The following is a 104,995-nucleotide window of genomic DNA, read 5'->3' as shown; positions in this document are numbered from 1 at the left end:
AACACATGCCAATCCAGCCACATGTTTGACACATGTAATACATTCAGAAAAACAAGCTAAAAAAGGACAATAAACAATCAAATAAAAGCTCAATTTTAAGTACATGTGCAGGCTAAAGAGAAGTGAGAATACTTTCCCCATGTTTTCCATTTTCCTCACAGATTAGAGCTTAGCAGATACAAACAAGAAACCACGTACCACCAAGAGAACTTTTACTATCCATCTCACAGTTAAGAGCAACGTGTTGATAAAGCGAGCATCATACTGTTTGGTTAAATAGAGAACTAGTTAAATGTTTGCCTCATTTAGGACCTAAAACTTCTATAGCTAAGTCAGCAAAAGCAAATATTAGCTACCCCATCCTTGAACATCTCACTATTTTTCCTTAATGGAAGTATGCTGAAAGTGAACCTTTTATAAACAGAATCCACACGCAGTATGCCTAAATAACATACCTTTTCAAACTCAATGAAAGCGTAACAAAGTGATTCACCAGTCTTCCAGTCTCTAATCACTTCACAGCTGAAAAATTGAGATGAAATTAAAATGTCAGTGGTGTTAGAGCAAAAAATAAAGGATAGGCAAGCACTGCTTAAAAGGGAGACTAACTGCTGTTATTTTTTTAAAAAACAATCTTGAAGGTATTGTAATGATTGACTCTGAGACTCCTGCTGATGTGCAGAAAAAATGCACGTGGCATTACTTGAGTAATTACATTTAACTCACAAGTGCTTAACATGAAGTGTAGAAGTAGGGACAAACTTCTGACTAATGAAATGAAATCTGTTTTCCAACATTACTGATTGTTAGTGATTTTCTGCATTTCACTAATGCAAGACAAGAAATTCCACGTTCTCTTTTCTCAGTCATTTTAAGGGAAGTTTAAACAGACATCATGTGACAAACTTTCTCTTCTTAGGAAGCACTTCTTTTGCAACAATCTTCTTATCAGGCAGTTCACTGCACAACAGTAAGAAGCCTGAAGTATTGAATCAGTAGACGCAAAATGTGAACACTACAGTATTGCACCAGCACTACCAAACTCTTCCATATGACATAAGAATTCTGACAGGATGTTAAAGCAGGTCAGGCAAGAAACAAAGGCAGGAAATACGGTATTAAGGTGAGATTTAGTGAGGTGAGATCTCCTCCATGTGTACTGAGGAAGTGACAAACCCCGGATTAGGATACACAACCCATCTGAAGATCATAGAATCATGGAATCGTAGAATCGCTTGGTTGGAAAAGACCTTTGAGATCATTGAGTCCAACTGTATCTGTCCACTACTAAATCATTTTCCTGAGCACTTCGTATACCCATCTTTTAAATATGGTGACTCAATCACCTTCCTGTTCCAGTGCCTGATAACCCTTTCTGTGAAGAAATTTTTCCTGATATCTAATCTGAACCTCCCTTGGTGCAACATGAGGCCATGGTGATTAAAACAAAACAAAACCAAAGAAAAAGGGCAGGAGGGAAGGAAAAGACAAGGCTATTCAGGCAAACTATATGAACTCTTTGCAGCAGCCAACAATGAGGAAGAAGGTGGACAGTCTTGTGCCAGAATCCTCCTTTGTGGATTAGTCACAGAAACTATCTGAAAGCAAAAGGACTACAGCAGAGGTACTGAACAGTCTGATAAAGGGGGAAAAGAAGTATAAGAAATCCATACGATATTCAGAAATCAAGCTGTGGTGAACAGTGCCAACTTGACTTGTGCAAACATACACCGACAGTCAAGTGAAGGATCTGGGAGCCTGCAGGCCTGTATGTTATTAGTGCACAAACTGGTAGAAACTCAATCCAGAACAGAGTGTGAATCTGAATAAACGGGGCCTATGCAGGACCTGAACAGGTTTATCTGAGGTTTATTTATCTATCTAAATAAGCCTCAGTGAAGAGTCCATATGCTTATGTGTGATGATGATATATTTAATCCAGTCTTTTGAAATCTCTCCGGTAATTCTAATTAACTGCTGCACAAAAGGGGAAAGAAATTTCTTTCCATTGATGAACATGTGAAAGATCAAGTAAGAGAAAACAGTCATTTCTCACCTAGAAAGAAAAGAGGTCACCAGTGGAGTTTGCTGTTGATACTGAATTGTTAAAGGTGGCAAAAATAAAGTCTGAAAAAAGTGCAGAAACTCTGTCACTTCATCCCAAACCATACACATTCCCATGGAAAAGGAAAACTCAGAGACTCTATCTAGCTCAGGCAGTATCCAGCATAAAAACTGCTGAAAGGAGAGAGAGGACAGGGTACTAGGGAGGGTATCATCATATGCTATCCTTGTTCTTATACTCTCCAAGGCTCTCACTTAAAACCACTGCTGGGACAGGATACTCATCTAGCTAGATATGACTTGTATTACCATTGTTGTGGTCTCTATCCAAACACATACAGGCACAGCATAAATCTCCAGAGATGCCAGACAACTACTTAACAGCCAAGCCAAAAATAGACCGTGGAGAATCAAGTTCAGTTTCAACAAAGAAGGTTTTCTTTTTTGTTTTACAGTAATTACCTTTTAATGGGACCAAATCGTGAAAATATTATCTCTAGGTCTTCATCTGTGGTCACAGGATTCAGTTTACAAACAAACAGCACATTTTCTGGTGGCTTGATCTCTGCATCTGGTAAGTCTCCCACCTGTGGCATACAGAAAAACACACTCATCACTTCTGCCTAAAGCTCTCTACATTTTATTGCCACAAGCACTCTGGCAACATGTCTTTTGGATGATCTTAGACATATTCCTATCACAAAAATAAAAACTAATAAAATATTTTTCCTACTAAATGTCACAAACAAGGCATTTTTCACAGCACCTACAAATGATTACCTATTTGCAGTTCCACCAGTGAGACTTCAGAAAAGTCAAAAATACTTTCTACTTTGCTTTTCCTGTTCATAACATAATAAATACACAGTTTAAGAGGTGAAAGTGTGTACTCTTATAGCCACTCTGTTATAAAAATAGAAATGGACTGGATCCATTCCTTAGTCTCTGTCTGTACTTAAGCTAAACATATTTTTCCTTGAAATGTGGCAACAGTTAGGTTAAGCCTAAATTTAAGATAGCTTCACAGCAAATAAAGTTAGAGGAAAATGCAAATACACACACCACCTCCTGTTGAACTGTAGCACTTCTTTTTAAAACCTAAACAAAAGACTAGTGATATTTACACAATTTATCTTCATCTCTTACTTAATACGCTAATAAAAATGTAATGCACATTAGATTGATAGTAGAAAGAAGCAAAATAACACAGGTAAGAAGCAGATTCCACAAAAGAGAACACAAAGGAATTAAGGCACATGACACATTCGGATAAGTTTTCTATTTCGACAAAAGAACAGTGGAACTAATAGTTGGGGTTTTCAAACCAGTGAAGCAGCACACTTAGTTTCTCATCTCTTCAGCTTATGTAACAGAGCTCTCTATCGAATACTACCCAGCACTACTCACTGAAAATTACTGCATTGGCTCACATTCCCCACTGCCTTTTTAAAGCTAACCTTAGTTTTACCTAGAAAGCAGGTCATTAGCCTCACTGCTGCTACAAAACAAAAGCACACACCTGCAGATCTGCAACACCTGGACTGACCTTAGTATTAATCTCTGCTGCAAACTATTTGCCATATTTTAATAAACTATTTGAATTTGGTAGTTGTAAAGAAGCGTGATGGATTCACCCATTTCTCAACAGGGTGCTTTCTTCTTTCCGTTTCCTTTTTTTTTTTTTTTTTTTTTGAAAAAAGAAAAGGTTTCAAAGCCTGTTCACAATTTTTGTTACTATATGTAGTTTACAACTGCCAGTAGTTACTAAACATCATATTCCAGAAGGAAGAATATAAAGTTAAATTCAACTGATTCCACAGAATTCCGACAGCCACTACATATATGAATAATGCAATCTCAATGTCACTATACGCAGAGGGAAGAGATTATCTCAAATCAGCTCAGCTCCCTCCCACACATGCTAAAATTTTCCCAGAGTCAAAGATACTCAGCAGCATATTAATGTGTTACGTTTTTTAATTAGATGCATTTCTAGCAAGTTTTTATAAAGCACTTTTAATTCTTTCTTTGAAAATGAAATATCACAAGGTTTATGAGAAAATCACCTCCAGTGCTCATGCTCAATACTTTTCATTGTACCACAGACATTTAATAGCATATTCTGAGCCACTACATCATCATCAGATAAGCAATTTCAATATAAGTACTACACATCTGCCTAGACTCAATCAAACATGCATACACATAGAGGAATAACATCTTAAAGGCAAATATAGAAAGACGTTCACCATTTCCAAAAGAATAGCACGAGTTTTTGCTTCTTTTTCTGCCTGAACTTCCTCTATTTCATCTGCAGACCTTCCTTTCAAGTCATCAATTTCTTCATCCGCTCCTATTCTGCCACTCTGAAATACGAAGGAAAAAGCTATTTATTACCAAGCCATGGTCAAACATACTTTCTCACTTACCAAATATTACTTGGATGACCGCCTCCCTCACCCTATAAATCATAAAAAATGTTTAAGCACTGTATCACTGCAGAATTGAGCTTTCATTCTGTTCTTCCCACTTAGATTAAAAAAAAGAAAAGAGAGAATACGTTATCCTCATGTGTCTCAGGCACTATGAATTATGTATGAACTTTCAGGCCAAATATGAACCACATTCAGTTAGATATTCTAAATTCTTTTATACTCCCATCCCATACTCAACATCTCACCACAAGTGTCCACTCATTTCTAATGCAGATAGATCCTACCAGAAATAAAGATGATAAGGATCACTGCAAATATCTGTGATGTCTAATAAGACTCAAACATTAAATGTAGTAATTCACAACAAGAACTTTATTTTTACATATCTACATCAAGGCAGGATTTGAAAGGTTTTTTTTCTCCTCATCAGCATCACTAGAATGCTGCCCTTCTTACAGACATTTCTAGACCCAAAGGTGTATCTTCAGACAGGCTATGGGAAAGAAAACGCATAAGCTTTCAAATCGGTACATAGTTGGCAGTGGGCTATTAAACTCCTTATACAGTTTAACGTATCTAAAGGTACATGAGACATTAACCACAGTGCACGTGTACTATGAATGTGTAATTCCAATCTTGCAATTATACCTATTAAGCTTAAAAAGAAACAATATTATCACAAGCAAATTTCTTCACTGCTTGAAACAACTGTTTCCATACAATGTAATCTCGTATAGCAGCTTTCCTAACTGCATGCTATGAGCAAGTTGTAAATAATTACAACTGCATTTTTAGCAAGTTCCTTCTGTTTGAACAAATACACCACAATAGCATGCATGCTTGCAGATATAACTCAAAGAAAAACCAAGATTACTTCTACTGAAACATAGGCTGTTTTACATATAAAAGTAAAACCGCAGTAAGCACTTTAATATTAATAAAAGTTAGTTGTATTTTGTCTTCCATAGGAGTATACAAAAAAAACAGTACTGCCAAAGGTGAATATTCTGAATATTTTGGTTGCACTCTAATTAGAAACCTAAAATATAGCCTCCCAACTTAACTGCCCCTTGTCACAAGGGAAAGCACCCAAGTCACCTTTTTACCCCTTTATTGAAAGATTAAGCAGCTCTATTTGATTAAACACAGCAATAGCCTCAAATAACAGACAAGCGCTTGACATATCAGAACCCAAGCTAGCATAATAGAAAAACATTTCTTACCCTCCTACGCTAAAAATGTGTAGGTCTTTTAGGATACAGATTTGACAGACAGTCTTAAAGACAGAACCCTTATTTTGATGAAGTCTGTGCTGGACACTAATACAGACGCTTTTATTTAATTATTTCTTTCAACTTTTCCCCAAGAAGCTATCCATAAACACTCACATCTAGCTGCTCCTTAGTAGGTTCTGGTGAGCGATCAGGAACAGATAAGCCTGGTGGATCGTCAAATGGATCATCTAAAATCACTGTATGATTTATCCTTATGGAAAACAAAATCAAGATCGGCATCAGTCACATGCAAATAAAACTCTCTTTACTCAACAAGAAAGCAGCCCCACTGATTCTCTGTCATATCCCAAACTATCAAGCATACAATATGGTTGTAAATCCTAGTATTGATGCTTTTGTAATGGCAACATAGTTGCACATTTTCTTATACAGTTATTTATTTTAGTACTTGCTTATTCTATCAATAATACTGGAATAAAAGACTATGAAAGAAATCATGTCCAGGTCACCTGACATTGCTATATTAATCTAATTTCAAAAAAAATATTAATTTGTTTAATTATAACACATTCCTCAAAAAGGGAAGCTAAAAGCATTCACACCTGATATCTTGATAGGGGATAAAATCCTTATCTACAAAGGCTTCATTGATTGTCTTCAATACATCCATGCCTTCTGTCACTTCTCCAAATACTGTATGCACACCATCAAGGTAATCCAGGTTTTCCCCTGTGGTAATAAGAAACTACAAAAGGAGATACAAAATCAGTGAAAGTAAAGAGAAAAAGTTACACTTTAGGAGAGGTACAGCTCCCACTGAAATCAGTGGGGGAAAACTCTCCCTCATTTCCGCGGGAGAACATGGTGACCTGCAGCTCACAGCCACTGCCCGAGGAAGAGAGGCTCTCACAGAAGTTTCCCTCTTCACAAGCTCACAGCTCTGGTCATTGGACCTTTCTGTGAATTGATTTGACTCAGTAATCTCACAGAAAACCAGACCAGCAGAGAAAGAGCTTACAGTTATCTGCCAAGTAGTTTTGTTGAGAAAGATCAGCAATGGATGTGGCAGGCATCACAGCTGATGAAAGGGAGAAGACAGAAAGAGCAAGGCTACCCCTCTAGGCAGCAGTGAGCTCAGCTCAAATCACCTGTTCAGCAAACTGTAGTCAGCAGTTGCCTTTTTACCATTTTGGCAAAAGCTTCTCCTTCCTTCCTTTGTCTCACAAACCCTTCTCTCACAAAAAAAAAGGATGCGGTAGCATTGAGAGGAGAACTGGAACACAGTAGTATTGACCTAGATCAGCTTGAACTGTCACTGAAATGTACTCCAACACAAATCAGGTGTTTCGCTTCAGGGTAAAACTGAAGCTATGAAAACTGAAACCATGTGAACACTCGGTAATAAAATGAAGACCAAGGACACTTGGTAAGGAACGAAGGACGAAGAAGCAGATATGCACAAATAACAGAACACAGTCATTACATCCATGCTTTACAATCTGACTGGTAACATCTAATTCCTCATTTTCTGCAATATTGTTAAGACTGGTTAGTATTTGATATAGGTTACACTAAGCTACATTATATTGGTAAGCCAACTCCACATAATTCCTCACTCGAATTTTTCTTTCCAAAGGAAGAAGCTAAATAATGTTCCTGGGAACTGCATTCATTCCTACATGCCTGTGTATATGCTAGCAGGCTGCATTCTTAATATGTAATACAAATACAAATGCCTTCTCTTCCTCTTAAACACCCCTAAAAAACCCAATTTTATATATATAAAGCAGGCAAGCAGCAAAATTAACTCCATATATTACAAGCTCTAGCTGTAATAAAACCGTAGTTTTTTTAAATTGCTTGTTGATTATTAAAACAAACCTCTTTTTTAACTTAAAAACATATGGATATTACAAGTGAGGCTTTTTAATATATAAATAAGTCCCACTGCATCTCAAATAGTAATTTAGAAATAATACCCTTCTATGAGATTAGAGCTTTAAATATACCTACAGCAAAAACTCTGTGCATGTTAACAGGGAAAAACAATGCTTTCAAACACTTTTATAACAGCACCCAGATAAAACTCTAAACTGACATTACATCATAATGTACGTTTTCATGTAACCATACAGAGGAAACTGTGGTATGATTTCAGGTTCCAAACTAACATTAAGTTACAACCAGAAAGTTTGAAGATTCTTTTAAAGCTCACTTTCCTTACTTTTCACTTCCATTTAACTACAGGATTTTTTCCTGCCCATTCTATACATCAGCAAAATCACACCAAGGTATTAACAGAAATCAATAAACAAAGGAAAAAAAAAAAAAAAAGAGTTCTTATTCTAACAAATAAAATTTATAAAACTGACTGAATCTGAGCACGTTTCTCTTGCTCATCTGTAATACTGACTGGCACCTGGAATACTATGCAAAACACTTATCTATGGCTGTTTTTTTAGAATCATAGAATTATTAGGTTGGGAAAGACCCTAGAGATCATCAACTCCAACCATACCTGTCTACTACTAAATCATGGCCCCAAGCACCATCTACCTGCCTTTTAAACACCTCCATGGATGGTGACTCAACCACCTCCCTGGGCAGCCTCTGCCAGCACCCGATAATCTTTTTGGTGGAAAATTTTTTCCTAATGTCCAATCTAAACTTCCCCTGACGCAGCTTGACACCATTCCCTCCTGTCCTATGACCTATCACTCGGGAGAAGAGACCAACACCCACCTCTCTACAACCTCCTTTCAGGTAGTTGTAGAGAGCAATAAGGTCTCCCCTCAGCCTCCTCTTCTCCAGGCTAAACAATCCCAGTTCCCTCAGCTGCTCCTCGTAAGTCTCGTTCTCCAGCCCCTTTACCAGTTTCATTGTTCTTCTCTGGATACGCTCCAGGACCTCAACATCTTTCTTCTAGTGAGGAGCCCACAACACGTCTTCTTCTAGTGAGGAGCCCACAACACGTCTTTTGACCATATTACAAGAGAATGCTATTGAGATAACACTCTCATCGCTACACCCCTTTAGTAAATTCAAGAAGTTTTCATGTTAGTTACTTAGATGTGTACCAAGGCCTTCCAACACTGTATGCTGACCTGTGATCCGTGCTGATCATTGCCATTGTTCACCATTGACACGGTTCCCTTTTTCTTGTGCTTAATTCTCGGCACTTTTTCTGCCTCAAAAAATCTGGCTTGATCACCATACAGCTGACTGAAAATATATAGGAAAAATATGTTACAAAGCAAAGGAATTTTTTAAAGTGAGATAAACAAACCATGTAAAACAGTATACAAAACATCTTAAAAATTTTTACATTGCCATTCAACTAAAACTACATTGCATCCATGCACATTTTCATGGAACTGTACACTTAAATAACTCACTCTGTATTACAGGGAACAACAGATTTTTCTCTTACACATTTCACAGAGGCATTTGGCAGGGCAGGGAGGCATATTTGTATGTTTCTAAAAGCAATATATAACATTTTTGTAAGGCATGAAGTGAATACATATTTTGATGAGGAGACTCCGTAAAAATAAATTAATTTTAATAAATTAAGGACAGTGTTCTGTTTGAACTCATTTTGCTAAGCAGGCGTAAGGCTCTACGAAGAGAGGATTTAAATTAAACTTTGCCTTCATCGAAACTCCAATTTTGTGGCCTTCAGCAGTAATAAACAAGTAGAAAAGAAATTCTCCAGACAAGTAGCAGAACAGAATATGCCACACTCTCATCACACTGCACTTCCCTATCGGCCATAGCAATGAGCCTCAGAATACCAGTCCTTATAAAAGAGCAGAATATCAAAATAAACATGATCTACCCATATGCAGAGACACCTCGGGTCTGACAGGCATTCCTACCTAGACTTGCACCTGCTTAGCACAATTACACTGCTTCCACAGGTCCATGTGTCCAAGGTTTTGTATTTAAGAGCCTCTGACAGACCAGACATACAAAAGTCTAGCAGCCCTGTTTCTGTTCAAACCAAGCTATTTATCTCTATATATTGTGTTGCCCAGCACTCCATGTTAAGTTCTGCTCTGTGATTTTAATTCTGTTTTTAATAACAAATTCAAAAGAATTATATAGGAAACATGCATTTTGCTAACTTCCATCCCAGTTGTTTGAATGATTTCTTCAACTTTTATGTGCATGACCACTAAAAACATCTTAAACAAGGAAGAAAAGTGATTTCTTAATACACATTCAACATGACTAAAACGAACTCAATGAAATTTTTAGAGTAACAGGACTGCCTGTGGGACTTAGACCCACAGAGGAAATCAAGTATAGCCTCCATATTCCCCTCAAATAAATACATTTTGTTATAAAAATAAAAGTAGTAACACACTGCTAATAAGCATGACTTCTACTGAGCAGTTAGTTAGGATACTTTTCTTATAAAACCAAACTTGCAGTTATTTGCTAACTTTTAAATAAACAGAAATTTACCTACAACTTTGTTAGCTGTAACTTCACTTCTAAAGTCAAGCTTGGAATGCTGTCCAGAAAAACAAAACTTAATGGCCAAAGGCAGTGTAGGAATTAAAAAGGTATTTAGGTATGACAATCAAAGAAGCTTATACATAAAGTTTTTTTTACTTCCTATCAGTAATTCTGGCCCAAGACAGCTGAAGACACCTATCTGAAACCACTATTCCCCTATACAACTTCTCTGCCAATTAACACAGAAGTTTTACTTACCAAAATATGGATTCCCCTCCACGGCCAGTTCCCATGGGGTCACCGGTTTGTATAATAAAATCCCTCTATCACAAAGCAGAATACATAAGGTAATTGTTTTCGTGCTTGTAAATTCAAACCAACACAAAAATAGGGAGTTTTGAGAATACTCACCTGGACATTATAAATAAGACAATAGTTGTAATACTTGACTTTGCAGAGCTTCAAAAAATTCAGACAAGCTGTAAGAAATTATACAAACATTTACTAAAGAAAACCCCACATACAGGAAGTATAGATATAGCAGATATCCAGTTCAACATGCAGAAAAGCGTTTCTCGAGCAGGCTGTGTTAAGACTGATCAGTGTACAACTGATAAACGCTGTGAGAAACGCTCTAAGGAGAGGGTAACGTATCCTCCCTTCCTAACGCCAGCCTCTAAGGATGGAGGGAACCCTACACAGAGCTACTTATACAGAAAGGACAGAATCTAGAATGGTTTCAATTAGAAGGGACCTTAAAGATCATCTAGTTCCAAGTCCCCTGTCATGGGCAGGGACATCTTCCACTAGATCAGGTTCCTCAAAGCCTCATCCAACCTGGCCTTGAACATCTCCAGGGTTGGGGCATCCACAGCTTCTCTGGGCAACCTGTGCCAGTGCCTCACCACCCTCACAGGAAAAACTTCTTCCTAATATCTACCCTAAATCTCCCCTCTTTCAGCTTAAAACCATTACACCTCATCCCATCACTGCACTCCCTGCAAAGAACCCTTCCCCAGTTTACCTGCAGGACTCCCTTTAGGTACTTGGAAGGTTGCTATAAGGGCTCCGAGAGCCTTCTCTTTTCCAAGCTGACCAACCCCAACTCTCTCAGCCTTTCCTTCTATACGACATCCTCTAGCCCCTCGGATCATCTTCCTGGCCCTCCTCTGGACTTGCTTTAAGAAATGAGCTTTTTTTTTTTCTCCCCAGTTTCTTTCCAAACGCTTAACAAAGAAGATCACAGTTGCCTTTTTATTTAGAATATTACATTTTCTCAATTTCTTGAATAAATATGCATTACATCTATAATGAGTACATAACTGAAAAAAAAATCCAAACATCCCAACAGCACTTGCTGCTCGTATTTCAAACACAAACATACAAGCTGATGGCTTGGGTTCCGCTGCAGCCACCTAAAACCCGGCACTCATTGGTATCTAATTCTGGGGCTGTGCTTCAGCCAAAAATGGAGCAAGGTGTGCAGGGATGGAGGTGTGCTGGGATAAAGGTGTGCTGGGATGGAGGTGTGCTAAAACCAGGTTGGACGAGGCTTAGAGCAACCAGATCTAGTGGGAGGTGTCCCTGCCCATGGCAGGTGGGTTGGAAATGGATAACCTGTAAGGTTCCAAACCGTTCTATGGAAACGGGGAGGCAGTTGGTGCCCCCCTGACCTGACCCAGCCGTGCGAAGCCTGGTTCCTCGGGAGCCACCCGTGACAGCCCCAGCAGGGACACCGGCTCCTTTCCCTGACGGTGGAAAAGCCACAGCCCCGGGAACGTTGGCAGCGGGCAGAGCCGGCGGGAAAAGGCGGGGAGCCGGGAAAAGGGAGGAGGGAAGCCGGGAAAAGAGGGAGAGGGGAAGCCGGGAAACGGTGGGGGAAGAAGCCGGGAAAAGGGTGGGGGAAGAAGCCGGGAAAAGGAGGTGGGGGGGAAGAAGCCGAGAAAAGGGGGGAGGAAGAAGCCGGGAAAAGGGGGGGAGGGCCGTGAAGCGGAGAGAGGCGCTCGCCCTCCCCTCTGGGCGCTGCGCCCCATGCCGGGCCGGCAGCACCCGCCGCTTTCCCCCCCCACGCCTCGGCGCTCCCCCCGCACCCACCGCGGGGCCGCTCCTCCGTGTACAGGTCGATCACCAGGTCGCCCAGCGTGGTCTCCAGCAGCACGGCCATGGCCGTCCCCCGGTCAGCCTCGGCCGCCCCCTGCCGGCCCGGAGGGGCAGCGGGACCGGCCCGGGGCCTTCCGGGGGGAGGCGCAAACAGAGCCATAGTGTGACTTATCGATATTAATTGATAAGTTTTGCTGTAGCTGGCTTGTATGTTTCATTATCTTGTCATATAAACCTGTCTTGTATCAAGAGATAATATGCAGGCAATCGCCAGGGATGAATAATCTGAAAGGATAAACGCTCTCTGCGTTTATCTGCAAGACTTGCCCCTCTACTCCTCCACCCGGGTCGGGGCAATCCTTGGTTTCTATACACGACGATGGATGACATGACTGAGAACTGCCCTGCAGAGAAGGACTTGGGGCTGCTGGTGGATGAGAAGCTCGACATGAGCCGGCAATGTACACTTGAAGCCCAGAAGGCCAACTGTGTCCTGGGCTGCATCAAAAGAAGTGTGGCCAGCAGCTCAAGGGAGGTGATTCTGCCTCTCTGTTCCTCTCTTGTGAGACCTCATCTTGTTATAAATAATCAATCATAATTTCTGCAAAAGATTGCTTTATTATGTTTATATGGGAAAGCACAGAAACAAACAGTGCTGGGTGCGCTGGGGAGTCTCCGCTCCACCAACAATGCACACCTAAGTCTAAGCTCTTAGTTCCTTTTATATTCTTCTGCAGGTTGATATTGTCCATGTGGCGATTTCTCAAGAGTAGGTTTAAGCTGTTTTCAGGTTTGTTAGTTCCTTTTAAGGCAATTTTCTTCTTCCTTATCTTCACTTCTGCACTTTGAGCTCGGTTTCTTGCACAATGTGTCTTTCAGGTCGTTATCAAGTTAATCCGCAAAGTCTCCTGCTATTGTTCCATGCCTTCCTAGGAGGTCCTGACCTTCACTCAGGCTCTGAAATATCCCAGCAGGCCTTTATCCCTATTGTCTGTAGCACTAATTTGCAGGTGTGCACCAACAGGCATTACACTGCATTTTCTGGCACAAATTACATCTACACTCTTCATAATCTGGATTATTGTGTCCAGTTCTGGAATCCTCAGCATAAGAAGGATCTGGAGCTGTTGGAATGGGTCCAGAGAAGGGCTACAAAGATGATCAGAGGGCTGGAGCACCTCTGCTATGAAGACAGGCTGAGAGAGTTGGGGTTGTTCAGCCTGGAGAAGAGAAGGCTCCAAGGAGACCTCATAGCGACCTTCCAGTACCTGAAGGGGCTCCAAGAAAGCTGGGGAGGGGCTGTTCACAGAGGTTTCCTTTTATGTCTGGTACACATTTGTAATGTGTAATGTTTGTAAATATTTTAATAATGAATCTTATACATAAAACACTTGCAGTATTATAGCTTGCTTTGGCTCATCTGGGATTCTCCAATCCTATTGGGAGGTAACCTCCACTCTGATTTACGCCCAGAGTGCAACTCATAGGTAGGAATTTAGGTAATTTAAACTTCCTCCCACCAGCGCATACAAATGACTGCAAGTACCAACAAGAGCTGCATCCTTGTAGCTGCCATCTTAACCCCAAAGACTCGTATGATTCAGCAAAATATCTTCTTGGGGAGTTGACTTACCACGTAGTTTTCTGCCTCATGAGAATGCACAGAGGACAGATCCTTTACCTATATAGTTCCATTTACCAAACATAACAGACAAAAAATCTTAAGGACAGGTCTAAGAGAAACTGAGTAAGCTGGGTAGTGGTAAAGAGAGGTGGTGGAAGTTCGGACATCAGAGTTTTTATCCCCTCTGTTACTGATGTGTGTGGTTACAAAGAAGGCAGTTAAGCAGCTTTATTTTTTCTAATCTCTAAAACAGTACTAACTACTGATAATAAATGATGCAATATTTGTGGCTTTCACACCACATGTATGAAAAACACTTCTCAATATATGACTTTCCTCGGCCTCATTTCCCAGTGCCTTATGTCTTGTGCCAGATCGTTATATCAATGTCTCATGAATGCAAACTGCATATAAAATTCTGCGTTTCTGTGGGGTTTATGATTTATATTCACAATCAAACAAGTGGGATGCATAGAGCAATATGAAATAAGGCTACAGACTGCTCCAACAGGACACCTAATTTATTGCCCTGTCCTGGTTATGCTAAAACCTCCCTCTACAGGTGGTTGTTTATCACCGTGTACTGTTAGAAAGCTTTTTGTTAACAGCTAATGGGAAGTCTTTCTTGTTGCAAACAAAACACTTTCATCTTCATATCCACTGAGGACTTGCAGATCCAGGCTGTTTCTCTTCTCTTCTCTTTGCCAGAGACTTATGTGTTTTTCACTGCCACGAATAAGTTTCCCTCACATTTTTTCTTACCCAGGCTGAAGACTTCCAGCTCTTTATATCTTTATAGAACTATAGAACCATCTTTATAGAGCCACAGAATCATTCCATCATAGGTTGGAAAAGACCTCTAAGATCATCCAGTTCAACTGTCAGCTCACGACCATGCCTACTAAACCATGTCATGGTGTCATCTCTACACTTTTTTTAATGCCTCCAGGGAAGGAGATTCCATCACTTCCCTGGGCAGCCTGTTCCAATGCTTGACCACTCTTGGTAAAGAATTTTTTTCTAATATCAAATCTAAACATCCACTGGTGCAACTTGAGGCCATTTCCGCACATCCTATCACTTGTTACTTGGGAGAAGAGGCCAACACCTGTCTCACTACAACCTCCTTTCTGGTGGTTGTAAAGAGGGGTAAGATCTCTCAGAAGCCTCCTTTTCTCCAGACTAAACAATCCCAGTTCCCTCAGCCACTTCTCATTAAGACTTGTTCTCCAGATCTTTCACCAGCATCATTGCCGTTATCTTGTGCTTTCTTCCTTTCTGATGATTCTTCCTGCTCTCCCCTGGAGCACGCTACCTGCTTTATGCTTTCAAGAAACCTTTTTTGATGTGCAATGCCCAGAACTCAGCCCTGGATTACTCTGGCTGGATAACCCTTGTCATTTCCACACACAGCAGCTGGACAATTGCAGATGCTTACAGGTGAGAAGGGAGTGGGTTGGTCTGACGAGTGCATAGTGACCATTTCATAATTAGTAATTATTATTACTATTAGCTCTTTGGGTAATTCTCTCTATTATGCAAAGTGATTTCAAAGCCTGTAATCATCCATTAATGGTAATGAGCATTTGCAGGAGCAGGCACGTGTCTATGCATTATTATGTAATGCCTAATTCAGGATCTTCCTGCGATGCCAGAGCAGCAAGGACGGGATGGCCTTTTTTAATTAAAAAAAAAAAATAATTTTAATGTTTTTTTTTTTAATTTTAATGTTATTATGAACTTCACAACAGTCAAAACTCTCATTTGGAGTTGGCTCAGCTCTCTGCTTGACCTTGCATTTGAGATAGGGAGAGACTGCAAACAGATGATTACAGAAGACACATATGTTCAGCACTGGTCATGCTTCACACAGTATGTTATCACTTCCAAAGAATGAACAGTGTCTGGAAAAAAACCCTTGGAAAGAAAACATTCTATCAGAGGGACATTCTTGGGAAGGACTGCTTACAAAGGCTTGTAGTGATAGGACTAGGGGCAATGGGTATAAACTGGAGAGGGGCAGATTTAGACTAGACATAAGGAGGAATTTCTTCACCATGAGAGTGGTGAAGATTGCTGGTGAGATTGCTGGTCGATGAGAAGCTCGACGTGAGCTGGCAATGTGCACTCACAGCCCAGAAGGCCAATCATATCCTGGGCTGCATCAAAAGAAATGTGGCCAACAGGTTGAGGGAGGTGATTCTGCCTCTCTGTTCCTCTCTTGTGAGACCTCATCTGGAGTATTGTGTCCAGTTCTGGAATCCTCAGCCTAAGAAGGACAAACCTCAGAGGAGACCTTATAGCAAGCGACCTTCCAGTACCTGAAAAGTGCTAAAGAAAGCTGGAGAGGAACTAAGTAGAGATAAGCCGAGGGGGAACAGGTATAAACTGGAGAGGAGCAGATTTAGGCTAGACATAAGGAGGAATTTCTTTACTATGAGAGTGGTGAGGCGCTGGCACAGGATGCTCAGGGAAGCTGTGGCTGCCCCATCCCTGGAGGTGTTCAAGGCCAGGTTGGATGGGGCCTTGGGCAGTCTGATCTACTGGGATGTCCCTGCCTATGGGGGGGGGGGGAGGGAGGGCTGGAACTGGATGGGCTTTAAGGTCCCTTCCAACTCAAACTATTCTACGATTCTATGAATTTTTCTTCTCCTGCGACGGCTGCCAGCGATAGAAGAAGTAGTTACTATTACAAAACGTGGAATAGTGTTTATTTAAGCTAAAGTAGAATTAAGTTTCGTCTTTTTTTTTTTTTGAAAGTTATGCAGAATCATTGAATCACAGAATGATAGAACAGTTTGGATTGGAAAGGACCTTAAACCTCATCCAGTTCCAACCCCCTGCCATGGGCAGGGACACCTCCCACCAGACCAGGCTGCCCAAGGGCCCATCCAACCTGGCCTTGAACACCTCCAAGGATGGGGCAGCCACAGCTCTACCGAGCAGCCCGTTCCCAGCCCACCCTCACCGGGGACCCGGCCGCGCGGCCGGTCGGAGACCGCGTTTCGCTGCGGGGAGGGAGGAGGCGGCCTCCCGGCCTCCCCCACCCCCTGCTTCCTCCCAGTCCGTCTCCGCCTCTTGTTGATGTTTCACTTTGTTTTAATTCCCGGGTCACAAGATGGAGGCGGCGCTGAGACGGGGATCGCGGCTGCCGGCGCTGCTGCTGTGGATGGCCGCGCTGCTGGGCTCGGCGGCGCCGCTGGGGCAGGTGCGGGGGCAGCGCCGGGGGCGGGGGGTGCGGGGTTCTCCGCTGTCAGCCCGCGGGTCCGGGGCGTTTCGGGCCGAGGAGGGTGGTTGTCATAGCAGAAGGACGGGGTATCATCCAGAGGGACCTGGACAGGCTGGGGAAGGGGGTCTGTGTGAGCTTCATGAGGTTCGACAAGGGCAAGGGCAAGGTCCGGGTGGGGGCAGTCCGCGGTTTCTACACGCGGTCATGGATGATGTGACTGAGAGCTGCCCTGCAGACAAGGACTTGGGGGTGCTGGTGGATGAGAAGCTCGACATGAGCCAGCAATGTGCGCTCACAGCCCAGAAGGCCAACTGTGTCCTGGGCTGCATCAAAAGAACCGTGGCCAGCAGGGCGAGGGAAGTGATACTGTCTCTCTGTTCCTCTCTTGTGAGACTTCATCTGGAGTATTGTGTCCAGCTCTGGAATCCTCAGCCTAAGAAGCATATGGAGCTGTTGGAATGGGTCCAGAGAAGGCCTACAAAGATGGTCAGAGGGCTGGAGGCCAGGCTGGGAGAGTTAGGGTTGTTCAGCCTGGAGAAGAGAAGGCTCTGAGGAGACCTCATAGCGACCTTCCAGTACCTGAAGGGACTATATGGAAGCTGAGGAGGGACTGTTTACAAAGGCTTGTAGTGATAGACCTAGGGGCAATGGTTATAAACTGGAGAGGGGCTAGACATAAGGAAGAATTTCTTCACCATGAAATTGGTGAGACACAGGCACAGGTTGCCAGGGAAGCAGTGCCTGCCCCATCCCTGGAGGTGTTCAAGGCCAGGATGGATGGGGCCTTGTGCAGCCTGATCTGGTGGGAGGTGTCCCTGCCCATGGCAGGGGGTTGGAACTGGATGGGGTTTAAGGTCTCTTCCAATCCAAACTATTCTGTGATTCTATGACAGTGTACGCAGATGGCACAAAATGAAGCATTTACCACAAAGTCTCTTTGTTTGTTGTTAATGATTCGTTGTATGTGTGTATATGATCATACTGGATGTTAGTAAGATTGGTTTTAAATTAAATTTCATGGCTTTTTAAAGAGTGGAAGGAATTTTTGTAGTGCTGCTTAGGAGATCTTTTCATTGGAAATAAGAAGATGTGCCATGGCACTGGTGAGCTTCAACCTCTAGAACAACGGAAGAGAACTGGGCACTCCTGCCTGTGCTTGTATCATAGAATGGCTTTGGTTGGAAGGGACCTTGAAGATCATCTAATTCCAACCTCCCCTGCCATGGGCAGGGACTAAATCCATCCTCTCATTGTTATAATTGTGATCTCCAAAGTGTGGAATCACAAAGAGGGAAAAGTGGTGTTGGGTTTGTTGTCACTTGCCTAGCCAAAGTGAAGTTGCTGTCATAGGAGTAGATTTAGTAGATTTATTAGATTTATTATGGCTTTTTTTCTTCCACAGTTTGGGGTTTGTTTGTTTTGTTTTTTTTTTTTTTCTTCTAAGTAAAACCTTTCCAGGAAAGCCTGACAGAGGCCCTGTACTGGCACATCCTGTGCTGCAAAGCAGGATTCCTGGGCTTACTGCCTGGTTTCTGCATCTCTGTATGAACATTTGAAGAGAGATCTGCTTCGTTCTGATTTCAAAATGGGGATCTAGATACTCAGACACTTATAAAAGTGCATCTGTGCTTGAATTCAGGTGCCCTAAAGAGAGGAGGGAGAGCTCAGACCTCACTCAGGTACTTTGTTTATCCCTCTGAGAAAGGGAGTGCTAGCATGAATTTGCCAGAAGGTACATGAAGTGGCAATGGAATATAGACCTCTCGCTTATGTTCTCCCTAGAAACTATCACACATTCACACCAGAACTTCAACTTAATAGCATTAAAGTTGTTTATCGCATCTGGCAGTTGTACAAGATGTGGAGGCACATCTGCGCATGCTGTCTTTGAGTCTGAAACTATGAGTAAGCACTGCACAGGGTGCCAGAGTGAGTTCTGTGGAAGCCAGCTGTGGGTCAGAAATAGATTAGGGATGTTCTAGAGTGCCAGTAAGACTGGACTTAGTAACTGGAGTGGTCTGTCAGCTCAGTTTTTGCTCACTGGAAATGTCTGCACTTTTTTAGCTTTATACTGGTGAAGTGGCAAAAGTATATGCAGAAAAGCTCTTTTAAGAGTCAAAAAGGGAACATATACATTTTAATTTAGTATTTTTTCTTTCTAAGCCTAAAAAACTAAAGCCTTCTGCGCTGTTTCTTTTTGTACATAGAAGATCATTTTTTATGTAGAAGGAACAAGTTTTTTTAAGAAAGTTTTGAGTAGAAGAATTGCTGGGTTTTGAGGATTAACTGTTTTATGGTAGCCTGATAGGAATAGGCAGAGCAGGAGTGCTGTGCTGTCAGGTTGGCTTCAGAAACCACGAGCATAACGGCAGTGGGTGATGGGTTAAGAGTAATTGTGGTCTTTCCTCATAATGTCTTGGGACTGCAGACTGTTGGGAGCAGTCAGCATGAAAATGTTCAGCATTTCTTTGACTGTATACCATGACTGTGCCCTCTACAATCCTTTGAGATCACTGGCAGCATACTACCAGTATCTTCACATTTTGTAGTTCTTGCACATGGCATTAAAGTTTATCTCCAAGCTGATAGCCGTGATGTTACAGAAACCATAGTGTAAGGACTGAGGAGAAACCTTGAAGCATTGGAATAACGCCTTGTGAGGCTGAAACACTTTTGTTCAGCTCCAGAATGTGAACGCCTCTGTTGTTGTGCAATACTTGTCATTTCTTAAATAAGCCATTTTGAAATCTGGACTTTTTTTTAAACATTAGCATGTGTGTTTTAATTTTTCTTTGTCCTTCTCAAATTTGGAAGAGCAAAACTGGATTACAGATTGATTGATTGATATTAGGCAAAATTGAAAAAAAAAAAAGGCAAGGAATGATGCAACAAGAAGACTGACCTTTGCATTAAAGTGACATGTTTTTCTGATGCAAGGTTGAAAATGAAGTTTTATATTTCAGAGTATTTTTGTAGTGTGTTTATAGGAACTGGCTAAAAGCACAGTCGGCTGAATGGTAATGCTGTATTGTTTGCTTACTCTGTTTGCCTCTTGATAATTTAGGTTTAGTAGCGTTGTTTCTAAATGGCTTACTTGCCTGTCAGACTTTTTGTGTAGTTGCCTGAAAAACATATTTTTCAAATGATTTGTTGGCTGTAAGAAACCTCTGTGTGGATGGATTATTTTACAACAAAAGAAAGTAATATTCAGTACATCATCTGTTTGAGTACATATGCAGGGAGTGTAATGTATTTTAATCAAGGAAGAAACATGAAATGTATCTTTCATTGCTTTATGCCAGTTTCTCTATTAACAGCCTGCACTGAACTTTATGCTTAAAAGATCTGACATCATCTTTCATGTATATTTGATTAAATTAAAGCAGTATGGTGCAACTGTGTCCTGGTGATGTGAGACTAAAATATTAATCTTTAAAATTCCTGATAAAATATTTATAGTATGAGTTGACTTGATAAGGAGAAAGCAAAGGTGATTAAGTCTAGCAACATATATAGGTCAAAGGAAAGGATAAGTAATATTAAACTAAGAATCATCACAAAAGAAGAAAGGGACGTAAATGTGCTTTTCAGAAAAGTAATGTGAAAGTATTGTGTTGGATTTTTATTTTAACAAAGATAGTTCAGCTTTAGTTACTGAAGAGATTACTGGATTTCATTATCTTCCACTAAATATTGTCATGCAGATTAATAATGCCAGACCTTATTGGAGAAGATTTTGTACTAAAGTTTTGTAAAATGTGAGGGACTAACTATTGTCCTGCGAACTTCTCTAGTCAAACTTGTCATGTCAAACTTGCACCACAATTATTTCATAACTACAACAATTATTTCATCCTACAACATAGCTTTGAGTCTGGTGGAAAAAAAAAACAGGAGAAGCACAGATTGCAGAGCCTTGGATTACAAATGTGCAGTTACACTGTTTGGAGCTAGTTGTCCATGTGAGCGCCAGGACTCAAATGGTGTGAGTTTGGATGGCAGTTTTGTTTGTCTGTTCAGACACTTGTTTCTGTATTTGAAAAGACTATAGAAAACAGTTACTAGTTTTGTCTACTTCTTATCTTTTCGGCAGCCTTCATTGGACTTTATGTTTTCCTGCCACCAACAGGATATCCCAATAATGCCTGCATAATCGTTGCAAGGGGGTTGTTTGCCTTTCAAGTCTCTGTACAGCTGGCCATCCTACAAAGCACCATGCCATCTGCTCTTAGTGCTGCCCACTCTGCTTCCCACAGGCCTTTAAGTGCAGACAGGGCCTTGTTCAATGAGCCTCAATGGAGAACAGCTGTGCTTTAAGTGGGCAGGCTGCTAGCAGCTGACTCTAGAGGGGGTTTATATGACTAATGTAGTTGTGTAGGATTTACTGACACTTACCCTGTACTGGGAGAAACTGTATCGTGCACCCTGTCAGCTACCCGCTGCACATGGAAGAGGTTTTTCTGTGATTCTGTAATTAGATATGCTTGAATTCCCTGTGTGATTAGACCTAACCGCTTTATCTGGTGCGGTATTTTTCATAAAAGGCTAAGATCAGGTGAAATGTTCACTGTAGATTTGTGTGGCATTGGTCTGGGAAGTCTTTAAGAATCAATGAACATTTCCTTCTAACTTACGCCAGATGCTTTGTATTCTTTGCTCCCATCTTACTCTTGTGCTACTACTGTGACTGCTTCAGCACATAGCGAAAGAGAAAGTTTTAGACAGTGATCACTAACTGATTATTGATCCAAGTCACAAAAATCACTAGTTCAGTGTAATGTACGCTGCCACGCTGTTAATGCCATTGTCTGGCTGTCACAGAGCAGAATTACATATATTTGTGGTAAAAGTACTGTCCTTTTTCCAGGTACCGTGGCCATTGCTACTGTAAATATCGCTGCTGGAGCACTAAGACAGTGATGAAAAACTGTAGGAAAAGTCAGGAGAGACATCTAAATCTTATAATAGCATTAAGAATGATGGGGCCATTTTTAGTATAAATTGGAGAGATTTTTGTGACGGCATTCACCAGCACATGAAGGGATAAGGTGCTGTGAATAATGGGATGAATGGTAAGCTGAAAGCACAACCTGATTCCTAGGGACCTAAATTGTTTCTTGGGCCTGTCCTTTGATTCACACTCTGTCAAAGTGCAGCTTTCCCAAATATTCATGTGAACTTTCATTATATTATTAATACTGAAAAGTGTATTATAAGTTGTACAAACAAGTTTTATAGTCACAGTTCATGCTTCTCCATAATTTGACAGTGCAATATGGTGGGTTACTACAGAGGACCAATGTCCTGCTCTCAGTGACTTTGTTACTACACAATTACCTTACTGTGGTTTTGATGCACAAAGTGAGTTGATGTGGCATCATTTACTTTTCTTAGTACTGAAGGGTATAGCCATAAGACTTATCTATAAGATGCTTTTTCTTGACATATGCCAACTGAGGAGAATGGATATATAGAACATGGGGAAGTAATCAGTAAAAGAATTTGTTGTATCTGGTTGTGAGCTGGCTGGCTGGCCATGGGAATGACTAGAATATGAGTTCTCTGTTGTTTGTGAACACAAAATTGCAAGGGTCACGTTGTAGCCACTGTAGCAGAGTATTAATCATTGCTCCAAGTTACTGAGCAGCTTTATGAACCCGTTCCATTCAGAGGATGCCCCATCACCTTGACTGTGATCAGAGAGAGATTCTGCAAGGACAGGCAGACTGTTCAGCAGAGCCAACCTGACAGCCTGTGGCTGTCAGAGCAAGTAGCCCAGTTCCCTCCTCTCAGCAGCACCCTCGCATCTCCTGCTTTTGTGGCTCTTCCTTGCTTGTCTAACTGACAGAAGAACAGTCTGTCAAAAAAACCCGAAAATTTTCCTGACATTTTTATGAGCTAAATTGTCTTCCTGGCTTGCTTGGTATAAATGAAAGGGGAAAGTATGACGTGCAGAAGAGGAGAGATCTACACTGTCTCTTCAGTGGCAGAGGCAGCAAGCTGTTAACCTGCCTTATTTGTCTCCAGGCTGTGATCTACTTTTTGTGACTTTGACAGCACAGAAGTGATCCACTGAAATAGTTTAACTTCTTAAACATGTAATATGTTCTTCAAGTGTGAGTTTTAATTGCCTACTGGAATTCATGACTGCGCTTGTGAATACTGCGTAAAAAGAATTGGCAGCTGTTGTGAAGAAAATTAATCATTGCATGTACAGCTCACTTTGTACACTTAATGCTCAATCCTTGAGCACATCTGCCTTGCCTCATGCCCTTCATTTTCAAATAAAGCATTTGATTAAGAAAAAAAAAAATCTAGGCGAGTATCTTCCTTTTTTTCCAGCAGTTACAGGCTATCAAGTCATTTCCCTTTTCTTGTAATTGCAGTGAGTCACTTTGTAGATACTGAAAAAAGATTGCAAAATTCCATCTGAGGCTTAAAAATGCCTGGAAAAATCTATCTGAATGCTAGAAAAGAACTAAAAGTTCAGCAGGTTTGTTGGGTTTTTTTTATGTAGAATTCTTGAGAAGAAAATAAGTGGTTTGAGGAAGCTACAGGACGACAGAATAGATTACATCTAATAACATGGTTATATTATTGATCTGGTTTATGTTTCCAGTAATAGACTTTTAGTTCTGTAAGTAAATTGGTAATTTTAATTTGCTTTGAATAGCTAGAACTGAAGTTTTGAAGGAAGACAGTGTAAACGCCCGCTTCCTAGAAAGGACACCGAGAGAGAGATTTCTCTTTGGTCTCTGTGGCCAGAGAGTTTTCCTGCTGTTTTGACAAATGCTTCTGAAGCATCTGTGTAATTTCCAACCAAAGCATTATCTGTGTTAGATTTTAAATCAGGCTTTTTATGATGCCAGATTTCTGCTGAATCAGATTTGGATATGTTTTTCAGCTTTTGGTATTCCTGGCTACCCATGTGTCCTGATTAACAGCTGTTGTTTTAAGGAATTTTTTACACCATAGTCACACTTCAGCTGCTCTTTGTTAATGAATTGTGACTATCTTGTGCTAGGTACTGTATATTTCAAATATTTCCTGTCTGATAATCTAGTGTTTTAATAAAATCCTGAACAAAAAGCCTTTTTATATATTTATTTTTTTTAAAAAAATCTTAATTTATCTTTATGAAAAAAAATATACGTAAAGGGATGCAGATGTCAATCTTTCTCATCAATCCTCCATACTAAAAAAAGAGGGGACCTTCCCGCCAGTCTTATAATGAAACAAGTAACCATATTCCTCTTTCTTCTCTGTGCTGGATAGAAAGCCTGGGAGTGTGCTCTGAGGATTGCATGTTGTGATTCTGTCAGGACAGTGCGTGGAAGTTGCCTGTGTCCTGCAGCGGCTTCTGTGTTTCCTCAGAAACTTACATCTCACTGTTGTTTTCCAGGAAACAATCAGAGTCGATGTTATGATGTTGAAAACTGATGGAGAATTTCACAAAGGGCAGGTTTGTCCTTTTTTTTTCTATTTGTTAAGTGAATTAATATGCACTTAAACAAAGTCTGTGTTGGGATGCAAATATATTGTTTTGTCTGATGTCAGTTGGTGTGACGTGTATTCCTCTGAGAACAGAATTGTTGTGTAGGTCCAGGAACCATACACTCATTCTGTCTGTCTTTATTTCAGGTTGTTTTTAATATCACCTACGTTAATGGGCAGGTATATCTAAATGATTTTCCTATGAAAAGCGGAGTTGTCCACATAACATGTCAAACAGTAATATGTGAGTATTCTCTCTTATTTTCCCCCGGGGTATTTGGCTTCCCTACCACCTAGTTACCAAAGCTTGCAATGACTATATGTTCTCGTACTCTGCAAACTTGAGCATTGTAGAAGCAAATCATTTCCCAAGGTACGATTATTTTGCTACTAAAATGGGTGGGAAAAAAATCTTACTGCTCTGTTCTTGAGTCACATTTGCATGCTTATATGTAAATGGTCTGATCTGAAACCCAGACTCTGCCTATCTTTTCAAAAGAATGTTTTGCACTACAAGCTAGACAATGTAAACAGAAGGATGCAACTCCACCCTGCTAGTGGCTGTGTCCCTAAGTTGGTTGGCAGAGATCCAAAAGGAGATTCAGTAACAAAAGTATGAATTATAGTTAGGTCTTTTAATAGTCTCATTTCTGTGTCTATCAGATAAACAAGTTTCTGCTGGATAGGATATTCTACACAAATATTGGCATTTAGCTAGTCCCACAGTGCCTAATGAATTCAAATTATCTTGAAACTGTTATTTTTTCCACTGATTCAATGCTACACCTTTTGTGAAAGTACTGTGATTTTTTGAGATACATGGAGCATACTGTACTCTGTATAATTAATTAAACAAGGGCTATTATGCTTATCTGATTTAAGTGTCTGTTGTATTCAGAATGATCCAATGATGGATCAGGTGCAGTCAGTCTCTAGCTTGGTTTCTGAAATCATCCTCTCTTTACAATCAGGCATTTACTTGGAGAGTACTAATGCTTTTTCTAAATTGCTTCTCTGATCCATGACCTTGTTTCTTGAACCTTTCCTTCTCAAGCATGATCAATTATTAATTTGACACTATTTCTTTTCAAGACAGGGAAAGCAGTAATTAATTTCTCTTTTTTTTCTGAGATAGTTGTGTTCCTCTTTTTTCTATTTTTTGAATCCTAGGGTAGAAAAAACATGGCAAAATATCATTTATCTGCAAAATAATTGACCCCAGGAAAATAGATGTGATTTTATTTACTAATTCTGAGAGATACTGAGCACTCTGCTGTAGTTCCTGCTAATTTCCTAGATCATAGAGGTATAGTTTGCAGTGACTACAATTACAAATGTGAATTTGAAACAGTGAGAAAAATACTAATTTGGCCCGGGAGCTAAGAACCATGAACCATCTATCTGTGTGTTTAGTTCCAAGTCCTCAGTACAGTGCCTCTCCCTGTTTTCTGTAATGTGTATCAAATTTACTTCCTTAATCCTCAACAGTAGATTCAGATAATGTTTGTAAAACACTAAAGGAATATTGAGATACTTGTTATCTGTTAATACAGGGGAAAACCACTCCTGAAGGTATGTAAAAATCCAACTTGAGCTGAATATTCATGGTCTTGAATATTAGAGAGCAGAAACCACATCTCCTGCGTGGTATTGTCTTGACACAGTTGTCAGGTCATAGCTGGCATACATATCTTCGCTTGAAGTTCCACAAATGTACATTTTGGAAGTGTATTTTTCACTGCTGTTAAATGTAGTGGGGACTGAGCAGCCTGATGCATGAAAGGCAGGGACCAAAGGGAGCTTCAGCTACTTGGTGTCTGAAAGGCTTTGGTCCTTTAAAATGTACTTGGTGCTGTAAGCCAGAAAACGTTCAGCAACCACGTTAGTGCACTGGCTCACACCTATAGGGAACCTTTCTCTTTTAACTGTTTTCTCTCCTGACACTTAATTTTGCAATGGAAGATAGTGCTAAATGATGCCAAAATGTATTTTTCTTTATTTAAAATAAGTAAAATAGCTTTATGAGGAAGGGATCATAGCAAATAAGTAATTAGCACACTGACTTGTTACTGTGTAACTGAAAGAAGCCAGTCCCACATTTCCCCACCTTCCTGCCCTTAGGCTCAGCGCTGCAGGTGACACACAGCACTAGTGGCTTAGAAACAGAGACCAATTCAATCTCGGTTCACATCCTTTGCTGGAAAGGTCTGTCACGTCCACTCTTGCGCTTATGCAGCACTTCAGTGGTAGCACACCCTCACATCTGTTAGAGGCACAGTAGCTGGGAGAAGAATACCAAGTCTATGCAGAAACAGCAAGGGTAGAAAGGCAGTTCTCTGTGTACTTGTGGTGGTTGAAATAGCTGAAATCTTTTGGGTAGGAAGAGAGTTTGAGATGTTACTGGTCACTTATGAAAACAGGGGTGCAGAGAGAACCTGTAGGGGGAACTGATACTCATCTTGAGCAGTATAAGCAGTGCGGGTGGAAAAGAGCATGTTTGTTTCTGTGTTGAGGGGAAAGAGAATGTTGTGCAAATCAGGCTGTTTACACAGGTGCCTGACTGGGCTGTAGCATTACTCTTAAGAACTCCTTTGGACAAATGCAGCAGTAGTGAAGCCAAAGATTGCTGCTGATAGTGCCTAAATACAAACCTTAAAGGCTGGCATGTGACATTGTTTGCAAGCTCCCTCAGTCTTGGGATCAGACAGTGCTGCTCTTGTATGCTGTGTTGTATCAGGAGACCAGCTTCAAGTTGATTTCGTGGTATACTGGTAGAAAATCATGGCATCTGTTATATGTGTTGCCCAGATTATTACTGTTTATAACAGCCGTTATTGGAAACATTAGGGACATCAGCACAGTACAGACTGTGCTACAACTGTTCAGGCATCTCTTGTTTGTTGCCAGTCTTCCTCTGTAGTTGTAGTGACTTTTCCATTGGGATGCTATGTGTGCAAATGCATCCATGTCAGAGGTGCAACTGTTTGCCCCACGATTGTATGCTGCTTTCTGGTTGGGGTGGTTTCTCTCTGAAAACTGTGACATTGTGTGTTAACAGTGGAGAATGGACACCCGGATAACATACCAGATCGGCAGCGCCTGGGAACTGTCAGTGTTCGGGTCATGGTTCATGAGTGGCCTTTGGCATCCAGTTCTGATTTGCAGCTGGTTGTCATTCAGGAAGAAGTGACAGAAGTTGACGGAAAACAGGTAAAAAGCATCCTAACATTCAGCTTGTTTTGAATTTAGGAGAACCAAGCAGTTACCAAGTATTAAAAGGTTTACATGTGTCTGGCTGGTGGTTAGAGCACAAAGTATATAATCTAATGCTAGCTAAGCACAGTGTTGAAGAGATAATATCAACCTAAGTTGCCTGTAAAATAGTGGGGGTGTTTTCTGAGTAGACTTCAAGTTTTAGTGCTTCTATTTGTATTTTAACAATTAAGTGTTGGATGACTTTCCCTTAAATTTGTTAGAATGTGATTAACTCTCACATGCTTTTTCCAAACACGCATTTATGCAAGCAAAGCCAGACTCACAAGCAACACTTCTTCTATGAAATAGTATACAAAATGGCCATGGACTGGTTCTGAGTCCTGAGGTTTTCCCCGTTGTTTATTTCAAGCTGACAAAGCATTGCCAGCATGTAGCATGGGGAACAGCTTGCAGCAGCACACCCTTGTGGCAGGTGGGCTTGTTGTGAAACCCCACACCACCTGAGATCTTACCCTTAGGACATTTTTCGTGTTATGAGCTACGTGTAAGACTTGGTTAAAAGGCAACGGAGTGACTGCCACATGCTTTTGCAGGGAGGGAGGCTCGGTCTGTTCAGCGTATATTCACCAAAGAATAATAACTCATGTTTAAACATCCTTAAGTCTGAATCTTAACGGCTTGGAGTTTTCTGTGATGTATGGCTTTTCTCTGCCAGCCTACTTTGCTCTGACTTTAAACTCAGTAATAGCAACATGTTCGCATCTCTTGCAGGTTCAGCAGGAAGAAGTAACAGAAATAGATATTTTAGTTAAGGACCTGAGAGTACTTAGACATTCAAACTATACGGTGCCTTTGAAAGAGAGCATGCTGTATTCCATCCCAAGGGACAATGATATATTATTTACACTTCCAAACCTCTCAGGAAAAGGTAACTTTCTTAGCTTTTACATAGTATTTTATCCATAGTTGATGTATTGCTTTACAAGGGCAAAAGAATGTCATTATTCCTGTATTCTAGAGAGTAAAAGAGTTCCTTCATTAACAGGGAAGTGTTTTGTTTTGTGGCTTGTTTTTGTTGTTTTTTGGTTTAGTTTGGTTTTTTTTGAGATTTTTGTTTTGTTTGGATTTAAAAAAAAAAAAAACACACTTCAATTCAACTCTTCTGCATTCTAGTTATTTTATTTGTTTTCAAATCTGTTCTCCTTTGAAGTACTTGGTGCTTGCAATCTGCAACCCAGACATCTCACAGGGACAGGTTTCCCTCTCAGAACTATGACGGAAGGTTCTGTAAAGCTGCCTGTTTTTCCTGCAAATGAAGGAGAAAACTGGAGAGGAAATACCTGTCTGGGTCACTTCTAAATCAGAGAATACTTTTATGTTATTAAACTTGGATAACTTAAAAGCAAGAGAAGTTATTCAATGCCTTAATCTTATTTCAGTTTTGTTTAATCAAAAACTCTCAAGGATTTCATAGGAGATGAATATTTTGATCAAGTTCATCACCTGTTAATCTGGCAACAGCTGAAGTTTACAGCTAAGGGCACAGCTAAAGGCTGTAACACTGCTTCTGCTTCTTATCAAATGCACTACTCCAGTCAGGGTTAAAAAAAAGTCAGCCTTCTCTGTTCTTGCTGTAAATGTGTGGGAATTGTACATAAGTATAGAAAATGCAGCATGTCTTTGTTTTCCTGAACAGTGAGTCAAATAAAAAGCAAGCTCCCCACTAACCTAGCTTTTCCTCTTTAGATATTCAAGATCCACTGCAAACTACCAGTCAGTACCTTATCCGGCAGGTAGAAACTACAGTAGATGAAGAGACATTACCTGGCAAGTTACCAGAGACTCCTCTTAGGACAGAGCCTCCATCTTCTTACAAGGTTGGTTTTTTTGTTAGTTTTAATTATTAGTATATAACTTTAAAGACTGGTCTAAAAGGAGAAGCAGGTTTTTTCCCTCCCTCTAATTTTTAGCCTGTTTCCCCCCAGAATAAGTGCATACAGCCTGGTGACTTTTCTAGGAGGAAAAATTGTGGTAACATGCTGCAGATAGAGCTGAATGTTGTTCAATATGACAGTTTGAGGAAATAAAATTCCTTCCCCATTTTAAGTATTGTCTACAGAAACACATACAAGTATTATGTTGTGTTCCTTAGTGGATATTTAGAGAACAAAACAAAATATCAGCATTGTTAGGATTCAGATAGTGGGTTTTCCTGGTGTGAAGAACAAACAAAATATCCACGATGTATACCAAAATGGTAAGAAGGTATATAACATTCCTAGGCCTTTGTCTTTGGTCCTTTATTTTTAATTTGAAAGAAAGCAACCCAGTTTGTAATAACTCATTTCTGGAAGAAAGAATTGCCTACTTAATGTAGGGTTGTCTTTTCAGAGTGCTGTTTTGTATTTGTGAAAAGACCAGGATATCCTCTTGTGTAAGGTATCTGACAGTACCTGACTTCCACAGAAGTCTAAGAAATCCCCCGAGCTGGCCACTAAGAAGAACAGACTTTTACAGACATACTCCAGGAAACTTAAAAAAAAACATTCCTAAATTATCCCGTAGCAGTGAGAAATTGTTGGGGTTTTATACTCCAGTAGGAATCCAACAGGCCTCTATACCCTGCAACGTTCTGACCTCACAGATAGTTCACGACAGTGAGTTGTGATGTTTACATTGGACCAAGCTAAGAATTTATAGCTATTTAAAAAATTGTTTAGCTTTAAATTACATCAATTTTTCCTGCCTCTGCTGGAGTGGTTACTCCTCTGGGAGACGGGCCGTTGGTCTCATCCACTGTAAGAACTATGGTAACAGCTTGAGCAGTTTCAGTTCCAGATTAGGTAAGGATGGGCAATGGCCTCCTCTGTGGCTGAAAGAAAGACTTATAGCCTACTGCTGAGACAAGAGGGTAAAAGTAGTAGGCTGAAAGTTACAGGCAGGCTAGAGAAGGTGCTACCCCTCTCCTGGGCTGTCAGTAACCCTTTCCCAGCTGTACACTGTCATAGTGGCATAGCTGTTCTACACCTAGGACAAATAGCTTACCCTTCACCTAGTCTGTTCAAGTGTCCTTCATTTTCCAAAGTGGCCTTTCCTTTCAGGGACTTATTCTAAACCTTGTAGAAGAAAGAGGTCCAAGTCACCAGTTAATTCCATCCTGCTTTTATTTATGTTTAAGCACACATAAATTTAAGTGAAACTATCACCATGTAATGTGATTGACCAGTACCTACAAAAACTGCATTTGCTATGTTTGGCAACTTATCTTTTTATTTTTACCTGTTTGGTTGTAGGTGATGTGCCAGTGGGTGGAAGACTTCAGAAAAGGGTTGTGCCGATTCTGGTTCAGATCTTTACCCATCTTCCTCAGTTTGATGGAGGTGATTGTTGTTGGAGTTGCTGGAGCAGCTCTTATTCTTAAAGTCTTAAAGATGATTTTCCCTTCCTGTGAAAACAAGTAAGTAATTTTTGCTATTTTTTTTCTGATGAAGGCAAAACATGAACTAAAAAAAAATCTTTCAAGAATCAGCCCCATTCTGTAGGAAGATGATGACAATTCAATGAAAATGCTGCTGGTAACATTCCATTCCAAGTGACCTTTTGACAGACAAACATTTCAGAGGAAAATAGGAAAATCTTCCATTGGAAATATCTTCAGCTTTGCTGTCACACTGCCAAATTTTTATCATCTTCTAAGGACTACATTGTGTGACACCATTAGCGTAGCTTCAAGCCAGGAGCGTAGAAGCTAGAGCTAGACAACTGTGACAGTTTTAGTCTTTTCATACTCCATCTGTGTTGGAGTTGTTATAGTAGTTATGAAAGGCTTCAAATTTGGCTTTGCAAATTTGTATGGGAGTTCTCCAAGAAGGATCTACCTATATAGGCAACATACAAGCCATAGTGACTGGTGCTAGCATTGGTGGAAAAAGGTCATAAATAAAGTTGACTGATTGACTGCTGATGGTTTATTCACTCACTTGGTGTGTTACCAGCAACACTAATGTTTTTCAGAGAAGCAAGCACTCAAACAAGGGGTGCAAAGATGAATTGGTAACTGCAGCAAAAAAATCACTGTAGATTTAGTGCTGAATTTGGGTAAGCACGTACATTTTAAAGCAACCCAAGTCAGTTCTGGAGGACCTAACCCTTGGAATCATACGTTCTTTCAGGAAAAGTGACAGACAGCATAGCATGCTTCATCACTCACAACAAGCACAGCTATATCTGCAAATGCAACTGACCAGCTGTGCTGCTTCTGAATGGCCCCGAGTGCGGTTAATTTATGTATCTCCCCAGGGACAGAGGTAGCCTTAGTGCTTCTAATGCAGCTAGGGAGAGAGAGGGCTGGAAGATCAGGAAGGCCTGAAACTGTAGTGACAAAAGAGAGCACGCTTACCCCTAATGCCTCATGAAGCAGGCTGTCAGATTGGAGTACTCCTTATAATCAATTTGTTAAGAGTGGAAAAAGTGAAGAAACACTTTGTACCCTCACATCAGTAAGCTGCTTAACACTGCCACGTGTGAAACTTGGAACAGTAGAACTAGGAAAAACATTCTAATCCCCATAAACTATTCAGCAAAGTGTCTGATGGCCTCTCTGTGGCAGAGGTCAGTACAGAACAGAAGAACCAGCCTGCAGTAATTTCTTTTCCAGTAAGAGAACGTAGGGCTTGTGCATGGCATTTCAAGAAACTGTAACACTAGAAGGATGGTCCTACCCTCATTTTAATATAAAAACAAACCCAAACCCACACACTCACTTTTCTTGCTACCTGTATAAAGCAGTCAAGGGTTAATTCTAAACCAGCAAGAATGAGCAGAAGATCTCATTTGGTGGATGACACAGTTGTAGATGTGAGCCAGGACCTCATCCCAAGTGTGTAATGCCATTCTGCAGTACACTGGTAAAACTAGAGGCTTTAGTTTGCCTTAGAGACTTAGGTGCAAGAGCCTGACAAAGTAGCTCCTGATGGCAGACAGTTCTAGGCCATTATGAAAATGAGCACAGAGAGCCTACACTACTGATATTTCAGATGTAGAAACAGAGTGAAAGGGCACCTCTGAAACCACAACTAGTGCATTATGGAATCAGTTTTCTATCAAGTTCTCATTCTAGCCTTGTTATTATGAGGGTAACACTTGCTTGAGTCATTGATTTAAACTAAGTTTGGGGAGTTTAAGAATAAATCCAGTTATTAGAACACAGAGTTGGTTTGTATGTTGTTTTCTAATGCCAGGTAATCTTACCTTTCAGAGGCATCCTTCTCCTGGATCAAGTCAGCTTTGTACCTGTGATTACCATCAGCTTGCCTTCAGATCTTCCAGACAGGAAAAATAATTTAGATGAGAAAGCATGTACTTAATACTGTGTTTACTTTGGAGTTACTGTTTTTGAAAAACAAATTTTTAGTTGACCTGAAATTTGGCACTTGATCTTAATAAATACCTTATTTGTTTCCTACTAAGAAAACCAAATCAGTTGATTTATTGGTAAAGGAACACTCAGGCTCAGGCCCAAAGCTGACTTCCCTGTGCCTCTCTGTAAACACGCGGCCTTTTCAGAAGCTTCAGAATAGAGCTTTCCACCCTGAGGGCAACTATTGGTTTTAACTTCTGTGAAGTCACTTTTCCACACCATGGACAGGATGCTGGCTGCCTTCACGCCCGTAGATAAACCAGGTCAACTGTCCTGAATGGCAAGATGATGAAACTGAGGGTGTCCTGAAGTCCCCAAGATAGCATTCTTCAGAAAAGGATGATGGAGAATGACAAATATCAGTTGTGCCTGCAAGCCTAAACAAAGGTGCCCAACCTGATTTCAGGTCTCTTAGGGTTGAGTGTGCCTTGCAAGGAAGATATCACTACCAAACGCTTGTGTTACTCGAGTAATTTGACATTTTATATATGCAAAACAAAAATTTAAAAGGCAGATGTATATTTCAAGCACTTTACACTTTTATGGCCCCTTCCACTCATAGAAATTGTTAGCACTTGTAAACAATGTGGGGTTTTTTATCTGTGACAGCAGTAAGGTAATTCTACAAAAGTACTGGCCTACTGTTGCTGAGTAGGCCCAGTCTGCCCGTGCTGATTTGTACTGTTAGCATTTTTCAATAAACATTTAAATTGTTTATTATACTGTGTTCATGTGTGTATCTCTGTTTACAGCAACTCTACTTACAGCAAGCAGGCAGCAGTTTGCTAAATGTGTCAGATGCAGAGTCCTGTTTATTTTTTCACTGTTCATTGGTAAATAAAAGCAAAAATGTCTCTCAGAAGAATGACTAGGAAAGAAATGAACCTTAACTACCCAGTGTTAGACTGAGCACAGTTCATTGGAGCGATCAGAATTATCCCTCTTCAGTTTCAGTTGTTACAGTGAGAGAGAAAAGCTAGGATTCCCACACACACCTCCTCACTTAAGATAATCTTCCCTTAAGTTTAATGAGATCTCAAAATTATTGAGATACTTGTCCTTACAGCTGCTCCTCAAGTTGTCTCACTAAGCTGACAGCATCGCAGTGGTAGAAGAAACATGTCTAACAGCGGAGTGCCTTGCAGGTACCATCACCCCACTGCGCAGCGTGGTGTACGTCAGTCCAGGATAACAGGAAAACTACTCAAACTTCCTTTCTTTTTTAAACTTTATTTTTTGTTCTAGCACCTTGGGGGTTTGTACGTTGCATTTACTTCAAGCTCAGTGTCATTAAAGCGCAGGATCACAAAAGTTAGCCAGATACCCAGCTGAGTGAGGACCATAGAAGTGGGGGATGTGTCAGGACCAGCTGGGTGCTTCGGGCATGCGTGGAGCCATGAAACAGTTGAGCAAGGTAGTTACTCTGCTGATCTGGATTGAGTGGCAGTGACTGATGTCTCCCAGGATCCCTGGGGCAGTGCTTTCCAGGTCACTACCACAAGAGAGCTACCATAATGGTAACATAACCACATACGGTGGGGTAATGCAAGAGCTATGGAGGCATTTGAATAAAGAATGCAATTTAGTGAAACAACATCTGATAGAGGGGTTGTCATCCATGGCTCAATGGGAAACTAAGACTATAGCACAGGAGCGGTGACTGCACAGACAAGAGCATGTCTTCAAATAATCATCAATAAACTCTTATGTACATGGAAATTATCGTTCTTGCCACTTTATGAACATAGCTCTGTCCCCTTCATTAGCCTAGTCCAAACAGAAGTGATGTATAAGAATCATAGAATCATAGAACGACTAGCTTGGAAGGGACCCACCGGGTCATTGAGTCCAACCATTCCTAACACTCCCTAAACCATACCCCTCAGCACCTCGTCCACCCATCCCTTAAACACCTCTAGGGAAGGTGACTCAACCACCTACCTGGGTAGCCTGTTCCAGTGCCAGAGGCTGAAGTTTAGCTGCTTTGAAAAAAACAAACAAAAAACCAAACCCCAAACCCACCCACAAGGCTTGGGATGGATGGTTCTTCCTTACTGCACAAGCACAGCATGAATTGCAATGCAGATGGAAATTTGGCAGCTGTTAGCACGTGCTCTTTGCATCCCTACTTATGAAACTGTAAACCAGGCACCTGCACAGCAACAAGGAGATTCAACTCGATTCTACACAGCTGCTGTGTAAATGAGTGGTTAATCTTGGAAAAAAAAGTGTTGGCACTGCTTCACAACTTGGCTGATTTCCATGAGTTAACTAATCCTCTGCTGTATTGTGTTCTGCAAAGTTCCAAAGCACAAGGAAAAAAATACTACCATCAGGCTAATGAAATTAAAAAAACAGTAGTGCAAATCTTGATCACTAATTACAAACCAGCATTGCTGTGCTCCATAGAGCTGGAGCTATCATGTCTCAAAAATTTACGGCACTAGCGCTCTGTTTCAGCATGCATGTAGTTTTCCTGAGTCACAGAAGTTTCATGTATTTCAGAAGAATGCTGCTTAGAGCTGGGACCACTCTCAACCATTTTGTAAACTAGTTTTAAAATTAACTCCTTACCACAACTAACACAGGCAACAACTTAGGAAAGGGCAACAACTGTCCTGCACAACAGTCAGGGTAGGTCTCATTTTCCCAGGACATGAGCTGACAAGGATGCAAGTGCCAGCTGGGGGGGAAAGAAGGGGCTCGGGGTGGGGGAAGGGAGGAATGACAGATGACTGGAAAAATAAAACACTGAACAACTACCCAAAACACCCCACTCTATAGGATGGCAGTAGGTCATTAGGTTTTAAGGAATGGCAACATCTCTTATGTCCTCATGAACTGCTGCTCTCACTCCACCCCGTCTTGTTCTGTCACTCTCAGGATGTCTTTCTGCCTTTTAAACACAGAGTTAAGAGCATTGCCCTTCCCTCCATACCGGAACTCTGCTGGAGTGGGTTGGTATCATCATGTTCAGCGTTCCGAAACAAAAAGAACCTCTGAGCTGCAAATTCAGCATCTACTGCTTTGTCCCCCCTCTACCATGTATGACACAGGCGTTCATTTAGAGTGAACAAGGCTGGCTAAGCTGTGGAACTAAAACTACTGCTTTTAAACTGAGGTTTACTTTAGAAGTTCTCAAAATATACCCCACTTCCAGTTTAAGTCCTTACTGGACTGCTTCCAAGGACTAGAGCTTGTGTACTTTCCCTTCTGACTCTGCTGACAGATTAAATATTTTGGTTTGAACTGATTTATAAGAAGTCTCCTCCTGCAACACAGCTGAAAGCTATACACATCCTCACATACAAATAGAAAAATAAGCATTAGGAGAACCCACTTCAAAATCCCATGTCTTTTTCTTAACTCTGACACACATGGCTTTCCTTCTGAAAGGAAAGACATAACTGTTTTCCATTTTGGAGATGAAAGCCTGTAAATGCACATACTTGTATACGCACCTGAATGCCTTCCCTTCATTTCTTGGTTCCTCATTCCAGGTCCATCCAGGGATCCAGGAGCTCTCAACTATATCTGCATCTCAATGTCTTTTAGAGCGTCTCATCACCAACACTGCTGAAAGTCCCTTTTCAGTGTGTTACTCATGACACAGTGATGAGTTTTTAGTACATAAACAAGATGATGATAACAGCATTTACACAACTGTGCACTTGGGATTCATTTACCTTTACTCAGACTGCAAGTTCTCCTTTTCATTATTATTTGCCCTTCCCATCTGCTTTGCAGATCCAAAAGGACACGAGCAGCAATTCCACAGCTGGTATCTCAGCTGAAACAAGTCTAGACATAACATATTAATGAAAAAGCATGAAGTTTAGCTGTAAGCGGAACTATAGCTGGCTGCTCTGAGCAGTAGCTCCTTTGGAAGCAGGAAGAAATGCTTCCAGAATTATAGGAAGTGGACAGAAACTACGGATGTTTCCATTACAATGACCACTGTTGAGCAAAATCTAAAATGATGACCTAAATGGTCACTGTAGAACTGGTCTGAGAACCGCTTCTCCATTCCACTTGTCAAGCAATGCAAAAAGAGAATTTAGATTTCATGTCAATCTCGAAGTCAAGGTTATGAACAGAAATCAATCGAGCGCAAACGTAACAGGCACACTGCTCTTTCCAGAACAGTCTTCACAGAGTAACACGTAGGGTAAACCAGGACCCAGTCTAGAGTTTTGAGGCTTACAGTACCATACAGCCAAGGAAGAAAAACCTATTTCAGGAGTAATGCTAGAAAGCTTTTATTCTCTCAGACTTACAAGGAGACTGCATCACTGCTGGCTGCATGGAATTAGTTTGCACTGGCTGAATGTATTTACAATTACTTAATAGATACTGCAAACCTGTGATGATCCTACCTCTTGCTTAAACTTCAGTCGAATCTATCGACCATCAGTAGCACAGGGGCTGCTGTTCTAAATCTCAATAGGTTCTTTATTAATATCGCAGAAGCAGTTTCAGGGTAGGCAAGATGAGGTAGCAAATCCATCTACACAACAGTATCTTGTTCATCCCATTTTCTAGTTCTCAGCACCCGTTGCTCATTTAAACAGGGCTAGTTTGGTTTTCTTGAGTGCAACAGCTATTTTTCAAGGGTAAAGCCTCCGATGAAAGAGTTTCAATATTAAACTCAAGTAATTTTAATATCTTGAAGATCAAAGCAGATCCCATCAATATCTTTTGCATTTGAGAAAAATGGGTAACTTCTGAGCTAGTTCAAAGAGAGCTCGGCAGAATTTGCATTTTAAAAAAAAATTTATTTAGACATCCGTTGCTCTTAAATTACAAAAGTTAAAAAGAGCCCGCAGTGCACTGGCACGCTACTTATTACTTCTAAAGCTGTTTTAAGACGTAAGGTGGCTTCTTCAAGATAAGACAACTCAGCACGATCCAAACTCAGCTATCCATTTCTCATATTTCTCAATGTCCGCAGCAGATACAGATTTAGAAACTTTCTTCAAAGCTATTTCAAAGTCTTCCATAGTTGTTGGCATATGCATTTCATCTCGGGAGAGATTTCTTATTTCTTCTGGTGTCAAGCCTTCAATACGCCTTCTCATAGCCATCAACGATGCATCTCTATCAAGGATGCAAAGAAAAAAAAGTTACTCAACACAGGATAGCAAGTTCCCTCATTGGAAAAGCTCAACACAGGACTCCCGGTAAGCTGTTGCATTCAAAAAATATGCAACAAAGAACTGTAAACTGTTATGGGAAGATCTCCAAGTGCTTGTACAAATGATACTGTGCTATCCATAGTTTTCAAACATGGATTTATCCTCACTGGATCTTTGAATAGCTACTGTTCATAGGTGAGGCAAAAGAGGTAAAGACTCACTGATTTATCTAATGCCACAGGATGCCTACGATGTAGCTGCTGTTTATACTATTTTTAAACAGGAACAAGGCAAAGTAATGGTTTGACTCCTCCTACATAGAGGAAGAGTGGCTGGAATATTTGGAATGATTCTAGTCCAAATAGGAATCCCACTTTGAAGACAGAGGGGTCAACAGTGTCCACATGCAGCCTATACATTCAAAGCTAAATGTTAAATTACAAAGTCTGTTCAGTCCATGGCAGCCCAAACTTCTGGCATCAATAAACGTTATTTGTCTTTACAAGTGTGTCTTTTTCTTGCTGCATTAAGTTTGACTGCCTTTGGATTTCCAGTAGCAGTATCAGTAGCAGGAGATGATGAACTGGTGAGGTAATAGATAACACTGAAAGACTAAAGCTCCTTCTAATCCATTGTTACATAGCTTATAATAAGAAGAAAATGCTATGTATTTTGTCTAACAGTAAAAAAGATGGAAGGGTAATCCTGGTGATAACACAGCAGCACCGTATTATATTCGTAGATGAGAGCCCAAAGAGAAAAAACGTATACATTGTCTTCTAGGAGGATTTAGGAAGATGGTTTCAGCATATTCTCTTTCAGTTCCACCCCTTCCCCCGAAAAGAAACAATAACTGACAGACTGCATGAATTTACTAAGTAAATGTCAGCAATTAGAATAATACAATAAGTTGAATTTCAAAATAACGCAAAAATGTTGCCTTGTTGATATCCATCTTAGTCAAATATCACCATGCTTTGCTGTGTTGTATCATCATTTGTGACCTAAAAACTGGTGTTACCCAATCAAGAAGGAACACAGATCGGAGGAAGCATCCTGTGCATCTAACATGCCTCCAGACAGCAGTTAAAGGAAAAAAACAACACGATAAAAAACAACCCAAACAAAACCCACCCACCATACCTCAACACACCCACAAAATGAAAGTGCAGCTGCCACCACTTTCTTCTGTAAAGTCATTTTGCTGACAATTATTCCAACATAAACTCTTAGTGCTTCTCAAATGCACCGTCATCGCCTGGACAAGCACCAACGTTATACTCAAAAAATAAGCAGCTACCCACTGGAACACACAGCAGGGACCAGTTCCGTTCCAAAGGCCTTTCAAGCTTCACAGTCCACTCAGAACAAGAATTCAAAGTCAGTCCTACTCCCGTCTAATATGCAATTTAGATGCATTTTACATTTCCTGAATGTCTTTTTAAAATAAAGTTTCACTCCCATTTTCCATGGTTACATCCTGACTGCTATGAACTGTATTGCTACGTCTAACTGGTTTTCGCTCTGGCTCAGCAAACCTTGGATTTCACCTCAAATTTTTTTAAAGTAAGACAGTCAGAGTTTTTGGTTCCCTTTTTCTTAAGTTTTGCTATTGTCACTATTAAGGACTGTTACAGTTTACAAGTTTGAACTTCACTGGGTTTTTATACTGTATGCCTGAACCACGTAAAAGCACCTTTACATCAGCCATATGTCTTTTTGTCTCAATGTAAATGAAACAACCATGTTTAAGATCTGTCTTTCCTGACATCATTAACAACGTGTAAACACACAGGTTAGTATGAATACTTTCTTACTGATTTCAAATCATACACATCCAAACCCCAGTTTGCCTGGATTTCTGGTTGCTGTCACCTCAGAGGCTACCAGAAAGGAAGGACTGGGGTATTTCTTTGTCCTTTTTCTGGTTTTGCCTTTTTTAAAATATATTATTTGTAGCAATGGACTTGATTAAAAATAAAAAGGAACAATATGTGCATTTGTGTGTGCATATATATATATATATATATACATGAAATTAATTGAAAAATATTACGTGTATTCTCACTTTTAAACAAGTGTACTGGTATCCAGTATAAAATTAATCACAAATAAACGCTGAACAGACCAGGGCAGATAAACTGCAACTACAATGCATAAAGCAGCAGACCAAATCAATTCTTTCATGTAACACGAACCAAACTCCTTTCAAAACACAGCCAACACCAAGACTGAGCAAAAGAACACCACAAATTCATCTCACAAACCTAAAATGAAACAAATCTGCACAATACTGATTCAGAGCAACTAACATACCATTATTTTCCCAAACATTGGGTCAGGTTTGTTGTTTGTTCAGGAAATAGTACTGAGCCTCCATACTCTTAATTCAGCCTGAAGATACTCTGCTGATAAGAGCCATGGCACTTGTGTACATTCATACTTGTGTGTGGCACTGCACATTGTCCTGACAAGTGTTTGCAGCTATTAGTATTAATTATTAGCTGTATTAGGAATCAAGGCAAGAAACGGATCTGGCAGTTGAGGAAAGTAATGAGGTTTTTAATTCAGCACAGGTCCCTTACCCTGTTCAAAGCACACAGCCCCACAACAGTTGTGTTGGCACAACCTGAAGCTCAAGCCTTGCACTGACACACTTTCGTGCTACCTCCAAAGCCTGAAAACATAGTTATACACGTGCTTATCAGATGACAACAGCATCTTAAGAAGTTTGTCCTTTATCCCTTACTGCTGATTCTATAATTTGCCACCACTGCAACTGTGCCAGTGCAAATCTTTACATGTAAACCAGGTGAGTGGTATCAGTCTCTTGAAAGACAATCCCTTCCTTCCCTTTTCCACTTTTGAAAGAAAATAAAAGATTGAGGCAAGGGTTAGAAGGTATTTTTAGTTGATTATTTCAGGAATCTAGGTTACAAATTGGCCCCACAAATGATTGCATGTAAATAGTACTGAGAAGGGGAGATGGACGAGGTAGAAGAAAACTTAAGTCAGCCTCGTTACTACAGCCAGAGTGCTGAGTACACAGCTCTTGTACTGCCACACAATACATATACCTTTTCTGTGTCACGAAGGAACAACATTCTGCGTTTTTACTGTAGTTATTCTCGCCTCTGCCACTATCACCTTTTAGACACGGATGCTCTGCTGACGCAGTATAACCTCAGTGGAATGACTGCAACTCTACAGGTTGAAGCTTACCATCCTGTGGATATTCCTCAAGCAAAGAATTTGGTGTACTTGAAAGAACATGGAATTTTACCTAAATTAGAGCTTGTTTAGATTACTATGTTGCAACTGCTCTTCACCATCGTTATGCAAAAATTTCAAATGAAAACCTAGGGAAATATTAATGCAGCATTTCACCTTTTAGGCACACATAAAAGACAAGTTACAGTCTGTTTTTATCCAAAAACTTAAATCATGTAAATTAGTTACTTTACAAACACTTTCCTCAGATTTTGTAGCAGCAGTGACACAAATGATGCAATGTTAACATACCTGCATACGTTGGTAATGTCTGCACCTGAGTAACCCTCCATTTTCTCAGCAATATTTGCAAGGTCAACATCATCAGCCAGTTCCAGCTCTCGCAGATTTATTCTTAGGAGTTCCTCTCTACCTTTTGCTAATCAAAGAACAGAAAATTGAGTCTATACAACTTGCTTTCTGAAAAGAAACAGCGAATTAAAGGATAACAGGGAAGAATGAGAAAAAGTACACTGTACTAGATAAACGTAAATGTTCAATGTTTAGATTTAACCTGGTCCTGAATTAACAAATGAATATATACCTGCATAAATAATACTTGTTTCAATCAGATTTTTAAATCAGGTTATCAAAAGTAAAGGAATATCGATGAAGTTTAGATTTTAATCTTTTCAACCACTCCTCTCTGCAATTCTTCATACCTGATGGTAAAGGAATGTAAATTCTCTTTTCTAGTCTCCGTCTTAGGGCTTCATCAATATCCCAAGGAAAATTAGTAGCAGCAAGTACCATGACCATCTTGGAAGGATCATCATTTTCAGCAGCACCTCCAACACCTTCATAGGAGAGAAGGGGAAATAAAACACACACGTATTTTGTGAAATTAATATATAGAGAGAACAATATCCACAACTCTATAATATTAAAGCAGCGACTCTATTTCACTGTAGTGAGTATGAGCGCAATAGAATCGCTAAGTACAATAGAGTTCAGCTTTTGCATCTATATGACAGCACGCAAGCAAAAATGGTGACTTAGTTTAATGGAGTTCTAAACTAGTTTAACTGAGTTTAACTGTGGCCTGTGCCACTGCTCACATCAGGAAGTTTCTCTCTACCATGGATGGAATGTTTTCACAAGCAGAGTTGTTTGTATTTTTGCCATCCTACAGTGTTTGAATTTTCACATCAACTTCCTGTAACAGCATGTGAGGAAAAACAAAATTTGCCCCTCCAAAACTGAAAACAATCACCACAGTAAGAAACAGATATTCCTCTCACACAACAGCATTCACTAAGTGTCATGCAAAAGCAGTGTCACTCCTCTGTAGGGCTTCTTCAATTCTGAATTCAGGCCAAATGTCTCATATATGCAAATGGATTCTTACAAAATGCAGAAGTGAATGTTTAAATTTGGCGGACTGAATCACAGCTTCTCAGAAGCAGAGAGAACACTTCAGTCTCTAAAGTACTGTGAAACTGCTGCTCGATGAAGACCTTAATTTCATTAAACTTGCTACCCTCCGTATTTACTGTTTTTGCTTATAATCACAGGATTGGGCTGTGGAATAGCTATTGTGCCTAGTCTGCCTCAAAATTTGCATATAAAACATTTATGAAAGCTGAAGTAAAAGGACTTCAAATAGTTGCTACTAATAAATTAGCTTATGTACATACTTGAGTTATGAGAACAGAGCATTACAGCTCTACTGCTGTCTAAAGTCAAACATAAAAGAGTGTCAACACTAGAGAATCAGAAATAAATATACAAATCTTCTGACTTGTGGAATTCTATCAGAAATTACTCTGTAGATCGGCACTTTTCAGTTGCTCCTTTCTTTCTCCCTGCTTAACAAAAGAGTATAAAAAGGGTGCCTTTATAACAACTTTGCAGTCTTACCTACTTCTAAACTTTGTTGATTTGCAAGATATAAACCAAACAGCTGTAATGGACTGAGTGTTTTAAAAAGAAAACTCTCCCAAGCACTTCCATTAAAAAAAGCCTTCATGTTGTATTTGTATCTTCAGGAGAAAAAAGAAAAGAGATCCCAAAGAAGTTAAGTGTAATGACTGCTTTTAAAGTTAAATTGGAACAGGAGACAGTTTTTTTGAACCACTATTTACTTGGTTTTTGGAGAAGTAAGCAATATACTGGTAAAGACTGAGAGGAGCAATTAATAGTTCTTTCCTTCTGCAGTTTTGGAATCTTGTATTCTCCTCTGAATCTTCATTATTCTGGGTCACTAACATGAGGTCATTGCTCAGATGCTAAAAGACTGTTAATCGCTATCGTTTTTCCTTCCACATTGACAGCTGGAATAATGCATTTGTATCTTTTTACCCCAACTTTATGTAAGGTTTTCAATCAAATTGCTTCTTGAAAATGAAGAAGCGATTTTTCTTTTCTCCTTCAAGTTTCCTCCAGTTCAGCACTTCCCAGTGATCAGGTTATTTACCATCCATTTGAACTAGCAGCTCTGCCTTCACACGTCGGCTAGCTTCATGCTCCTCTGAAGTTCCCCTGCGACTGCAGATAGAGTCTATTTCATCAATAAATATAGTTGTCGGGGCATAAAATCGAGCCTAAAGAAAGCAAACGATACAGCAAAAAACGAAATGTCAATCCACTCACATTTAAGAAATAGCAGCATATTCAGAGCTAAGTAATGACACATTTAGCCCAGTGAATCGGCTCAGAAGTACCAAACAACACCTCATCTTCCCTCTCTTCGACCACTACACACCGCTATAGAGCAACTGCGCATTCGTTAATAACATTTGAGCAGAATGGGTTTTGGCAAAGTCCTGTGATTGCTAGGGCTACAAACAAATGTTTAATAAGCTAAAGGCATTTTTGCACATTAGGAATAACATCCGTTAATGTGGAAGTCATCACAGAATACGTGAATAAGAACTCAGTTAAAGCTAGGATGAACATTAAGTTAGGACACCATGATATGGAACCTGTCCAAGACACTGGTCAACTTCAAAGTAACTCTAACCTTTCTAAAAACAAGAGAGGTCAACAACAAGTATCCGCAATAATAAACGCTGCTGCCGTAGAGCAGGTGAAATGCTGTCTGTCGTGTACATGCATTTTTGATCGACAGGCATGATAACAACTCATTTAAAATGATAAAGTATATTATAAAACATCTTTTATCTCCTGATTTTTCTGACTACTGTAATCGCAGCTCTGCTGCCCCCTTCAGATCTGGCCACTCTGGCAAAAACTGCGTGCAAACATGACAACACATGAAAAAAAGAATGCGTATTACAAGTCAATTTCAAGTGTTATGTGCTCTAAAAGTTAACTACAGTTTGTTGGAAGTTCATTCATTTTAAGCACAAGCAAAAAACCTCACTCTTCCTCACCACTGCCCCAAGACAGCCTAAGTAGGGTTCTCACTTCAAAAGCAATTAGATTCCATCTCCAGTTTTACACTCAAGTGTATTCTACTTGTCAGCTTATAATTAGCTACCTCTAAAGTAACAAGCTAATCCTGAAAATAAAGGCCACTTAATTCTTCAGTTTTTACAAAGGTATTTAGGAATAACCAGATCTGGAATGTACGCAGCCAAATTAGAAGGTCCTAAAGTGAATCTTGGAGTACTGTTTATGTATGCCACGAGTTCTGAATCTTGGCAAGGTTTCACTATTCCAGAAGTAATTCTACTTCATTATCTCAGTATTTACATTCAGAAACTTCAATCACCATTTCAAACAGTAGACGAACAAGTTTCTCAGATTCTCCTCTGTATTTTGAGGTAAGCGTGGAAGAAGAAACATTGAAAAAAGTAGTCTTGCATTCAGTAGCTACAGCTTTGGCCAGGAGAGTCTTTCCAGTACCAGGAGGACCAACCATCAGCACACCCTATTAAACCGAAAAAGAAACACTTTTAGGACAAGAATCAAAACACAGACAATTTCACAGTTTGTTTAATAGTGTAATATTAAAACACTAGATGTAACCTTTCCTTTCAAAGGTTATTAATTACTATTGTTTATTTGCAAAAATACAGCTACGTACATTGTATTTGTCTGGCTGATATCTTTATTTGGTTGGTACTATTTATATAAATATATAAATAATTTATATAAACTGTACACTTGAAATTTCTTGTTCTGCCAAGATCCAATCCCAGAATGCTACTTATGATCAAAGGATCAGAATTTTTCATACCTTCCATGGTCTCCTAATTCCTTTAAAAAACTCCGGCATCCACATTGGTAAAACTACAGCTTCCTTAAGCAGCTTTTTGGCTTCTACTAAATCAGCAATGTCGTCCCTGACAAGAAAGACAAAGTTGTTTGACAGATTCAGACAGGCTGAAAAAGGATCAGTCCACAGCTCAAAACAACACGCAATTAAACTTATTGTTATATAACAGCTGTTCCACAATTCAGAAAATAAGTTGGATTTATTTATGTTCTAGTGGCAAAAGCCTACAACAACTACAGTTGGTGTCCAGCTAGGAGACTCTAGCTGCATGCAAAAACTGAGAGACACATTAATTATTTCACTACAGCACCACTGTTCTTACTCACAGAAAGAATAAGCAGAATAAGGTAAGTTGGTTAAACTTATGGTAGTTACAGATGATGCTTTCTTCTTTTGCGGAGCTGTTGGCTGTCCCCAAAACCTGAATACCATCTTTCATCATCACAAGAACAATTTACTAAAGACTAGTAAGTGCAGCTGAATTTAACAGATTTTTTTAGAATTCCTTCTCAGCATTACAAATGCATTAATTCTTAGTCACCTTATAGGCTGGTCTTATTTTCTCAAGGGTAACTGTCCGAGTATTCCACTTATCGGTTTGTGCTCAAGTAATATTTTGATTTCAAACCGTATCTGTACAGAGAGTTTCAAATCTGAAGTTGCATTTTAAGATTCAATATAAAAACTGAAACGTACATTTACATATTGAATTGAAATACATGACGTTTGCATACATACAAAGTGGTTTGTGGGATTGTTCAGGTTTTTTTAAAGCCTACTTTATTTGCCAGAAGATTTTTGCTCATTTAATCCTCAGAAAACCACCTAAGCTTGGAAATATTTGGAACACAAAACAACCTTTATATAAGGTTTAATGTTTAACACATTTATGTAAACGTACTAGCACGTGATTGTATTTTATACTGGCAGTCACGTCACATCCAGCAAGATTTCAAAGGTTCCTATATTGACATAACTTCTTTATTAATTGGTTTTCCATCTTGGTATGGCCCTGGCTAGCAAAACAGGTTTTAAAATTAAAAGACGCTGGCAGACACTAGAAGCTTTTACATTGCAAATAGCATATAAAAAAATTGATTTCAGGATGCAGAGAAAAGCGTAAGAAGCTTTGTATGGTCAGGTTGGATGGGGCTTCGAGCAACCTAATCTAGGGAAAGTTGTCCTTGCTCATGGCCAGGGGTTGGATTAGCTCATCTTTAGGGGTCCCTTCCAACGCAAATTCTATGAATCCATGGGTGGGAAAAATGTTCTAAAAATATTAAACTACACAAGGAGTTTAGTTGGCTATTTAAGGAATAAAGAAAACCTGCAGCTACTTTTTATAAGTAAGCATATGCTAAAACACTTAAGTCTTGCCACACTGTATAAGAGAAAAAAGAAACAACGACTCAGAAAGACTGACAGCAGAATTCAAACTTACCATCGAATGTTGGGATTCTGAGAAATTATATCTCTTTCCAAGGCTTCTACTAAATCTTTATCATATCCGGTACTATCAAACTTCTTTGGTTCAGACTCTGAAATCTCAGATGTGGATTTGTTCTACGTATAAAGGATATAACAACATAAATATATACCAATGGTTATGCTACTATTGTTTTTATAACAAGCCCACAACAGCATCATATTTCTAGCAGATAGCAACATAAACCAGCATGAAAATTACGAAGCATTCATGTTACTGCTGCACTGCAGGATCTATGTGGTTCACCCAGACTTCCGTATGGCTCTGGTGCCATTTCCCTCTCCCCAAAGACAGCATATTGCATTGACACAGTCTCTTTGCTTTAGTAGGTAATCAAAACTGCATATACCTAACCCAGCATAACAGTGGTTGCTTCTTCTCCCCAAGAAATCAAAAACCATCTGAGCCAGCAGCTGGGGAAGGGGGAATCATGCGTGAGACTGCATCAGAGAGTGTCACACCAAGCCAGAGTAACTCAAATTCTGTGTCATAAATATGCCATATATATGGAACACAAAAAAAAAAAAAGTTAAGTAGGACTTCCATGTGTAGGATGAGCAAAGGTGATCTGCAAAAAGATCACAGAAGTAAAAAAAGACCTAATTAAATGATACAGAAGCACAGAGAAGAACAGCGGAGAAGCAGCTCTGCGGTAGAGCAGAAGCAAAGAAGTTACACAGTTGAAAGGGCTCAAACAGCAGAGACCATGCAACTGAAAGGAAGTAAAATACACTAGACATACCCTGTTTTTTTATACACTTAACAGCAAGCACTGGTGATGACAGAACAACTGTAAAAAAGAAAAAAGACCTATCCTGTCTCTGTGTGTGTATATCCTTAGTGAGAGAGGATTATCACTCAAAGACAATGTAATTCAACTCCTAATAAAGTAGCAGCTTACATAGTTGAACAATTCCACCCTTGTAGTTTATATTATTTCCACAGGCCATGACACCTTGCCACAATAGAAGGCTGCTGAAGCTAACAAACTATTACATGGATACTTTATTTATTCAGACTCTGGAAAACTATGAATCTAGTGTCTTCTGCATGATCTCTTACTTTGGTCACCAGTCAAATCTATGGAGATCAGAGAACAAACGAAAATTAAAGCACTCTGATGGCAAAGAATAGATCATAGCTCATTCTCTCTCTCTCATGATGTACGTTGGGGTTTTGTTTGTTCTAAACTGAAAAGAGCCTGAAGCTAATACCAGATTCTCAAGAAAAGAATAAGTAAAGATCTCCCTTTAAGATTTATTTAATCTTGCAATGCTGTGGAACAGGCAAGTTAATCTCAGTCTAACATATATGAAAGCAATTAAAGAACCCCCAAGGACTCCTCATTTGAACAAGCTCCATCAGGTGTGGTTTCAGTAATTCATGGTATAATTTCAAACAACTATCTCCAGGTTGCAGTAAATAAGCCCATGTTTACCAGATCACTTCCTCCAGATAAGAGCTTGGTATTTGGTTTGGTTTTTTCTGCCCCCATTAATCCGTAACCAAGACTCCTTACAAGATGAGATTCAAATCAGCACACTGACCTGAACAGAAGAAAGCTTTTATAGGCATGTAGTTTTATAATACACTCAATATTAAGAAAGCCAGACTGAGTTTCTCAGCTTCATGAAGCTACTTGCAAACTTACCTTTTCTTCTTTTCCTTTATATTGCGGATCCTTTTTTTCCCGGCTGCGGACTGCCTTCCCTTTATCATTGGGATTTCGAGAGGACGGACGGTGAGGGCCTCTGACAGCTGCACTCAAACGATTATTGTGACCTCTGCAATCACTGCACTGAGCAGACTGACGCTTTCTGGGTCCTGGCGAAGATCTAATTAGTGGTAACATATGCAAAAAGCCTCAGTGTAAAGTCACTGGTGAGCACTACATAACCAAATCAAGTGGTTGCAAACTGAAAAGTCATTTTCCTCAAGATAAAAATCAGAATACATGTCAGAAACAAGACAGATATTTTTAGATAGCAACTAAAAATTCATTTTCCCCTTGACACAATCTCAGGGCTCATTTGCTTAAAACAAACTCTTTGCTTTGTACATTTCATAAATAAAAGTAACCCTAGTATTATAGAGCTTAGGGGGAAAAAAACAACCAACAAAAAAACATCCAAATATATTTTCTCCTTACCACAATGATCCTCACTCTCCTACACAAAGAAATACAAAGGTTGCTTGGGAATCAGTTTTATATTCACTTTATTTTCACTTCTTGGGAAAGAAAATGTGTATACGAGGCCTTCAGTTGTTTGAAATTAGACTGCTTTCATAAGCACTTATGAATAAACCAGCATAATGATTGGTGTTATGGATTTCTTAAAAATTCCATTTCTTCCCCATATAAATCTGTTATTCTCACAGATATACTTTTCCCGTGGGCTTTCCTAAAACTCCAGCATTAATAAGCTATGAGACAAGTTTAAGTTCAAGGATATTTATAGGGAACAGAAAATGGAAGACCCTGGTTTGGAGAGCATTTACTTGAACTAGATGTGTTTTGACATATCATTCAAGATATATCAGGATCCGGTACCTTCACAGAAGTTGCCTTTAATTGGTTCACAGTAGCAAGTTTGTCAGAACCGTACACGTCTCTTCAGGGTGAAATGCATATTAGGCAACGTGAATATGCTAATGATGAGATCGTAAGTGTTAAAGTCTTCACTCTCCAAATGGGGAATCTATGAACCTATACTTCTATTTATAAACACCTAGCCACCTCTAAATTCCACCCCAAAGCTCAAAATAAAGGAACAATGTGATTACACATCTCATTTCCACCTAAACTGCCAAGTTCTGCTGTCTCAGTATGGGAATTTGCTGTGGTTACTCCAACACAACATGGCCCAAGTTTTCACTGTGGCTTTTTCACATTGCCACAACTCCATACTTCACCAGCTGGCAAGAGAAACGGAATAGAAACAGTTCTCTCCAGCCTTTTCCTTATTAGAAACAGAAGTTTGTGTATCTCTTCTCTAGAGAGCTTCAAAACACCAGCAAAAATCTACCTCTCAGAATATTCTTCCAGAAGGCTTGAATGAAATTGGCTAGCAGTGTTCCAAAGTTGTTAGATAAAGTAAACAGAAACAGTGTGGTCACATAAGACTCACTTCTTTCAGAAAGGAGGCGTAAAATAAATCAATTAAAAAAAAAAAAGTAAAAATGTACCTGTAAAGACTGAAGTTACTTGTCTGTGTGAAACAGCTTTTAAGTTTGAAGCCTCAAAGAGCAGTTTGACGATACAGCTAAGGTGATTTAATATCACTTTCTGTCAAAATGCACAGTTCCATGTCTGCTTTGTGTGCACTCCTGTTCCCTCCTCCACACTATCACCACCAGCACGTATTAGAACCCCAAACCAGCTCAGATAACTGGTTTTGGGGGAAGAAACCAACAACAGCTAAAAACCTAAAGGCTAAACAAAAAAACACTAGTCCCACAAAACCATGTCTTTTTTAGCCAGTTTAGCATCCTGAATCAGCTAATCAACACCAACAAAAACAAAAGTGGAGAACACACACAGCCGTGGAGGGTAGGACCATCCTTTCAGTAGCAGCTATGTTGCCAAACCACTCCGAAAGTCCTTGGCTTCACAGACATTCAGAGCATAATTCAAAACTACTTCTGAAATAAGCAGCTGGTTGCTCCCACCTTTTCTCTTGAGCTTACCCTGGCCTAACTGGCCATGTTCATGAAGGAGATCAGACCTTGCTACACAAAAGGAACGGAACTTGCCCACTTCTAGATTTTGCTCTTACTCTGACAATACTTCTTCAGCCTTTTCATATCAGCTACATGCAGAATTATTTTAAAAGTTGATGAGATGATTAACTGTGAAATACAGTATCCACAGAATGATAAATTTATCTTAAGTAGGAAGAAAAAAAAAAGCAGCTGAATATTAGTCAAGCTCATATAAGACAAAAGCCTCGGAATGTTCTGAAGTAGGCTCCCTCAAAATGGCACTTCCTTCACCACAAAGGGTGACAAGCTGCTGGTGTGTTACACATGTAAGATCTAGAACAAAAATTAATCAGGAATAGGCCGAAGTCAAAGAACGCTTTGCCCTAATAAGCGTCAATACAGGTCTTCAGGATTTCTCTTACCTACGTTCAGCAGGTACTGGCAAAGACCAGACTTCTGCATCATGAGCTGGTAATTCTTGTTGTGATGCTTTCAATGGAGTACTGTCTAGTTTAAAACTCTCTAGAGTTTTCATTATATCTTTCACATGCTTAGCTTCCACACTTATCTCTTGCCAAACCTGTTAAAAAAAAAAGCAGATTAAGCACATTGCAAATGAGTTTGTAATAGCTCTCTGTTCAAGCCCATGTAGCGCCTGGATGGATTCCACAAGGTTTCACAAGTTACCTGATTCTACTTCAACAGACAAGAATAATGCACATCAACTATTTAGAAAGTTTCTCTGCCTTCCGCAGTACATTTAATAAATAAACAAATAGATTTTGGATTTAACACTAAAGAAGCTTTTGACAAATCTTGCATATTAAACAAGTACGACGGAAAAGAACAAAACCCAATGGATTGAACACCAGTGAAAAAAATGATGGTTTGTATTAAGGGTAAGTTAACACGGCAGCCGCAACACAGTTTCCATTAAGGATCTAAGTCACACCACTGAAACACGGAGAGGAAACTAAGACTATTCAAAATGATACCAGCCTAAAAAACTTCAGCATAACGGAGGCATTCGTCAGCAAGAAGCCGACAAGTCAGACAGTGCACTGGCTCCCCAGGGCTGCGTTCCATTGCCTGTTTTGTCACTGTCAGAGCAAGAAGTCATAAGGAAGACATAATAAGTCTATATAACAAAAAAAAATCTATATATAAGAGCAATACATTTTACCAGAGAATGGTACAAGTATTTTTATACTTTTATTTACCCTAAGATAGTCAGGTTTTGCTACTTTAATGCTTTTCCCCTCAAAATGTCCCAGAAAACTAATATTTACCTGTTGCCATTTCTGTTGCAGATACGCATCTCTGACAGAGTAGAGGTACTTATTCATTTGGTCAAGAACTCCCTGGTAGTAGACCATCGCAGAGTCATAATTTCCCAGTAAGGCATATTCACGGGCCAGCTTTACATTCTCACTGATCATAACAAGGCTCATGTTCAACATGAAGCTGAAAAAAGCAGGAAATATTAAGGAAAAAAAAAAAATCCCAGGACTACAACAAATTTTTGCAATTATTTTCACTATCTCATTTGGCATATCAAAATATAGAAACTGGAAATACACTGGTTAGGAAAAGGTCCTAGAACAAATGTCACCTATTTAAAAAGATAATTGTTTATCAATTAATAGAAATGAAACTCTTTGTAGAATTGTTTGATGCAATGAAGGTTCTCTTCAAAAGCATACACAAGACATACATATTGAAATGCACCATTGGAAGTCACAAGTGCATACTCTCCTTCCTTCTTTATTCTATCGTAAAATAAAAATTGATATTTTACTGTCAACACAACATTGTCCATACTATAATGGCTTGTGGTTTAAAAAAAAAACCCAACAAACAATAATCCAAAGCCCTTCTTCCAGATGCATTAAGTTATGTCAATTTTTTTGCCTTAACATTCCACACACATGAAGTTTAACAGTCTGATTTTACCTTGCAGAGAACACTATTTTTCCATTCGTTTGATTTTACAATTCTTCATTTTCACTTAATGTTTCTCTGAAACTAATATCCACCTTCTATGCCCAGCTTGCACCTTCCTATCACCTTCATTTTTACAATTAAATTTAAGCTCTTGAAAAGTAAGGAAAAACCACAATTAAACATTTAGTGCATAGCGGTTGTCCTACATTCGTTATCTGTTACACATCCCATCCCTTCTTCTCTAAGATACCTGCACTGCGTCCACTTTTTCTGTCTCCTCTTTTCCACACACCAAGCATTTCCCCACTCTCCTCCTAATTTCCTAGAACCAAGCACAGAAAACATTAAAACAAGCAAATAAACTTGCCTGCAAGAGCGTCGTCTTGCTCTCATTCCGGTACCTGTACCCAGTACCAGTAAGAAGCAACTGCAGACAAGCAATTACGGCTAAGCCCTGGGATGAAGCATACTTGATACAGATCAACTATTTAAAGAATGTAAGAGGTACTAAACTCACATGCGCAATAACCAGACTTAAGACTGAACACACTTCAATACCAGGTCATGGTCAAATTCAAATGCATTATCAGAGGTTTCAGAAGCCACACTTTGCACACACCAGACAAACTACTGCTATAATACTTGCGTCTCATAGTAAAGAGGGGCTGCTAAGTGCAAATCAAACTCCTTTTTCTGTCCCCCTTCCAAGTAGCTTTATGCACAGACACACAATTGATCCATTCCTGAGCCAACATCCTCTTCTTTTTGCTTCCTCCAGAGTTTCCCTTGACACAGAGAGCCGCTGTGGGAAGATTCAGCCCAAGGAGCAAAACGCTGGAAGCAGAGGAGTTGCAGACAGGCCTCTGACAGCCCATACCTCTCCGCGCAGAAGGGATCCATGGGGCTGAGCCTGGAAACCTGCTATCATAAGCAGCTGCACTATATAATCTCCCCGGCCAGAGACTCGCTGAGCTGGCCACAACCATGTCTACAAGCTGATACAGTTAGCGCGACCAGCAACTACAAAGACTCCCATACCTCAGGCTAATTAAGCTTTGGTGACACAGTTCGATTCGGGAGTTTTGTTGTTTTTTACCCGGGGACAAAAAAGCATCAAAATGTTTGTGAACTGCCGTATGGATCATTACACAGATATTACCACAGTTTTCCCTGCTATATTTAGGAGCAAGCTTTTCCACTCCTTCTCATCCTACCAGATACACCTGTTTGCCTGTCCTGAGAATTCTAACTGATGACTAACACTACTGAAATCACAAGTTGAGCAAGATGCTAATAAACATTTTAAAAATCAAGTAACAGCAAGTTACTAATGTCAAATTAGACTTTCAAAACACAGAGAGAAGCCACAGACAACTTTTTTTTTTTTTACATTGAACGCTGTAGAGGAATCCCAGCAAAATAGCAATTCCATTTAAATATCCAGAAAAAAAAAAAAACCAACCAACAAAGTAAGAGTTGCTTTCATTTGGAAAAGTGAAAATAGGAAGAATCAAAAGAAACCTAAAGATGCTAAGTCAGAAAGCTATGAAAGCTTGAGATCAAAATGACAGTATTTCACACAAAAGAGTAAATGTGATTTTCAGATGACAGAAGACAGAGAAAGGAAGGACTGAAAGGAGGAACAGACACAGAAGAATGAGCCAGCATCTCATATGGGGGGAAAGGTCCTCACTTCAATTTGTTATATTATGCTTCCAACATAACCAGAAGTAGTAATTCCAACAAAAAGAAAAACAAAAAAAGAAAACCAAAAAACCACCAACAACCAACCAAACAAAAAAAAACCCACCAAAAACTAAGAATCCATCTGTTTCATCAGTGGAACTGAAAATATAAGCGAATTTAGTTTAACCTAGAAAACAAATTTAATTTGTTGCCTCATCTTGAGTCATAAGACCAGAAGAGCTTGAAGTGGCTTCCAAATACAAGACTTGTACACAAATTGTGGCAGAAAAAGCTGCTGGCTCTTCTTTTGTCTGGACATGCCGTTGCTGCTGCCCCTGGAATACAGGCAGTGTCAGAGCTGATGCACTCACGTGAGCCTACAGGCTTACAGCACCTGTAACTGAAGATGCTGAAGCAGCTCTAAAATGGGGAGGAGGTGAGGGGATAGAAATGGAGTTACAGGACTAATCTGAAACCAGATTAAGGTTTGCAGCAGAAAGTCACAGCAGATTGTGGCAGCTCAGAGTAGGGTCTAAGACGTGGGACAGCTGCGAGTATGCACAAAACCAGAGTTAAACTAGAGCTGAATTAAAAAAAAAAAGAAAACCAACACAAAAAAAACCCCCACAAAACTAATCCTGCACAATAATTTCTAAAGTATTTACAAATACCTCATATTATCACGTAACAGGACGTCAAAGCAGCAAGGCTGCACTTATCAGCTATGACCTTTCCATGAATCACGCCCAATGGAGTTATCTCTGTCCCAACAGCAACTGAAATAGTAACGAGCTCACAAGGTTTACAACAAACAGGATATAAGACAAATACCCTAAGTATTTTGTCTTGAAAGTTTAACACCGTGTGCAAACACACCCCTCACAATAAGAACACACACTCTACACTGTCTGTGACTATTTATTGTTCCTTCAAATTAACACACTAGAAACCCACCAAATGAATCCATTTCTAATAACAGAATACATTTTATCATTCACTCCAAGCACCTCAAATACTTCTAGAGTTTGGAACAGCCAAGAGCAGTGTGGGATGAAATCTAACAAAGGCTCAAAATATCAACAACTTCAGAGAATGAGGTTTTGCAGCTTATTTTTGTATTTTACTTTAAAGACAACAGCTTGACCATCATTAAGAAAACAGTGGGGATAAAATCACTGTGGAAAATGTGACGTAAGAAATTATAAGAAATGACTAGACGTAATATCTGCTCACATTCACACATTAGAATTTGGGAAGCCAAAACTGAACACAGTATCAATTTTGCTCCACAAAGAAATCCCCTACAACTTTAAAAAATAAAAGAAGATATTGATATACAGATGTTGGGAGAGAAGATTTAAGTTGTTGTCTATCAGTTATTACAGCTGACCCATTAGCTACTCTGCTGACTCAGAAAACCGCACAAACCGTACAAGGAAAACACCTCCAAGGAGCTCTGCAGTCCAGCCTTAATGTTTGGACTATGCCAGAGCCTGAATTTTGGCAAAGCATACGTTTTTCCATTATTTCAGTCTGTTACGCAGGCTCTGACATAAAAGCAACCATGTAAAATTCAAAAAAAACCTCTGCAAGCCAGAAGAGAGAAAAAAAGACCCCAACAAAGTAACAGCTTTCAGGAATCAGTTTTTACAGATGACGTGATGGCCCGCGAACAAAACTGCATCATCTCAGAGCTCCCCTCCAGCTTCAGTATCCTACTTTATAATATCCTCTCTTAGCAACAAGGGGTATCAACAAGTGATGGTGTTAATTACCTTGGAAACAGCAGGGTTGCCAGACTTACTAGATACTAAACAAACTTGTTCTTGTTCATTTATTGTATTTAACTGTAATGGTAGTGAAAGAAAAAACACCAACAGCTACGAGTACAGTCATGCTTAGATGTTTGTGCAAAAAAGAAAGGTTAAAAAAATGTAATGAGATAGAGATGCACAGTTCATAGAATCATAGAATAGTTTGGATTGGAAAGGACCTTAAAGCCCATCCAGTTCCAACCCCCCTGCCATGGGCAGAGACATCCCACCAGACCAGGCTGCCCAAGGCCCCATCCAACCTGGCCTTGAACACCTCCAGGGATGGGGCAGCCACAGCTTCCCTGAGCAACCTGTGCCAGTGCCTCACCACTCTCATCGGGAAGAAATTCTTCCTTATGTCTAGCCTAAATCTGCCCCTCTCCAGTTTGCACCCATTGCCCTATCACTACAAGCCTTTGTGAACAGTCCTTCCTCAGCTTTCCTATAGCCCCTTCAGGCACTGGAAGGTCTCCTCAGAGCCTTCTCTTCTCCAGGCTGAACAACCCCAACTCTCTCAGCCTGTCCTTGTAGGGAAGGTGTTCCAGCCCCTCCGATCATCCTTGTAGTCCTCCTCTGGACGATGTTGGCAGATGATATTATGTTTTCAAAGCCAAGTCCTTCGAAGGACTTAAAATAATGGCATAAAACCCCGTTTAGGGAGGCTGACGTTCTTTTAGATGGTCGATGTTCCATTAACCTGCTTCTTAGAAAGGTCTGCAGCAGAACGGACACCAAGAACTGATGCCTACCGCTTCCCTCCGGAGGGAAAACCAAGATAACCGCAAAAACCTCGCTCCGTTGAGAAAGAACAGGCAGAGAGGAAGGGGAGGAACAGGAACGCTCGCTCCCGATGACAGCCGCGCTCACACCGCCCGCATCCCGGGGCGGCTTCACCCCCTGCGCTCCCCCTGCACCCCGGGCAGCCGTGTGCCCACCCGCTCCTCGGGGCGGGGCAGAGCAGCTCTACCTCCTGTGCCCTCCCCTCCGACCCGCATCCCGGGGCAGAGCCGGGCAGCCGAATCCCCACATCCCAATCCGGTCCTGCATCCCAGGACAGGGCCGAGCAGACGGACCCCGCATCTCAACCCAGCCCCGCATCCCGGAGCAGAGCCGAGCAGCCGGATCCCGCAGCCAAGCCCAGCCCTGCATCCCGGGACAAAGCCCAGTAGCCGGACCGCCTCTTCCCAGCCCGGTCCTGCATCCCGGGACAAAGCCGAGCAGCCGGACCCTCTTCCCAACCCAGCCCCGCATCCCAGAGCAGAGCCGAGCAGCCGAATCCCGCATCCCAGCCCGGCCCCGCATCCCGGGACAAAGCCCAGCAGCCGGACCCCGCATCCCAGCCCAGTCCCAAATCCCAGGACAAAGCCTAGCAGCCGAACCCCCGCATCCCAGGGCAGAGCCGAGCAACCGGACCCCCCTACCCCAGCCGGATCCCGCATCCCGGGACAGCGCCGGGCAGCCGCCCCCTCCCCGCCGCCGCATCCCAACGACTCCAAGCACGCGGTGACCCCGGATCACGGCGCGATTCACGGTGGCGGCTGGGAAGAGGAGCCTCATCCCCCCCTCCCTGCGGGCGGGGACCCGGGACCCCCCCATCCCCGGGAGGGCACTCACCCCTCGCAGACCTCGGCCCCGGCCCCGCCGATTCCTTCCTCCCCGTTCCTCCTCCGCCGGCCCCACCCCCAGCCCGCCTCCGCCTCCTCCTCCTCCCGCCGCCGCCGGCGGTTTGAAGGCAAATCCGGTCGCGTCACTTCCAGCCCGGCGCGGGGCGGGGCGGGAGGGGGTCATTCATTCGTGGGATCGTAGGATCGCGTCCAACGCGAGCCGGGGGTGGGTTTACTGACACCGAAAATAAGCGGGCAAATAAACTCTCTTAAGACCCGTTTCGGAGTTTTAGAAAGCGAGGATCCTTTATCAGGCCCGGGAAACGCGAGGGAGCGATCCCCCTCGACCACGTGCCGTGGGACAAAAGCTGGGAGAGAGCGCATTTCCCGCTTACGTGCACAGGGATAGATTTTCCCAGAAACATTATGCGTATTTTATTGCTTTCCAAGGTCGAATTTGAATGTTGTCGTGACCTTTGCAACGGTCAAAACTCCTTTGGAGCCGCCTCGGCTCTGCCTGACCTTGTCCTGGAGATGGGGAGAGGCTGCAAACACGGTTGGTCAGAGAGGACACATCAGTTCAGCACAGAGGAGACTGAACACAAAGGCGTTATCATCTCCAAAAAAATGAGCAGTGTCTGGAAAACATTGCTTGAAAGAAAAGATGGACTCAGAGGGGCCTTCTGTCCAAACCTTCAAAAAATACAATTGTGAGAAACGCTTATTCAGTGCTATAATATTGAAAAGGACAAAGTCTTCAAAGCAAAGACTGTTGGAATGGGTCCAGAGGATGAGCAGAAGGCTGGAGCACCTCCCATAGGAGCACAGGCTGAGAGAGTTGGGGTTGTCCAGCATGGAGAAGAGAAGGTTCAGAGGAGACCTTATAGCGACCTTCCAGTACCTGAAGGGGCTACAAGAAAGCTGGGGAGGGGCTGTTTACAAAGGCTTGGAGTGATAGGAGTAGGGGGAGTGGGTATAAACTGGAGAAGGGCAGATTTAGACTAGAAATAAGGAAGAAATTCTTCCCAATTAGAGTGGTGAGGCGCTGGCACAGGTTGCCCAGGGAAGCTGTGGCTGCCCCACCTTTGGAGGTGTCCAAGGCCAGGTTGGATGGGGCAGCCTGATCCAGTGGGAGGTGTCCCTGCCCATGGCAGGGGGGTTGGAACTGGATGGGCTTTAAGGTCCTTTCCAACCCAAACTATTCTATGATTCTATATTTTCATTTTACAATTCAGCGCTGAATCAGATGCCCTTCTAAACAAGGCATCTCATCTTATAAAGCAGCGGGTATGTAGCCTAGTTTTAGACAAAGAACTGTGTGATTCCCCAAAGAATGTTAATTTTTTTAGGTTATCCAACCATATCTGGACACTCCCCTCAGGTTATTTCCCGATCCAGGACAATTACATCTCACAAGTCAATTATGCCCATCAATAAATTCTCGCAGCCCTGAGACAGGTTATCTCTTGACCTAAGACAGCTGCATCTTACAAGACAATTAAGCATATCAATAAACTCTTTCAACTTTAAGAGAGTGTTTATGCTTCCAGGAGATTATCTGCATATTATCTTTTTGTAATAACAGCCACTTATTGTATTATTATGACGGCGATAAGCTGCTTTGTTTGGGTGTTTGTTTGTTTGTCTGTTTTTAATTTTTAAGGAAATAAAAAAACGGTTAAAAAGCATCTGCATTGGCCGGGAATCGAACCCGGGCCTCCCGCGTGGCAGGCGAGAATTCTACCACTGAACCACCAATGCCGATATAGTAACGCTTTCCCGCCTTCCTCCCTTGAATATAACGTGGCGGATCGCGCCTGGACTGCCTCAGATTTTCAAATGGTCGCGGCGGGGCGACCGTTTGAAAACCCTCGGCGGTGGCTTTGCTTTATCCCATCTATTCCTATCCCGAATTTAATGAGTTCCTAAAATCTTAAGTGCTCCTATACCACATTGCTTGGTTGACGTGAGCTGGAGGGATTTACCCTTCCTCTGTTTGCAGAAGAATGAATGAAATCTGTAATTCCACCCTCAAACCAAAAGCAGAATTAGGATAAAATACAACCTCTGCCTCGACAATCTGAGATATGCACTTCAAGTGGTTTTTCTCCAAGACAATTTTCCCTCCTAATGAACTTAAGAGCTGTGATACACTGTCACATCTCTATTAAGAAAAGGAATAGCTTTGTGATGCACAATGTATGCATAATAAATAACTAAGATTTAATTATTTTGATGAAAGAGGCAGCAGACAGGGAAAAAGCACCAATAAATGGAACTCTTGAACATTAAAAAGGTATACTTTTGAGAACAGGTTACAAACACGAGATGACAGTGAAGTAAAATAACATTTCTGCTATTAAATGAGATTTTTTTTTGTTAATCAGTAGGGCTGTTGCTGGCTAAAGGGGTCTCGGGGGAGAAGGGTGTGAAGGAGAAAGAAAAATAAACGCATTTGGGCAACTAATGTTTCATATTTGATTAGCCAAACCAAGAATTTGATTTTCACTTCTGAGAAAGACTCAGTGTGGGTTTTTACTACCCCAGCAGGTGTTACACTGCAGAAACCGATTCTGAGAAAACAGAAGCAGTTTCTGAAACGCAGGAACGTCACCGATTACCAGTAGTTGATAATTCAGTCAGGCTGTTCCCCAGTGCTAGAATTCTTTCTCTCATTCACAAGTTACTTGTACACAAGCGTCAATGTAACCATCCACTCGCATCCCTCAGGTCAAATATGCACGTTTGGGCTAACAGTTCAGTCAGCTTCTCACCCATACTGGGCACAAACAGACACACAGAAAACTTAATGTTCCTGCACAAAGGGGATGGATGCACCAGGGTACCGACTGGGAAAGTCAGCATAAAAGACACGCATTCTTTTCACTAAAAAATTAGGGGACTTGGAAATTGTGGTCCAAGCTACCACCATGTAACCCTACAGAATCCAAACATACCAGTAAGCGCTCAGAGATCAGACACCACACGTAGCTGGAGAGACCTGGCAAAAGGGGATGCCCATGTCATGACGGAGACAAGTACACAATATTCAAAAGACCAGTGAATAACTTACTATGCCTGTGAGATAATGCAAGATTGCTAAGTTTACTAATGAGGCACATAATAAATGAATAATTTGCTTACGCAGAATCATGCGGTGGTCTATGTATTTAATTAGAGGATCCAAAAGAACTGACAGTCAGAAAGATATTTATAATACAAAAAAGACATTATATATACATATACACACATGAAATATATCTATATATATCTATATAGATATATACGAATCAGTAAACTTGAATAGTGCCTTTATCAAGATCATCTTAAGGCATTCAAACATTTTACTATGACATTGACCCAATTTATTATCTTTTTGCTTTGGCTGAATTAAAGCAAGCAGATTAAAGGTCTGATCTGAAACACCAAAAGCATCTGAAACCAAAGCCTAATAGCATCTTGGTTGACAGCATCATCATCTAAGAACTCGCCCACTGCACTGCCTGATAGCTGAATAATATTAAAAGGAGTCTAAATAAATCATTCCCACTCACAGCTTTGCAACAGCAGAAGTCAGTCTCAAAGAGACTTTCTAGCCGTATATTCTACAAATTCTATTACAAATCGAGGATAGAAAAGATACAGCAAGAGGGCCTGCCCTAGGATAGACTGCCACTGAATATCAAATAGTATTTACAGTACAATTATAGGATTATAGAACATTTTATAAATACAATTAACATGTATACAAGGGCACATAAAAGAGAAATTTATTTTCATGCTTTACAAAGTGAAAGTAACCTGAACTAAAACTCACTGCAGAATTTCACAGCGGCTGGTTAGGAGCCTCTTTTCTCAACTGCCCATGCAAACCAATCCCCATCACAGGTCACTAGTGAAACACCCATGTTATAAAAGCAGCAGCTATGAAGAATCTCAAGACTCTGAATGTACGTATGAAACATGACATTTCAAAACATGGGTAAGATATGGCATGTTGGAGAGTTGTGACAACATTGACGTGTAACTAACTTTCTCAAGAGAACTTGGACCATAAGACACTGCATTTTTGCAAGGACATATATAATACTGCAGCATACAGGTGGCAAAATTCAAACAAGGTATATTATAACTTCTAACACAAGATAACAGAAAATGCCAGAAGCATCTGCCAAAGTCTAAAGATGTGAGCTCTTCTTATATTTGTCTAAAAATGGTAAACTAATATTTAATATTTCAATACTCACATGTCCTTAAAAGATGCAATAATTTCCTTTAATAAAAGCAATTGGGTTTGCTTGAATAGAACTGTGGTGCCTTTACAGGACCCCCCCCCTTTTTTTTTTTTTAAACACATTGGGTAAAGACCAGTTTTAAACAGGAATATACCACAATATAATGCAGGCAGAGGAGAAATGCACTCAGATAAAATAGCAATTTTAACAGTCAATTTAATGAAGAATTGACATTACTTTCTCTGCACACTTCACAAATGGTAAGGCAGGCTTGATTAAATTATCTTCAACCAGTAATATATTATACTTTACTTCAAGACAAGTAGACCAGTTTTACTGGGATATTTACTACGAAGGAGGATAATCTTAAAGTTTATTTACACAGAAAACAATCTTTTTTTAACATAAAATGGAGTAGTTATACACTGCAGCCATTTTATAATATTTAAGCTAGCCAAAATGAATCTTAAAAGCTATTCTATTTCAACAGCCGTGGAACAGGCAAACAGAACATGAATTATTTTATTAAGCTAGAAACTCCTTTTCATTACAGACAGTAGCTAATGACCTGCTTGAGAAAGGAAGATTATTTTACATAAGCAACTTGCAACCATGATAAGCACTTCACAGAAGAGGGGTGAACTTCCACAAATGTTGTCTCCTGTGACCAAGTCTGTTTTAAGAAGTTTCCCCTCTGCCAAACCTCTTTACGGCAGTTCACTCCTTTATGTCAATATAAATCACTTATTGGACCACACTGGAAACTGGATCAGTTTCCAAATGCTGAACATAGTTTTTTCACTGATCCAGAACTTAGCACAGTGCTACAGACAGTTGCACTGGCACGAAGAGAGACACTGAACTGGAAGACAAGACAGGGAACAAATGGCCAGAACCACACAAGAATTTCTTAAACCAGCTTGGTGAGAAAAATAAACTGGCATTTGCTGCAAGAACAGCTATGAACACCAATTTCATGATGCTCAGATGCCAGCGTAATGGCACAAATAATAATTTAAAAAAGCAGTAATGCTTACAGGCACATTTTTAGACTATCCACTGGAATTCAATTCCAAGGAGGAGGAAATGTTTTAAAAGACATAACGTTTACTAAAAATAGTGCATTTTCTTCACCACTGTGTTAGCTTCAGAACAAAGGAGAAGACAGATAAATCCCATAATTCTTTCTGTCTCTCACCTCTAACTCTTGCTTTTGTCTCAGGGAAGCTGCTTAGGGGGTTGCCCCCTCCCTGCTACCCACAACATCAAGAGGCGCAGCGCCCTCGCACCGTGAGACCCAAGGCGATGCCTGCTCACCTGCTGCAGGAAACTATGAAAACAGCAATGCGGAAGGCACCAGGCACAGTCCTAAGCTCCTAATTCTGTGCCGAACTCGGTGGACCACTGAAGCTGTACTGACGGCTTAGAGGGACTGGTTCATGGCGTTTCTCCTCACCGTTTGTGTGACTAGGAGGAGAACCATTAAAGCCAAGTGAAACTACTGTCCACAACAGTCTCAAAAGCCATAATTTACAATCTTTTCCCATTACAATCTCAAACCTATAATAAAGAAACTATCCTAAATTTTATTTTTCAAACTAAAAACTCCAACTAGAGCAGAACTGTACACACTTTACAGTTTGGTTGTAGTCAGAAAATTAAACTAGATTTCAGGAAGTGTTCTTCCTAAAGTTTTTTTTCCTCTCATAACTATTGGAGAACTGATGAAAGGAGACAATCAAGTTGTTTCAGAGTAAGCAGTCGTCCTGCTTTCAGAGTATCAGTCATGTGCTACAGCATTACTAATGTCAAATTCTATTACTATTTAATAAGATACTAGTTCTAATATTTTCTCACTTTACAATCACTTTATTGCCACAACTGACACTTTCTGGTTCTGAAGCTGAGAACTATGTCACTACCACAGCAGCTGGAAACATTTCACCAGATAGATGGCTCAGTTTTTCCAACACTGTGAATAATTAGGCTAAACACAGTGAGAAGTGAGGGTGCAGCAGCCTTTTTTTCCTCTTCAGAATTGTATCAGAGAGCTTTATTAGTGTAACGTAGGTTTTATATTTGGTAAATGCAAGGAAAAACTGTCAGTAAAAATTCTGAAATGGAGACTCGTTTTCTAAAATTATTCAGTATATGTACAAATAGATACTAGGCATCATCTAAGTAAAAAAAAAAAAAACAGTCACTATTTCCTATTTTGAGTACTTAGAGTACAGAAAACTGATAATAAAATTCAAGTGGCTTTTTCTTTTTTTCACTTAACATCAAATCTCTTCTAAATTAAACAATTAACAATGCTGGAATAAATTAAAATTTGAGAAGGATCTCATGTTCTGGGGAAGCAAAATGTACAGAGAGGGAAAGAGAAAACACAATTTTTTTAGTGTTCAAAAAAAACCAACCTGTGCATTTATTTACTCTAGCAATCTTCTCTCAGTTCTCTTAGGAGAAGAGACTCATGAAAAATTGCAGCTGTAAAATAAGTTTATTTAGTTTTTAATCTTTATTCCTCTACTAAACATAAACCAGGTCACGATTTTGAACTCCTCTACGTGCCTGTTCATCATCATCGTCATCATCTGACTGCTGTTCTGAGTTTTGGGAACTACCATACTCGTACTCAATGGGCTTTGGATTGTTGTATGGGTAGCCATTGTCATCAAAAAATCTTCGGAAAGTGAATTCATAAAAGGCATGCTCAGGATGTTTTCCGTTTTTGTACCACCCGTTAAGTGTATCATTTCTGTTCCCTTCCTTATCATCATCACTCCACAATTTATCTGGATCAACTGGATCAAAGTTTGATGTGTCCGTAGGATGAGCGATTTTGGGAATGTAGAAAGCAGACTGTCGTCGTAGATCGCTTGAAAAATCAATTGTTTTAAAAAATGGATGAGCTTTTATTTCATCTGCACCGTTTTTGCCTAAGCGATCTTCTGGCCCTCGGCAGAGTTTAATAATAAGATCAGAAGCCTCTGGAGATAATTTAGCTTGAGGTGGAATATGAAGTGCAGTTTGCCAGTTGATAACCTTCAAAGCAAAAAGAGGCATTATTCTATTTACAATTTCATAAAAAGGAAAAAACACAGTGAAAATTAAAACAACCCCAAACTGCCACAAAGCAATCATTCAATGCATCTAAGTATTTTCACACTAGAAAGGAGAAAACACAAAGCTGCTCTTTCGGAAACGCAAGGAATATTTTGTCTGAAAATATGGCAAATCTAACTAAAGTTTATTTACATGCCAGATCTAAACTGGAGTCTGGCACGGAATCCTCCTGCTATAAACCAACAAGATACCAAAACCTAGCACCTGGAATTTAAGATTAGGCACATGGATTACAATCTTAAGAAGAAGGTAAGGAAAATGAATTTTGATTTATTTGATGCATTGGAAAGATTAACAGATTTAAGGTAAAAAAAAATATTAATACTGCACTACATCTGAGCCAACGAATATCTTTCAAGCTGAATGTGGTTTCACAAAAATGGCACCTGCAGAAGATTGCCCTAGGTGGTTTCTCTGAAACAGCTAGGGCTCAGGAAAGAAGGGATCAATGGCTCTGAGCTAGCAGTAACCCCAAGCAGCCACAGTCATCTGCTGCTTCTCCACCTTTGCATGCTTAGCACCTGCAGATACATCACCAAAAGAAATCCTCTGCAGGTAAGCAAACATGGAAGCCAAGTGGTGGGAAAAGAACACCCAGATGCTGGAAGAGGAGAAGAAAAGAAAGTGGAAAGGATAACTAGAACAGGTGCAAGAAGTGAAATGGAACGGCTGAGATCTGAAATGTGATTTTCAGTTGGCATATTTACTGCATGACTGGATAAAAAATATGAACATAATCCTTAAATCCCTTTACAAATTAAGTGCACCACCACAGTGAAGTTTAAAATCTTACTATAACATTTATAACATGCTTGGATAGAGCAGCACTCTCAGAAACCACCTTTGATTCCATTACAAATTAGAAAGGTTATGTGAATTTCAATCCTGCTTTTTCAGACTGTTAATGCCACACTTGTTATTAAAGCTACCTTCATTTGTGTTTCCAGTGGTGTTTGTGCCAGGAATGGAGGCTGCCCCACTAACATTTCGAAAAGAATTACTCCAACACTCCACCAGTCACATAACTGTGTGTAACCTGAAATGAATTCAAAACAAGGTATAAAAGATTTAGTATAATTTTGGCCTTATTATTTCTAAGAATAAGAAAGGTTCACAAGATAATTCTATTCAATATTTGTTTAAGATTTCCACACTAACAAGTATTTTTTTTTTTTTGTCAAAATATCATATACTTGGGAAAAGTGGCAGTGTAAGGAAGGTGAAGCAAGCTTCCCGAATATCAGTTACTTTGCAACAAGACTACAAGACAAAAATGCGTTACCTGTTCGTAACAATACTTCTGGCGCAATATAATTAGGCGTGCCAACAAGGGAATGGGCCAGACAGCGCTGATGCTGACGTGCTGCCCTACGTTCAAGCGGCTTCAGCCGATCCCCACACCTGCAATTTGCTGGGTCACCCCATTCATTGCTGAAATCCATACTGTCTTGACGTGCGTGATCACCTATAATTAAGTTAGATGCCAAAATCAAAGATTACTTTAGCTCTTATCTAGTATGAAATTTTCTTTACCCATTAACATTTCTTGTTATAAGACAGATTCTGTTTCAAATTCAGCCCTCGCTTTTGAGAGCTAATACAATAACTAACATCAGGATTTTGAGGGTTTGCTTATGATATAAAATACCAACTTTTGAGGACACCTTTTTTTAAGTTTATTTTTGACATAACTATGACAAAGTACCGAGTTTGATCTTTTCTCAGTTTTTCCTTAACACAACCACATTGTACAGTGCATATATTGTTCTTGTTCTTACTTAAAAAGAACCCCCCCAATATTTAAAGCATCAGAATCAACTTCTCTCCAGAGACTGTGTAACAGTCTGGCCTAAGATACAAGACATTTTGATAAAAACAAGTCAAAAGTCAATTAAAAATTGTTTTGAATGCATGTTTCTATTTTTAAAAATTAAAAACAGTAACCTATTACTGAATTTGTATTTTACCAGTCCCAGCACTGTCAATTTTTTTTCTCTAACTTTTTTTTAGCTGTTGTTTTAAGTAATTGAACAGGATTTTTAAAACCCTACTTAAATCTTTCTCAAAAATCAATACGTTACTCTAAAATGAAGTACATGAGACACTCAGAACTTGGCACAAGGTTTTTAAGAACAATAAAATTTAAAGTATCAGTCCTATCTTCAAAACAGAGTTAGGGCTGCTGTCTAAGCAATGACCTTGCTACTGTGGTGATTTTCTCTCTCCAAATTTCAGAAGCCACAACTGGGTTAAATGTACAGCAGCACAGATCATTCCTTCTCCCTTAAGGAATCAATGCTCATATTTACAAACTCTCCCTAACCAAATGTTGTTTTCTATAATTTGAGTGATATGCAGACATATTGTTAGAGGTGTTATTATTTAGAAAGGAAAGAGCACAATCATCTTTCTACCCATTTCTTATTTATTTCCTTGCAAAGAATGACAAGTCAATAAAATAACAAAGAAATCTTTTATATTTCTCTTACCACTCTGGTAGTATTTTGAATCGTGGGTCCATCGAAAACCTGTACAGAGCCCGAAGTCAGTCAATTTAATATGACCATCACGGTCTATCAAGATATTGTCAGGTTTAATATCTCTGTGGATGAAGCCCATTTTATGAACGCTTTCAACTGCACAGGTCAGTTCTGCTGTGTAGAACCGTGCCAGATTTTCTGGAAATACACCCATTCTAATTAGGAGACTCATCATATCACCTCCTGGAATGTAGTCCATTACGAAGTACAAGTTGTCCTTATCTTGGAATGAATAGTACAGGCGAACTACCCACTCGTTATCAGCTTCTGCAAGGATATCCCGCTCAGCTTTAACATGAGCAACTTGATTTCTAAGCAAGACATCTTTTTTCCTCAGAGTTTTTGTTGCATATAAAGCATTAGTGTCCACTTTTCTTGCTAGGCAAACTTCTCCAAAAGCACCAACTCCCAAGGTTTTAATTTTTACAAACATCGACTTGTCCATTTTAGCTCTTCTTAGCCGAATATAATTAGACTCTTTCTGACACAACATTTTCCTCATTTGATCTCGGGCTTCTGGTGACAATCCAACCTGTGCAGCAAACAGAATTAAATCTGAAGAGTGAACAGTACTCTTAATTCTTGGTGATCTTAATACTACAAGACTTGGGCAAAGCAAACCAAATACTTATATACAACACGGGAAATAATATTTAAAGGGTTTTGTTTTAATTTACACATTAGAACTCTACATACACATACAGGAGCGATAAAAAAACAAAATGTGACCACTTTCAACAGCAAAATGCATGAGGTGCCATGCACCAGAAGATCTGAGAAGATAAAGGGTAATTTGCAAACCACTGATCTGATCTTCACTCTTATCACATAACCCATCTCTTTCTAACAGGACTTCAGCCACACTCTCTACCACTCTCCACTCTACATACCAACTAGTCCAGCACACCAATGTCTTTTAAGTGGCTCACTCCTCCCCGTGGTATCAATTCTTGTCTCTCAGCTGTGGACACACCCCTATCTTGAATGAACACCCCTGGATGTTCTGGCCAACACCACTACGACTCTGACAGCTGAAACACTCACAGGCTACACGGATCTCCTACAGCATGGAAACCCTTATCTACAGGAACCACACTGAGCATTCTCACCATATTCCAAGCTGGGTTCCTCCTAGTGTATTTTGCTGGCTTCAATTCCTTTACAGTGCCATTCAATTCCAGTGCCATTTTTCTTGGCAAATTCCAGGCCCTGGGATCAGACTGTCCCTTCTTCTTGGTTTTAATGTGAACACAATCTTTCTTCAGTTTTTATTTTAAATATTCTTTCTCTGTAAGTCTACCACCACATAACCTGATGTTCATTCCTTCTTTTGTTTTCTGTCAGCATTTTTCAGAATTTTATATGCTGTCTTCTACATAGCATCTGAATTACCTTATTTGCCTATCTGGCTTGAAATCATCACCCTAAAGCAATGATTTCTAAGTTCAATCTACAGTATTACCTTATTTTTTCCTTGACACTGATCATAAAATTACACATGGCCAAAGTGAATCCCTGCAAACATCACAACTGTTACTCAAGCACTATTCTAGAAATTTTCAATTTCTTAGTGTCACATCTTATCAATTCTTGATGCCAAAATCTTGCTGCTACCATCTCCTCAATGGTTCGAATGTTTAAGATTCTGTCTGCACAGCAGTATGTAGGATCATCATCAGGATTAGGTAACCACTAGTCTAGGCCTGTATAAAGTGCATGCTAATAGACTTGGCCTAACTTACAACTTGAAACAAAATACAACAGATGTGACTGAGACAAAAGGTGAGATCAAAGACCAATTAAATATCAATCAACACCTTAAAAATGCTTTCAGGGTACTATGTCACCTATTAAACAAAATACTGTTAAAACACAGAAAATTTCTACAGGCATCATAACAAAAATGTATCCAAAGGAGATGCAATTAGGAAAATGCATACAAAATGCTTATCTAACCAAACTTCACAAAGAATATCAAGTCAGTAAGATTTAAATGGGTATGGTTCTCTCAAATGTGGAACAAAATTTTTGGTTGACATCAGACAGTCAGTGGTTGGGACTGTGTAGGAGTAGTTTCAAGACTGGGCGCAGGAAATAGGTTCAACTCCATAATCTGAATCAAGAAATTGTCTTTCTGAACACGTTACTGCAGGAACATTTGGGCACTGTCTTCCAGGACAGAAACACCTCAAGTTTCCTGTCAATGGGCACGCTGAAGGTACACTTCAATGCAGATGGAGGAACGTTTGAAGACTTACAAATGTCAAGGAGACATTTGAAGACCTGACCCTGTTAGAGTTCAGACAACGGTGGGTCACCTTCTCAAGTCCTGTCTGTACAGCTACACCTGCACACAAACTGAACCCCAACGATCAGTCAGAAAACTGCAAGGAATATAACTGATGGCAACAAAACCGTGGGAGGAGTGAGACCCAATGCTGTAATTAATCATTGCAAGGCATACAAAAAGAGTCTCCCAAAACCTTGTAGCTTTACTTTCTAGTATCTGCTCTGTAGCTGTTGTATCCTCACACTTTTGTTGTAAAAAGGCAGACTACTTACTGCAGTGTGCCATCTCTCCCCCCAAATCTTCACTTTTTCCTATGACATCCACTAAAACAAATGCTAATCACATGCTGATGGCTCTCTGCAGGGCTGTATTTTCCCTAGAACTCTCCTCAGCTACAGCATTTACCAAAAATTAACCAACTCTGTCAGCTGCACAAACACCCAATTATTCCTAGGCAATGCCAGACTTGAGAGCTTCCTGAAATGATCTCTCTATGACATTAAATAATTCACTCTCATTTTGCTCCCTTCTCATCTTGCTGTGCCTTAAATCATGACTTAATTTTCTCTTTGCAGCAAAGATGTCTAGCATAATTCTTGGCCAAATTCATGCATCTAAATTAAGTATTTTTGAGACAGCTCCACTCTGTTCCCTAGGAAACCTGACAGCATAGAAATATGTCACCTATGCTAAACAAACAGCACCCTGTGAAGGTAGGTATTTCTTAGGAATGCATTCTGGTTATTTTTTCCTTACAAAAATTCTTACCAAAGAGGAGAAAAGGAGGGATTAAACCCTTTCCATGAGGTAATGAGCTAGTTTCCCTTTCTCCTTTTCATGAAGAACCTAAATATAATTCACTGTTGTGGGATTCCTCTCCTATACCCTGATGAAAAAGGAGAAGTCCACTGCAGAATAATATTCCATTTTCCACCCTTCATCTTTAGTTAAACATCCCGGCTTTAAATCTAGTATAAATATTATAAATTGCATTTCACATAAGAAAAGACTTTAAATGCACAAGAAAATTATCAAGAAAAGTTATATCCGTGCTTTCATATAAGTAATGCTTATGCTTGCGATACTATGGAACACAACACAGTAAGAAGGGAAAGTGAAGTTTGCAAATCCACATTAATTATAATCTTACATTTAAGTACTCAAAAATAGTCAAAATAAATTCATGCTTAATTTTGATGCAGGATTGCATGCAAAAACCCTCTAAAAAAGGGATCATGCTATTCTTATTAAATACTATTGCTCCAGAATCTTACTTGTCTACACAGGGATGGAGGCTACAGAGTTCAGGAAAGCTTCCCACACCTTAACAGTTTAAATCAGCTGTTAGTGGAAGTGAAAAGGAAAGAGAGAAGACTAAGAATAAAGCTCTAGAAAGAGTTCCAGGAAGAAATCTTGCTAACATTTACATTTCTGTGATTAAGTAAACATTTACAAAACACTACAGCTTACAGTAAGACTTTCCAGAGTAAGAAAACATGGATTCAGAAAACAGCACTTCAAGAAAGTGGCATAACCCAAATATATTCTTTCATAAAATAAATTAAAAGGTACATAATTTTCAACTACAATTGCTAAGAAATACATGTAAGGTAATACATCTGGAATTTCCATTTCTGCAAATCTTAATTTCACCACTTCCCACTATTTTCCCTTTTGAAATGACTTATGTATGCATCAGCTCCTCTTTTTACCTATAAATAGACTGCTGACTGCACGTAGGCACACAGAAATTGATTTTGCATGTTTTTTTTGGTCTGTTTTTTTATTATCCCATTAAATTATCCCTTGGTTAAACATACCGTTAGAGCCTGGATTATAAAATACTTAGGCAAAAGGTACCTTGTCTCTCCCATTCAAAAATCTGTTAAATATTGATTTTTTTAAATTTTAACTTAACCCCCCCATCACTACTGGAAACAAACTGCAGAATGTAAAAGGTATCACTGCTTGAATGACTATATTAATGCACTAATTAGCCTACCACTTGTCCCTGCTTTGCTTGTACCTGCAGCGTTTGCTTTAAAAAAATGAAAATACTTTAAAACTCATTAAACTATTGCATACAACTCACTCAAAAATCAAGATTAAATAGAGCCGTAACAAAAAAACTATGAACCATGTAGTTAAATCCCAGTTCATGCAACAGTTTTGCTTCTGCTGCCTTATCATATATGAGTCAGGTGAACAATATTTAGACTCGCAAACCTCTTACTTTAAAAATTTAATTTCTAAAAATACAATGAAGTATGTAAACACAGCAATGAAGATTTTACCACATCTCAAACACAAAACCTAAAAATAAACTTCAATACCACAATATACAACAATGCTCTATTTATCTGTACTATTTAATCATTCTACAGTTAAGACATATTTATTAAAATAAACATGGGAACAGTTCTAGTCATTGATTTAGAGAGAAGAAAGAGTTTACCCGCATCATTTCATTCTCTAGCTGTTTTTTCCGATGCAAACGCTGCTGATGTGACTTGAGTATATTCTCCACATGCTGCTCCATGAAGAATTTAAAGGCCTGAGGGGAATAGCTTTGAATGCGAGACTCTCTTCTTTCTTCATCTTTCTTATTTTTTCTGACAGGAACAGGTGATGTTGTAATTTGTTTCTTTTCTTTATCTGTCGAATCAATACATTCGTAATTCTTTTCATTCTCATCCTCCTTGGACAAAATAGGAGGTTCCTCCTTGCTGAGCTTGGGTCCTGTCTCGTGCAGATTGACAGAGGGATTCTGGTGTAACAAGTGTTTTGGATACGGTGGTGGGGGACCTTGGTAATTTGGAGCCTCTGGAACAGGAGACATAACTGCCATATTTGTAGATGGACTCTCAGAGAATGGAATGGTCTGAACAGTTTGCACTGGTTGTGGCATCCAGGAAGGGTGAGTCGGCGCTAAGGCAGTCTGTAGTTCTGGTTTTAACACACGCATGCTTTTTACTGGTTGCTGAATGGGAGCTGGCGTTATAGCTGTTACTGTTGTAGCAGAAGGCTGCGAGCTGCTAGGGTGACTCTGCCTATTTCCATGATGGTTGTTGAAAGAATTTGAGCGTACGGGAACATTGGGTTGCCACGTAGGCATGTCATGCCCATTACCAGGTGATGACTGCGGCTGCACCGGGGAAGGCTGTGACCAGGACGCAGGTATTCCAGCTACATTGGTATTATAAAGTTCCATGTTGTGGCTATTTCTATTTGGCACCATCATTGCCTGAGGAAGATTCCCATTGGTGTATGCTGAAGGAGGAGCAGATCCTCCTGCCTGCATCTGTAGTGCTGTGGGACTTTGCCTGTTAGTTGGATTCATGGGGTATGGGGGTGGTTGGCGACTCACTGAGTTCCCAGATGCCACATTCTGGTGAACTATGAATTCTGCCTGACAATTTCCATTTTGCATTCCAGCTCTTCCTGAGGGAAAGCTATATTTGCTGTTGGCAGAACTCTGCATGATTATTGGTTGCCTGCCAATGGGGACAGCGCTCATACCTCTCTGACCCTGCGTGGAAGAATTTATGGGTGGAGGATTCATAGGTGGAGGTGGATAACCATCCTGCCATGCTCCTGGTGGCACTGGAGAAATACGGGAGATCACATATTCCATGTTTCCAGAGTAACGCTTTGTTTGAGAGTTTGATTCCCAGGAAGGAGGTGGAGGAGTCGTTCCCCTTGGAGGGGGTGTCTGTCCTCGAGGAGGTGGAGGAGGAGGAGTAACACTCCTTATCTGTGGTAGAGGTGGGGGATTCACTCGCTGTCCATTGCCAGGATGAGCCTGAGCAAATGCTGCAATGCCAGATCCAGATAACGGCCTCCCCACATCTGGCTGAGAGCTGGGACTTTCTGAGCGATAAACCACACCATCTGCCAGGGAAGGGCCATGCCGCTGAGGAACCAAGGACTCCTTAGAACCCTTCCAGCTCTGCTTGCGGTTAACTGATTGCTGTACAGTCCCTGCTTTTCCAAGAAGCAAACACAGCATTTACATTATTAGAAGTTATTTCTATTTACTAATTTGAATATTTTATTCTTATTAATTAATTACTTCAGAAATAGGACAAGAATTCTCTGACATAGCATAATCCACTGTACTTCACATGAAAAAGTTACCCCTATCTAGTAAAACACAGCACGCTACACTAATATACTCAGTACACAAAATAAGAGCAAAAAATGCAAGGAAACTAGAGTGTCAGTTTTTAGAAATCAGTTTTCTGATAATGCATTTTGCTTCAGTTACAGATGCATTGAGTTTTTAATAGAAAAATTGTAATATGCAAAATTATTAGGCACATAATGCATTTTTAGTCATGCATAAAAGCAACTCTCAGAAAAGATGTTCAGTACAAACACAAAAAAACAATAGCAGGGAAAAACCTCTTTAGTCATGTCGCTATTCCTTCCAGTTTAAGATTTATTAAAAACTGTATGTTCTTAATACTAAAATTTAACTGGATGCTGTAAAATCAAACAGCCCGCTTACACCACTGTGTGTATCCAAACTTCTTATACTCCTTGGATGCAAAACCTGATTAGGTACTTACTTTTTAAAAGTTATGTCTTTATGAGTAAAAGTGTTATATAGAGACAAGAATGAAAACTGTATGAAAGCAAAATGCAAAGGGCCAAACTCTACAATACATTTATTTCACAGATGCTATTTTGCATTATATGAACAAAATCATATGCAAAGAATGGAAAGTGCACCCAGTCTCATTGTGCTTTTTACAATGTTACTACCGAGATACAAATACAGGACTGCAACTGCTGTAAGTCACCATATCTTTGGTAAAAGAATGTGTTAATTACTATATCTTTACAAGTAACAATGAAAAACATGGCTAAATGGTGGTGTTTAGCTAGCAGTTTCATACAAACACCAACTAAGCCTGCCTCAGACCAAATGAAAATAATGCTGTACTTTGCTACTCCTGACTATGAATCTTTCCTTATACCTATACAGTCAATTTAAAACCTAACTTTACAGTGCTAGTAGCTCAGCACTCAACTTCAGTCAAATTGAAGTTCGGTATTTCTGCTGCATTTGGAAGTTACTGTTGTTTAGGTGTATGCTACTATAGCCTGTTAGAAAAAGAAAAGCATCAAGATCCATTAAAAATGTGCTTGTACGTGTTAAGAGAGCAATAATAGCAAGTTGAAAAATTCTGACTCTTTTGCTACTAAAGCTATAGTCTGTTCCCTACAATCTGTAAAAATATGAAGTCTGCCTTAAAAAAACAATAACAAAAAAATCTGGAACCAAGCAGAAAAATAAGCAGAGAGAGGATCTTGAAACAGGAGATCCTAAAATACAAATATTGTAGCCATACGATACATAAATAAATACACACCAAAATAGACATACATAGTGCTGCTGTGTGCAAAGAGAGTGAAGAGAGAGACAAAAAATTAAAATAAGAATTAAGTGCTCACCACTAACTTCCAAGTGGCACCTGACACTACAAACAAAATACAGGCATCACACTAATAAGGAACAAAAATTACTAAAATGAGATCTGAATGTCATTCCTTATATAAAATACTTACACAAAATAATAAATCCATGCACTTATAAAAAGAATCAGTTAAGAAATTAATTTCAAATGCACCTATCTTTCAGAAGGATTACATTATATACTTCACATGCTGTTTTTAAAAGCAAGAAACCTGTGGTTCAACATCTCCTCTGTTCCATTGTAAGCACATAAAGGAGTAATTTGCAATTTTATAGTTTTCACCTAAACAAATATACTCAGTGAGTTACTAGGGCTACACATACCTGGTGGTTTCATACCTGTGTTTACAGGTCGCGCTGCTGCTGCAACCATCTGTTCCCGACGAGGGTCCTGGTAGCTCATTTTACTTATGAACTCGATGGCAGCTTCTATACTACGGCTGTTAGTTTGTCTAAGAGCTTGTATAACCATATCCTAAAGAGAAAATTACATACAAAAAGTAATTTAAAAGAAAGTGGCAAGAAATACAAAAAAATCATGGTTATTTCTCCAGTAATTTTACCCAAGTACATAACTGATTTCTCTCAATCGATTTAAAATTATTTTTAAATTTTTTTTTCTCCACAAAAGACTCTCCAGAACAGTCTGTATCGTCAGGAAAAAAGTTAACTTGTTGAAGAATTGCAGTTTGATGTAAATTGTGTCATCTTGCTGTTTGTACAGTTTCCTTATATAAGCATTTATGTCTGATACAGACTGCCCTGGTAACAGCTAGTTGCGTGATGACCAGAGGTCCCTTCCAACCTAAGTTATTCTACGAAAGATACCCTAATGTGAAACTCAGAACTTGGGGTTTTGCTCATTTTCCTTCAACTTGGCATGACTTTTTCTCAACAAATATCCATTAGTTTCTCCCTAAGAACTCTTCCTGATGAAGACCATTATTGGGAGAAATTCTATTATTTTTGTGGCAGATTTCATCTCTGTGTTCTCAGAGATTCAAACACAAATTTTGATACAATGGTCAATCCCACCTCTGTCAACAGAAAACGTATTATGAAGCAGTGGTTCTTCCACCATCTTGAATGAGGTCAGAGTCATACAAAGGGAGCAGAATTCCAGGGATGGTTAGAAGTATCTCCCATTTATATTGAGCAGGATTTGTGCAGCTGACTCAAAAAGTTTAAAACAAATCCACAGTGTAACTCCCTATAATTAGGCAGATTGTCTTTAGTGATTTGTTATGGGTATACTTTGTCATATCAAAGCAATCATTTCAGTTCACATTATGTTTTAACAGGTTACCCAAACATAACTACTAAAAAAAAAAAAAAAAAAAAATCAATGGGACATCAAAGATGGCTCTGAAGGGAAGCAGACAGATTCAATTTCAAATTTTCAAATTAAAACCCACATTTACCATGTACCAGTATATAAAGGTCGTCTACCACGAGGATTGAGATCCCCTTTTTATGAGTAGCAGAAAGACAAGGGGTCATGGGCATATGTTGCTCCTAGGGAGATTTCGACTGGATGCCAGAAGAAAATTTTTCACCATGAGAAGAGAGTTAAGCATTGGAATAATCCCCCCAGTGAAGTGGCAGATTCCTCTACGCTGGACACAGAAGGCTCAGCTTGACAGGGTGCTGGGTCATCTCAATTAAACTATATATCACCTAAAAGGTTGGATCAGATGATCCCTGAGGTCCCTTCCAACCTGGCATTCTATGATTGTACAATGCACACAGGCATGGTGCAAGTATAAATCTTCAACGCTACAAACATAGGAAATAACATACAGTCTTCAGAAACAATAATTAAATTCAGTGAACATAGCAGAACCTTAAAAAAAGGATTTTCAAATTAAAATAAAACCATACAAAAAGGTTGTCACAACCTTTACAGATCAGCTGACACTGTTGGAAAAAGTGGATACAACTCTTGATCTCACAGCTCCTTCATGAGACAGTTGAGCCTGCAACGCTTTTACCACTACAGGCAAGACTGATCTGTCGCAAACATTTTCAGCACCAGGATGCTACCTGAGCATTGTGCAAACAGAAGATTAAATTGTCCAGAGTAATTAAATTCCAGTTTGAATATACATTTAAAGGAGCCATCATTCATTTCTACCTATCAACTTGAATTTTCTTCTTCATCAGTTTCAAACCCAAATTTACTGTCCTTTTACCCAAGTCACTCTACAATATAGAAACGTAAATCTACAAGTTCACATCACCAAACTGCAAAGACACACAGAATGGCAAAGCAGAGAACCAGCTATATTGCAAGATAAAAAATTTAGCTCCCTTCCCACTAACCAGAGGACCTAAGTAAGAGCCAAAGGATCTCTCTCCCCTCAAGCTAAACAACAAAAAACTTGGTCTCCTATGTGACATGAAGCATTCAACATCTTGCAGACTACTGCCTTAAACAGAACATACAATGACCAAAATTAAAAGCAAAAGAGATTTCCTGAAAGCTATTTAGGAGGTAATTCTTAAAAAAAACCCCAAGCACGATGAACTGCATTTTCCCATAATTACTATTGTTATATATATTACTATCTACACACACACTATATATATATACACACACACTCCTATATATATCTACATCTGTTCAGCTTTAACCCTGACTACCTACTACCTGAGGGGCAGGGGGGAACAACCAAAATATTTGTGACATAGAGTATATATCTTTAAAAAAAAGGGTAAAAAATAAATTCATTATGTTTCCAAACTTCAAGTGCTGATCAAGTTACCAAGCAGCAACTCAACAATATGGCAAAGAGACAGACTTGTGTTGTTACTTTAAACCCATTTTCAACAACTTAACGAAATCTCATTAAAAGCTGAGATGATGAAACACTGCTTATAGAGAGAGGTCCAAACCAGAGCAAATTAAAACAAAAAAATGGACTTGATACCTAGCATGTCTACAGTACAGGCTAACTATAATTACTAGGTAGGTTCATCTCTATAGAAAGCCAGTAATCCACACAATACGACAAATTAAGAAGTTCCACACTTAATCTGCTAAATCACAAATGAGCCTAATGGAAGCCGGAAACAGTGCAGACTAGCTGCTTACAGCTGGCTAACAAACTCCAGCTTTGATCCAGTTCATAAAACAATCCCAGTTCAAAACACATTCTCATTTCATTCCTACTTATTATCTGAAGTACCACCCACCAAGAAAAATACTCTACTGCTTCAGCTGTATCTGTTCCCAGTAGTACTCACGAGCCAATGCCATACGGACTACTGCAGCAACACAACTATGGGTTAACACATGGCAGAAACAGCTTACATTGGCACTGTGCCTGAAAAAAGGTCCGTATAATCACATCCTGAGACTTCTCAGTTGTATCCCAAAACAAAGGGTAGGAGCAAAAGGCTTCAAGACACAAAGGATTCATCAAAAACACCAGCTTAAGATATCCTTCTAGTTTATTACCCAGTCACACACCATTCTTCAGTTTGCAAATCTTACTGCATGTTCAACCTGTAAAAACAGATCTGAGAATGAAGCTACTTAAAAAAAAATTAAAAAAGGATAAAACACAAACAAAACAGAAACCAACCTCAGTGACAAACTGTGAAGCAGAAGCAAATTATTACAAAATCAATTATTGTTGCAAAATTCTTCCAGTCTTACTGAAAAAGACAGCCTGGACTGTTTATTTGAGCAAGGAAAGGAATGTGAAAAACCACTATCAGCACCTGACACTGCAACATTGTTGAGGAAAAGCCACTTGATAGTTCTGGGGAAGCTCACTCTTTGTAGAGATAGATCTATCCAATTAATGAAGTTTCAGAACAGCACAACTCGTGAAATAGTCACTGCTGCAATCCAAGCGTTCCTGGTAAAGGCAATCCCTGTAGCGGTACTGTGCCTTTGTAAAGATGACTAGTTTCCTAGCTATTTTTAAAAAACTGCATTTATATTCAGGTTTACAGAGACGATATGAAAACAGGTGTAATTGATGTAAAAAACACAGGAGCTATAGATGTATTTATTTTTTATTCCTGGAAACCGCCTTTCAGACTCCCTTCACTTATTAAAATGAATGAATGAAAATAAGTTCATTATCAGTAATTTAAAAAATAAATTGAACATTTTTTTCCCTGTTCTTATAATAAATATAACAGTAGAATAATTACTTATGTCCAAGATTTTCAAGAGACTTGACATTTTTGTCTTAAGAATATACTGCAGAGAAGAGTATCTGCAACTGGTTTTGTCAGGTACCTTGCTATTTTATCTGTAATTGACGAAATGCACAAATTACGGATAGCTAGATTTCCTTCTCAACACAGCTGGAGTTTCTATCTGCCACCGATGTAAAAAGCTCATTAAAATTAATTTCTGAATTCAGAAATTTCAATCTAGAATGTTATCAACATTTCTGAATTGAACACAATCCAAAATTCCATTGAATATCTGAGGCAAAATCCATGTTGTAGAGTTCAGTCCTCTGCCTAAAATTATATAAATAACTGAAACAACCTAGCCCTACCACATAAGAACTGCAAAAGACACTTAGAAAAAACAAGCCAAGCCTCTCTGAATCCTTCTAATCCTCTTCTTCAATCCCCACTATTACCAGCTTCATGTTCTACTTAGAAGCCTACCAGATTCTGAAGAAGCTATTTTGCTTATCATATGCTCTTCAAATATCCCATCACCGACCCTCCCTCCAACGTGCACTTATTGTTTATAGTTAGCAGAACACCGAATCTTGAAAACATTTCACCTCATCAAAGCCAGCAGCTTGTAAGTCTTGCAGCATTTGTCGATTAACTTCCGACGTTCCTTTAACAGCCGAGGTTGTTTCATTTGCAAAAGGCAGAAGCGAGTTTCTTATCTCCTGCAAAACTTTATGATACGTGACAAATTTGGGAGGATTTCGGCCTTGTCTCGGATCTTCAGATAACATTTTGCCCATGCTGTGATCAGCTTTAGCAACATCCGAGGGTTTAGGTAAATTCCTGAGGCTCTCTCGTATTTCCTGTAGCATCTGCTGGCTGCTGCCAGTATAGTTACTGGCAGGAAAAGTCTTAGGCCTCATTTGTCTATAACCTTCTGGCTTCTCACTTCTCTTCATGAAAACATCTATGTATGTAACCTTCACCAAGGATTCGCACACACCGAAGTTCAAGGAACACAGGCTGGTAGCTGCAGAACTCGTGAAAGCAGTGATTCTTCACTATGAAACCGTGGTTTCTGTAGCGCTGGAGTCTTTCGCAACCCTAAATAACTACACTCTGCAGAAAATAAAAAAAAATCGTGTTATAAACAGCAGTGAAAAAGTTCATAATGTAGCACTGATACCAATGAAATGTTGACACCCAGCACTGCCTTCCCAGTTGTTATAAGCATGCCAAGCAACTTCTTCAGGCAGTCTTACTCAACCTAAATCACAAGCTGTGGTGGGCTTCTAACAGTCCATTAACAAACAACATTTTAGGTGCTTCCTAACAGTCCTAATTTGCAAAGGATGTTGACGGACTAAAGAGCAACTCAGTGTGGTGGACAAAGCCTTCAAGAGCAGATATGACCTGCTGTGTGTGCCAACCCATCACCACTTATTCACCTTCCCTTTCTGCTGGGGGCTGTCTCCATTCATCACCCACATTCTCTCCATCAATGCCTCAGTAGCTGAAGGTGCCGACTTTCAAATCCCCTAACTGTTCAACAATTCTAACACCAAGCCCCACAAACAGACAGAAGTACGTGTATCGGTGAGAGTATATAAATACCACAATCTTACCCATTCTTTAGCGGTGACGTGTAAAAAATACACACTTGCCTAGTTCATTGCACACAACTTTATGACTTCTTGTACCATCTGCCACTTAATCCTGTTTAAGGGTTCAGTTTTCTAAAGCTGCCACAGACTCTGAGCTCGAGTCTCCTTTAATCAACCTTTGTCAATAGTTAATTCTAAAATTTCTTTTACTTAAGGGAAGATGAGAGCAACGGGGAAGAAAGAAAAAGAAAATTTAATCAAATTTTTTTTACTGTAAAATTGTTTAACAACTCAAGCATCAAATCCACCAAGAACATAGCTGTGACATTTGGGAAGGAAAACACAACCTCATGCCAAACCCTAATAAATAACATGTGCATCTTGAAGGAGCTGACTCATCAGGGAAAGAACAGTGTGCCTGCAGAGAACTGAAATCTCCGCATTTGTGCTATGCACTGGTTAGCGCTCCAACTACTGTAACTGGTATTATAGAGGACAAAGCAACTGAAGTGAAACACTGAAGAAGTTGAGCGCATTTGCCTCTTCAGAGTATCACTAAATAAAATCTTTGCAGTCTCAACAGCTCCACAGAGGAAGACGAGGTACAAAGCTAGTGCAAGATACAAAATTGCTATATTTTAGCACTTTCTTCTCTTCACAGGCAATTAGAATGGTAAAGCCCAACTCACGCTGCTCCTTTACTACAATGTGATATCTAAGAGTAGCAATATTGAAATATCCTTATTTTCTTGTTTCTGTTTCTCCAATCATTAAAAACTTGTGTTCCCAGTTTTCTGAAGGATTATTTTTGAGGATTCAGATGTCTAAGTACCTTCTGTCTCTTAAAGAAGTAGTCAGTAGATAAGCGTTTCTCAAATTAAGGATGAATCAAACAGGTGTATAAGTTTTACACGGTCTCTACAAAAGTCACTCTTCACTCAGGTTTCACTTCTACAATATTTGCACTGTCATAAACCAATTAATGATTCAGTGATCGAGGAAGACAATGACAAGTCAATATCAAAAAGGACCCTCTAACACACACGCAAATTATACAAATTGAACACACATGCTACCCATATATGAATAAAACCTGAAAGCTTTAAGTAATATGTAAATAAGGACTGCAAAAAAGAAATGCAAGGGACAACCACATAATCCCATTCTCCTTGGGGAACCACTTAAGAGATAATATAATTTCTCTGATTGAACTATCTAAATCTTAGGTGGTGTAACTATATATACAAGCTTTTTCACCCTGTGATAGCTTTGAAACCCTCAATAAATGTAATATGGTAGTTACACTAAACTTTATTCCTGCAGTTTGGCAGCACAAAATTCTTCAGTAGTCACTGAATAAGGAAAAAAAATCACAACATGTAGATCAATTTTAATAACAAACAGTGCGGTTTTGCTCGAAGTAATAAGAAATCTAGATTCAGCAGAAAGTACGTCACAAGAGAAATTAAAATGTAATTTAATTTTGGGCAATTCCAAAATAATTTTCAAAGCATGTCATACTTAGTATCACATTGAAAATACTTTTTCAGTAACACTTTTTCCAAAGAAAAAGGAGTAATAATATTAAGGCCATTTTACCAGTTATGCTATGGACATTCCTTCTCTTTCCAAGAGACTCGCTTCAAAAAAAAACACGTGTTGAATACCCAAGTGCGAGGACATATGCTAGGAGCACTTGAAAGAATCACTGCCTCCAGAAAAGTGAAACCTCTGGCATAAACTCATCCCAAAACATAGGACAATAAGGCTAAATATCTTAGAGACTCGGTAATCTAGATTATTTGTCCTAATTCCACCAAAATCAGAAGTAAAGATTAGCTCACCACTGGCAGGATAATGTGGCTAAAACAGTTGGTATTGATCTTGTCACATATATACCAATGAGAGAAGAAAAAAAAAAATCACATACAAGAGTTATTCCTTTTAACAAGTTCCAGAGGCCTGAAATTCAGGAGAAAACAGTCATTTTGCACCTATGTATTTTACTGTAATTTCATACCATACTTCAATGCTCACTTTATAGTTATACCACGGGTAGATGACATAAACAAATGTAATCCTCCTAAGAGAAATTGGGGTTAAATTAACAGGTCACTTGAACCCTAATTCTGGACACCCACAGTCTACCACCAAGGGGAAAAAAATAAGCTTCTGCTCCGATTTGTTTAGGTGCAAAATTGGGAATATCGTACTTCTTTCTAAAGCACTCTGAGAACTTTAAGACAAGGAATGTGTTTGACAGCTATTATTTTTGCTGGCATCTACAGCATAACAGGATATGGACTAAGCAGTCTTCAGAAAAAAGCTGCGTTTTCATGTAAATTTTTAGCAGAAGCAGAGCTTTACCAGTGTAAATCAGCCAGCCCACTTATCTCCCACAAATTACTAGCGCCAGCACAATTGTTTGTAAGGCCACACAGACTGAATCAAGCTAAGGAACTTACTCAGAAAAATAGTAACTTTTTTCTGGTGTGTTTTTCCTTCTGGCAGCAGTGCTGGGAAACAGTTTGACGCATATGTGAAAATACAGCCTTAATTGCTCAGAAACCTGATTAAATTGGTCCTCTGGTTGAATGAAGTACAAGAAAGTAAGTATTGCTACAGTTCACCTTGCTTTACATATGAATCTCAAATCAGAAGTCACGTCCTCTTGCAGACACCTGCACACACTTTTAAACAAGAAAGTTTTGACTGTTCAATAAGAAATGTATCTTGATTTTGTACTTCTAGCACACACACACTAACTGTATCCAAGGAAACTAAGGTCTGCTCCCCTTTGCAGTTTTGTGTCATTAAATGTAAACGATAGATCTGTTTGTTAATGCAGCTGTTTCTGCTGATGAAGTTCTCCACTTCCCTAAAGATAAAAAAATAATTTTTCATTTCTTTTCAATATACAGTGATAAAGTATTTTCCTCTACAGGTCTAACAGTAAGGAAGAAAACTCCACAACTTGTCCCATTAGAGTATAATCATGAAAGACTAGAGTTGAAAAAAGGCATTTGAGTGAAAACACAGAATAACTGCATATAACTGTCAATAAGTTTCAAGTTTTTACGGGGAAAAAAATACATGGCTTTGTAATAGACCAGTAATATTTCTTATGTCCAAAAGTCCTGAACATACTTTTAAATATTCATATTCCCAATTAAGTATTGAATGCCATACATTAATCTATTTTGCTTCCCTCTCTTGTGTACCTATTCTGATAATGTTTTAGGCATAATCACAACCCTTTATTGCTAGTAAAAAAAAGCAATCAAGAACTTGGGAGACATAAAACTATGTTTGTAGGGTCTTGGTTCAAAACAACACAAGGAAACTGTTCTTCAGATAACAGGTCACTGAGCCATAAAGCAATCTGCCAAATCATGCATTTCTAATACTAAAAGTTTCCCTAGAATGAGGAGAATCATAGAACGGTTTGGGTTGGAAGGGACCTTAAAGATCATCCAGTCCCAACCCCCTGCTATGGAAATGGAAACCTCCCACGAGACTAGGCTGCCCAAGGCCCCATCCAACCTGGCCTTGAACACCTCCAGGGATGAAGCATCCACAGCTTCCCTGGGCAACCTGTGCCAGTGCCTCACGACCCTCATAATGAAGAATTTATTTCTACCTGAAACTAGTAAATAAACACAACTATATACTGTCAGGGAAGACTGAGCTGCAAAGACAGGAGGCCAGTGGAACACTGTGAACACTGTGCATTCACTGTGCTTGCTTCCATTCTTACACTCTGCTATATCCTCTAACAGGATATAGCAGGACACAAGCCCTTCTTGCGTGCACAAATGCATTCTCACTCAGCCTGGGCAGCAGCAGGGGTTGTTGCCAGAGCACCTAGGAGCAAGTCATGTGGCTCCCACCGAGGAAGAGTGATCCCAAAATGCTGGCAAATAAGTTCTCTAAGACTCCTTTTGGAGTTTCAGAAAGCAAGCATCCTTTATTAGGCCTGGGCAACATGAAGGAGTGATCTTCATCAATCACGTGCAGCAAGACAAAAGCTGATTAGAGAATATATTTCCCACTTACACACATATGGATATATTTTCCCAGAAATGTTGCAAATATTTTATTACTTTCCAAGGACTAATTTTGATCATAGAATAGTTTGAATTGGAAGAGACCTTAAAGATCATCCAGTTCCAACCCCCTGCCACAGTCAGGGACATCCCACTAGATCAGGCTGCCCAAGGCCCCATCCAACCTGGCCTCGGACACCTCCAGGGATGGGGCAGCCACAGCTTCCCTGGGCAACCTGTGCCAGCACCTCACCACTCTTATTGTGAAGAAATTCCTCCTTATACCAAGTTTAAATCTGCCCTTCTCTAGTTTATAGCCATTGCCTCTCGTCCTACCACAAGCCCCTCCCCAGCTTTCTTGTAGCCCCTTCAGGTACTGATAGGTCGCTATAAGGCCTCCTGGGAGCCTTCTCTTCTCCAGGCTGAACAAGCCCAACTTTCTCAGCCTGTCCTCGTACGGGAGGTAATGTTATTATGAACGTCACAACAGTGAAAAGTCTTGCGCTTTGGAGCTGGCTCCAGCTCTGCCTGACCTTGCCTTTGAGATACAGACTCCAAACAGAGGTGATCACAGAAGACACGTCTGTTCAGCACAGAACATACCGAACACAAGGTGTTATCATCTCCAAAAAATGAACAGCGTCTGGAAAAACACTGAAAGAAAACACGCTATCAGTGGGACATTCCGTCTACCTTTCAACAAATACAACTACTTCGACGAAACTTAACTCTACTGCAGCTTAAACCAAAAATATTCCACTTTTTGTCTCAGCAACTACTTCCCGCGTCCCTGCGGCGGCTCGGGCCGGTCCCGGTGCCCCAGCAGCACGACAGGACACGGCGTTTCGAGGACCCCGGCGACCGGGAGCCCCGCGGGGGGACACTGGGCCCCGCCGCTCCCGAGGGGCGAGAAGGGCCCGGGACCCCCGGAGTGAGACCGTCACAGCCTCCCCTCCCGCCACCGCGGCCCCCCAACCTGCGGCGACGCTCGGTCCCGCTGATGACGACGACGTCGCCCTCCGCGATGCCGGCGGCGGCTCCTCCTCAGTCCCTGTCTTCTCTCTCTCTCGCACCCGGGGCCTTCAGTTCGGCGCCGCCATTTTGTCGGTGCCTCCGCCGCGCGATGCCCGGAAGTGGGCGGTTCCCGGCCTGCCCTGCGCGCCCCGCCCGGATGCGGCGCGGCCACCACCCCCGTCCCGAGCCCGCGCGCCTCTGACCCTGCCCCGGGGCGCCGGCCCCAGGGGAACCCGAGGGGCTCTACCCCTGTCCGTGGTCCTGATCCTGCCCGGGCCCCAGTGAGCCCGGGCAGCTCTGACCCTGCTTCTGCCTCTACCCCTGGGAGCCCGAGGGGCTCTGCTCCTGCCCCAGGGAGCCCGAGAGGTTCTGCTCCTGCCTCTGCCCCAAGAAGCCCGAGAGGCTCTGCTTCTGCTCCTGCCCTGGGGTGCCGGCCAGAAGGAACCCACTCGGAGGAGCTGGGGGAACCACAAATGACAGCTTCCCCCCTATCCCCACCCCGCTTCCTCCTGGCAGGTTCCAGGCGCTGCTTTTTGTTCGTGCGGAGCTCTGGATCAAAACGCCACTTTTCTAGTGGAGGAAAAATGTTTTGCAGAGCCTCCCTGAGCTGGTTAATGCCTGAATGAAGGACATGCTACAGACCAACACGTGTAAGTCACCAGGAAGGAAACCCCATCAGTTGGCCCTTGGAGATGCATCGTGACTGATTTTCTTTCCAGGCAGAGCACTGCATTTCAAACAAACCAGGAAGCACACGTTAAGAAGCTCCATCGAGCCCTGTGGCAACTCCATACATTCCCTGTATGGAACAGCCTTGTCCCCAGCGCGTCATCCATGTCGTCCCACTGGACAGACCAGGAATTCAGGTAAGGTACTCTTATCACAGGCGGTGATGGAAGCTGTTCTCACTGACATGGAAATAAAGTATGCTTCAAAACGGTTTTGAGGGAAAATGCATGCAAAAATCTTATTTAACCTGTTGCCAAATCCTGAGGTTGCCCTCTATCTTCAGATGGTATACCCAGGATCCATCCAAACAACTTACAGTTATTATCTTCCTACAAAGATGACATGTACATTTGTTCCAACCAATTCAGTAAGTCAAACCAGTATTCTTGTGTAAAACTTTTTATTAAAAAGAGAAAGGGTCCTCTGCAACAAGAGGTAGGTACAGTCATAACATTTAACATTTCAAAATTTGCAATAGATTAGATGTGGAATTTTATTTGTGACAAAGACTACGTCTCAAGTTTAGAAAGTCTTATTCTCACACCTGAAAACACAGCCAACACACCTGTCAGTTACAACTTGTTAACTATATAGTTATAACTTTATATGCATATATAAAGCTGTAGCTATATGTTGCAAGTTACCAGCACATTATCAAGTTCTAACATGATGCATCCATGATGAAGCTTTAAATAATCCAAAGTAATGTTATTAAAATGCTAAGATCCTTATAGAATCTTTCACATTTCACAACTTTTAACAGTTTTTCCTGTCCAATTCTCATAACACAAAAGGTTATATTCTCTAAATGTATAAAAAACTCAGATTAAAAAAAACCCCATCTCTCTCAGGTGACATAAAAAGAATTTCAAAGAATCCCATAGTTTGTTCTTAGAATTAATACTTGAAAAATATCTTTACAGAAAAAAAATCATGGATTTACCTTTTCTTCACTTGGTATGTGCGTGTGTATTACACACATCAGTTTACAGCAAATATCTTGCCCTAGCAACTACCTTCCTGCTTACCAAAACCAAACAGGCATTAGGGAAGAAATGAGTTACCCATCCTGGAGCACCAACAATGAGCAACAGCTTTCAGAATCTGAGGTACCTTACATTTCTTCTGCAGTACCAGAACCAAGCTGTAGGACTCTCCTCAACACACAGATAACAGACTAAAGAGTATTATTAAGAATGAACCTGACATTTCCCAGTAGTTCAAAGCGATTGGTACTTCAAAGGGATACTGGAGTAGTTTCATGCAAAGAGTTTCTTGTTCACATGAATAGACTCTGCATCAGTACCATATAGCAGGCATGGTCCTAAAACATCTAAACTATTCACAGACAAAGTCTGGTATGGAATTAAGTTGGTGATTTCTATGCGGTCTTTGGCAGGATCGTTGTTTAGCCAGGCACTTACTACAGACTGGTTAACAGTACTGTGGGAAAAATAGGTAGTACTTCTTCCTCCTTAAAGAAGGGAGAGAAAGGCAGAAGAGAGAGAAATAAATTCCAATTTAGTTTATACATTCTCAGAATTTGGAGAAACACAGGAGGTATGGAACAAACATAATGGGACTATCATTTTACATTTAAGTCAGTTTTCAGATTAGTTAACAGATGTTGTCATCTCTTTGGTAAACGAAGGAAAAAGTAGCTTAAAAAAAATCAGGTACTTGAAGTGATTACAGAAACTTGCTACCAGCTCTGCCCAAATAGGTCAGTATAGCTATGAACTCTTCTTGCTGAGCAAACAGTTTTTCTAACCAGCAACTGAAGCAAGGACAGACCTAAGAACAAAAGTCTGTTTATACCCTGTCTTGCTATATTTGGGGCATCAGCTTTGCTTTAATAACAGTTATTCCCTACCATCCCTTCTTCCTACTTATTCTGCAGCAAGTGATATACCTGGATTTGACTTTCAATTTTTGCCACATAACATTTTACATTCAAACCAAAGCCTCACAGTTTGAGAGCTATCATTCAGCATAAAATCAACACATGACTGAAGTGGTGCTAAAAGCTTTATATTTAATACACCCAAAAATATTCAGAGTGCAACTTGCATTGATTATCCTATTGTTTCCCTATTGTATCAAATGGCAAATGCTTTGAATGGCAGCTTTACTGCCAAAGGTAGCAGATGACATCTAAAAGTCAGCCTGAAGTGGCAATCAAGTAAGCGGTCTCTGTGGCCAGAACATGAAAAGAAATATTAAGTCAGCATTGTGTCTTTAAGTAAAATCCTGACACGATACAAAGGGACCCAGTTTCATTTACTGAAAGTTCCAATTATGACCCTGAAGGGTAAATTCATAATTCCACTATCCCATTAACATATACAAAACTTTATCATACCAAAATAATTGATATTTCCCTCAGAAACTCAGATAATAATGTGTTGCTCAGGCTGCCTTCATGTCTTTTCTATATACAAAAGATTTTTAACTGAACACGATCTACCTTTGATTTACTAGGTTTGCCTCTTTACACACCGGACAGAATACAGCAGATTAAAGAAGACTACAAAAAATTCACACAACTGTTAGCCTTATAAATAGTTTTCCTGAAGTGCCTATCAGGGCTTTCTTTCTAAGAAAAGAAACCAGCTTTTAATTTTCTGTCTTAAGATTTTGTTGTTAATTAGATCGTGTAATAATATGAACTTTAATTATGTTGCAAACTGACCGGTGCAGACTGACTTCAGACATCCTTACCTTGATGAAGAAAAGATGGCTTTTCAGATATGTCTGTGGAAGCATCCCAGTGCCAAAGAGATCCATCTTCAGAACATGTAAATAAGTGATCAGGGTTGGAGGGATGGAAGTGAACTTCCCACACTGCAAGTATCAAACCAAAACCAAAACAAAACTGCTTCAGAAAAAGTATCAAGTATTTTGGCAAGTATGATACAGACATGCATTAGAAGAACTTGGGCCACCACCAAAACCTGGGGGAGGAGGGTAGGAGACCCAAACCCCCACTCTCAGTTATTTACTGCTGTTTTCTCTTCTCCAGGAGATAAAAATAAATAAATAATTAAAAAGAGAACATTTTCAGCACTGTGAAAATTATTAAAGGTTAAAATCTTATCTGAATTCAGACATTCTGAGTATTTTCTCATGCTGCCTTCCCTACTATTAACTTTAAATCTGCACACAGCATACATTCCTTCCCAGCACACACATTATTTTGTGTCTAAATACCACAACTGTGGAAAAGATGTTTAAGTCAGTAAAACTTAACATCAAGAAATGTTTTTATTCCTTAAATATAATTGTGGCATCAAGTCAATAAATTTTTTCCACAATATGAATTGCTATCTTGTTCATACAAAGTCACCAGGAAGCTAGGTGTTTCAGTGTTGTGGAGGCACTAAATGGAGCTGCACCATTTGCGGTTTTCCCTCCTTCCTTACATTTCCCAGTTAGTTAGTAACTGCATTCTTGCTTTACTATACCTGCATACCACAGCATCAATTTCTATGACTATAATATACCTACCATTCTAGAAACATGGGCATTCTGATTAAATGCATTTAACGACTCATTAAGGAATTGCCTACTAATTCTAGCTTTAGTTTAGATAGAGCTGGCTTTTAGGCAAAAATCGTCTCATATACGAAGAAGGAATAAACTGAAGCCAACTGGATGACAACACATTAAGTGGCAACTATGCGATTATTCTCTATGGTAGCTACAACACCTAATGTTTTATGGGGAGTTACAAAAAATTCAAAACTTTTCTGAAGAGTCGCCTTCTCCCCTCTTCCTTCCCCCTTTTAGATACTCACTTTCTGCTTCATGAGCATTTAGCAGGGACACCGGCATGGTACCTTGCCTAATGTCCCATATACTCAGCACCCCATCCTGGCCCCCCGTGGCCACAATATGCTGTTGATTGGGATGCCTGTCCACACAGTGGAGTGGAACTCGGTCACCTGTCCTGCAAAGGAGAAGGGGGAGCAAATCACCAAATCAATCATTAATTTTTCATTCAGCTTCTATTTCCTTCTTAATCCCTAGGAGTGTTGATGAACAAGGTAAGGGTATGGACTTCAGCTTCAATTCCTGCAGCATCTGGTTACTACTACAAGCTGAAGCTGCCTGACATCTACTGGAAATGAGAGGTATGGCAATAACATGAAGCTACAACTGGATGAACATTAGGTTCTATGCCCTGCAGGCATCCACATATATCAGACAGCTTTACAGGAATGAGAAGACCCTGTATACAGATTATAATCTAAGTATATCTATAGTAATAAGAAGGTTACTCTGAAATTCATGTTATAATTATACTTTCAATATATACTAGGAGTTAAAAAGGGAGACTGGGCACTAACATAACCAGGTACCTAAACCACAACCTATTAACAGGAATGAGACTTATTCCACAGACAACAGGCTTGAATCCAGCTCAGTTTGTTTTCTCACAATACCTTACAAGGCACAAAGTTATCATTCAAATACATTTTAAATGCCAGAAACTTTATATTAAGCCTGTGGAGAAAACCAGATGTAAAGTATATTTAATTAGAGAAAGAGAAAGTGTTTTGTCTTGAGGGTTGGTTGGTTGTTTTTCTTTTCTTAAAAGATCAAGTGTACAGCTGCAAAAGCCCTTCAAAAGTTAAATTGTAAAACAGACCACCTACATAAAATACTCAGCCACAATAACAATTCAGCCATTAAGCAGAGTCTGCTTTTGATTATTTTAATACCAAAGAAGTTATAAACTTAAAAAAATTAATCATATATCACCCAATTGTCAAGAAGTTATTAGGAAAGATTCACATCAGATTATATAAAGTAGCACGTGCTTCTTGGAAATATGTAAAATAAAATGAAGGTCTTACAAAGAAAATATTTGAGATGGCTCATTTCTTTGCTGTCTGAGGTCCCATATTTTTAATTGTCCAATTGAATTTACTGTCAAGATCTCAGTTGTGCGAAGGAAAGTCACTGCATGAAGCGTACTGCTGTCTGCATTGTCTGCAAGAGAGATAGGAAAGCACTCAAATAAACCTACAGGAATGCTAGTCTCCGTTTAATTACAACAAAATAACTTTTTAGAAAGTGGAACGCAGCTTCTTAAACATAGCTAATAGCCCCTAAGGGGCAGAGAAACACCAGCGTCATGATGTTTTAAGTGTTGCAAGGGTACTCTGTGAAAAAGGAGCCCTTGCTTCGTGTATCAAACATTACTGAGACAAATCTGTAAGAAGCTATATTTAATTAGTTCCAGTGAACTACTTGTTGATCCATAAGATTTCTTCCTATAGTTCCTAAGAGAAGGAATCAATTTAGTCAGATCCACGGTTTTCATAAGTTTTCTTTATATGCTCTGCATCTACTGAGAGGAGGCAAGCTGTGGAGCTTTTCATAGTGAAGTTGTTCTTCTGAACGCAAGAAGCAGTAACTCTGGCTGAGAACAGTTGTATACAGAAGTATTTAATTCAGCAACTTTCTCTAGACCTTGCCCAAGAACTGTCCATGTGATATCTTCCATCCCTGTTCCTAAAGCCAAACCAGAATTAGGCTTTCCTTGTTAATGTCAACTAAATGGCAAAGCTGTTTTTTCCAAGTCCTTTTCTCCAGTGCCTCTTCTGGTCAGAATACTATACGGTGTCAAACACTTCACGGCATCAAGGCAAAACTTTTGAGGCTTTAGGAGATAACAACACAGACACCATATTCTTATTTTCATTCAGTTACCATATATAAAGTTTTCATCTTGATTATGATGGGGTAATATCATTAAGTCTACTTTCAACTCAAGTATTTTAAAATTCTTTGTGTAAGTCCAAACTGAAAACATAGGTGATTTTTTTTGCTGCAAAATTCTCATACCGAGACAGAGAAGTTGAATTGATGCCTGGTTACAAATATTTCAAGTTTTCTTTGCTGTCTACTACTTAAATGAAAGCCAAGAGGGAGGAAAAAGAACCAAAACACCTTCAGAAAGAAATGTTAGATTACTGAACACTTAAGTTCTAAAATTTCATGACAGAAATATAGTGAGTGATTTAGCAATGTTACATCTTTATGGCTTCAAAAGGTTTTTACATGATATGTAACTCTGGAGATTTTTTCCTACCATAATTAACTATAAACATATCAGCTTTGTATTATACCCTTAAATCCATTAAACAATTAAAAAAAAAAAAGCAAGCTACTCCTTTACAAGTATTTCATGAGGTATAAGAGTTCTATCTTCACCTTAGAACATGTTGAGGGTTCAGCTTAGTGCCTAGGAAACGTCACGATGTCGTTGAATTGGGAACCAGTACCAAGGATTGCTTACACTATCTCCATCCTGAAGACCCTGAAAGAGTCTCCCAAGACATTCTCTCACCCTTTCCACCTTTATAGTAAAATAATCTCTAGTCAATGAGTTTGTGCTAGTCCATTCCACATAACTCCAGGTAAGCTTCAATTGCCAGGTCACAAGTATGACTGATATATGGACCAGTCCTAATCTAGCATTTCCCTTCTCATTTCCAAAAGGGCGTTTCCCAATTAATTCACATGTGATTTCTTAAGTGTTTATGCACTAGCAAATATCAATGCAAAGTCTTACCCCAGCGTAAGACTGGCTGATGCTACCACTACAAAGCAAGCACTTTTACGTAGTACTATCAAGGGAGCACTAAGAAAACTAACAACTTGCATCCTGCAACACATTATATTAAATCTGTGTGTAAGCATCTCACCAACTGCCCAGAATAAAATATAGGTGGTGGGGGTGGCGGTTTTGGTGAACAACTGCTTCCTGTGAGTCAGCAAAACATTCAATTCTATTAAACTTGCACCAGAACACTCTGTGCTAATATCTGTATATAGGTAAGTATTTAAAAGTAAAAATAACCCTTTTAAACTAGTTAATGTTCTTGTGTGTTTTGTGGGCATGTGCTAGTATGCATGTGCTAATACCTGCCTCATGCCCTGCTACCTTTTGGGTTTTTTTAAAGCATAGAAAGGTTTCCTACAGAAATTCTCAAGGAGCTTTAGTAAAGGACTGTATGCAATTAATAGGATTTATCTTGTGTGTGTATATACAGCCATGCACACAGAACTACCCCCTCTAGAAATCCCAGAGTACTTCCTTCCTTAATTGGCTTATCACTGTGTAAATACCTTCATCCGTTAGAGACAAGGTTTTGCTTGAGGAGAAACACCGGTAGTGTGTTAAACTGAAGTCTCAGAGAGAAAGTCTCAGTTTAGTAATGCCACTACCAAACATGGTGTTGCTGTCCTTCAAATTATTTCTGCTTTTAAATTTCATTTCCAACAGATGCTACAAAATTGCATTCTGTTTCCAAGAGACTAACCTGACAGAAGAGCTGAGAATAACCACATTTTGACAGCTTTCACAAAGATCATACTCTATCGCATAATCTATTATTCTAGCAAATACGGCGCTTTCTCACTAAGGAAGAAATTATCACGGTAAGCCATGAATGGTATCTGGCAGAAGAACAGGGTACAAACAGGGATTTCTGGTTCTTGGTGTTCCTTTAGACATAGATAAATAGATGGTTTTGAATATGGATACCATGGGGGTTAACCTTTGAAATGATCATTTCGCTGACCTCCAGTTATGAAGAATTTGGGACACTAATTCTTGAAATCTAACCATATTTCACGTATGCCATCATAGCATTTAACAGTCGTTGATGAAACAGAAGCCTACAGAGAACGTTAGGCTTGAAACTTCTCCATCAGTTAAAACATTACTTTGCAAGTATCTGAATGAATACAGAAATACATCTGAACTACGCTTTAAGTATCTGAAGTCTGGAGGAATATAGGAATAATCTGGAGCAAACACATTCAACTTGAAATATTTAATTGTTCTCAACTGACTTTCTTTCTTGTTGCTGTTTATCATTTGGGAAGCTAAAACTCAAACAAACAACTCTCATTTAAATTAATTTGAACAGTTATTTGACATACCTATTGTTCTTACTGCATCCTTTTGGTCAGCTTTGAAGAGATTTATTCTACCATCTTCTCCAACAGTGACAATATCTGGCTTGTTGCAGATGACCCCAGTACATGCTGCTCCACCACAAGATGTGTCTTGGTCCACATGATAATGGGCCTTCTCCCACCGCAGGCTGGCAGATAAAGTCTAAGTAGTAACCAGACATGAAATTCTGCTGTTAAATAACAATCCTGATTGACCAAAGCTTTCAGAATAATTAGGAAACCAGAAATGAGCTCCAAGCAAGCCACACTACCCCACAGGAATGAGCATCTCCTATACAAATAGGAATCAGAGATCTAAATTTTCCTCAACTCTTGAGTGCACAAGCTTTAAATGAAACATTTCTTTTCTGAATCACCTTTTCACATGAGCTAGAAATCAGAACACTATCTATTTATGAAGTGTGAAACGACCTTCACTAGACTTATCCGTTCAGTCTTTCCCTAGGCCAAGGGAAAAGAGCAGAGGCCTTTCAAAACATAAGGTCGGATTCAGATTTTGATTGCAAGGAACTTAAGTTTATTTTAGGTACCACATCAAACTATTAACAGCTATTAGTCTTTATTGTGTCATTTTAATTCCATAAAAAAGTCATGATGCATTTATTTTCAGTGACTTATAATCAAAGCAAGACTAGTGTGCATCTATCTTCCCTCACATGACACTCATGAGAGGAAATTCAACATAAGTCATTTAGTTCAAGAACACAAAAACTCTAATAGGGCAGGTGCAAGTCCATTAATACCCACTCCCCCAAAATAATCTAAACTCTCAACGTATGTTTTCAGTGAATGAACTGTTTTGTTACAGCTATATACCAGTGGATCACAGAATCATAGAATAGTCAGTGTTGGAAGGGACCTTAAAGATCATCTAGTTCCAATCTCCCTGCCATGGGCAGGGATATCTCACTAAATCAGGCTGCCCCAGGTGCCAACCAACCTGGCCTTGAACACCTGCAGGGATGGGGCAGCCACAACCTCCCTGGGCAACCTGCTACAGAGTCTCACCACTCCCATAGTGAAGAAATTCTTCCTAATGCCTAGTCTGGACAATCCCAGTCTATCTGGGTCTGGAATCCAATTTATGTAGTATGTAGGCAAAATGCTTTTTACTTTCCACACATGTCTAGAGCCAAATCTTTTACTAACAGACATAAAAAAATTGATTTTGGTATACAGATGTCTCTTGCTTTAGTGGTTTTGAGGAATCTTAGGCCAAGACCCAAGTGACCTGTATTACACAGAATAGCATCTTAAAGCCAGTGGAAGTTACTTACCTGGTTATTTTGATGATGACGGAACACAGTTACAGTTCCTGTTGATGAGGCAACCACAATTCTCTCTTGATCCAAAAACTAAAGAGAGATAATAAGCATGCTATCAGTTGATGCCAGCACTAAGATGCTAATTTTGATCTTACAGTAACCTAAATTATTGGTAGGTATAGTTAAAAAAAATAACAAACCAACCCCACAAACTGATACTAGTTGGTTTTGCCCTTCTTAATAAGAATTTTTTTCAATCTCAGCATTTTGACCGCTCATTGTGACTTAACTTCTAAGTGACAAGCCCTTAAAAACAAGGATCTGTTTGACACAGCTATTTTACCTGCATGTCCATAACATCACCATCGTGCCTGATGTCACACAGCAGCTGATGTTCTCCATGACATTCACTGTTGAGGCCCCCATCTCCAACATCTCCAGCAGACCAAATGGAGATCCTGTTATCCTGTACGGAAATGACACCACCAGATTTATTCAAAAACGCTCCTGAAAGTATGCAATGACAAGCCAGCCTGGATGGCACAGCCTTCCCACTACAGCCAGGAAATCACAGAATCACTAGGTTTGAAAAGACCTCTTAGATCATCGAGTCCAACTGGTCCTATCTGCCACTAAACCATATCCCTGAGCACCTCGTCTAACCGTGTTTTAAATACCTCCAGGGATGGGGATTCAACCACCTCCCTGGGCAGCCTCTGCCAGTGCCCGATGACCCTTTCTGTGAAAAATTTTCTTCTTGATATTCAGTCTGAACCTCCCCTGGCACAGCTTGAGGCCATTCCCCCTTGTCCTGTCCCCTGTCACTTGGGAGAAGAGGCCAGCACCCATCTCTCTACAACCTCCTTTCAGGTAGTCGTAGAGAGTAATAAGGTCTCCCCTCAGCCTCCTCTTCTCAAGGCTAAACAACCCCAGTTCCCTCAGCCGCTCCCCCTAAGACTTGTTCTCCAGCCCCTTCACCAGCTTCATTGCTCTCCTCTGGACACGCTCCAGAGCCTCAACATCCTTCTTGGAGTGAGGGGCCCAGAACTGAACACAATATTGGAGGTGTGGTCTCACCAGTGCTGAGTACAGAGGGAGAATAACCTCCCTGGACCTGCTGGCCACGCCGTTTCTGATACAAGCCAAGATGCCATTGGCCTTCTTGGTCACCTGGGCACACTGCTGGCTCATGTTCAGTCAGCTGTCAATCAACACCCCCAGGCCCTTCTCCTCCGTGCAGCTCTCCAGCCACTCTTCCCCAAGCCTGTAGCACTGCACAGGGTTGTTGTGCCCCAAGTGAAGGACCCGGCATTTGGCCTTGTTAAACCTCATGCCATTGGCCCCAGCCCATCGGTCCAGCCTGTTCAGACCCCTCTGCAGAGTCTCCCTACCCTCAAGCAGAGCAACACTTCCACCCAGCTTAATGTGGTCTGCAAACTTGCTAAGGGTGCACTCAATGCCTTCATCCAGGTCATTGATAAAGATATTGAACAGGACCGGACCCGCACTGAGCCCTGGGGGACACCACTAGTGACCCGCCTCCAGCTGGAAAAGCAATAGGCAGCCGGAGGGAAGCGCTAGCCCCGAGGGATAACTCTGCCGCGCCGGGGGGCGGCCCCTGGCTTCCTTAGGGACCGAGGAAGGCATAGGGGGCCCCCAGGACGCGCGGCGCCCCGCGAAGCTCCGGCCCCCTCTCCCATGCGAAGCGGCGGAGGCTCGTGGGGCTGACAGGGCAGGACCCGCCTGGGTACCTCGTTGTCCCAGGAGCCAGTGGCGAAGAGGTCTGGGGGCTGGATGGCGGCGGGGGGCAGGGGCCGCCAGCGCGCCTTACTGATCTTCTGCGACACGAACTTGACGCACGCGTCCACCATGGCCTCCCCACCGCTCCCGCCCGCCCCGCCGCGCGCGCTGATTGGCTGCGCCGCGACGGCGAGCGCGGAGGGACACACTTGGCGCGGGGCGGGAACGCGCTCCGCTCCGCTCCGCCTCTTGCAGCAGCTGCCGGCGTTCACCGGGGCGGGCGGTCTGGATCAGCCACGGCGGCTGCGTCTTCGCCCTGGGGTGCCTTGCCCCGTCCCGCCCTGCCCCGTCGCGTTCTGCCCCTGCAAGCTCGGTCTTTGCCAACGCTGTTTGTATCACCCAGGCGTTATTGGCAGAATCGGTTCCAGGAGAGGCAGAAATAAAGAAATAAGTGAATTTGGCAGTGAGCCTAGCTGTCTTACCCTAGAGCGTTTTGCTTATCATCTTTGAAAGGTGGCTAACTTATTGTCTCAAATCAGTGGCTTTTACAGCAGTTCATCATCTCTGGTCTAGATTTGATTTTACACACCTGTGAGTGATGCTCTCCCTCTGCCACATTTCTACTTGTACAGAAAGGAGTACCACAATAATATTTTTCTTGTTCCATGTAGTGCATTAACTCAAATGAAAGGACACACATACTGACTTTATGCTATTTCACCTGAGACCTAAACTGCGCAATAAAAAGTTCAGAGGTTAGTTGTAAAATGAGCTGAAGGCTGACATGCTACACTGTCATTTCAGGGGATGGGACTATGTTCAGTCACTGCAGTCCCATAAGGATCTTTCTCACAAGCACCTTCCTATTTTACAGCCCAATTTTCTTCTGCTGCCTCTGAGGTTCTGTCAGGTGGACTTACCAGCATTTGCAGCGATGGCTTTGTCAGAATTCCACCTGTGTTATTGCAATTTCCCTGCCAAAGTCATTTAACACATTTTTTTCTATACAGCATTCTTGAGTCCCTTGTGATCTGCTGTGCTGGTTTGTAATCCTTCAGATGTGATACCAAATCAGTGATACTTTACATGCTTTATACATCGTTTGAACTTCAACTCTGAGGAACATGTTTGTTTTTCATAATTATCTACAGCAGCCCCCAAGAAGGAACATACTCAGAAAGCCAGATGCTATTGCAGTCTACCACACTGCAAGCCTTAAACCAGCTTTGTTGCACACTGCAATCTCATTATTATTCTACAGTAGCCTACACCTCTGATGCCCTGTATTAAGCTGCTAACAGCAATCCTGCAAGTCACTGCCAGCTCCAAGGGCATTACGTCCACACATATTAGCTGAGTCAACAAGGAGAATCTACGGATTATCCTTAAACATGGCTGAAGCTTTAGTGAAGGGAAAAAAAGCTGAAAGCATGTGTCTCTCTCTGCCAGAGGTTAGGGGGGCCTGGGAATGAAGTCACTTACTGGATGAGTGGATGTACTAGGGCAGGATAAAGCTAATTCCTAACTCTATTGCTTTATAATCTGCTTTTCTCCAATTATCATCTAACAATATTTTCAGAAAGTTATTTGGAGAGGCCATATTTACTGCTGGTCATAACTCCTGGAGTTGTGCCCAGTTTGATCTCTTGAATGAGCGCAGTTGCTCTGCAGGGTGCTGCAAAGCAGATGTAAGAGCAGATTGCTTGGGCCATGAGTTCATTCAGAAGCCTTGCTTGCCCTCACCTGGCCCTCCCACCTGGTCTGGGGTACCCTCCCCTGGTCTGAGCTGTGTTGTAGGAGGGCCTATGCCCAGCCATCTCCCTTGGTGACTGGCTTGACTTGGGGCCTGACTTGTCACTTTGCTTTTGCTTAATGCCAAAACCATCGTTGTCCCCAGCCCTGCACTGCTTGCCTCGCTCAGGCACCATGAGACGGTGTCCTGCTGTGTGGCACTGCCATGCCTGTCTCTAGACTCACCTTCCTTCATGAAAGGGGTCCCAGGCTGCTGCCTAACATAGTCACTGGTGTGCCTGGTTCCTTGTCACCTCCTTTTTGAGTGTAGGGCTGGGAAAAGAGGGATGCCAAGTTCAAGATAATGCGAACTTCTGAAATGGAAATACATACCAAACTGGCTTGAGATTACAGGAAAACAGAGGCAAAAAGAGGAGTGAGCGTAGGTGTACACGGCAATTAGTGTAGGGTTTAGGACATAACCGTGGAAATGTTCGGCGGGAACATTTCACAACAAAACTTCTGCTTTTGGTATGTATATGCAGAAGCAGATGGGATCAGACATTGATGATAAACTTTCAATATGCTTTTTAAACTAAAAAAATTCAAAGAATTTAAAAAGACTAATGCGCTTATGAGCTCGGAGGGAAGAGTTATATACAAATGTATGTAACTTTTTTTTAATCTCTAAAGGATTGGAGATATGGGTGAATATCAAGGAGAAAAGGAGAGAGCTCTGACATGCTTAAAATTAGTGGGCTCTCCATGTTAGAAAAAAACAAGTGATGGCCCACTCTGGCTGCTGGCATTCCTGTGCCTCTTCCCCAACAGGGCTGTCCATGCACCACTGATGTGGTTGCCAAGCCACTCTCCATGATATTTGAATAGTCATGGCAGACAACAGAAGTCCCTGGTGGCTGGAAGAAGGGCAATATTGTGCCCACTTTGAGAAAGGGTAGAAAAGATGACCCTGGGGACTACCAACATGTCAGCCTCACTTCTGCACCAGGGAAGGCCATGGAACAGATCCTCCTAGAAGCTGTGCTAAAGCACATGGAGGACAGGGAGGTGATTTGAGACAGGCAGCATGGCTTAACCAAGGGCAATTCCTGTATGACCAACCTAGTGTTTTTCTATGATGGGGTGAACACATCAGTGGATACAGGAAAACAAATGGATGTGATCTATCTGGACTTGTGTAAAGCCTTAGACACAGTCCCCCACAATATCTTTCTCTCTAAATTGGAGAGATATGGATTTGATGGGTAGACTGTATGGTGGATAAGGAATTGGTTGGATGGTCGCATTCAGTGAGTAGTGGTCAATGGCTCGATGTCCAGATGGAGATTCGTGACAAGTGGTGTCCCTCAGGGGTCTGTACTGGGACCATTGCTGTTTAATATGTTCATTGATGATATAAACAGTGAGATCAAATGCACCCTCAGCAAGTTTGCAGATGACACCAAGCTGAGTGGTGCAGTTGTCACACAAGAAGGATGTGATGTCATTCAGAGGGACCTGGACAAGCTGGAGAAGTGGGCCTGTGTGAACCTCATGAGGTTCAACAAAGGCAAGCGCAAGGTCCTACACCTGGGTCAGGGCAGTCCTCAGTTTCAATACAGGGTGAGGGATGACGTGATTGAGAGCAGCCCTGTGGAGAAGGACTTGGGGGTGCTGACTGATGAGAAGCTTGACACAAGCTGGCAATGCGCACTCATAGCCTAGAAGGCCAACTGTATCCTGGGCTGCATCAAAAGAAATGTAGCCAGCAGGAAAAGGGAGGTGATTCTGTCACTCTACTCTGCTCTTGAGAGACACTACCTGGAGTACTGTGGTCCAGTTCTGGAATCTCTGATCTAAGAAGGATATGGGACTGTTGGAATGGGTCCAGAGGAGGGCCACGAAGATGATCAGAGGGCTGGAAAACCTCTGCTATGAGGACAGGCTGAGAGAGTTGGGGTTGTTCAGCCTGAAGAAGGTTCTGGGGAGGCCTTATAGCAGCCTTCCAGTACCTGAAGAGGGCCGACAAGAAAGCTGGAGAGGGACTTTTTACAAGGGCATGTAGTGATACGACAAGGGAGACAGGCTTTAAACTGGAAGGAGGAAAGATTTAGATTTGACATAAGGAAGAAAATCTTCACAATGAAGGTGGCAAGGCACTGCCATAGGTTGTCCAGGGATGTTGTAGATGCCCACTCCATGCAAGTGTTCAGGGCTGGGTTGGATGGGGCCTTGAGCAGCCTGGTCTTATGGCAGAAGGGTTGGAACTGCATGGTCTTTAAGGTCCCTTTCAACCCAAACCTGTCTATGATTCTATGATCATCTGAATAGTCATGCCAAAAATGTAGCCAAGAGATGGCCAATAGGTACCTTCAGTCCAAAAGCACGTGAGCAAGTCTGCAGGTTCCTGGGAGACAAAAGTGAGCCCTTTCTCTGTGTTCTGTAGCAAGCTTAACCCTAATTCAAGCTGGTCCTAGTAAGTAGCAGTCAGTTTGTATGCAAATAGTTTCTCTTGTGTTTCTGGTCCCCCAAGGGGGTAAGTATCCCTGGAATGCTTTTAAATATGGGCCAGCTAGTTTCTTGCCAACAGCCTCTCTATGTGAGAGCAATGCAGTTTGCATGCATCTGACAACAGAAAATGGCTTTTGCTTCTAAAACAATGAAGTATCTTTGTGTGTGTATTTTTACAATGTCTATCTATTCTCTGTACTTGTTGTCCTTTTGGAATTCCTCTAACTCCATGGCTTCTTTCCTCCTCTCCCAGCCCACTGGGTATAACAGGGAGAGCTTTTATATTCTGGGGCAGGCTGAGAGTCTTTCGTGGACTGTAGAATGGTCGCCAGACCATGCTTAGGAGAAGCTGGATGGAGAACACAGAATGAAGCAACATCTCTGTCTCCAGGATTAAAAGAACCGTATGGGAAAGGTCAGGGAAAACTATGAATGGAACGTGGTGTATGCATTGGGCAACTGACAGATTTGCCCTGGATAGACTGCTGGCCAGAAAAGCAGAATGCCACCTTCATCTAATTTTCTTCACCCGAACCAGCAATAATGGGATGGAGTATGTGTGTTGGGTGGAGCTGGAACAGGCTTAACCCTCTCAGATGGGTTCTCACATAGAAGACAATGTTTTCTGTGTCTCCCATTGATGCTATGTTAGGCTGTGTGTGTCCTCATATCAGAAATGGTTTTAAGAAACAACATCATATTTGAATTTATATCTGCTGGATGATACCTTATTTTCTTTAATATTTATACAACGTGCTATTGATAGAGCCTATCTACTGCTAGTTATGTATCATCATTCTTGTGTTTCAAAAGCAAAGAACTGAAAACTGTGCTGAAAACCTAGCGGATAACAAGCCTGCACTGTTGTGCCTGGTTAAGAGAGGAAGTGCTGCAAAATTGCAGTCCCAGGCACGTGGAAGCTTATTCGCAGGGACCAGAAGGGGGCACAAATGCAAAACTCACAGCATTTAGGTTCCTTGAAATTGTTTGCAATAATGGAATTTGCTTTTCTTAAAGACAATAGAAGCACATATAAGTAACAGATGACAAATGAATATTGGTGGCAAAAATAATCATTAAGGAGCTTAGGAGTGCCCAGGAACACCACATGGCTGTAGGAAGTTAATTCTACGGTGATCTGCATTATGCCACGGGCTGTGGGAGGGACCAGAGGTGCCACTTTCATAGAATCATAGAATGGTTTGGGTTGGAATGGACCTTAAAGCCCATCCAGTTCCAGCCCCCTGCCATGAGCAGGGACGCTTCCCAATAGATCAGGCTGCCCAAGGCCCCATCCAAACTGGCCTTGAACACCTCCAGGAATGGGGCATCCATAGCTTCCCTGGGCAACCTATGCCAGTGTCTCACCATCCTCATTGTGACGATTTTCTTCCTAACATCTAATCTAAATCCAATTCCAATGTAAGCCACTCCCCCTTGTCCTACCACTACGTGCCCTTGGAAGCATCAGTTTGGCATCTAAGTCACTGATTTTGTGACCCAGACACCTTTTAAAAGGAATTTTTGTATGTAACTCTGTTCTGCCATCGCACCAGTAGAGGCTGTTGCAGATGGTTGGTACCCTGGCAGCATCCTGCCAAATACTCAGGTGCCACCACACACTCCCTTCGGTCGCTCCCTAGCTTTTTGCTTTGTTTCCCAGGCGCTCGGCCACACCCCTCCCCGCCCGTTGGCCAATGGCAGCCTCCGACACGTAGGCCTGTCCCGCGAGGGCCAGTCGCGACCAATAGGAGCGCTTTATGCAAATCACAGCGCCGCGAGAAGGCGGTGATTGGCTGCGCCGCGAAGGGCGGCTGAGTGCGCGGCTGGGAGGGGCAGTCTGGGGCCCGACGCCTCCCGCAGCGGCTCCTTTCGCGGGAGCGCCGATGCGCCAGCTCATTCATTAACGGAGCCCCTGAGCTCGCAGACTCGTCCTGACGCCCCGTGGGAGCAGGAGCTCTGCCCTCCCAGCTTGCCCGATTCGCTGTGCCCAGGACTCCCTCTTCTCCCACCTGACTTCTCTGTGATCGCTCTCCCCCAAAGCCAACTTTTGGCTAATTCTCCTGTCGTTGCCGGTGTTGACCTTGCCTTAATTTGTATTCTGGGTTTTCAGGAGAGCACCCTCAAGAGGCCGATGTTTCTGTAGTTTCCCTCTCTTCATTGAAAGAGACAGAGATCTATTTGGGGAGGTCATGTTCAGCTTCGTGCAGCAGAGGTGGTTGAACCATAGGGACTGTAGCTTGCAAGGAACGTTTTCCCCATTTGTATTTTTGTCAGATGAAAAATGACAACAACAGCGGACCCGGGAAAAGCAATGGATGTGATCTATCTGGGCTTCTGTAAAGCCTTTGGTACGGTCCCCCAACAACATCCTTCTTACTAAATTGGAGAGATATGGATTTGATGGGTGGACGGTTCAGTGGATACA

General features: G+C 40.6%; 5 protein-coding genes and 1 non-coding gene across 13 annotated transcripts in view; 1 reads left to right on the top strand and 5 right to left on the bottom strand.

Annotated features, from left to right (window-relative positions):
• Positions 1-12,408, bottom strand: part of PPIL4 (peptidylprolyl isomerase like 4) — a 22,063-nt gene extending 9,655 nt beyond the window's left edge. The window contains exons 1-9 of the mRNA XM_054063330.1: positions 12,293-12,408; positions 10,610-10,677; positions 10,457-10,521; positions 8,839-8,956; positions 6,337-6,479; positions 5,888-5,984; positions 4,314-4,430; positions 2,527-2,651; positions 456-522 (exon numbers count right to left, since the gene is read on the bottom strand). Of these exons, the coding sequence (XP_053919305.1) occupies positions 456-522; positions 2,527-2,651; positions 4,314-4,430; positions 5,888-5,984; positions 6,337-6,479; positions 8,839-8,956; positions 10,457-10,521; positions 10,610-10,677; positions 12,293-12,362 (870 nt within the window). The 5' untranslated portion in view covers positions 12,363-12,408. The remainder of the gene's footprint in view (positions 1-455; positions 523-2,526; positions 2,652-4,313; positions 4,431-5,887; positions 5,985-6,336; positions 6,480-8,838; positions 8,957-10,456; positions 10,522-10,609; positions 10,678-12,292) is intronic.
• A 4,496-nt stretch (positions 12,409-16,904) lies between these two features.
• On the top strand, positions 16,905-33,989 carry GINM1 (glycosylated integral membrane protein 1). The gene is made up of 8 exons (XM_054063275.1): positions 16,905-17,130; positions 24,554-24,613; positions 24,793-24,889; positions 27,704-27,855; positions 28,633-28,789; positions 29,608-29,738; positions 31,155-31,318; positions 33,119-33,989. Exons 1-8 carry the CDS (start codon positions 17,041-17,043, stop codon positions 33,225-33,227), a joined length of 960 nt encoding a protein of 319 aa, XP_053919250.1. The 5' UTR covers positions 16,905-17,040; the 3' UTR covers positions 33,228-33,989.
• A 3,573-nt stretch (positions 33,990-37,562) lies between these two features.
• KATNA1 (katanin catalytic subunit A1) lies at positions 37,563-58,186 on the bottom strand. 4 transcript variants are annotated; one of them, XM_054062946.1, is made up of 12 exons: positions 58,115-58,163; positions 53,251-53,322; positions 52,346-52,520; positions 51,479-51,636; positions 49,006-49,189; positions 47,310-47,431; positions 45,830-45,935; positions 45,362-45,520; positions 44,102-44,228; positions 42,348-42,482; positions 41,938-42,064; positions 37,563-38,377 (listed from the first exon to the last, which is right to left on the bottom strand). In XM_054062946.1, exons 3-12 carry the CDS (start codon positions 52,514-52,516, stop codon positions 38,179-38,181), a joined length of 1,488 nt encoding a protein of 495 aa, XP_053918921.1. In that variant the 5' UTR covers positions 52,517-52,520; positions 53,251-53,322; positions 58,115-58,163; the 3' UTR covers positions 37,563-38,178. The 4 variants fall into 4 exon arrangements, with proteins under 4 accessions (XP_053918921.1, XP_053918918.1, XP_053918919.1 ...); XM_054062943.1 differs by lacking the exon at positions 58,115-58,163 and having other exon boundaries at positions 53,251-54,759; XM_054062944.1 differs by lacking the exons at positions 53,251-53,322; positions 58,115-58,163 and adding an exon at positions 53,368-54,759.
• A 1,608-nt stretch (positions 58,187-59,794) lies between these two features.
• On the bottom strand, positions 59,795-59,865 carry TRNAG-GCC (transfer RNA glycine (anticodon GCC)). The gene has a single exon. It is a non-coding gene; the product is annotated as a tRNA-Gly (tRNA).
• Positions 59,866-61,243: 1,378 nt separating this feature from the next.
• LATS1 (large tumor suppressor kinase 1) lies at positions 61,244-86,699 on the bottom strand. 5 transcript variants are annotated; one of them, XM_054062483.1, is made up of 9 exons: positions 86,559-86,699; positions 86,186-86,236; positions 80,541-81,051; positions 76,105-76,255; positions 72,754-74,282; positions 67,958-68,540; positions 66,751-66,933; positions 66,398-66,504; positions 61,244-65,387 (listed from the first exon to the last, which is right to left on the bottom strand). In XM_054062483.1, the coding sequence occupies exons 3-9, from the start codon at positions 80,889-80,891 to the stop codon at positions 64,872-64,874; spliced, it is 3,420 nt and encodes a 1,139-aa protein (XP_053918458.1). In that variant the 5' UTR covers positions 80,892-81,051; positions 86,186-86,236; positions 86,559-86,699; the 3' UTR covers positions 61,244-64,871. The 5 variants fall into 5 exon arrangements, with proteins under 5 accessions (XP_053918458.1, XP_053918457.1, XP_053918459.1 ...); XM_054062482.1 differs by lacking the exon at positions 86,186-86,236; XM_054062484.1 differs by lacking the exon at positions 86,186-86,236 and having other exon boundaries at positions 72,754-74,279.
• Positions 86,700-87,504: 805 nt separating this feature from the next.
• NUP43 (nucleoporin 43) lies at positions 87,505-98,479 on the bottom strand. The gene is made up of 8 exons (XM_054063752.1): positions 98,337-98,479; positions 96,929-97,051; positions 96,598-96,675; positions 95,285-95,462; positions 92,185-92,320; positions 91,123-91,274; positions 90,047-90,169; positions 87,505-88,799 (listed from the first exon to the last, which is right to left on the bottom strand). Exons 1-8 carry the CDS (start codon positions 98,454-98,456, stop codon positions 88,585-88,587), a joined length of 1,125 nt encoding a protein of 374 aa, XP_053919727.1. The 5' UTR covers positions 98,457-98,479; the 3' UTR covers positions 87,505-88,584.
• Positions 98,480-104,995: the final 6,516 nt, after the last annotated feature.

Source organism: Cuculus canorus, chromosome 3, assembly GCF_017976375.1.
Source record: "Cuculus canorus isolate bCucCan1 chromosome 3, bCucCan1.pri, whole genome shotgun sequence".
Taxonomy (NCBI): Eukaryota; Metazoa; Chordata; class Aves; order Cuculiformes; family Cuculidae; genus Cuculus; species Cuculus canorus.
The sequence above is the reverse complement of the archived record's forward strand: the minus strand, read 5'-3'. Positions and strand labels throughout refer to the sequence as shown.

Excerpts from the sequence above, each read along its gene's own strand:
- GINM1 (XM_054063275.1), top strand. The coding sequence starts at position 17,041 with ATGGAGGCGGCGCTGAGACGGGGATCGCGGCTGCCGGCGCTGCTGCTG. Across the intron at positions 27,856-28,632 it reads CAGAAGTTGACGGAAAACAG|GTTCAGCAGGAAGAAGTAAC; the intron begins GTAAAAAGCATC and ends CATCTCTTGCAG. Across the intron at positions 29,739-31,154 it reads AGCCTCCATCTTCTTACAAG|GTGATGTGCCAGTGGGTGGA; the intron begins GTTGGTTTTTTT and ends GTTTGGTTGTAG.
- KATNA1 (XM_054062943.1), bottom strand. The coding sequence starts at position 53,393 with ATGAGAGCAAGACGACGCTCTTGCAGGCAAGTTTATTTGCTTGTTTTA. Across the intron at positions 49,190-51,478 it reads CCAGTACCTGCTGAACGTAG|ATCTTCGCCAGGACCCAGAA; the intron begins GTAAGAGAAATC and ends ACCACTAATTAG. Across the intron at positions 44,229-45,361 it reads TTCGTCTACTGTTTGAAATG|GCTCGATTTTATGCCCCGAC; the intron begins GTGATTGAAGTT and ends TGCTTTCTTTAG.
- LATS1 (XM_054062483.1), bottom strand. The coding sequence starts at position 80,891 with ATGAAGAGAAGTGAGAAGCCAGAAGGTTATAGACAAATGAGGCCTAAG. Across the intron at positions 76,256-80,540 it reads AAGCTGCTGGCTTTGATGAG|GATATGGTTATACAAGCTCT; the intron begins GTGAAATGTTTT and ends TTTTCTCTTTAG. Across the intron at positions 65,388-66,397 it reads CACTGGAAACACAAATGAAG|GTTATCAACTGGCAAACTGC; the intron begins GTAGCTTTAATA and ends TTTGCTTTGAAG.
- NUP43 (XM_054063752.1), bottom strand. The coding sequence starts at position 98,456 with ATGGTGGACGCGTGCGTCAAGTTCGTGTCGCAGAAGATCAGTAAGGCG. Across the intron at positions 95,463-96,597 it reads GTCATCATCAAAATAACCAG|ACTTTATCTGCCAGCCTGCG; the intron begins GTAAGTAACTTC and ends GTTACTACTTAG. Across the intron at positions 90,170-91,122 it reads AAATGCTCATGAAGCAGAAA|TGTGGGAAGTTCACTTCCAT; the intron begins GTGAGTATCTAA and ends TGATACTTGCAG.